The following is a 144,179-nucleotide window of genomic DNA, read 5'->3' as shown; positions in this document are numbered from 1 at the left end:
TTTCTTTATCACAGGTTCTCCTGGGACTTGGTCTCCGTAGCATTAGGAAAGTTCTTGCCCAAGCCAGTGATTCTTTAAAGAGTTAAACTATTGCACATTCTCTGAGGAATCAGTAAAGAGCAGTAACAACTTCTTTGAGGCACCATTCTGTGTAAGTCACTTGCCCATCGGAAACAGGGACTCCAAAAATCTTCTAGAAGACAAAGTTTGAAGAGCAATAAGATACAACGTGTCACCAAAAGTTTTGATTTCAACTTTAGGAACATTTCAAATATCATGCATCTGTTGGAGGATACAGAGGTGATGTGCTGAGAACCCAATGAGGCAAATATTGAGGTATAGTAGAGTGTAAGGCATTGATGATAAAAATGCGGAGAATTTAGAAATAACTTTTGGAAGGACAGCATGGTAGAATTCTTTAGATATGAAAGAAAAGGGCAAGAAATATCAATATTTAAGTTAATTGACTGAAATACTTCAGAAATAAGTCAGACAGAGAAAGGCAAATACTGTATGATATTACTGGTATGTGGATTCTAAAAATCACACCAAACTAGTGAATATTACAAAACAGAAATAGAATCACAGATACAGAGAACAAACTAGTGGTTACCAGTGGGGAGAGGGAAGGGGGTGGGGCAATGTAGAAGCAGGGGATTAAACAAAGCGGTTAGTATGGGATTATATGAAATCGTGTGTGTGAAACTCTGAAAATCGTAAAGCAATATAGAATTTAAATAATCTTTCATTCAATAAAAAGTAAAGTGAATATCAAGAATTAAAATTAAAAAATAAAAATAAAAAAGAGTGAGTTTTCCATTCTCTTCAGTTCTATAGTTTTCCTGGGCGTATTCCTCACTGGATTTCAAAGCCAGGTGTTTCAGGGGCTTTTCTCTCCAGGTCAGGATCTGATGTGGAGCTTGAGTCACTCACTCCACAGGGGAAAGACCCATACCTCTGTAATCCCCTCCAATTGTGGACTCCACAGCTGGGGTATGTTTTTCCCCTTGGTAAGGTTTGACTCGACTACCTGTCTCCATACTCTCCTTTTACCTTTTGTTGTGGAGGCTCTTCATCTAGTTTCCAGGTCCCTTTTTGAGGGAATTATTCCATTAAGTATTGTAGATTTATTGTGTTCATGTGATAAGGTGAGTTTAGGATCTTCGTAAGCCACCATCTTGAACCCTCCTCAGCAATAACTTTTGAAATACAACACCAAAGGCATATTCTATGAAAGAAATCATTGAAAAGTGGACTTTGTGAAAGCTAAAAGCTTCCGTTCTGTGAAAGACGCGAGAGAATGAGCATACAAGACACCCTAGGAGAAAATATTTTCAAAAGACATAGCTGATAAAGGATTGCTATCTAAAACACACAAGAAGCCCTTAAAACTCAACAGTAAGAAAGCGAGCAACCTAATTAAAAAATGGGCAAAAACCTGAAACAAAAATCTCACTAAAGAATATCTATAGACGGCAAAAAACATAGGAAAAGATGCTCAACATCATGTATCATTAGGAAATTACAATTAAAACAACCATCTATCACTTCACACCTATTACAGTAACTAAATGCAAAACACTGACAACATCAAATGCTGACAAGGACATAGAGCAATACGAACTCTCATTCACTGCTGATGGGAATGCACGGGCAGACAAAAACTCATCAGAGATGTAGAAGACCTGAAACACACTATGAACCAATCAGACATAATTCATCTTTATAGATCACTTCGTCCAAAAACATCAGAATACGCATTCTTTTGAAGTGCACACTGATCATTTACTAAGTAAGGCCATATTCTGGGCCACGATGTAAGTGTCAATAAAATTTAAAGGATTCAAGTCATACGTAGATATAAATACATAAATGTTCAAAGCAATTTTATTTATAAGAGCCAAAAACTGGAAACAACTGAAAAGTCCCTCAGCAGATGAATTGCTTAACAAATTGTGGCATATACATACAATGGAATACTACTCAGCAATAAGAAGGAATGCACTACTGGTACGTACAAAAACATGATAAATATCAAAATCAGTATGTTGAGTGAAAGAAGTCAGACAATGAAAAGTACACACTACATGACTCAACTTTTATAAAACTCTAGAAAATTCAAAGTAATGTAATAGAAAGCAGATTAGCAGTCATCTGGGCAGGGAGGCTGTAAGGAGGGATGGGAAAGGGGAATGATTATCAAGAAACATAAAACAGCTTTTAGAGGCTGATGGATGTGTTCACTGTCTTGACTGTGATGTTTTCATGGTCGAATACATATATGAAAATTCATCAAATTGTACACTTAAAATATATGCAGTTTGTCATATGTTAATCACACTACAATAAAGTTATTTAAAAAATCTAAAAGATCAAAATAAATGTATTTTACTCTATTATCAATGTTCTTTTTAAAAAATCTGGTATCTTAGTAAATTTGACAGCCAGTGCATAACTAGCAGGATCTTAAGTAATCATAGATAATACTGAAACAAATTAGCCAACTGACCAAGATCACCTGTCTATTTATAGAACATTAGGCGTGCAGTAGAGCATGCCATCCGTGGCAGGGTTTTCTATTGGTGGTCATACATCACATTGGTCAGAATATGATTTTTCTTGCAGTTGGAACTAAACGTTAACTGAATCTGATTATTTTGATCTAGTTGGAGATTAACTGCAGAAGACGTCTCCTTAGTACTTACAGGTTAAATGAAAAATAATTAAAAACTCCACTGATGTTTAATGCTTAGTTGCTTTACATGTGATTTTTCTTGTCTCCCTGTTCTGATTTCCAGAATATACAAAAGTTATCACTCTTAGTAAAGAAGTCCCCAAGAGATGTCCAATGTGAATTATTTTCATGATTCTTGTTCTGTCCAAAACAGAGAATAGGAAAATTTCACCCAAGGGATTCCTTCCGGTGGTGAATGTATGTCAGGCTGAGGGAGACTTCTTCCGTAGATACTGCCTCTGCTCAGCAGTGGGTGTTATCTCAAGCATCTATCAGAAGAGAAGAGTGAAAAGTAACCTGGTCCTAGAGAAAATTTGTGTCTAGTAAGTTAGTTCATATTCTTTGTGACTCTTTTTAAAAAACAATAATTTAAAAAATATTTGTATATCTGTTTCACGCATGGCCTCTATGCTTGGATTTATGTGTGGCTTGTTTAGCTTCTGACCTTTAAAGAGATAATTTATGGATTTTCTCCTCCCATTCTATTCCTATTAGAATTTCTATGGTCTCTTTAACAACCGTGTACACACCACCATGATGCTGTGCCTCAGAGATGCTCCCAGGTCTGCCTTGGGATGTCACAGCTCTGGTTATTAGCAACCTCCAGCTATCTTGGCTAAATGATCCTTGCCACTTAAGAAGATAAAGTATTTTATATCAGAGAGAGTACTGCATACTAAGATAACTTTTAGCATAGAGATAAAAGTTTAAAAAGTTACATATCCAATGAGAAGTGATATAAAACTCAGTTACTATCGGATTAATAGGATTTAATAGGATTAAAACTCATAACCTGAGAAAAAAGGAAGGCAGCTTTAGGTAGTGGAAGGAAGGTGAACTATCTCTCTGTGTACCTCACCCAGCGTGTATCTCAGGCCATCTATTACATTCTCCAAGTCCAAGTTTCTCTTTGTAAAATTATACATGTTGAGAATCTCACAGTTTTAGTACTATTCTTATCAAAAAAGTTAATGGAAGGACATCACATCTAGATAGGGATGAAATATATGTGGCTATATTTTAAATAGTTCAAAAAGAGTAACTCCTAATTTTTCAGTGTTACTAATCCTAAAGTTATCACTGATGTTTTTTGGGTGAAAATTCACCCTGAGTTACAGAATTTCAAAGGTGCTTTAAAAGAATGTGCTACTGCTCTTGTAGGTCTTCTTAAAATATTAAACCCCTCCTAGACAAAAGCAGACGTGAAAGGTGAAAAAGTTGTTAAGCTCATGGGAAGCAAGAAGCAAGTCTGCTATCGCCCTTGCACCTACATCCTACAGAGTTGCTAAGCATCTGCTTATCACTTTAGAGAAATATAAGCAGTCGGTGTTTTAAAGAAAGGGGCTGCATGTCTCTTGCTTACAGAAGGTGGCTGGCTGCTCACTGAGATTGTTGCCAGTAAGCTTCGGACTTTAAACTGCATTTTAATGAATTAAGAAGGGAAATAAATATATTTATTAAACAGGCACTGAGTACCAGAAAACTTTTGAATGCTTTCTGTGTATTTTCTGACTTAGCAAGTCTATTAGATTGAGTGTTCTCTTTCTACAGACGAGGAAATGGAAACAAATAAATTAAGCTCAAGGTCACAGGGTCAACAGTAATCCAGTTAGAGTTCAGACTAGATCTGACTAAGTCCATGGTTATTCTACTATTTATCCTAAATACTGGGTTAATATTAATAGAGTAATTAGTCTACCAGTATCATGAATATTAACAATTTCAAAACTGATGCAAAAATATGAGTTGCTATTATTGGTACACTGTTCTCCAGCAATGTACACATACATCTTTTAGCAAATTCTTGTCTCAAACACAGTTGAAATTCTGCTTTTATTAGCTGTCGTCTATGTTCCTTATTTCAGCAGGTGCAAAACTAATTACTAAAAACTAATCCTGGAAAGATTTATCTTGACAAAGTTAAGTTTCAAGATAAAGATCACACTATTCAAGTTTCTCAGGGGACATAAATCTATCGGGTGCAATATCAAAATATTTTCTTTAGAAATTAAACAAATTTCCATTATGGCAATATGTTTGTACGTTGTGAGAATATTACTAAATGTTCCCCTTTTTACCACAAATGAGTGATTTACCTAGTTTCTTTAAGAAATTCTTCTTTCTTTACATCCTTTCTCTATGATTCTGAGTTCTCAGTATAACGGGTGGGAAACTACTGAAGAGGCAACAGTTTTCCTTGTTCACCAGCTCTCCTTGGCACCATCCTTGACATTTCAAAGGATAAAAGAAGCTGCAACACCCCCAAAGTAAAACAAAACCAAGGGAAATAAATAAAGGGGGAAGAGAGAGATGCAATTATCTTTCTACCATCCAGCTTAAGAGGAATTCTCAATTTACTTAAGGATAAACATAGGCAATATGTTTTTATATTTAGACTTGAATAGCTGGTGATCTCTGAAGTTTTAACTTCATGTTCAGTCAGTACTAACAGTCAAAGACATACTTTGCTTACACATCTGTAGCTTATTCTCATTTTAGAAAAGATATATTTTAAATTTTTGGCAGTATTTCAAAACACCCATTGATATAATTGAAGGTAAATATTTTCTGTTGATAAGCTTGAGTTATAAGGAGCTTCCATTCGAGTTGATCAAGTCAGAACCTGAGTCTGAGTGACCTTCCCCTTTGGTTAGTCCCTCTTTCACATAATTCTCCACTGACTTTTTTTTGGGGTGGGTGGGTAATGGATTTAGTTTACTAAGTGAATTCCATTTAATTGTAATCCTAACCAATGATAAATTATGTGCCTGATACTGCATTTGAATTATCATGCCATGGTTTTTATCACATGACCTTCTTTTAAAATTTTTTTAAAAGATTTGTTTATTATTGTATTATTTAACTATTTTATTTTGGCTAGGGGGAGGTAATTAGATTTATTTATTTTCAAAGGAAGTACTGGAGACTGAATCCAGGGCCTCATGCATGCTAAGCATGCAATCTACAACTTGAGCTATATCCTCCCCCACCATATGACCTACTATATAGCTTCCTTCAGAAAGGTTGCTCCAACATATATTTTAGAGTAATAAAGTAAACATTTAATTTTATGATGTCTTATAGAAGAGGTTCACCTGAAGCTTGAAGGAATCATATGCTTAATAGAGAGAAAATGTAATTTTGTGCCATGTCCTTTGTTCTGGATTTCAGTATCTGTTTACCATCATTTTCCTAAGTAGATGACTTAAATTTTAGTTATTAAGTTATAACAGCAATTGCTGGTGCCCTACCCAGATTCTCTTCACTGGAGTAGTGGACTGAAGCTAATTTCTAGGTGACACCACAATCTTTTCTCAGCCTTGCATTTTGCTGTTCGCCTTTCTCACTTCCTCCTTGTGAGAGCACCCTCTCAATTAATCACGCATAAGAATCCTATCTTCGAAAGCCAGTTTTAGGCATTTTACTTCTCTTTTGGGCATAATGCCATGATTATTTTGCCAAGATTTGTCTTCCCAGTTATACTTTTCACTTACAGGTAAAGATGCTAACTTTAATGAAATTTAAATTTCAATTCGATAGAATTTCAACTGAATTCTAAAAACAAGGTACCCTTTCTCATCCCACTCACTGACAGTCTGTCCTTCTCTCTAGGTATTTTAGAGGACACGCTGAATAAAATGGTTGAAGGAAATCTGTCTGTAGTGTCAGAATTTGTGCTTCTGGGACTTTGCTGGTCATGGGATATGCAGGTGTTACTCTTATTGATATTTTTTACGCTTTACCTGCTCATTGTATGTGGAAATATTGCCATCATGGTCTTAATCATCATTGACACTCATCTGCATTCCCCCATGTACTTCTTGTTGGCTAATCTGTCCTTTGTTGACATGTGGCTTTCTTCAGTCACCACCCCTAAGATGATTACAGACTTTGTCACGGAGAACAAGATTATTTCCTTTGGAGGCTGCATGTGCCAGATCCTCTTTGTGCATTTATTTGGAGGAGGTGAGATGGTGCTATTGGTGGTAATGGCCTATGACCGCTACGTGGCCATCTGCAAGCCACTCCACTATTTGACCATCATGAATCTGCAAAAAAGCTTTGGGCTCGTGGCGACTTCCTGGACCATTGGCTTTGTGCATGCCATGAGTCAAATGGTTGTGATTATGCGACTGCCCTTCTGTGGCCCCAGGGAAATTGACAGCTTCTTCTGTGATATACCACTGGTAATCAAGCTTGCCTGCATAGATTCCTATAACTTGGGAATATTGATGAATGCTGACAGTGGGGTACTGGCCATGACCTGCTTTATAGTATTGCTGATATCCTACACATATATTCTTCTCGCTGTTCGCCAAAGCTCTAAAACTGGTGCTTCCAGGGCCCTCTCTACCTGCACTGCCCATATCACAGTGGTGGTGCTCTTCTTTGGGCCCTGCATCTTCATCTACGTGTGGCCACTCAGCATCACCTGGGTGGATAAATTTCTTGCTGTGTTTTACTCTGTTATTACACCTCTCCTGAATCCAGCCATTTATACCCTGAGAAATAAAGAGATTAAAAATGCTGTAAAGAGATTCAGAAACTACTACGTGCATTCCAAGGGAAATATTTAATGCCCAGAAACCTCACTGTAAGCACTTCAGTTGACAATATACTGACCTATAAAAGAGGTTGAGAATTCTAGGCACTCAGTTTATATCTACATGTTACGCCTGTCTCCAAGTACAGGAATAGAGTTAATAAAATTTAAGGAATTTCAACATTTATTAATCAACCAGTAGAGCACCATGAAATATTTCCATAAAATTCAAATACTTATAATCCTTCTTTGTGTGGGGATTATCTAATCAGTCTTCCTGTGCCTTTAACTATGTTAAATGAGAAGCTGAATTCATTCTACCAAGTCATACATCCATCCTGATGGGTAGCATCTTAATAAACTTCTCTTGAATTTTCTCCTAACTCCAATTTGAGAGCATTTCTGTGACACTGACTCCTTCTGTCAAATCTTTCACTTAACCTCTTTTCAAGAGAAAACCGAATTATTATTTAACTCTCTATCAAAATAATAATGAAAAGCTGTAGGGGAGAAATAAAGAGAGAATGAAATAACAGTGTACACTACATAGGAATAATAGTGGAGGTCAGAATAACATCAGAGGTTATTCTGTGTTTGGTTTCCATTAACTCTTAAATAAAAGTGTAAAAAAAAGTAAAACCTAATGATATTTCTTTTGTTTATCTCAATCTCAAGGAGTAATATTTATATTTTAAATGATTATTATTAATCATTTGTGTAAAAGTCTTGAAATACAAGCTCCTTAAGGGGCTATGCCTTACCTAGTTAATTACTGAAACTTAGTAGTGGTTAATATATAATCAACATTCAACAAATACATTTTAATGTATATATAGAGGCCAATCTTTCCATTCAAATACCCATAATATTTATCAGTCATGGTTTATCCAAGTATAACCTTTATCGTTAAAAACAAACTCCTGAAAATTCAAATTATAAATAAAATTTACTTTCTTTAATTTATAATTTAAAATTATAAATTAAGTGAATTAAAATTCACTTGTAAGAATCAACAATGAAATTCCTAAAATAAAAACATGGCACAGATGCAGTTTTTATTTCTCTTACTGTGGGAACAAAATACAAAAAAACAGCAGAAAAACAATAATGTATTTATCATCCTTGAATGGCTACTCTAAGCCATTATGTTATACATATTATTTTAAATGCACTTATTATTATTCTCAAATTATGAATAAGAAAATTAGGCCCAGAAATATGAATTAAAGTTCTCAAGATAACACAACCTCATTTTTTCCCTGCACTTAAGGATTCAAAGATAAACTTATTTTCAAGAGTATTCATTCATTAAATGACACTACACAACACAATAGAAAATTATTTTCTACAAAGAAAGTGAAAAAGTACAGTATGCAAAGAATAAAACACCAGGGTATCTTTATCAACCTAACAAAAAAACATATTGGAAATGGCATAATTTGCAAGCTAATTTGATTATGCAGTGTAAATTAGCTTTGTTTTACTTTTGGGGTGTTGCAGCTTTTTTATCCTTTGAAATGTCAAGGATGGTGCCAAGGAGAGCAGGTGAACAAGGAAAATCATTACCTCCTCCTGAGCAGTAGTTTCCCCTCCCCTTATACTGAGAACTCAGAAGCATAGAGAAAGAATGTAAAGAAAGAAGAATTTCTTAAAGAAATCAGGTAAATCACTTATATTGCCTTGTAATATAATTTGCCACAACAAAATCCAAGTATTCCATGCTCTCAACTCAAACATTTTAGTCACTTACACATTTATCAGCAAGGCAAATTCCCCTTAATTCTCACCAGTTTCTACCATCCTCACAGATACTAATCTAGAAGAGCTGTAGTTATACACATTCTCTAGCCAAGCTCACATAGCCAGTCATAATTCATAATTTCCAATTTAATGAAAATATTTTCTGCTCTGGTGGAAGCATCCCTTCTGACCCAGCAGAGCTCAAAATGGTAGGGGTGGGAAGCAAAACTTTGGTGAGTGGGTTATTAGGTATAATGGTGCGAGGATCTAGTGCCACTTCTGCATCTTGATTCCACAATCAGAGAATGAAGATCTCATCTCCCAAAAGACCCATGAAGGAGTCTTCAGTTTGCCATTCCACCATTCTATTAGACCAGCTGTTTATGGGTGATCAAGTATATGTTAAGATCAGTAAATTCCACGGTCATAAGCCCATTGCTACATTTGTTTTACTGTTAAATTTCTTGATCAAATGCAATGTTGTGCAGAATACATGATTGTGGTAAAGTGTTTCTTAACTATATGGATGGTAGTGCAAGCTGAAGTATTATAGTTAGGGAAAAAATGCATTCCAGAATACATGTTTATTCTAGTGAAGTCAAAATTCTACTTCCTCCATGATGGGGTGGTCTCAGTATAGTTGACCTGCCTCCAGGTGACTGGCTGATCCCCACAGTAAACTGTGCCATGTTAGTGGCTCAGCCTTAAAGGGGCTTGTGAATACTGATAAACAGAACTTTTGTGAGGAATTCCTTGTTATTTAAAAAAACATGATCTCTGACCTTGGTCATTTTGTACAGAAGCCCATTAAGCAAGCACTGAGGGTGGCTCAAAAAAAAAAAAAAAAAAAAAAGGTTAGCATGCGCAGAACTTGTCATTTGCCTACCTGATTTCTAAAGCTTCCTCTGTAGTGGATACCCTGTGGTGAGCATTCACATAGGTCACATATATTTTCATAATCTGTGCCCATTTTGAGAGATCTATTCCCAGAATTCTTCCCCAGGAATTCTTACCACCAGACTTCCATTCTATTTACTCTAAGCCCTGACTATCTAACCAAACCACTAGTAACTTTTCATGAATGAATATACATCGATGCTTCTAGCCAAACAAAGCGGACAACTGCATGCACTGCTTGCATTTCTTCCCAAAGGGAGAATTTCTCCTCATCACTGTTTTTCATGGCCATAATCATAGTACTAACCATAAGTAATATTTAACCATAATACTTCACTAAACTGGGGCTGTACAGCTGCAGACTTTCTCTTCTAGTTTTTACCAACATATCATACAAAACCAGCTGTAAAATCGGCCCAAACTGAAAAATTTTAATCCACTGGTTATACAGAATTCTCTATGTATGTACACTGAGGGATAGGAGGCAATTGGACAGTAGAAGCTGTTGAAGGAACTGAGTCATAAGCTAATTCAATGTTCTTAAGCTGCTGGACCTGCTAAGCCTGATCTTCTGTGTACCATTTCCCTTGATGATATAATGCAGTTTCTGCATCTCCATTTAATGGCTTGAAGAATGAGACAGCATCCACTTCATGATGGTGTTGAGGGAGGTCATTAGGAAGAAGTGAACACCAGTTTGACCCCCAAACTGGAACAAGGCAATCGGAGGCTATTTTTTCCCTCCCCTGTCCTTGGACTGCGTTCCACTTGCCTGCCCTGCGCTGTAAGCTGTCCCAAGGACACAGCCTTGCGTGTAGTAGTGTGGTCTTGAGATCACCTGGACTTAGTGCATGTCTGAGCCCCGCTAAGGTCCCTACGTAAACTTTTATGATTTGGTGGGGTGGGTGCAGAAATCTATTCTTCTTACAGCCACCCAAGACAAGCCCTGGGGAGTCAGATCCTTTGCTTATTAAACCTGCAGCTACTAACCAAGAGGGGTCTGCCTCTTTCTTCTCTCCCTTCCTCCATGAGTATAGGGGATAGTTTGGTTATGCTCGGAAAGCTCTGAGGAGGTTGTGACCCAGCAGATGGGTAGCTTAGATCACACAATCACTGAGGCCCAAGTTTTGGTATTTAATAACTACAAGAGCCCACTAGAACACTAACCATTGTACCCTTAGGGATATAATCACACCTTTGAACAAATACTGCCTGAAAAATAGGCTAATTTGATCCAAGGGCAACTCCTAGAAAACCAGCATTAAAAAAAAAAAAATGCACACGTCTCTGGAAGTTTGGAAGACTGTGTGCATATTTAATTCCCTGTAATTCCCATTCCTTACTAAGCAATAGCCTTAATTTCACAAACTTCACAAATTAAATTAAAATTCTGCAACCTACAAAATTAACTTTTGTGACTGATTTCAGCAAGATTATGTCTGTAACTACAATAAACAAGATATTATTTAAGAGCTGCCATAGAATTTTTCTGGTTCTCAGACTATAACTTGAAATGAACATTTAAAAATCTGAGCTTGTCCTTTCTTTCTGTAACCATTCAGAAGAATCTACCACATGCCACATTCCCTGTATTTATCATCAGTAACAAACTGGTCAGACGCAATAGTCCCTTGCTCCAGTTGGCACTTTAATATAATCAACATGACAGTCATGATGCCACTGCTTGCCTGCAGTGGGGTGACTAGCATCCTATTTCACATCGGCAGGGAGCTCAGCACTGAGGTCACTCCCAAAGACAAGACCGAGCTAATTTCAAAGCCATGTATTTGAGGGTCTGTTTCCTGGGACCAATTTCTTGTTATCAGTTTCTAAATTAGGAGACAAGAACTATACCAGTTCTTTTAATACAATAGTATCATTTAGAGATGGTTAACTAGGTATTGAAGAACTAAAAATAATGCTCATTCTAAAACACTGAGAGATTATTTAAAAAAAAATTCAACTGAAGAAAAAAGTACCAGCTCTGGGGCTGGAGAAATTAAGGAAAGAGTTTGTCATGATTAAAACTTAGAAGCTTAGAGAAGAACCCATGGACTTAAAACTCAGGCCCATGAAAAGAGGGCAGTGGATGGTGTTAGTATTTCTGAGAAGGAGCATAACTTCTCTCAGCCACTTTCTGTAAAATACCACCTCATTCTCATGATAAATTAAGGACAGAATTCATAATTTATGTAAAACACAGCATTTTACATATAACAAACAGACATACTATAAAAACTCCCAAAGGCTATCCATTATTGTTAGGATCTAATAAAAAATGTGAATGTTTTCCAAGACCTAAGGGCCCTGCATAATGTGATCTGTGTCTGCTAGTCACATCTCATACCACCCTCCTCCTCAGGACTTCAGTTTCCCCAGGCTATGAATGAAAAAAAAAAAAAAATTCAGATGATACAATCCTATAAATATATAGTACATTCCCAGAGCAAAGTTCTATTTATTATTTACTATTTAGTTATTTATTTATTGTAGGCAATAGTTTCTTTGAAATGACACAAAAGCACAGTTAACAAAAGAAAAAACAGATTAAATGGACTTTATGAAAACTAAAATCTCATGTGTGTCAAAGTATTCAATCAAGAAAGTAAATAAAATCTACAGAAGAGAGAAAGTATGTATAAATCATATATCCGCAAGGGGTCACACAAAAACTACTGGAGCTGATACAAGACTTCGGCAAGGTAGCAGGATACAAGAGTAACATACAGAAATCAGTTGCACTTGTTACACTAACATAGAATTAGCAGGAAAAGAAAGTAAAGAAACAATCCCTTTTAAAATCACATCCACCAATTCCTTGATGAGAAGGGGTCAGCACTTAACTCTAGAACTATACTTATAATTTTAAAATTTGCATTTATAATTCTACTTAAACTAACTGCTTGGTAAACAGTACGTAGTACATTTATGGTGGTGGTTTAGTAATTCCAAATTAGTCTTTTAATCAACACTGAATTTTCATGTTAAAAGAATTATTTCAGACAGAAATCTAATTTAGATGGACTCTGACAATGGCCTCCAAGATTTTGTTTCCTAGAGTAGACAGACTAGAAATTCCTCCAATAAAAGGGTGGCTTAGATAGACTTTTTCCTATTCTGACATGTTACATATTACACATACATTCTACCTTAGTCTCAGACTTACACACTTCTAGGCTTGGGGTGGGGTGTGCAACATTTTGTTATTCAATTTTCAGGTTTAAATATTATGTAAAAGAAGTGCAGACCTAGACTCAAATAAGCCTGGCTAGGCAGTGTTCTCTAAGGGAGGCTCCTTACCTGGTTTCGTTGTTCTGTGTATCAAGATCTTGATCACAAAAGTCATGTAAAGTACACTTGGCTATCTATCAAAAATTGCAGTTCTCAACTGGGGTGTGTGCACATAAGACCGTAAGATCTACAGAGATTTTCTTATAAAATCAGCATGCTCGAGACCCATCCTTCATCCTCTGCATTAAAATCTCCAGGGACAGGGTTCAGGCTTGTGTAAGTTGAAAAAAAAGGTCCCATTGATTTTGAGGTATACTCCTAGTTGAGAATCAATGATCTGTAGCAACAAGTGAGGTGGGGAGGTTAATCAGGAGTTTGAAAAAGAGACAGAAAACAGATTAGCTGTGAAAGACCAGCCTATACATCAAAATAAGAAATAGAAATACAATTTTAGATATATGTTCAATAAACTAAATGTATTATACAATACACTATTTAAAGTGGAAATCTGATATCCAATTCTAGTTCTTTCTCATGAAATAAGTGGCTATGATAATAACATATAGCAATATTCTTTTTTCTGTGCTGCATGTATTTTTTTATTTTACTATGTCTTGACTATACTAATGATTTTCTGCATATCCTATGTTCTTTACATAGGACATTGGTTTTTTTTTTTTAATAGGTAATTCAGTGTTTGCATGTGCATTCACTCATAACTCATGTTAAGATAGAGTTTGTCAGTCATGTTGCTGAAAAAGCCTGCTTTTCCTTCAACACACTGACATCTCTGCTTTGTGATTCAGTAATGTCTACATTATTGCTATACTCTATACTCTTTCTTTGTCTAATCTGATTGTAGAGTGTTTTGACTAGTTAACTCTTTATTCTACTGCCCATGTTTTCAGCTACAATCTAGTAGTTGGCAGTTTTCTTTTGGATGGAAAATTATCTTCCAAATTAAAACCTATACTCAGAATGAATTCCCTGTGAACAATGCATGAAATATTATAATGATGGAGGTATTTTGGTATTTACTTTTTGCTAGACTCTCTGATAAGCAGATTAATTCATTTTATCCCCTCAACAGCACTAGCACTATGAAGAAAGTTCTGTTAGTACTGCCACTTTAAATATGAGATAAGGGAGGCATATTTAAAGTCATGCAGTTGGTGGAGCCAGCATTTGAATTCAAGCAGTCTGATTCTTACCACCACCACATGCTGCCTTTTAACTACAAAATTATTTGTAATCTGCTAACAAGACAATTAAATAGACTCTGTAGTGAATGTTTTTGAGCCTTCTGCTGATCTTAGTTGCAGAGGTGGTGGGTAGTCCCTTGGGAGCTCAGAATCAGTTTGACAGCATCCTTCCTACCTCTTCCCCTGTCCATGTATCTTTCTGCTTTCTTCCCAAGGCCATTTTCTGAAGTTGCACTTACTGGTTTGGTGCACCAGCCAACATATTTTGGAAACGTGAGTAGTCAGTGTTTCCAAGTGCAACCACCGTTAGTTGATAAATGCCTTAGCTCCATGCCATTCCAATGGGCAATTCTCAGACGTTCCAGTGGAATCAAATTCTCATTGATTATAGTAGCTTCTTATTCCTCATTCCTGCTACCTGAAACCACTTTCCAATAAACTACCTGCACCCAAGTCTTTGTCTGTTTCTTCTTTGGGGACAACCCAAAACAAGACACCCTCTTTTAATTGTGTTTGAGAGAAATAATTGTAAACCACCGGTGACAAAAGGATTTATTACCTCACAGTTAAATTCACTCACTTTCACAATAGAGAGGTATCAGTATTTCAAATTATTCAATGTCCCAACTAGAAGTTGATCTATCCAAACAATATAAAATATTAAGGTCAGAATAGGCAGACTTTATACTTGCAGTGGGAGAAGACCAGTTGTGAGAGAGGATGTGTGAAATAAGGCCATTTGAGCTTTAATAACAGGTATGCCCTTAGGGACAGCATCTTTAGGAAAATGTATGTATGTAAGTCGAGGATCTGGAAATTGAACTATGCATGTTTGTGCACCTATTGGAAAGTCTTTGTGTATCCCCAGGGGTATGTAAGATCCCGTTTTGAAGACTAATTCTCTAGAATATTGTGCATGCATGCACACACACCCCCCCAAACCAAGACTAAACTTTATTTTGGATATAAATGGAGGAAACATAATGTATTCTGTCTCAAGAAAAGTTGAGTAGTAGATCTGTTGTAAAAGGGCTTTACCAAAATTTATAGGAGGTGACTTTCATGGGGGATCTGAGATTTTTTTTTTTGATTCTGATGAAGAACAAAAGAAGACAGAATTCACATCCATATTCATATTCAGGTAATATTTATTTCATGCTTTCCATGTAATAGAGGTGTTTTAGGAACTTTTATACCAATGATCTCAGTAAACCATCATACTAATTGTTCCCTGGGAGTGATAATTACCATTCCAATTTTAGTTGAAATAAAGTGACCTGCCAAATTCACATAGTTGATTAAAATGGAAGAATTGAGTTCCTATCCAGACCTTCTAATTTAAAGTTCCATATCCTTTCAAAGATATCACAGTAAGACTGAAAAAGAAATCTAGCTAGAAGTTAAACAGAAATAAAAGACACTCTCCCCTAACCCATCACAAAATACACAGGTCTAATATGATGCTGACTGACGTTGTCCCTAACACTAATTCCTACTGCCCACCACCCCAGGCAAAATTTGTTGTTTTTTTAGTTTGTGTTCCTGTGACAACTTGTACATATATTGATTAGAACACTTAGTTGTATTTTATGGTAATTATTTTCTTACCCATCTGTCTCCATGAGTAGAGTGTTATTTGAGGGAAGAGACTGCGTCTGATTTATTTTAATAATTATTTTCATAATCTGGTGCTAAGCACAGTATCTAGCACGCATTCAGTTATTATTTATTGAATGAATGACTATACAAATGAGCGAAAGTAAAAGGATGGTCATTTTACCCACATCACACTACACTAGATTATTCCATATTCCTCCTGGGCCTGCTGCCAAAGACTTTTAAAGAAATTTTAAACTTTTCCAGAACTTTCCAGAGAGCATTTTTCATATCCTTATTCCTGAGACAGTAAATCAAAGGGTTGAAGAGTGGAGTCACCATTGCATAGAACAAGGTCATCATCTTTGGCATCAGGGCAGAGTGGCTGGACCCAGGGCTCACGTGCATCACCATAATGGTCCCGTAGAACAGCAGCACTACAGCCAAATGGGACCCACAGGTTGAAAAGGCCTTATGTCGACTGGATGCCGAGGGCAACCGAAGCACAGCGAGTAGAACCAGAGCGTAGGAGATGAGGATGAAAAGGAAGCTAAGGAGGATGATGAGGGAGCTTAGTGTGTAGCTGGTGAGTTTGGGCATGGGGGCAGGAACACATGAAAGGGTCAGCAATGGGCCTGAGTCACATACAAAGTGGTCAATCACATTTGGGCCACAAAAAGGCAGTCGGGAGATGAGAATAACAGGCACCAGATACCAGAGAAAGCCGCACACCCAACAGGAAATCACTAGGTTGAAACAACGCTGTCCAGTCATAACTGTGGCATAATGCAGAGGATGACAGATGGCAAAGTATCGATCAAAGGACATTGCTGAGAGAAAGAAGCACTCAGTGGAGCCCATGGAAAAGAAAAAATATAATTGAAGGAAGCAACCAGTGAAAGAGATGGCCTTGGTCTCTGAGAGGAAGTTGACCAGTGTGTTTGGAACAGTGGAGTTGACATACCAGATCTCCAGGAAGGCAAAATTCCCCAGCAGGATGTACATGGGGGTGTGGAGATGCTGGTCCCAACACACAGCACAGATAATGGCTCCGTTTCCCACGAGTGTCAGAAGGTAGATGATGGAGAAGAACATACACAGGATGACCTGGATTTCCCTGCTGCAGGGAAAGCCCAGAAGGATGAATTCACTCACTGATTCAGAATGGGATCCTGATCCAGAGATGTTCATTTAGTCTGTAAGCTCTGCTGCAATGAAACATTATCATTATGCAGCTAAATCCAAACAACTGAGCATAACATACAAGGCCCTTCATAATCTGATCCTTAACTACTTATTTAATCTCATCTCTTTCCTTGTGTCCTCTTGAGTCCTATATCCCAGGAAGAAAAGAATTGTTGCATTTCTGCTGAATCACATGGTGTTCTCTCTTAGATTTCTGTTGCTCCTTCATTCCCTTCTTCCTTCCTTCTTTCCTTCTCTATTTGCCCATACCTTCTGGATCTCTTCCTTTCTCTTTATCCATCTTCTTACATATTTATTTACTTACTCTTTTTTTGGCCTGGATAATTTGTATTTGCAGTTTACACTGTTCCCTAATTACCTCTTTCATGAAGTATTGCTGGACTCCACCATCATATACTAATTCTTTGTTTTGCCATAACATCCAGTGTATATGTGTGTACACTTATAATATGCCCTATTGTAACTGGTCACTTTTCTATTTACCATTCTGAGCTTCATGAACTCAGAGGTAGTATTTTTCATTTCCATATTACAAATGCCTAGCACAGTGCAGTTCACTTCATCGGCATGCCAACATATTTTCTGGATCAACATTAAAGAAATGAATCATTATTTTTTAAGCTAAAAGGAATGAGAATTAACATTCTAAAAGCTACAGTGTATTTCTACACTAAAGAATTTACACTTGGGAGTTTGGGATTTGTGGATACCAACTACTATATATAAAATAGATAAACAGCAAGGTCCTCCTGTACAGCACTGTATTTAGTACCCTGTAATAGCCAATAATGAAAGAATATAAAATGGAATACATATGTATAACTGAATCATTATGTTGTACATCAGAAATTAATACATTGTAAACCGATTATACTTAAATAAAAAAAGAATTTATACTTTACACTTTGTATCACTTTTTTGGCATGTCTTAATATACTAAACTGTAACCTCTGAGAATAGAGGCCAAGTGTTAATTATCTTTGAATTTTTTTTTCAGTATCTAGTACATTATCTTTTAAGCAATATGTACATTGTAATTGCTTAATAAATGATTAAATCATTATTTCTGCCCCCATTTGAATTTTAAATTCAGTTAACCTTCTACCCGGAAGCCTTAATCATTTCATATATGCAAGAAAAGAACCATTTCATTGGACCTTGAAGCTGGGAGGGTGGTGGTGGGCACAGATGAGAGCAAGGGCATGGCAAAAAGGGGAGATGGTAGATGAATATGGTATAAGACTAGAGTAACCAAATATGCCTGTCTGCCTGGGACTGTCCCAGTCTTAGCACTGAAAGTCTTGTGATTTGGGAAACCCTCAGACTCCGGGAAACAGGGACAGTCGGTCACCCTATGTGAGATTCTGAAGTTGACCCAGGTACCTCAGAAATACACATGTGCTGGCCCCCTTTTGAAACCTTTTCATTTTTCTCAGTTGTCCACAAAGAAAAAGGAAATGTCCTCAAATGACCTATGTGAATATTTAGAGGACACATGAAAGTACTGAGAAGACACTCGGGAACAAAAGCAAGGGACCGCCCAATTTGCTTTCCAAGAACGACTTGATTTCCTGTGCCGCCAAGTGCTCTAATCATCAACTGAGGCCACACTCCAGATGCATAAGCTGTGCAGACACCCTTGGCCAAGGTCCCAGGGTGGGTAGATGTAGCCCCGATACTCTCCTTTGCACTCAAGACTAAACCACTCAGTAACACAGCATTTTTGGACCCACGTTTCCTTTGAGCAATTTTGCTTTTCTCTGTTCTTATGGTCCCCTTATGGCACTTGATTCTTTAATTCAAATTTCTCTAAAGGTATTACTGGAAGAAAAAGACTCCATGAAGTCCTTGGAAAAAGGGAAACATAATGGAAGGAAGCAGCCAGTGAGACTACTGACTTGGCATTTAAGAAGAAACAGGGGTTGGTATTCTGGTCTAGACTGAGTTGACGATCTTCCAAAACATTTAATGATCTGGTTTCCAACGAGATCAATATAATGAAGTAAACATATAGCAACCTTGGAAAAAGAAAGACCTACAGTAGTTTAATTTGATTTCCTTACTTAAGGTAAAGGAATACTTCACCTTTACTGGGGAGCATTCTGGTATTGGTATTGATCACATTTATGTCTGACACTTCCTTCAGAAGAACTCCAAATTTCTCCCTGCCAGTCATTACCCTGGCTTGGCCCAGTTTTCTTTCTGTGTCTGCTTCTTTCAGCTTGCAGTGATACCACAGAATCTAGTTTATCAGATAAAAGCGTTACTGTGTCTACTCCAGCTCTGGCTACTCACTAATTAGACAATTAAATAAACGTGCAAGCAAAAGTAGAACACAAAACAGCTAGTATTCTTTTAGTTTTAAAACAAATTTGTGAAACATCCCCAAATTAATCTGCTTTTCCATATTTCTTAACGTACCTGGACTTCCTAGTGGATGGTAACTGTTTCCTGTAGCTTTTGTCTTCAGTTCTGTGTCTCTCTGAAACCTGTGCAGATACAGCTCCTAAAATGGAACTGGAGAAACAGTGCTTTTACTTGTGTTTGACATCATCTTCTATGAATTACTAGTAATAATTCAACTTTTATTTTCAAAGTAGAGCATACTGCAACTTACTTGGAGTTGTGGAAAAGCTAGAAAAATTAAGGTTTTAGAAAACTGTTTCATCTATACTTACTTCAGTTAATGACAAACACCACAGCTTTGCCCAGGAACCGAAGCTATTTGGATTTTGTCCCTCAGGTCTTTTACCAGGAAAATCAAGAACAACAACAACAAAATGAGGGTTATTTCTTGAGGGAAAAAAAGGATAGGGACAAGATGTGATTTCTGCAGACCTGGGATCTATGCTCAGGAGGAACTGAGTCCTTTCTCTCAGCTTCAGTCTCAAAAGTGGATTCCCAGAACCTTCACTGAGAAACAAACCCCCTTTTGTACAATTAACTTTGCAGTGACTGCTAGCGTCTCGTCAGGGGAGATGTCTGGAGGGTGACGTAGATGAGACTTTGGGAGGAGTTACCAATTTTTAATTTGGAAGAAAGGATTCAAGTATCATCTACATAAAAAATTTTATCTAAAAATGGAGTTTGGGGGAGGACTCTATTCTCTATTTTTGGTCAGTAATTCCAAAGATTTGTTTCCTTGTGTATTTAAAAAGATGGCTTCTCAACTCAGTAGTCCTTTGGGCAGGCTAGTCCCTCAGGCCAGCATCTGCCTTTACCTTCTGTGATTAGATTAGATGCCTTTGGGAGAGGAACGAGGGAAAATAAGTAGTTGTGTGAAATGAGCATGTGGCTGTGTCTCCTGAACTCAAAGCTAATTATGAATTGTCCTTTATTCTGTAAAACTAAGCCATATAATCAATCACCAGAGAAATGTAGAACATTTACAAAATACGCTTCTTTCTTGTGAGGAAGAAAAAAGGGACAACTTAAAGAATGTGAGACCTTTGTTTCTAGTGCATAAGGTAAATCCATTATGATACTGTTTTTGGATTTCTTATGAGGGTCTCTCCATAGCCCCAGCTACTTAAGGACTTTTTTTTCCTTCCTCTCTACTTATTATCAAGGCACCCCTTCCCTACAGTTCCCTAAAACTGTAATGAGAAGCATGCTTAGTTCTGTTTTCCACTTATCCTGAAGCTATAGCTCTTTGTGTCCCAGCTTGAGATGAAGAGTATCTCCCTATAAGGACCCCACCTGGAGAAGACCCTAACTTCTGTCTTTGCAAAACTACTGAAACGAATCCCAAATTTGCCACAATTAGGAATGCTCTCAGGGAAAATAAAGGTTTGGTGCTCCAGTGTATTGCTTACCTCTCTTGGTTCTGAATTACCCAAAGAATCCAACAGTGTTGTTTACCTCTATCTTGTTAGCTTTTTGATGTTTTTTTATCAGTCTTTTTTTCTGATGATAGTCATTCTAAACAATTTAGTTTTCCACTCCTAGAATTAAGGCAATCCTTGTCACTTCTATTGCTTAAATTTTATTTTAGTCTGTCCATTACTCTTCATTTCTACTGCTTTCACATTAGCCCATGCTTAAAAATGACTAATCTTGTAAAAATATCTAATCTATCCGTTTATGCCTATTTCCTTTGACAACGCACTGGTGGAAGCTATTATCAGTCTTTTTTGCCCAAGAAAGGGGTCCTTATCAGTCTCCAAGTAGCAAACAGTCTTGCTGTTACCTGCTTTCCTTTTTCCCCTATTTGATCCTTCCAGAGTAATTGTATACGAATATTTAAAAAATAATTTCAGTAACTTAAAAAAATTCTTTCAAATTCTTTTCACTCTTCTTACAATAAAGTTAAAACTCCTCACCATGACCTATAAGACTCTGAAGGTTCTGAATTCTACCTATTCCAATTTATGCCATACTCCCCCTTGTCCATGGTATTTTTGTCACCACGACATCTAAAGTTGGCCCCTCTCACTTGCTCTCATGTTACCCTATTTTATTCATTCATAACAGTTATCAAAATCTGCAATTATTTTGTGCATTGTCTATCTTCTATATTAGAATATTTACTCCATGAAGGATGGCGCCTCTTCTACCCTGTTCAAAACCACAATTACTGTAACCATTAGCACAGGGCCTAGCATATATTTGCAGTTCAATAAATGTTTGTTGAATGAAAATACATATTCTTGTAAGTCCATTTCCATGAGATATTAACAGGCATTAGGGAAAGGAGGTTGGCGTTAAAATAAATATGACAAATGCTAGTTTAAATAAAGTTAAATAGGTCTGGTTTCCTCTAGGGTGTCTCAGAGCCTTTGCTATGTTAAGATGCATAATGACTCTCCTAAATGACATACTGTGGTGAAGTGATTTCCAAACTTATTTGAACCCAGAGGATTTGTTTTCATTTTCATTTTTTTTCTCAGAGCAACTCCAGGATTAATATTGTATAGAATATAGTTTGAGAAATGATGTTCAAGGCCTTCTTTTAGCATTTACAAAATTGCCTTCTATTGTTTTTTACAAAATTTTCATATGTGTATTCTGTTCTTTTAGGTGCAGTTGGAAAGTATGCACTGTAACATTTCACATTCCTTACAGAGATGTTGCTCAGAAACGTTTTCCTGCTGATGACAATAAATTTACAAACACCAATATAATTAGATATTGCTATACTAAGAAATTTTATAAGAAACTTGGAAATGAGACAAAGATGAGAATAAAAGAATAATATAACAAGCCCATCTCGTGAAACTGTCAAGATCTGCTTGTCTGAAAAAGTCGGCACTGGATCAAGAGGAGCCCTTGGATCAAGAAACATCACAAAAAGTTTGCCTTTGAGATCTTTTTTGTCTCCTTGACTTGTCTGATTCTAGAGGTTTTATAATTAATCAGAAGAACTAGATGAGTTTCATTTTCACAGTTATGTGTCAAAGATTGCTAGTCATTTATCTGTCTAAAATATATTTATTTTTCAAAAGTTAGAAAGATCTGTATCTATATGTCAAGACTGTTTGCTACTTGGAGACAGATAAGGGCCCCTTTCTTGGGCATTATATTTCAGACAAGAATCTGGAAGATGTGATCTATTTTGGTGAGAGGTCATGGAAGCAGTACTGTCGCCAGGGCAAACCTCTGGCTGTCATCTCTTTCTCCCATTAGAGACTGAGATCCTCTCTGTGTGTCCAGTATTTGCATCTGGAAGTCTGCGCAAGCTTCAAAAAGTGAAGTAGAGAAATAGACTTGCAGGCATCTCTCCATGATTCTTATGCTGGGGGCTCTGAATTTCAGAGTGAATGGGAAATAGTGGGGGCCAGAGCCGTCTGGTCTGTACATGTTTTACCTGAACAATGGGTAACATTTTTTTTTAAATTAAATAAATATGCATTTCCAAGAGAGTGCCTCCCTGCACTGTTCATTTTTTGTTTATTTTTTTCTGTAGGAGTGTTCACAGGTTATCTGTGTTCATAATTGTTTTAACCTTCAAATTTATAAACTGAAGGTGAACATTCTCTGTGTATCTAAAAATTATAAAATATTTTATCCTCCTTACATGAATGTCAACTATTTTCTTACTCCAAGAAGAAACTCATAAATCAGATAATAAAATGTCTTCAATTTAACAGAGATATAATTCCAATTAGTTATAGAGAATAATAAATGCTTCCATAAATTTAAAATAAGGGAACTTCCAGAGAAGAGAGGAATTGAATTTATAAACTAAATGTGTTAGCCTTTTAAGAAAAACAAACTTCTAAAGAAAACTTCTAGCTCAGAGCATTTCTATGTAAGAATCCAAGTTCAGGTATTCAGAATAAACTGCTGGACAAATCAGAGTGGTGTGGTCATTTTGGTTTAGAAAGAGTGGTTTGTTTTTCTTCCTCATTTTAGAAGTTCGGAATATAATGCAAGTGTGCTTTTGGGGGGGGGGTAAGACTTTGTTTTCACATAGAAGAACTAGTTAATCTGAACTTAATAAACTTGCTATACTGGTTTCACTGATCAGATGAGCTGACATTACTTCTAATGTTTAGCATTATTAAGAATGTAAAATTATGTGTTCAATTAAATTGAATTTTATTTCTGGAAGATGTTTTTGTTATCATCTGTCATTGTGTGGCTCTGTAATATGTCATCATATATGTAATTTCCAATATCTTTGTTAACTTTAAGACCATGGACTAATACTAAATTAATAATTAATGAAAAAATCTTTGGATACCTTAGATAATTTTTAATAAGATAGGATAAGAAAACATTGATTATCAGGCATAGTTTTAATTTGCCTCCTATTTTTATATTGTAGAATGACTATCAGATAACAGTTTGAGAGGGTGTTTGGCTACCTTTAGACCATGTTAAGGTATGTTTATTTTTACCTCTTTAAGAAACAAAAAGTGATGTCTGTGACTGTATGCATTCCTAAAATGTGTGCTCACTGCTCATCTGCTGAGATGCTTGTGTGTGACAGAAATTCTTGAGTATCAATCTCCTCTTTTTCTTTGGTTAACAGTTGTAATTAATATGGGTGGTTGAGACTCTACTCGCTGAGTGGCAAGGAAGTACAAATGTGTATGCAAGATAATGGATACGTTTTTATTTATTATGAGCAAAGAAGAGTAATTTATCTTAAAACATAAATGTCTGGTTGTGTCAGGATGTGAAATAAAATGATAAAAGACAAAACTTGAGATGGAACAGAAAGTTAAAGGCATCTGAGGGAAAGTAAACTTTATTTTCCTTAGTTTAAAGTAACTGCGATAGTTTTTTTCTAAATAAATTTTATTTGGGGTTAATTTCTTAGCTCTGTTCACTGAAAATCTAAAAATGGTGGAATGTCAACTATTTTACTAGGAAATATTTCTTAAGATAAAAATGATTGGATAAATTTTTATCTGGAGTAAGATGATTAATGATCAGTTAATCCTTAGTGAGAAGCCATGGGTCTGGGCACTCCTAGAGCCGTGACTCTGATGACTGGGCATGTCCCTTGTACGGACCCTGGAAGCTGTGCTGATGCAGTTGTGACGGGAGACACTGACCCTTATGGTGCCTGCATCTTCTAAGCCAAGGTGGATCCTATACCCACCAGTGTGCATCTCATCTTTCCCTTGAGCTGTCACTTTGCAGTAGAAGGGAAAACTCAAACAACTGGACTGTCACGAGAACTCCTTTTGCAAAACAGAACTGTCTAATATTATCCTGCTGGTAGGCTTTACTTCCCATCCTTATCCTAAAGTGAAATCCAAGTATAAATGTGACCTTTTCATATCATGTTAAAAATGTTGTGTAACAAGCCCATCTAAGGCTCATCTAACTCTAGAAGGGTGTAATTTTGTTTAACTTAGTATTTACTATTCATAGGATCTCAGAGATGTGGTAAGTATGATGCGTTGTGCAATATGGTCTGATTGTTTCAGAGTCTTGAAAGCCCCTGGTCAGTTTTCTAGCAGGGATGGAGATTCAGACAACTTAAACAGCAGCCTAGGGAATCCCAGGGCTCATTAGGCTGAGTGGTGGCATAAGGAGCGTAAAAGCCTTAGATAATAGCCAAGAGCCCTCGGGGCAGGAGATCTTTCCAACCTCACAGCCAGCCCTCAATTAGGGCTTGACTTATAAGGAAGCTGTTAGTGCACAGACTGGGCAACTTTGATGGTCATCTGAGAATTTCCCATTTTGCTGGCCTGAGACTATGAAGAAGTGGCTGGTGGGGTGAATAGCAGGGTAACATGTTCCTTCTTTGAATCCACATAGTTCCTGGTGTGCAAGGATGTAAGTTTCTCAGATGTTTATTCAAAGTTCTACTCCCCTTCCTTGCTTCTCTTTCTGGCTTTGAAACCATTTTTATACCTCCTGTTGTTCATACTCCTTTTTTCTATACACTGATATTTATCATTTTTAAATTCAAGGAATCATTTGAGTTTTGTTGTTCTAGGTTTATACACTTAGAATCATTCACAGAATAATGAAATTCCCCCAGTATCAGTGAATTCTAGGTTTGGTAGTATCTTGTAAGGTGATTACAAGGTTTGAATAAGGCAAGATCAGTTTTATGTAACAGAAGGCACTGGATTCATGGCAGTACTGTCTTAAGCCTACCTTATTCTACCATAGTCCCTCCTACAATCGATTTTCCAGTTCTTGAATTATTTCAGTTACTTTTTGCTAAATATTCACTTTCTCCCAATGCAATTTAAAATGCAGTATTTCAAACAAAGCCCAAATGTCTGGAGCAGAAAGATTTGCCCTTCTCAGTAGGGATACCATCATGGGTGCCATCTCCAATGAATGGAGTCCATTTCTTGGTGTTTCAGAAGAAATTAGAAAACATACCCGTTACCTCCAAAAGAAGTTCACATGGCATTTAAACTCCCGCTAGCAAGTCATTCTCCATCGTATGGTCAAGTTTCTTCCTCTGAGAATGCTTTTAGTTCAATACAAAGATAGACAAATGGCAAAGTATAATACACTACATTGTTTGGAAAAAACTCCACAATTCCCACAAGGAGAACTTTACTCCCTTTGGTGGTATTTTCCACGTAGACCTCCGTGGTTCCCTGCTTAGGAAATCTAGAGAATAGCTGCCCAGGTGTCCATAAATAGCCCTTGATTATTTAAGGAGCTTGATTTTGTCCTCTTCTCTCCTTACTGCATTGGGTCCTTCCATAAAGATTTTAATTTCTTTTTAAGCACTTTCAATTCTTTTGAATCATTTTGCCAAAATAATTAAAAATATTTAAAATGGACTTTTGCAGATTCTTCGGTTTTTCTTAGGATGTGAAACATGATATACTTCGTAGGGTCTGATTCTACAGCAAGGAATGTGCTAATGGAGCTGGCATGTTTGAATGTTGCTTCCCAGGCCCCAGCAGCGGTCTGGCTTGGGTAACTATGCTGTGGTAGAAGGTGGTTTTAAGAGATGTGCATCCCTTGTTCCTGGAGAATGTCATTCTAAGTGAAGTAAGCCAGGAAGAGAAAGAAAAATACCATATGAGATCGCTTATATGTGGAATCTAAAAAAAGGAACATAAATACAAAGCAGAAACAGACTCATAGACATAGAATACAAACTTGTGGTTGCCAAGGGGGCAGGGGGTGGGAAGGGACAGATTGGGATTTCAAAATTCATAGATACTGACAGGCATATGTAGAATAGATTAACAAGATTATACTGTATAGCACAGGGAAATATATACAAGATCTTGTGGTAGCTCACAGCAAAAAAAAAAAAGTGACACTGAATATTTGTATGTTCATATATAACTGAAAAATTGTGCTCTACACTGGAATTTGACACAACATTTTAAAATGACTGTAACTCAATAAAAAATGTTTTAAAAAATGATGAAAGAAGGATTTAATAACGCTAATCATAATAGTAAGTATAAATAAAAGCTTTAATATGAAAAAAAGAAAAAAATACATATAGCATTCAAGTTTATTTCTGACATTGAAGCTTTTATATATTTTGGTATTTAAAACCTAATAAAAATAATGCAATCAGTTCAGGGTGAACTATAAAATGTATATTGCATAATTATATGTAATATGAATAAAAATCCAATTTAAAAATAGAAAAAAAAAAAAAGAGATGGGCATCCCTTCATGCTGATGGGTACAATGCTCTTTTCATTTCTCACAGAATATTCAGAGGCTAAATTTCTTGTTGTGATCAGAGACTTCAGAAATGTAGAAGTCAGAAATATTTCTACTAAACACAGCAATTTTATTAACCCTGAAAGCGAACTTGCCATATTTGGTGACATTATGTTTTCCTATTATCTGAAGGCAGAAAATTTCTTGAGTCTGTAAGAAAATCCATGAATGACCAGAATTCAGTGTATACCTTAACTACAACTCAAATAACTAAGACACAGGATTGCCTGTTTTTGTCCTACGAAATTTAAAGGTGTTGATATTTGACAATTAGTCAAATCCTATTACACTAACCTCCTAGAAACTATACAAAAACACTTATTGTACTGAAGTCTCCCAATGTTAAATATTACTTTAAAGAGGTAGATCAAGATGGAAACTAAACGTTTGGAGATGAGTACACTGTAGTGTATACAGAATTTGAAATATAATGTTGTATACATAAAACTTATATAATGTTATAAACCAATACAAAATAAAATTAAAAAGAGGTAGATCATAGACTAGGGCTTAAAAATGTCTTGCAGTAATCTGGATTAATTTTATACATTCTTAATTAATCTACTTCACAGAACTTTCTTAAGTTTTTTCATCTTGAAAAATGACTCTATAACACCACACCCAGAATCTGATAACTCATATATTTTTGCCTTTTGTCTAACTTAAACCTCCCACATCCCAATTTTACTCTTCTTTCTCTAGGTCACTTGGTATTCTTGACTTGATGAAAAAAGAAAATGATTCTAAGGTGACAGAATTTGTTCTTCTGGGCCTGTCATCCTCCTGGGAGCTGCAGCTCTTTCTCTTCTTAATATTTTTGTTGTTTCATGTGGCTACTGTCCTGGGAAACCTCTTGATAATGGTAACAGTGCGAGCCGACACTCACCTGCTCCAGTCGCCTATGTACTATTTTTTGGGCCATCTGTCCTTCATTGACCTATGCCTGAGCTGTGTTACTGTGCCCAAGATGTTAGGAGATTTCCTACAGGAGGGCAAGATCATCTCTTTTTCCGGGTGCCTGGCCCAGATTTACTTCCTGCACTTTCTGGGAGCCAGTGAGATGTTTGTGCTGACCGTCATGGCCTACGATAGGTATGTTGCCATATGCAGTCCTTTGCACTACCTGGCAGTCATGAACCGCCAGCTCTGCTTTCAGTTGGTTTTTGCCTGCTGGTGTGGGGGCTTCGTCCACTCCATCACACAGGTCACACTGGTCATTCAGCTGCCCTTCTGTGGCCTCAATGAACTGGACAACTTCTACTGTGATGTCCCACAGGTCATCAAGCTGGCCTGCATGGACACGTATGTGGTGGAGGTGCTGATGGTCTCGAACAGCGGTCTGCTCTCCCTTGTCTGCTTCTTGGTCTTGCTGATCTCTTATGCGGTCATCCTGATTACCCTGAGAACTCGCCTCCGCCAGGGCCAGAGCAAGGCGCTCGCTACCTGTGCCTCCCACCTGACGGTGGTCAGCCTGATCTTTGTGCCGTGTGTGTTCATCTACCTGAGGCCTTTCTGCAGCTTCTCTGTGGATAAGGTTTTCTCTGTCTTCTACACAGTGATCACACCTATGTTGAACCCCTTCATCTACACCTTCAGAAATGCTGATATGAAGACAGCCATGAAGAAGCTGAGAAAAAAACATGTGACATCCTGCTGCCATGTCCAAGAATGAACAGGAAGAGGTGATTTAGAAAATCTTTTCTTAGGGTACTCTTAACTCCATCTGTAGCTGAGTACATGCATGAAAACCAAGTTGGTGACTTTGGTCTAAAAGAGAAGACAGCATCAGAATTACAATGCATTGCTCTTGACCATAGTTGGGAGGTACAGGCGGCTTTCTCAGGTGTTAAATATTAAGCAGGGAACTCAGGAGTGCTCACCGGTCCACAAATGATAACAGGAATTAATCGAGTCCTAGGGTCAGCAGGAGCCCTTGAAAGATCAACTCTTCTATCCTTTTGTCTATAAGTGGCCTTCTTTTATTCAGTTCATTTCTCTTTGAAACTCCATTCAAATGAAAGAAGATATTACACCCCTTTTTGTGTCCAACTCCTCCAGGGTTTAGTCCCCGGTGTCTGGAAGTTCCTTCTGATGTCTCATCCAAGTATCTTCTGAAACAGCGCAAGTCCCTCTTGCCGCCTCTCTAACAAAACCTCACTGATCACTCTGCGTATTAGTGTTCACCCAGGAACTGTGTTGTGTATTGTGCCAAATTTCAGAAATGAAGATCAGCAACTTACCTGAATGAACAGAGGCTCTTAACAAAGCTTATGTGTGAAGGAAAGGAAGTCTGGGGGTGCTCTTGGTGTTCTGCTGCAGAGGCTTCTCCAGAAGGGGCGTTCCATTTCACCCTGAGGTTTTCTTTGAGTTGAATTATAGTGGGGGTGATTGACAAGCTGTCTCTTCATGGAGCACAATGTGTAAGAGCTCTGAACTCTAAAGGAAAAGAGAAAGAAAGAAATGAGCTGTGGTTTAAAGCGCTCACCTACTTGGTTCCTGGCCTTGAGGTACTCGAGTTACTCATAGTTACTGTCTCTGGGTCTCAAAAGTGCTTTGAGCAATAGGTAATGTTATTCAACTTCATTTTTACAAATCAGCTCAGATTTGTAAAGTGATCTTGCCCAAGATCACTTAGAAAAAGTGTAATTAACCAAGAAAGCTGGAAACCTTAGATAATTTAGTCTAAGTTAATTTTTTTCTCCCCAGAAATAGTATTTATCCCAATTAGACAGACTACTTGCTTTATTTCAACTATACCTGTATAGGATCTCAAGACCTAGGAGATCCCTAAAAAGATTCACATAAAAGTTTATATTTAAGATTATCTATCTCTGACATGAGGCTCTTTGCAACATTTTATGCCCATAGAAAGGTGTTTATTCTATTTACTGAATAATAATATAATGATGGACTTTCAGGAATATTTTTATATTTGTTCACTTCATTTCCTAATCAAGCGCTGCGGGGAGGCTTTTCTGATTACTTAGCTGAAAAACAAACCTCAGGGGAAAAATGTCTGAAGTGCTACCTAATACTAGGATTTACTTGGTAACGTGCAATACCCCTCATCATGTAAGAGCTTTCTTCACATTGCAATAAAGAATGGATTTTCATTTTTGTGCTGGGAGTTAGTGACTTTATATTTAAGAAACTGTATGTATGTATATATGTTTGTATGTATGTGTGAATGCATGGCTATAGAAGAACTTCTCAAAGACCAAGAACAAAGCTACTACTTGGGTGATTTCTTTAGAGGATGACTGAGAGTGAGCAGCATTCCTAGTACAGATCACAGTCTCCTCTCTCCCTTTTACTCCATAACACTTCAACAGAGACCCGCTGCTTGCAATAAATATCCAGAAGGGCAGACAGGTAGAAACCACCAGTCAGAGCAGCGTGTTGGCTGACAGAAGGATTTAGTGGTGCTGTGAGTCAGCCAGGCACACTGCAGGGACATGAAGCTCCAGGCTTTCTTTTTGTATCAGCTGGTTGCAACACCCCCTTTTTCTAATGTCCCTCTTCCGTAGCAAAATTTAAGGGCTTGGGAAATCATTTTAAATGTCCTGTTGATATCTGAGATTGACAGCATTAATACTCAGAAAAGCAAGATATTCCCTTTTGCATTTTTAATTCTCTGATGCTTGCTTAATCAATTGTCTATAGTAAAATTTTTATTAATAAGCTGCTAACATCTCTGTTCTTCAGGGACTGTACGTGATTGATATTATCTACAGAGTTCAAGGTTCACATGCCCTGAGCTCACTTCCAAAGCCTGTCTGAGCTTCTTCTTTAAGTCTGTCCTCCTGAGGTTAGACCATATCACTGTATATACTCCTTTAGGCTGAGGGACACTGTATAAAGTGTGTGGCCAGAACTTGGACATTTGGGCTGCAGAATCCACATTCGCACCTGACAGACTTCTTGTGTTGGGATTTGGAACCAGAAAAGGTGGGCTAGGAGTGAGGGCCAAAGCTGGCTCTTTCTACAATGCCATGTCTGATGGACTTCAAATTTGATCTGAAATTTGAAACAGGCCTTCAAGTAATTACAAGAGTACAAGAACATTATTTTCTGAGTATGAGGAAATTTAAATTCATTTAAATTTTTTACTTGGATATACAACTTTTAGTCATATGGTACATGGGCTCTATTTTTTAAAAATTTCTATTTGGACTTTTGCTTTGGGTCCCTCAGATATTTGAGGTAGGTCTGCCCCTTCTTTCCAGCTCTTGGGGTCCTTTGGGGCACTGAAATAACTGAAAGGAGACAAAGACAAGTCTGATTCATGAAATCACAGGAGAATTATTGACTTCACATTTCCAGAGCACATGCTAAGAATGTACATTTATAGCCTAGCTGTAAACTACACATCGTGAATGAGCCAATATAGTAGGGGAAATAATAGTAATAACACAGCAAGGAAGACAGTAACAGTCAGGAAAAGCAGGGTTTTATTTGTTGTTGTAGGGTTAGTGGTCCAAAATTGTAATACTACCACCCTCCTCTTTCCCTTGTCCCAGCTTTGAGTAAATTGTGCAAAACTACATGGAAATGGCCTGAATATTTATTGACTAGTTACTTCCCAAGTAGCCTCCAATACAGTTTTACAAAGAGTCATTTAGTGGGAGTTTTGGGAAGTAGAAGGTTTTCCCGTTGCTCAATTACTCCCTCTAAGAGTCCTAGAAACTAGGAAGTGCTATTGGTGAGAAATCAGCATGCCATCCCAATATGTACTCCTCATCTGGAGAAAACATTTCCTGGCAGATGTTTCTCAATAAATAACTCTTAGTGATTTTTGGATCTTTAAATATTCATTCATTCATTACTCATTCATGAATTCATTGTTAACTTATTATCCATTCTTTAACAGCTATTTGCTGAGTGCCTAGCGTGCTTGACAGTGTTGTAGGTATCTTGCCAATTTGGGTATTGCCCCAGACATCAATAGATCACCCAAATGTCTAATTACAAAGTCTCTCAATATCCACCAGGGGAAGGTGAATAGCATTCTAAGACAATCTGTGAGCCCAGATGACTGGGGGGAGTAGAGGAGAGAGGTCAAAAGTGTGGACTCTGGAGTCACACATCCTCCTCATGATCCAGCTTCACTACTTACCAGAGGACAACTTAATTTCTCAGTATCTCTTTGGACAATGAGGACACTAAAATATCTGCCTCACAGGGTTGTCAGGAAAACTAAACAAAATAATACTTGTAAAGCTTAATTAAAGTGTGTCTACATATGGTCAGAACTCAATAAACACTGACTGGTTATGTTACCGTCATTGCTAATTGTTCTGTTAAATGGAAAATAAAAGCTGAAAGAAGATTGTACAATTGTTTTATCCTAGAGAATCAGACAGAAAGAGCTTCTGACCCCAGACCCCTGCTGTATGACAATTAAACCCTTAGTAACTACCCATTCACACCGAAACTAGCCTTGACATAAGAAATGTCATGTTTTGTGATATGTGTGTCCTCAAAATTATGTAAAAAAATCACATTTGAAGTTTTAAAAAAATGTTCTAGTTACCATCATACGTTTAAGGTTTTTATATCATTGTTTTTTAATTTAAATATTTTATTAAAATTTAGGATAGTTTTAAATTTACAGAATATTTGCAAAGACAGTACGGACAGTTTTTGTATACCTCACATCATTTCCCTTAGTGTTAACTGCTTACATTATGAGGTACATTTGTCACAACTAATGAGCCAATACTGGTACATTATTATTAACTAAACTCCACTTTATTTATATTTCAATAGTTCTTCCCTTAGCAAATAGGCTTGGCCAAGTTACCCATGTTTCATTATCATCTAGTTACTGATTGTCCTTATTGCTCTTCATGTTTCCGAGAAGCCGTTTGTAATTATTCCATAAACAAACACTACCAACACCCAGTGAGCTTCTGGTACTTAGAGGAAATGGTAAAATCTATAATGTAAATACAGTGCAGTCTGGTTTCTATCTCTTAAGTGAATAGCTCTTTAACTTTCTATCCCTCCCCACCTCTTCCACTTCTCTCTTCAAGTCTATAGTTTATCATCTGCAAGTTCTATCCAGCACCCGATTCTAGTACAAATATTCTCACGGGAATCTGTAGGAGTATGGGGTACGCACGGCAATAAGAAAATCAAGGAAAATACCTAGGAGCCCCCATATTACTGACTTTGCTACAGTACCACTCTAAACTTTGGGTCCAGTTCCAGTGTCTAAGCATGTTCCAAGACCAAGTCTTGGTCCTTGTCCTCACTTAACTGTCCCATTCCTGTCCCACTGTATACACCTCTGAACTACTTTCCTCTCTATGCCTCTGGACATGCTGTTTCCCCTGCTGGAATTACTGATCCATTTTTTGCCTTTAACACTCAGATTAAGAGTTTTATCTTCTTGGATTTCAAATCTGATCCTGTTCATGTGGAGTTCTATTAAATGATTCTTATATGAATTTTCATAGTATAATATACTAATACTTAGTCAGCATAGCACTCACTGTATTTATTGCAATTTTCTTCTCACTTGTGAGGCTGCCTCACTAGTCAGTGATCTCTTTATCTAGAGTATCCAGTACAGTGCCCAGCCAAGAATCAATGCTTTATAAATGTGTTTTTCTATTGACATATAATTTATATACAATATTGTGTAAGTTTAACACATACAACGTATAGATTTGATACATTTATATATTGCAGAGTGACTGCCACTATAGCTTTAGCTAACACCTCTATCACATCAGGTAATTATCATTTCTTTTTTTGTGGTAAGAACACTTAAGATCTAGTTTCTGAGCAATTTTAAAGTATACGATATAGCATTGTTGACTGTAATAACTATGCTATGCATTAGATCTCCAGGACTTACTCACTTCTGGTTGCACATTTGTACCCTTTAACATCTCCCAAGTTCCTCCTCTCCCCAGCCTCCCATTCTACTCTTTTTGTATATGAGTTCCATTTTTTTAGATTGCACACTTCAATGATATCGTATGGTATTTGTCTTGGTCTGGATAAATGCTTTGGAAGGAAGGAAGGAACAGAACAAGAAAGGAAGAAAAAGAAAGAAGCACGTGGCACAGTCCTTCATCTGAAAAGAACAGGACTGCCATGGTTAGCTATTCCCTTGTCTAAACAGCCCCTATACTTATACCCTAGGCAGTCACAGAACAATAAACTGTTGCCAACAACAACAAAAGACACTTTTATGCTGCGACATGAGAATCCTTTTTACCTCAGGAAATCATGAACGAAGGTGCATGTTATTTAGATTATAATATTCTTTCTGTTGTTATGGTTGTGCTATTCAAACACACAGAAGTTTAGGCTTGACCTGAACGTTCATGCTGTAATTCAGGGACTCAAGCTCCCCTGACCTAAATCGCTTAGAAACCCATTCATGTAATAACAGGACTGAGGCAGAGTCTTCATCGTGCCACTGAATCAAACATCTTCCTTGCCTACCTGAGCTTCAGCAAATTTTAAAAGGAAGTAAAATATTCTAATAGTTTTCCAAACAAATATTTGTTGTTGAGTTAGCAATCCAGTGTAGTGATACTGACCATCACCTTCTCCCTGCCCTTGTCCCAACTTTGAGTAGATTGTGCAAAACTGTGGAAATGGCCTGGATATTTATTAGTTTATTAATTACCAAGTAACCTTCAATATAGTTTTACAAAGAGTCATTTAGTGGTGATTACAGTTGCAACAGTACTCTCTGGCTGCTACCCAATCACTGGCCCAGAGATTCCCTCAGGGTTGTGATGAGGCATAAAGACTGCTGATGGTTTCTCTCTCTTGGCAGCTAGGAACGTAGCCGGAAGTTCTTGCAGATCAAGATCAGAAGCCATGGCATGGCTGTAAACTCATGAAATCCTATCTTTGAGAAAGATAGAGGGAGAAATAGAGAGAAAGAGAGAGAGAAAAGAGAGAGAAAGAGAGAGAGAGAGAGAGAACAATCAAACTCAGGACCTCTTCTTGGGCTGGAGGTGCAATCCTTTCTGTAAGAGAAGCATCACTCTACAGATCTCAACTATTTAGTGTGAATATCTGGTTATAGGTCACATTTCTAACTCAGAAAGGTTTATTGATCCAAGAAGATCTCAGGTTGTCCAGATCCATGGCGTGGGACCACACTCAAGAAGACAGCCAGAGTAAGTCTCCCACTTGGAATGACAGGTTAACAGCTGGTGAAAGACACAAGAATTTTATTGATGCTAATCACATTCAAGGATAAAGAGAGATCTTTAAATTCTTCACTTTTTTTTGGCAATATCTGCTCTAGTAATGCTATTAAGTGATTCAGGAAATAGTTCGTTACAGTTTAGAGTGGGTATCAATATTACTTCAGTTGGAATTTAGTCCTGGCTTTACCACTAACAGTGAAACCTAGATAATTCAGTTTCCTCTCTGCACTTGATTTGTTTCACCAATGGTTAAATAAGTGGAATAAAGTCAAGTGTTCTCTAAGATCCTTTTTACTCATATAAGATAGGACTTTACATAAATCTACGAGGTTTTGAGAAAGTCATTCAAAGGCATTACTCTAAAATGAATCTAAACTGACTGTATTTCAAAAAAAATAATAAAATAAAATGAATCTATGTCAGGAATAGGTTTATATTCATCTTTTTATATTCACAGCACAGTACACGACACAGAGGATGTGCTCAATAAATATTCATTAAGTGACAGAACAAATAAATACTGGTGCTGTATGAAATACAGAAATATATCTGTAGTCTATATTGTGTTCCACTAACTCAGTTGAAGATTTTGTCAAGACTTTACTTGCTCAGACACTATTGCACAGAGAGTTCACTGTGAGGTGGAGCTGGCTATTAGGAAAGAAATCCAGAATGTCTGATCTCTGCCCTTTGCAAATCACTCACAGGAGAAGCTGAGACTAAATCTTTTTCCCAGAAAATATCAGAGAGCTGCAGTCTTGCTATTTGTTCTATTTAAAATAATTTAGGTGGACTCATGGAGTTAAATATCGGAGCAACCTTGTTTCTTTAACACAATAGGTCCCATTATAACTAGTATATATTCTTTGGCATCATCACAGGGAGACCAAATTTGACCTAAGACCCTGGGAGGACCAGTGGAAATAATCAGTCCCATAGAGGTTCTTTTTCAGATGTCTGATACCGATGCTCCTGAAATTCCACCACTAAAACGATCTTGACTTAGATTTGCAGATCACTTTTTGCTTTTCCGTCCATTAATTAATTCAGTCCTCACCATGAGTGGCATTATTTTCTCATAGAGAAGGACTGAAGTTAATAGAAGTGAGGAAAATTGCGTTCAGATCTGTCTGTAACAAGCAAAGCTATGCGTCAAACCCAGTTGTTCTATCTTTAAATTCTGTGTTCTCTCTCCCAATCAAGAAAGTAGAAAAACCTCGGGTCTTAGACTTGGATTAATTTTATGGGCTACTGAGGCAGATTCAAGATAAAGTTTAAATAGTCACTATCCTAGGAGCACAGAGCAGCTGCACGAGCATTTTTGGGTATCCTTGTTTGAACTCTTAAAGAAAGTCATGCAAGGATATGGACTATATTCTGATACTACTCCAGTCAAAAATATGTATTTGAGAGGGTGGATGTGAGCAGAAGATGCACTTTCTAAGATTTTGATAAGCTTGGAATTTACGTAAATGGAATTAGGAGATGCACATGGTAAGGAGGTTAGTGTCCTAACATGACTCCTATCCAGGCTTCTCTCCCTCCAGCATGGTCTCCAGTCACTAAGGTGTGTGGTGATGATTAGATACTCACTTACAGTGTGCCGTGTACGTAAGTGCTTTATATGGAACACACATGTAATCTTTACAACACTTATGTGGTATGTGCTACTTTTTTCCACGTTTTGCACTTGAGAAAACAGGCAAAGGGAAGTTAAGTAAGTTTCCTAAAATTATAGTGTTAGCAAGCAGGAGAGTTAGAATTTGAACGTAGGAAAGCTGGGTTTCAGACTTTTTTTTTTTTTAAAGTGCTCTCACCACCTCCCGTTCCTGCTGCCCGCTTGCCCTACGAGTGATCTTTATTTATGATCCCCCAAGTCATCCAAGATAAATTCCAACTCCTCGGCTTAGCTCACAAGACTGTTTATGATATGAGAAACTTTTCCTTTTTAGCCTCACTTCCGGACTCTTCCCTTCATGGATTCTGTGCTGAATCATATCAAACCTGTTGACATTACCTATAGAGGAGTCTATGATGATTTACACCTTTTATCTTCATATATTCTATTCACTATTCACTTCCTGCCTTGTCCACTTCTCTGGCCCTAACCCTGCAAACTACTTCATCTTCAGGTTAACTCTAAGTCATCTTCCAAAATTCCACTCAATGATGACTTTCTCTGGAAAGGTGTCCCTGACTCTCCTGGACTTTCTTACCCTTATCTCATAAAACTGTGATTGAAAGTTTATGTGTAGACCTCCTCTATTTGATTGTCAATTCATGGCAAATAAAATAATGTCTAGATTAATGACCAATATCACATCACTTGCTACTGCATTCTCACTGTAAATTAAATTGAGCAAAATTGGGCACAAATTGTGTGTGTTGTGATGATCTTGCCAGTCACAACAGTAGTCTTCATCTCTAAATGCTAGGTATAATTTAAAAATATAAACCAAACTCTTTGTGATTAGCAGAAAAGGAATATTTTGACTTTGCAGAAGGTTTAAGACTTTCAAATGAGAAAGAAGATATGGTAATTTTGATGCCATCAGCCCCGCAGTATGCATATTGGTTAAGAAAATAAATTTTGAAGTCCCATTGCCTAGATTCAAATACCAATTCTGCCAGTCATGAGCTCTATGATCTTGGGCAAATTATTTCCTCTCTCTGTGCTTCAGTTGCCTCATCTCTGAAGTGGGGATAGCGATGATAGCTTACCTTATAAGATTTGTATGAGAATTAACTGAGAACAACACGTGGCATATAGTAGATACAAGTGCCTTCTCTTATCAAATATTTTTTCAACCTTTATGATTTTACCAATTGGTGATAATTGAGCACATCTGGTTTTACTGTTATAATGTCATAGAATATTCAAAGATTTAAGAACACAGAGCATATCCTCCTCTTAAAGGACTCTGTGCCATAAAGGAAAAATTGCTTTAAAAAATTGTTTTTAATTATTTTATTTTATTTTATTTCATTTTGGGGGGGGAGATAATTAGGATTTTTATTTATTTGTTTGTTTATTTATTTACATAGAGGTACTGGGGATTGAACCCAGGACCTCGTGCATGCTAAGCATCCGCTCTGCAACTGAGCTAACTCCTCCCTCTGAATGTGCTTCTTTAAATGCAACGCTTTTTCATGAGTTTATTTTTCTACGATCTATCTATCATTATCAATCATCTATCTATCAATCGTCTTTCTATTTCTCATTCCGTTTTTCTATCATTTATTTAAGGGTTTGTGTATTTTGTGGGTTCTAGATTCAGAATTCAACAACTCATACCAACCCCTTCACTGACTGTGTTATAGTGGATGATCTACCTGAAGTCTTCAAACTTTGGTGCTCTGTAAAATGGAGATAAAAATTATAATGTTCTTGTGAGGATAGAATGAGGTAACATATGATAATAGTTTAGCACACAATCCTGAACATAGGAAGGTGCTTAATAAATGTTAACAGTTATTAATAGTATCTCTACAATGAAAATGGGCAGACACTATAGTTTATCTCAGGAATAAAATTACGTAAGAATTTTGTTATTTTCTATTAGTTGTTTATGTACCTTTTATATAATAGCTGACTAGGTAAAATTATGAATTCTATCTACTAGAGGGGTCCCACTGCATAGACTCAAATTATAAAGTAAAACACTTCATAAATACCAACATGTTATACAGATGACCTCATTTCATTTCTATAACAGCTTTGTGAGATAGATAACTGTATCATCCATCTTTTATGGATGAGAAAACCAAGATTCAGAGAAGATAAGTAGATTTAGCCAAAGCTGCCAGTCGGTGAGGGGGCTCAAACCTGAATCACTCACCTCTGGGTAGTGCGCTTTCCATTGTCTGTGCAGAAAAGAGGTGTTCTTAGTATAAAGACGGAGAATAGCTAGCAATTTGCATAATTCAGAGAAGCCATTTTTATTCTGAGGATCTTTAGATCTTGTCTCTTGAGTCAGTCATCTCTTTCAAGAATTCTTCCCCGATTGTTTTTATCCAACATTTTTTCTGTATGCCTTAAGCACTTGTGTATATAATTTGTAAAACATATCAAACATTTACTTTTTAAATGCCATTAATAGCTTTATCTGTCTGGGAAATTTTATTCCTAATTCTTACATATAATTACAAGGACAGAGTGTTCTCTGGAGCGTTTTCAAGGCAAAAGGACAGAGGATGATAAAAACTTCAATAATTTTTAAACGTTTCAACTCTTCAGAGCAACACAGAACAAAGTATTTCTCTGTATAGTTTGACCACGTCTCATGGATTTGTTACTGGCAAGCAAAATTGAATTTTCACATGCAAGTCAGGGATTAGGATTCAAACACATCCAGCATTGATTTATAAGCATAAATTGTTGGTAAGCACTGTATATGTTGTTCTCAGTCACTTAAAAAAACTTAATTTTAAATTGTGTTGAAATTTCCAAACTAATTTAGAAACTAGAAACTGAGTCCTCCCTTAAGTAGAATGCTATCTTCTAAAGTTGATCTCTATATATTATATTAAAAAATTCATCTAGGAATTTTAGACATCAGATCTCAGATTCTAACTCCTTGCTTTTATCTCCAGTCTCAAAAATTAATTTATCTATTTAATAATTAAAGTGTTTTCATCCAAAGATAATTTCTGTTGAGGAGGGCAGAGGGAGAGAGGGAGGGAAGAGGTGATGAAGAAAAAACTTTTGGGAGAGAAGAACTCTAGGTCTAAGTGTAACAAAAATTACATGTGTGTCAATAATATGATAAGAAAATTAATAATGAGAAAAATATCCACTCACTATATACAAGAAATATAAATAATTTCCTCTGTTACATTTAGCATCACTTAAACGTTTTCTTGACTGTTACTGTTAGGCTTTACCCACTCACAATGGTTTATAACATTTATTTTGTCTGCAGAGAATCAGAGCCACTCAACCAGTTCTGCCTGGATCCCCATGCAAGTGGCCAACAATGTCACTGAGTTTATATTTCTAGGACTTTCTCAAGATCCTGGAATGCAACTGATGTTCTTTGCCCTATTCCTCCTCTTCTACATGGTGATCCTGATGGGAAATCTGCTCATTTTGCTTACTGTCTCTTCTGACCCCCGGCTTCATACACCCATGTATTTCTTCCTCAGTAACCTGTCCTTTGTAGACATTGCCTATTCCTCAGCCACGGCACCCAAGATGATTGCAGACTTTGTTTCAGAAAAAAAGGTTATTTCCTACTGGGGCTGTGTAAGTCAGATGTTTACCTTCCACTTTTTTGGTTGTGCTGAGATTTTTGTTTTGACTGTCATGGCTTTTGACCGTTACGCCGCCATCTGCCAACCTCTCCGTTATACTACCATCATGAGGGCCAATGCTTGTATTGTGCTGGCATCACTGTCCTGGTTGGGTGCCCTGGGTCACTCCTTTGTTCAGACCTTCCTGACCTTTCAGCTACCCTTCTGCAATGCTCGTGTCATTGACCACTACTTCTGTGACGTCCACCCAGTCCTGAAACTTGCCTCTGCTGATACAACTCTGGTGAACATGTTGGTGATTGCTAATAGTGGTCTCATTTCCCTAGGGTGTTTTCTCATCCTTCTGGCCTCCTACACATTCATTTTATTTAGTCTTCGGAAGCGGTCTGCAGAGAGCAGGCGCAAGGCTCTCTCTACCTGTGGGTCTCATTTCACTGTAGTAACTTTCTTCTTTGTTCCTTGTATCTTTATTTATCTCCGTCCTTCCACCACTTTCCCACTCGATAAGGCTGTGTCCGTGTTCTATACTACCATCACCCCAATGCTAAACCCACTCATCTATACTCTGAGGAATGAGGATGTAAAGAATGCCATGGAACGGCTATGGAGTCACAAGGTCTCTCTGAAGGAAAAGCAGAAGGGATAGTTTGTCAGAATTGCAAAATCAGAGAATTAGCTGATACCTTAAGTGGTCCCTAACTTATTAATGATTTTAAGGAATCATCTCTAAAATTCAACTATGTCATACTTTTCATTTAAAAGGGAATAATTTGAGGCTATCTCATTTTTCTGCCTTTAGGTGGGCTAAACTTAAACCTTTCTCTATGGGCAAAATTTATCCTCTCTTTCTTCTAGAATGGGAGAGTAAACCCTTCTAGTGAGTATCTCATTTAACTGCTGTAAATCCTTTCAATTCAAATCAATCTCTCTCAAGCTATAATTCAATGATTTAGAATGGAGTTACAAAAGATATCGCTGAGGAATCAGATAATTTTTCCTAAAAAAAAGAAGTCTGACTTCCCAGGAGCTGTCTTCTTGTCTCCCTCCCTTTCTCGCTCCCTTCCTTCCTCCTGTTTTCTTTCCCCTTTTCTTTCTTTCTTCCTTCCTTTCTCCGCTTCTTCCTCTCTCTCTCTCTTTCTTTCTTCCTCTCCCTCCTTTCTCTCTTTCCCTCTTTCTTTCTTTCCTAGTCTTTTCCCACAAATATCACATAATCTAGTAGGGGAAATCTATTTACAAAAAGAAAATTATAACACAATATTAAAAATGCAGGCCGACATAGAAATATGCACTGCATGCTATGAAGAGGTGAATATAAACTGAAAAAGTGCCCAAAGGATGGTTTCCAAATAGGAGGAAAAAAGAAACATTTTACATATTTTGGTGTGGAGCAATTTTTTAAGAGATGCTATTGGAGAATTTGAATATTCTCTATACTCCAGTATTATATTATTTTTACTGAAAGTAATCTAACTTTTTTTTTGCAATGCATAGAATAATTAAAGCAACTAAAATGAACTGACATTTGAACTACTGCAATGACCGAGTTAAGGAGATGTATTTCTATTATAAAATTTTAGTTAAAATTGTTTTCAATTTTTAAACAGGACAAAATTAATTAAGCACATTTCTTTTTTGTTATGTCCTTTGGAGAATATCTGGGTATTCTAAACACTTCAGAAAAGGCATTTTTATTTTGAGTAACTTTTTAGATTTTGTTTCATGGCTCAGATCTTTCAAGAAATTTGCTTTGATAATTTTCATCCAGCATTTTATTTTCTGTATGCTTTAAACACTCCTGTATATAGTTTATTAAATACTGTCAGACACATTTTTTTCCTGGTTTTTGTTTTTTATCAAAATGGATTTTTATCTCATTTCCATGATTTATTAAGAAAGTAAATCATGTATCTTACTTCTTTTCTACTCCTCATACATAGCACAGAGCTGGATTCACAATGCATTCTTGTGATAGAATAAGCTGATTGTCATCCCAATATCCATTGTTTCTTCTTTTCCTTAGTATGAGACTTGACATTACTTATGGTGACTCTGCTAAAATATTGCGTTTGCCAGTCTCTCCTTTGCAGCTGGCGTGGACAATATAATGTTAACGGTAGCTTAACTACTACTATTAACTACTACTACGACTAACTACCCTTTAAAATGGTTTCTCTGCACTTCAGTCCTTTTGTACACAATCACCATTAATATTTTGTTGCACTTCCCTTTAGTTATTTCTCTTAATACCTTTTCTCTGCAAAAAAGGATTATTCTATTCTATGTATAAATACCTAATTAAAAAATAATAAATACATTGAAATTATATTTAAAATGGCAGGCTACATTAGTTTTCCTTTTTCCTCCTAAGATCTAAGTAAAATAATAAAAATAATAGCAATAATAATAATAACAACAACAACAAAGGGGAAAAAGTTTAGACTCATAAGAAAAAAGATAGCAGGACAAAAGTTAGATGCAGACAAAAGATTCCAACAAATGTTTGGAAAAGAGAAAAACAAAGACTTCGTAACTGACAGTAGAGAAGGCAGAGTAGAGAAGGCTAACTCTAAAATATCATCTGAGAGGAAGACTGAGGAGAAATACAGATTTATCTACCAGAATCTCTGACGTGGATACCAGGACACCAGATAAGGGAGATGGTGGGATGCAAGGCTGGTAATAGGGAGAGTATGAGAAAGGAACAGTTCAATCTCCCATCCTCTCTTTCCACCCCCTCTCCCAGATGCTCACAGAGGCATAAGCTTTGCAGACAGAATATTGGATCTTTGCATCAAAAAATTGAATATTAAAGAAAAGTCTTTCACATTCTGCCTTTGAATATCACAAATGGAATGGCTGCCTCTCTACAGAAGCCTACCAATTAGTAAGCTCTGCTAGTAAGCTCTGCTCCACTGATCCAGAGCTTTCGGTCAAATTTTTGCTACCTAATTCTTTAATATACATAAGATATTTGAAGAAAAAAGTGAGCTTCAGGAAGGCCAAAAGGAATCTGGTGGAATCAAGATAACACAGGAAGAAATACACTTAATAAAAACCATTTGTATTTTCATATTGATGAGATAAAATATTTGTAATCCTGAAATGAGAATATGATGATTTAAATAAATGAACAGAATAAAAAATTACTTTTGGAAACTAAATAAAATTAAAAGAATAATAAAAATTAAATCAATAGAGGTTGAAAGATAGAATCAAAGATGTCTCCATGTAAGTAGAATGAAAAATTTCAAAGAAATGGAGAACAGAAAAAAATAAGAAATAGAAAGAATCAAGTCAAGAGGTGAAACATTCAACTCATATTTGTTCCAGGAGAATAGAGAAGACAGGGGTGAAGAATTTAAAAGAAATAGTGAAGAAAAAACTCAGAGCAGACAGGTTTAAATCTTCAGATACAAAATATTAACTGAGTGCCCACCATAACTATGAGAAAACAATACTATTATTATGAAATTTTATTACCCTAGAGGTTGAGAAGATTATAAAATTATTAAGAAAGAGAAAAAAAAGGCCATAAATAAGTGAGCAAAAAATCTGAAAGATATTAGAAATGAAGCTGGAGGAATAATCCTCCCAGACTTCAGACAGTACTGCAAAGCTACAGCAGTCAAAACAGCATGGTATTGGCACAGAAACAGACATATGGATCGATGAGACAGAATAGAGAGCCCAGAAATAAACCCACACACCTATAGTCAATTAATCTTGGACAAAGTAGGCAGGAATATACAATGGAAAAAAGACAGTCTCTTTGACAAGGGTTGCTGGGAAAGCTGTATAGCTGCATGTAAATCAGTGAAATTAGAACACTCACTCACATCATATACAAAAATAAACTCAAAATGGCTTAAAGACTTAAACATAAGACAAGACACCATAAACCTTCTAGAAGAGAACATACACAAAACATTCTCTGATATACATCATAGCGTTGTTCTCATAGGTCAGTCTCCCATGGCAATAAAAATAAAAGCAAAAATAAACAAATGGGACCTAATTAAACTTATAAGCTTTTGCACAGCAAAGAAAACCCTAAATAAAATGAAAAGACAACCAACAGAATGGGAGAAAATATTTGCAAATGATGTGATTGACAGGGGCTTAATTTGTAGAATATACAAACAGCTCATACAACTCAATAACAAAAAAACAAACAACCCAATCCAAAAATGTGCAGAAGTCCTAAACAAACATTTCTCCAATGAAGACATACAAATGGCCAATAGGCACATGAAAAAATGCTCAGTATTGCTAATTATCAGAGAAATGCAAATCAAAACTACAATGAGGTACCACCTAACACTAGTCAGAATGGCCATCATTAAAAAATCCACAAACAATAAACACTGGAGAAGGTGTGGAATAAAGGGAACCCTCTTAGACTGTTGGTGGGAATGTAGTTTGGTATAGCCATTATGGAGAACACAATGGAGATTCCTTAAAAAACTAAAAATAGACTTACATTATGATCCAGCAATCCCACTCCTGGGCATATATCTGGAGGACATTCTAATTTGAAAAGATACATGCACCCCAATGTTCATAGTAGCACTATATACAACAGTCAAAACATGGAAGCAACCTAAATGTCCATTGACAGGTGACTGAATAGGAAGTTGTAGCATATATAAACAATAGAATACTACTCGGCCATAAAAATTAATAAAATAATGCCATTTGCAGTTATGTGAATGGAACTAGAGATCATCACACTATGTGAAGAAAGCCAGAAGGTGAAAGAAAAATACCATGTGATATCACTTATATGTGGAATCACACACTCACAAAAAGACACAAATGAACTTATTTACAAAACAAAGACAGACTCACAGACATAGAAAACAAACTTGTGGTTACCAGCGGGGAAAGGGGGTGGGGAGGGATAAATTAGGAGTTAGGGATTTCCAGATATAACCTATTATATATAAAATAGATAAATAATAAGGTCTTAGTGTACAAACAAGGGACCATATTCAATATCTTGTAATGGCCTATATTGAAAAAGAATATAAAAAAGAAAAAAAATATATGTATAAATTAATCACTATTCTGTACACCAGAAATTAACACAGCATTGTAAATCAATTAAATTTCAATTAAAAAAATAAAGCAAAAGGTATTAGAGTGCTCAGTAGCAACACTGGACCCTACAATACAGTGGAAAAATGCCTGAAAGTGATTTTCAGCCTAGGATTCTATACAGAACAAAATTATCAGTCAGTTATGAAGGTAGCATAAATTATTTTCAGTCATGAAATGATTCATAAAATTTAATTTTTGTAAGTACCCTTTCTTTGAAGTATGAGAGGATATGTCCCAGCAAAAACAAAAACAAAAACAAAAAAAAGGGAAGAGATAGCATCAGGCAATCAGGGCAGTGGGAGACTCACAGTGCTTTTAAGATGAGAGCTGTGCAGCAGACACAGATGAAGCAGAAGGACAGAAACCTGGGAAAGGAAGCTTCAGAAAACAGAGAGAGGAGAGTGGGAATTTACATTATCTAAGATGTTGGAGCATCTTTGTTATAGAGGTATAGTCAAGAGGATGCAACAAGTTAATGTGTTTAAGGATACATTTATAGAAAATTATGTACGTCATTTAGGATCCTAACAGAAAATGAATGATATACTCAAAATATGATAATTCTGTAAGTGAATTACGTCGAATGGACCCTACTTGGGCCTCTAGCCCAGCCGAGACTCTCTGCCTTGGTGGGAGAGGGTTCTTCTATTTGGGTTCAAGCAGCTGAAACATGGAACCAAAGCTGAGATTGAGTAACACAACACAAGTTTATTCAATGGCCAAAGAATGGAGGAGCAGGAACTAAGTACATAGCTCAACTTCTCACCCACGTGGAGAGAGGGATTTAATTTTAAAGAGTAAAGACAAAGAGAGAAGTGAGGCTGATGATAGGGAGGTATTTGCATCAGCCTACCAGGGAACGGGCAGGGCTTCTTCTGAGGGGGTGGGATGCCACCTCCTTTTTATCCTTTCTAGGTTCTTAATGGCCACTGGTAGGTGTGTCATTTGCTATGCTACTGCAGTAAAATCCAAGTATAATGAGACTTGGGGTCTGCTGGAGGTCAGATTCATGACCATTTTGGTCCCAAGCTGGTTCCATCTGGTTTTTGTTTGTTTGTCTGTAGTTTCCTTTCTTATCTCTGGACCATTTAACTTAAAGATTTATGTTAACTCCTGCTAAAGATGAGGGTTGGCAGGTATTAAGCAAAGACCTGGAGCACCTCTGGCAACAATTTGAGGATGTTTTATTCACAAAGAGACATCTATAAAATTGTAGGTATGGTATATACTATCACGTTTGTCAACTCAACTTTGTGTGAATATGTAGCCAAAGCAATAAAATAAAATATAGCAACTTTTGTAAAAGTGGGAACTAAACAAACATTATTTGTACATAAAGTGAACCTAAAGCTCTCTTTAATTTTTAAAGTTTTTATTCAGAACATTTCTAAGTATATTGCCTTCTGCTGAATGTTTGCTTTTCTTTTCCACTGTTCCTAATTGCTTTTCTATTAACCTTATACTAATTACTTTATTGTAACTCAATCTTAAAACAAGGAAGTACTCAGACTCTATCTCTTGCATAAATTTTGTCTTTATAATCCTCTTCTCAAAAATATACCTGATGAACGAATTTTAGCAACTAGTCCAGTTTCCAGGAACAGACATGCTTTAACTTTGTGCAATTCTGCTCTGTTTCTGGTCTTTCTTCTATTTTAACTGCCAGATTCTATTACTAAGCAAATCGGACACAAGAAAAATGCATCTTCCAGCATGTCTTGCTATCACAATCCTTCCTCCCTTAACTTGCATCTTTAGCATCTTACCCGTAGGGACTAGGTATGGACTACTTCTAACCTTTCCCAGTTTGTCTTCTGGAATTTCAGTTGCTATGATTGTTTCTCTCTCAGAGAACATTTAGAAGGGAAAGAGGATAATTACTCAAGTTCTCTGATCCAGGACAATTGCCATGAATTCATCAGCTGGTCTTCATTTCATGAAGCCGTTCTAGGGCATGTCACGTGCTAACATCTAGGTCGATTTTTAAAACAATTAATTCAGTATTATTTTCTTGTTAATTAACATTTATTCTCACTAGAATTTGGAATATATTACCTATTCGTCTTATTGACACTTTCATTATTTCTTTATTTTCATTATCATGATTATAATTTATGCTTCTAATATGCACCAGACTCTGTGCTGGACATGTGACATTTGCTTTCTCAATTTTATTTCACAAAACTCTACATGTTCTTAGCATTTCTAGCTCAGATAAGAAAAATTAAGTTCCAAAAGGTAGTAACTCTGAAGAAATGGAGTTAGGAAGTCTTCAAAATAAAAAAGCAGCTGGAAAGAGGCATGGATTTTTCTATTTTTGTGATAATCTAGTGGATTTGTATATAACTTGACTTTTTATTATTTGTATATAACTTGATTTTTTATTATTTGTATATCTTCTGTGCATTTAATAAAAATTTGGAGGAAGGTGATTTGAAATTTTTCAACTATTTAAAGCAATATAAGCTAAACTTTCTGAAAATTTTTGAGTTTAACCAAAATCTCAAAATACACATTTGTTCTGATTTACCCTTTGAAGCCACTCAGAACAAATTACATTTTTAGCCCTGAGTCTTTTTATTTCCAACTTAAAATGAGTCTTCAACAGTCTGTGGAAGAATAACTGATAGATTTTCGTGGATCAGGGAGGATGCAGTTTTTAATTAAAAGGTAATTGTGTCATCCTCACTTCACAAATATCAAGTGTGGTTGTGGAGAGGATAATGTTCTGAAAGATATGAGATGGATATCAGGCTGACAGAAGAAAATTGAGATAGAATCTAATGTTATTTATCACAGAAGATTTCTAGGTAAGAGATACAGATAAGTATCTGTGAATTCGCAGACTCAATTTAGGGAAATAAGGACAGTTTTTCTCTTGTTTATCATTGTATACCTGGTGCCTAGCACAGTGTCTGACAAGTAGTAGATAAACATTAAACACATATAGAAGATATTGAATAAAAGTTAGAAATATTATGAAGTTATTACTTAAGGCCTTCATTGCAAATAAGGATAAACAGCTCAAGCAATTTATGTAGTTAATATTGCATTTGGACAGCTCTTCATTCTCCTAAGGATCCAGTATCTCTAAGTGACACAGTCCTATAGGACAGTAAAACTGGAAATAGACATCATAGTCTAGAAGGCATATTATGCATCATAACATTTCTCACCCCTAATCCTTGGAAATAAGCAGTTTTCCTTACTTGTTCTGGGTAATTCAGAAGTTGTGTTTCTATGCTCCTTGCATGAAGTACATATCAACTTTTAAATTATTCCCTCAGGGTTTTGATTCCTGGCTGGCTGGCCCTGGCCTCCAGAGAACTGATTTTCTTAGTCACAGCCTGAGGTACTAGTTAGCTCATTGTTACATCAGGGAAGGCACTTACATACACCAAAATATAGAAGACAAGGCTTTCTGTCGCAGATGGGGAAAGAGGCACCTCCTACCCCCTCTGTTGTTCCTGACTATGCCAAGACTGGAACCAGTAGTTGGTAGGTGGAAGAATGGTGTTATAATATTTACATAAACCACTCTATTTTTGAGACAATGGTTTGGGTACAGTGATGGGAGTAACTATGTGAAATACTAAGAGAATATTGGTAAGAAGCAGAAAGCCTCAAGAAAGGAAATGTCTTAGGGAAACACGGTGGTCACATAGACCAGATCGTAACCATGGTGTTGGACAAAGTATGTCTTTTGTTTGATCCCCATAACTAAAAGCTGAACAGAGCATTGAGAAGACACCTTGGTCATCTCATACTTAAAAGCAAAGAGAATTTTACTTGAAACTAATATGGGTAGAGTGGTATTTTTAAAAGAGGTTTCTAGGAAACAAAATCAGAAATCATGAAGCAGAGTCAGAAAACACCAAATGAATTAATAAAACAATTAGATTTGGAAATATTTGACAATTTTTCTTACTAAGTCATCAATTACTTTATTTATTCACTTAAAAGTCCATTTATTCATTCATTCAATAAACACATATTAAGGACCCTAGTGTGCCAGGAATTATCTGAGATAGATATATAAATAAGATATCCTTCATGATTTCAAGGGGCTCAGAGTTTCTGTTCTATTTTGGCCAAAATATAAACTTAAAAATTACAATGCAATCAGTAAAGTTTTCATTGGAAATTGAGCAGAGTACTACAATGGGCAAGATTTCTACGGTGCTTGTTAGAAATTATTTACACAAAATTTCAGGCATTTCATAAAGGAGGCCTTCTGAGACTAGCTGGAGGATTTCATAATAGTGATATATCAACAGTTACAAAGGACTGTAGTCTGGCGAAAACAGGAAGAGATAACAGTGTTTAGAAATTAGATGCTCTTGTCCTCCTCTCTAAGCCATTTCTTAGACTTGTTCTTAGTCTTTCAGTCCCAAGGATAGTGGTTGGGGATAGAGAGTAAAAACAGACATTAAAGGGTAATGTCTTAGGATGGTAGTGTCTCTACTGAACTTGCTGTTCTGCAAGGGGACCATGACAGTGACAACAACAGTAACAATAATAATTTAAGTAAGCGTGAGCTATTTGCCTGGTATTTCTCCGAGCTTTAGATGCACTAGCTCATTAATCCCTACAATAATGCCGATAACGTAGATTAGCTATTATTACCTCCACTGCACTGCGGGGCACAATAAGACAGAGTGATGTAAGTGAGTTGCTCAGGGTCACACAGCTAGAAAGTGCTCAGCTGTGGTGAAAACCAAGACACTGATGCTCCGTATCTAAGTCTATTACAGGAGAAAGGCTCAAGCAGCAAATGATCCCCAAAACACTCGTATATGGAGATCAGACCTTCTCTGATTCTAAGGCTTTCTTCTTGCCTAGTTGACTGTGGGCAACAAAGTATATAGGAAATCAAGATAATTACTACATCTTGGTATTTTCTGCTACTGGTTTAATTATGAGACTCGAGCCCCCCCCCCCCCCATCACATACCCATCTATATGGTACAGACTTTTTGTACACTACTTCCTCACTATCTTACAGAATAAGATAGATGAGTTTGATATCTTGAGAATAGGAAAGATCAACTGAAGCTTTTTTAAAAAATGTGTTGTATATATCCACAATGGAGATGATATCACTGCCCGCTGCCCCCCCACCCCAGTGTCACCCACATTGTTCTTAATTTACCTTTCTGGGCCCTTTACTCTCAATCCACTTTTATTTTCATAGACTCCTAGAATTATAGAGCTAGAATATATCTTAAAATTTGAGTTAAAGTCCCTTATGCTGCAGGAAGAACCTGCTGTACATGGAGGTCGAATGATCTTCCCAACATCACACAGATTTTGGTGGCTAAGCTACAAGGAGAATCCAAGTTTCTCAATTCTTGCTCATGCTTTTCACAGCTGCCTTTCTAAGTGGAATATATGTCAGATAAGACCTTACACTTTCCAAAATTCAATTATTTGTGAAGATGTTGTAGAAATTTTAAAAATATACTGTAAGTGGCTGTATGCACTTAAAAGAGTTGTAAAGATAAAAGCCTTTAAATAATGACTTTATGTGATTCCTTATCCCACTGATATAAATAAATAAATATAAATATAAATATAAATATAAATATTTGAATGATGTGTTCTAACAGATCTTACTGAGGTAGAATACTCTCTAAAAATAAACATGTATCTGTTTTCTAAGAATCTAATACCTTCCCGCTGTACTTACTTTCATGCTTCCTCCCCCACTTGACCTCAGTCCCCATTTTCAGTGTTTCCTTTGCTCCTCTTGCCCAGAGCTCAGTAAGGAGAAAGCTCTGCTCCACAGCCTTCACCATAGTCCCATAACCAGCAGGTTTGAGAGGCGAAAGTACCTTCCTTCTCTGGAGAAGGGTTTTCAACTAATCATCGCTTGAATTTTTTTAAATAAATATTTCCCTTTTTTATTTTATAAAAACTACTTTTTGTTTTTTCATTTAAATGAACACCCCACTGGTGGCAACGTAACCCATAAAGATGTTTTCATCCTCAGAAGAAATACAGGATAATGACTTCCTCTTTCTTTTATAGCTTCCCTCCCCCCTCATCAATATAATCTTTCCTCTTCTTCCATTTTCTCCATCTCAGTTTGAGCATAATCCTTCAATCTGATGTTACTGAAGTACAGTCTGAAAGGATTTCTTTCAGTTGTGAGTTATTTTGATTATCAAGAGAAGCTAAGGTGAGTGACTTACTCTGGGAGACAATGATTTCTTCATTCACATCTGCATCTAAGAAGAGAATGGATGATGGTTGTAGATAATAGCTAAGTTTTTTAAGCCTCAAGTATGCGTGTAACCCAGTATCCTTGAGTCATTTAATCCTTTTCTGTTTAAGAATCTATGTGAAAGCCTCCCTAAATTACTTAAATTGAGAAGACAGCTCTTCTCCCTGTGGTTACTGAGGGCTTGGCTAGATACATGGATGAACATTGCATTATTAGTAAGGAAGAACTTCTGCACAGATTCTTGTCTTTCCCCAAAGCATTTGTTCCCCTGAGGAGAGTTCACAGTTCACTCACTTATATGGAGGGCCTCTGTACTCCTAGGTATCTCCACAGTCATCCTCTAGATACTTCATCCCTGCAGATTAAACACAGAATGGGAATTCACTAGATGTTGTTAACAGAGGAGCAAGCTTTTTAAGATTCTACATATAAGACTATGCAATATTTTTCTTTCTTTGTTTGGCTTATTTTATTTAGCATAACATCCTTCAGTTTCACCCATTTTTTTGCAAATGGCAGGATCTCCCTCTTTTAAAGGCTGAATAATCTGTATGTGTGTATGTATGTATGTGCAGAGATGAATGTATACAATCATAATTTCTTTATCCACTTGAGAGTAGAATGGTGGTTACCAGGGGCAGGGAGGTGGGGGAAATAGGGAGATGTTGGTCAAAAGGTACATGGTTGCCAATGATGTTGGATGGATAAATAAATCGAGAGCATTAATGTACAGAATGATGACTATAGTTAATAATACTATATTGGATGTTGGAAATTTGCCAAGGGAGTAGATTTCAGGTGCTCTAATCATAGGAAAAATGCTATGTGGAAGATGATATGTTAATAAGCTTGACGGTAGTAATCATTTCACTATGTATATATATGTCAAATCATCATGTTGTACATCTTAATATATAGTTTCCAGTTTTAAAAAAAACTCAGCCCCCCTACTCCCAGAAAAAACCCAAGCAGGCTTGCATCCAGAAATTTGGAAGGTGCAGGTGGGTGATATAAAACCCTCCTGATCTACTGACAGAGCTGTTCTAAGAGTAGGCACTGGCTTGGAATAGCTGTCCCCTCTGACATGGCAGCCTTGGAAAGAAATGCCATAACTCAGGCTCCACGGATGGTTCAGCTCCCTCAAGAATTCCCCATAAACGTAATTTCTTGTTACGGATTTTATGGCATAATTCCAAGATTTTCTCAGAGTGTGACAGGGCATTTCTAAAGATTGTTGGTAGATTCAGTCAAATTTTATGAAGAACCTGGCATGTGCTAGATGAACCTCATTGTAAACACAGAAGAAATAAAGATACATTTCTTAAAAGTTTGTCATTATGGTGTTCAGATTCCAGCTGACTTTGGTAGTGTGACAATAACAACATACAATTCAACATTAAATCCTGCCGATTGCCCTTCCTAAATATTTTCTAAACAATTCATTTGTTTGAATAGCTGTTGACCTATCTTTAAGCCACGTCGTTTTTCCCCACTGTAATCCCACTTCAGTGTATTCACATAGTAACCCAAATGAAATTTCCAAACTGCAAATTTTAAGGTATTCTCTAGATTTTATTCTAAAATACATTGGAGACTGTTCAAATCCAACTTTCTTATTGTAGACTCTAATGCTCAGTCTTTGGCTGTCTCTTTATTCTGTGTTTGTGCTCAATCAGTCATAGGTCTTCTACAGTTCCTAGAAACTCTGCCCTGACACAAAGTCTTTATATGTCTTGTTCCCTATTCTTAAAATGCTTTTCTCCAGACTATGAAATTTAGTTGAAGTGTCACCAATTGAGAGAAGCTTTTCTAAATAAGCCATCACCACACATCACCACAGGCCACCATCATTTTTTAAATCATAATTCCCTTCTAATTTTCTTCTTTTATCAATAGTGGTATTTTATTTTACTTATTTATGTTTAATTAATTTACTTATTGCTTGTTTACTAACTTATTATCTGTCTATATTTCTAAATGGAAGTTCAGTGAGGCAGAAACTGTCTCCCTTGCTCACTGTTGTACTCTCATTAGTTAGCACATACATAGTGGATATTCCTTAAGTACTCGTTGAGTAAACAAATGAATAATTTTTTAAAATGACACTGAAGCTATACATTGTGGGATAGAGCTTTCAATGTGATGTCTGAGTTTTGTTTTGATATTCACTAAATCACAAATGCAGGCTAGGGTCAGAATTGTGGGTTTTATGATATTTGAGGCCACGATCATGTTCATGTACAGAATATATGTGTTATTTTGTCCTTCAGTGAGGAAGTGGCATGGTGGAGTGCCCTGGGTGTGTTATGAGTAGCGGTTGAGTGTTGCTGGCTACATCTTCCTACGTTCCTGAAACAGTAGGTCAAATGCATGATCAGAGAGGTAATGGAGTCAGGTCACAGTCAGAAGAATTTTCACACAGGGAGGGCCCTGTAATGTCGTGTTTTGTGCTTGCTTACCCATTATCTAGGATAAATCTGTGTAGGTTCCAGTTAAGGAAAAAATGTCCATTCACTACTCATACTGTCTTGGGATCTCTCTGATGGATTAAAATGAAAATACTGCCAGATCAGTATACCTGATCTTAGACTACAAGCCTAAGTTTCCAAGTTGGTTAGATTTCTCATCAACTACAGAAAATATATCAGAACAGGCTGCATCTCTTATTATCAGTCTAAAGTTTGGCTAAATTCAGAAGTAGCTGCAAATATTGCTTACTAAGGTAGATGTTTAGGGGAAGGATTAGTGCATTTTTGAGTTTCATAACACATAGAAATAACACTAACAAGTTGAGGTTTTGACTTTGGGTATGTGACACACTTCCCATGGTTCTGATGTTTCTAATTTTCAGGTCATCACTTACCCTTCCCCCACCTTGGTTTACGAAACATAAAATGGGGCAACCAAACATCTTAATGCAATTTCTTAGTAATAGAGAATATCTGATGATTTTTAAAGAAGGGCTATAACTCTGATTAAATGCTATTTGGAATAATTAAAATTTCTTTATTTTTCATAGCCATATTATGAAAGAAAGTGAAAAAATGGAACCTACAAATTACACCAGAGTGACAGAATTTGTTCTCACTGGCTTATCTCAGACTCGGGAAGTGCAACTCGTCCTATTTGTTATATTTCTATCTTTCTATTTGTTCATTCTTCCAGGAAATATTCTTATTATTTGCACCATCAGGCTTGACCCACATCTGACCTCGCCCATGTATTTCCTGTTGGCTAATCTAGCCTTCCTTGACATTTGGTACTCCTCCATCACAGCCCCTAAAATGCTCGTAGACTTCTTTGTGGAAAGGAAGATCATTTCCTTCGGTGGGTGCATTGCTCAGCTCTTCTTCTTGCATTTTGTTGGGGCCTCAGAGATGTTCCTGCTCACAGTGATGGCCTTTGACCGCTATGCTGCTATCTGCCGCCCCCTCCACTATGCTACTATCATGAATCGACGTCTCTGCTGTATTCTGGTGGCTCTCTCCTGGATAGGGGGCTTCATTCACTCTGTGATACAGGTGGCTCTCATTGTTCGACTTCCCTTCTGTGGGCCCAACGAGTTAGACAGTTACTTCTGTGACATCACGCAGGTTGTCCGGATTGCCTGTGCCAACACCTTCCCAGAGGAGTTAGTGATGATCTTTAGCAGTGGTCTGATCTCTGTGGTGTGTTTCATTGCTCTCCTGATGTCCTATGCCTTTCTCCTGGCCATGCTCAAGAAACACTCAGGCTCCGGTGAGAGTACCAGCCGGGCCATGTCCACCTGCTATTCCCACATCACCATTGTGGTGCTAATGTTTGGGCCATCCATCTACATTTATGCTCGCCCATTTGATGCTTTTTCCCTAGATAAAGTGGTGTCTGTGTTCCACACTGTGATATTCCCTTTACTTAACCCCATCATCTACACACTGCGAAACAAGGAAGTAAAGACAGCTGTGAGGAAGTTGGTCAACAGATACATTTTCTGTAAAGAGAAGTGAAAGATAAATGGCATATTTTATAGTCCTCCTGGACTATAAATGGTCCTAAAGTAGGAAGCATTTGCAGTAATACTGCTGCTTTCACTACCTCCTTTTGTATGAGCTCTTAAAATCCTACTAGATTTTCCCTCTGTTTGGTGAAAAACAAATAAATTAAAATGGAAGTAAATTTACCCACACCCTCTCTGAAATTTCTGGTAAATTACTGTTAAAATTCAAGGTAGAATAATGGTCTCCTAAAAAATACATTTTCACTAATTATTTACTGAGCGACCATTCTGGAGAGGCTTTGGCTGTGAGGAGAATGTGTGTTGAGAAATAATAAAATAAAGAAGACCTGGGAGACGTGTCTACTACGAACATATAGAAGTGGCTAGCATATGAATATGCGTAGTTTCAAGTGACCAAATTAAATATTGTCATGTTTCAATGTCAGCCCAGGGGGATGGTGTTTGGTAAACAATCTTCCTGGGACTGGAAAAATAGATTATTTTGTCCTTTATCCCTTCCTTTTTCCAGAGTTAATAATGGAAAGTGAGAATTCGTTTACATAAGTCATGTCAGCTCACTTCAGGTGGTAGCCACTCAACAGTATTGGTGACAGAACTCAAGATTTTGTCACATCTTGGAGTCAATGCTCATGAATTTATAGCCGAGTGTACTTTGGTTCATACATGAGACCCCTCTCTTTCAAAGGAAATCTCCTGTCATCTAGCAGTTTTTATAGCCAGTTTCTCCTTAGCACCCTCTAGCGTGAAAGCAGACTCGGAGGAAAGGGACTCTAGGTTGACTCGGACTGATAGACATCTAAGCTGTGTGATTTATTTTAAAAGATCACCTCTTTTGCCATTTTTGTGGGTTTTTTTGTATTTGCTAATTCTGCCTTTCATGTTAAAATTAAATTAATAGGGTGCTGCTTTTGTTAGTACTATAGTTAAGAGTTCTTTCCTATTAAACCATTTTGAGTACACATGGAAGAGATCTAATGTACTGGTTTCCATAATTCTCTAGTGGATTATTTATTAGTGATTACACTATTCCCTGATACTAAGAACCCATTTACTGACCATGCTTCAGAATGTAAAATGCATATTATAATATTTGAGTTTATACAATTTTTAAATTTAAATTAATTTTTCAATTTCAAAACTAGGGAGTCTGTCCATCCAAGGGCAAGAGCACTTTGTGAGCTTCAAGCTTTAGTCGTATATTTATTTGATATCATACAATGACTAGGCTTTATGGCAAATAGATTCCTGTCAGTATCCGGAATGAATATATGTGAATAGTTAATGAAAACAATCACAGGGTAATTCTTTATCTATACGCTATTTATTAATTGAGAAAGTAATCTGTCCCAGACCCAGTGCACCTCAGGCACATAGGATGGAATGACAATACATAAAATTTGTTCTTTGCTTTGGGAATATTTTCCTATGATGATTGAATGGGGTTCCCAGACCCCTGTGTGTTTGGAGGGGTCCCCACACCAATAAACAATTCTTGGATTCAAGCAGCGTATCTGAAAATTCAGCTCAATGCTGACACTGTCTACCTGGAGGCAGAATCAGATTCCACAGGTAAAGGGCTCAGTTCCACAAGACCAGCCTCCCCTTGAGATGCCAGCTGCAAGCCCAGGTGGCTACCTGTGCTTCTGACTAACTGGCTATAAATCAGAGATTCCCATGATCCTCTCCTTGGGTTTGATTAATTTGCTCGAACAGCTCACAGAACTCAGGAAAACCTGTTTACTCACTAGATTGCTGATTTACTACAAAGAATATCACAGGATCTGAATCAACAGCCAGATGAAGAGATGCATAGGCTGAAGTTCTGAAAAAGGCATTTCTGTTCTTGTGGAGCTTGGGGACTGGCATGTAGGATACAGAAGTACTCTGGTTCTGGGATATGGAAGCTATCCAGATAAACCAAAAAGCTGTCTTTTTGGGTTTTATGGAGGCTTCATCACATAATCATGACTGGCTAAATCATTGGCCAATGATGATTTATTCCAACTCAAACCCCTCTCTCCTCTCCAGCCTCTCCAGAAATGAAGGGGTTGGACTGAAAGTTCCAACCCTCTAATCACATGTTTGGTTCTTCTGGCAACCACCTGCAATTCTGGGGTAGGATTCAAAAGTCACCTTCATTGACATAAACCTAATTGTGATGGAAAGGGCTTGTTATGAATAACAAGGCACCATTTTCTCCTTTGTGGCTCTGAGGACAAGAGACCACACAGAAAATTTGATTCTTGAATTTTGAATTGACCTCTCATTGCCAGGAAATAAATAAAACAGCAGACTTCTCTAATATTTTACAACAGAGCATGAAAAAAAAGTTAACATACAAGAGAGATAAATGTACATAATAAAAATGATGAGTTATGTTCCTATATTTTATGTTATCCTATTGTTATATTCTGTATCTGAACCAGCCAGACTTCATTCAATTTGTCACTTATCCTTCATTTAGCTAAGATTAATGTTCTTGAGACAGGGACTACTGACTCAACATGCTCTCCAAGCACCTACTACAGAAGGATATTTGTTGAAAATACTGAAGCTATCAATAAGAAGGAAAAAACATCAAAATAGTATCACAATGAAGAATTGCTTAATTAGAAATATACCTGAAATTAATGTAAGCAGAGAAATGGGGAATTTTTGGCACACTGGTAAGCAGTGACCTAGCCTGATTCATGGAGGACATCATTGGTATAAAGACTTAGATCAGAAGTTCTCAACTGGGGCAATTTCAGCCTCCAAGGGACATTTGGAAGTGTCTCATGACATTTTTGGTGGTCACACTGGGGACTGTGATTGCCATCTGTATAGAAACCAGGGATGCTGCTAAACATGAACCAGCTACCCTCCTTAGATTATCTGGTCCCGGTATGTCCTTAGTGCCAAGACTGTGAAATCCTAAAGCAGGGCTAATAAGGCAGGCTAGTGTAGGATAAATGGGTGTTAATCTCACACATAATCTTTTCCTGTGCAGGGCTGCCTCTAACCCAGTACCCTCAGGAATGTGGGTAGACTCCTCCCCACTTAACTCTTCCCTATTTCTCTCCGTTACTTCTAAATATCTTTTAACCCTTGTCTTTCAGTTTCTTCTATTTCTCCTCCCTTCCAAAACTGCTGTTGCGTTTCTGTTTTTAATATCAGCAATATCTGAATTGAGTAAGTTAACATCTTTAGGTCTGGATAATGATTATACTTTCAATTACTCACTGACCAGCCTGAGATTTCAGAACCCAAGTACCATTCATCTCATAGCTTTTTGCAAATATTAATATTAATAAGATGGAATTTGTTATTACATCTGGTAAAAAAAATCCAAACAAAAATAAAATTCTCCTGTTTTTTAAATTAATAAATAATATATATTTTATTAAAAATTTAAAAATATATGAACATATAAGAAAAGGCCAAATATTACTGGCAATCTCTGTTTCCCCAGGGATTGAGGCTTTCCTCTGACAAAGTCTGAGAGATCTCCCCATCCAGCTTCATTGGCAGCAGGCCAGTTTGCCTTTCTTGCATCTATACAATATGATTAACCGTCATTAAGTGGAGGTGAGGTGGAGCAAAAGCTACAAAATGTTTCAGACAAGTGTAAACCTAGCAGAACTGGCATTTAAATGAAAAGGCTACAAGCAGTTTTAAACATCAAACAAAAATCTGGGAATGTTGTTTCAAAGGACCCTTTTGAAGAAACTCTTGGAACAAACTTCAGTCAATCATGTGAAGACCAAGAAATGAGGGGAAAGGATGAGTGCTCAATATTGAATATATTAAACTGTATCTAAGCCTGAAACTATTGTGGGATTGGAAGAGTATGACATCTACGTGCCTTGCCAGAAACGATACAGTTGCCTCCTTTCCATCTGGTGGTACATTAGATAACTTTACTGAATTGCCCACTAAAAACAAATACACGTGTCGAATAAACATCTTTTGAAATACTTTGATGAACTGGCCAAAAAAAAAAAAAAAAAAAAAAGATGGTGTAGAATATTTAGAATCTAAAAACCAGATGAAATTGGGAATGCAGAGAAATAAATGGTGAATCAGCTTTTACTGTGAAGACTTGTGTTCTGTTTTCAAGGCCACAAGTGTTGGTGGTAGGGACAGAGACGGATAGGATACAAAGCCCAGGGCTTACCCAAGGATCTACTCCACAGGCTGAGGTCTCAAACGATATGTTCTCAGGGTAGTGGTGAAATAGATTTTTAAAATCTCACCACCCAAAAGGCAAAAAAGGGGAAAAAAGGATGATGAACCATGAGTGGGCTCACACTTTTTTTTTTTTGAGTTTGAATCACTGCTAGCTGATAATTTTATTCAAAGTTTTTGGTTCCAGAGTTATCATGATTCCTGATAGAAAGAAACATAAAGATCCTTTGGAGGATCCTGTCTTTTTTCTAGGACTCAAAGTATTTTACTGATAAACTTGGAAGAAATAAGAGCTTATAGTCAAACATCAGGGAACACACAAGAAAGCAAAGCTTTGTGAGTGAAAGTCAGAAAAACAACAGACAGAAGAATCAAAACCACAAAAGACCATCCCCTTCCTGCTTCATGGCCTTTTATCAGCTCTTTCTTCAGATCTTCTCATAGTGGGCTTATTCTAGACATTTGAATCTCCGTCAAAATGCCATCCCCTCAGAAAGGCTCTCCATGGCCAGCTCACCAAGAGCAGCCATCTCCCACCATTTCTTCCCAGCACATCACTGTGTTGTAATTCTATGGTAGTACTTACCACTACCGGATATTTCCTCTCTGGTGTGTTTGTTTATTGTCTTCTCCGTGGAACAGAATGTAAAATCCCTAGGAACAGGAACCTTTTTTCTCTTGCTCAGTGATGTATTGCTAACACTAAAATACAGCCTCGTTCATGACTTTAGTTTCTAAGATTGTCTAAAATCATAAACTTTTCCCAACAGGTATAAGAAGTCTCTTATCTGAGGACTAGTTTAGGTCATCAGGTTAATTTTATTTTAAGTATTGTGACAAATGTTAAGAAGCAAGGTCCCTAATTATGTCTATAGTTATGAAAAAAAATCACATATTAAAAAGTCTTTGGTGACAATAAAGACTGCAATGTACTCCAAGATGGTGATTTTTCTCCACATATGTTTTCACACATTTTACTTTATTATTATTATTTTTAATAAATAACCTTCTTTTCTCTGTTGAGTCCATTTGTATATGTGGTTTTATAGAATATGCTTTTCTATGCCTTTATCCTTTCAAGTTCTTTTCTTATTTTTCTAATACAGTTTTCAAATTTGTTCTTGTAATTTACTTTCCCCTTCCTCTTTATCTATATTTTTATTTTCATAACTTTGTGCTTTTCTTTCTTCCTCTGTTTCCCATTTTTCGCTCCACCTGCTTCTCTTTCTCTGATTTGGACATATATGAGAATGAAATTTGTTTGATTATGCATTATTTTTATTTTTAAAATGTATGTTTAGCACTTTAATTTTTAAATAGAAAATCTCTTTAAGCAAAATTAAATCTACTAAAATTTAAATTATATTGCCTTTACTACATGATTTTTAATCTTTTTCTTCTGTACAATAATATTAAATGGAAAAAGAGATAGTTCCTCATCGTTGCTTTAGCACAGCATAGGAGACAATTATTCCTAAAACGAAAAACAACAAAATATCAAGACCATAAAAGGGTTTATTTAAGAGGACATCTCTTTAGGATTTCGTCAGCCCTGCAATATGCAGTTCTTTTTTCTAAGAAGGATTATTCAAAGGAATCTTTGTGAGCATCATTTATTTTCTCATTACCTATCTCTTTGTCACTAGAAATATGTGAATCTAAAATATTTACCATCTATTTGACCACATTATTTCCTTTCTGAATATATCAATGATTTCCTGTCAATTATGCTACTTTTCTTTTAGAATTGCAGTGTAAAATATAAACCTCCTTTGACTTTCTATTTACTCAGACCTAATAAACAAACTCGCCATTCCATACTTTTGTCACTGATGGAATGCTGATTTTACAACCCAGAAGTTACACAGTGTCTCTTTAGCTGATACATATTTGAGTATTTGTACTCAACATATTTCTAGTCTAATCCTTTGATTATATCTTCTTGGCATTCTAAAAATTCCCTTTGAAACTAGTCTACAGTTTTGTCAGCATTCAAATTCCCAAAGTTCATTCTCTGTTGCATCACAGATTGGTTGTTATTTCTAAATGTTAAGAGGCCCCTCCGTGAGAAGAGATATTTAAGAACAAAGGCAGGAATAATCAGTTATTGTCCTTTCCATCAGGAGGTGGTATTTGCTGTGTGAGTGCAAAGTTGGATTGCTAGAGAGGTAAACGTGTTTGTCATTCTTCATATTTATAAGGAACAGAAAGAAGGAATAAATGGAAACTTACTACAACTTTGCTGGTGGGACATCTGTTGTCTTGGAATGCAATGATCAGAATTAGAGTAGAAATAAACTAACATTAAAAGTCTGAATTAAGTATGACAGTAGCATATTTTATCTGTCCCTAATAAAATAGTTATAGTTCCTCCTGATATTTAGAATTACTTTATTGGGGATATAGAAAGCCTTCATTAAAATATCAGTTTTCTTGGGGATGCTAATACTTGGTCTTAAATTTATGTATCGTATATTAACTGACAGACTGAAGGGTTTTAGATGGTAATAAATTCCATTTGTTAAAAAGTCAATAGAAGAACTTAGGTGAATGATAGGAAATGAAACACAAGATACAGCAGAAAAGCCTTTAACCTTTAACCTTAGAGATACTTACAGGTTTCTTTCATGTCCTAAACACAGCCTCAATGCTTGAAAGAATGAAATAACCAACCGTATGATAGAGAGCAAGATGCACACAACTTGGGAATAAGTACAGAGGGATTCCTGACTTACTTTTCCAACAGTAGGTTTTATGCACAGAAGGAATGATAAATATTGAAGGCAATGAATGCTAACAAAACAAGGAAGGAAGGAAGGAAGGGAGGAAGGAACGAAGGAAGGAACAAAGGAAAGAAGGAAGGAAGAAAAAAGCAATTTGGATTGCACCATTTGTAAATGTTTGTGCTTCAGTTTTGCTTAGGAAACAATGTGTGCTTGTGCATGTGTGCGTGTGCATGTATGTGCACCCATGCATTTGTATGCACATGTATGTGCCTGTGTGATGTAAAGTACCACTTTAATAATCTGTATTAATTAATCTATTTAGGTTAGACATGCAAAATCAGGTACTTGGATGTTTTGAATAGACATGCCATTATAAATACTCTCTTTGGTTTCTTGATTTGGGACTTGACTGTTTTTCTCCTTTTTCTTTCTCTCTCTTCTCTTTCCTTCTGTCTCCCCTGATGGTTAAAATTAGTGGACGCTTCTTTCCCAGCTCTTGACACTCCAAGCTCCACAACACTATTTCAAAATAAGTGTATCATGTAACTAAAAGTGTGTGAGATATTTATTGTTCTATGTCACGCTGCAGTATTATCCTCTAGTTCAAAAGTCAAATCTTCAAGTTTTTAAACTTTTAAATCCTAACAATAAACAATTTTTGAGCATGCAGAGCAACATATGTATTTTATTTGTATATTTTTATATTCAATTGTACTGTGACACTTTCAAAAATAGAACTTCGAAGAATGAGATATAATCATATATATAGAAATTCTACTATTGTTCTTGTCAGGGAGGGGAAAATTCCCCTCTACCTATTTTGGGTTCTTGTGTCTGGATTAGTGATAAAATTGATACAAGACAGATTAACAGAGAAAAGAAACAAATTTTAATTGCAGTCATGGAAGTCTCATAGAAATGGGACCTAAACAAGTGGCCAAAGCAGGCGCTTTTGTATTTCTTAGACGAAAAAACAATAAATTTGCGAGGAATTGACAGGACAAAGAAACAGCTTTTGGGTGCTCAGTTAGTGAAGAGTTTAACTGGAATTTGGGCTTGGGGTAGAAAAATAAAGAAGTTTTGTTTACACAGGCTTCTCGGCCCGAATTCCCTATCTCTGGCCATAAAGGTGTCTTTCTACCTCCAGGTACAAGGAGTGCACCTTTCACATGAAAGATTTTTTCCTGCTTTCAGGGAGACAGAAAGGAGAGTCAGAGTGTTTCCCTTCTGTTGGCCATTTCTTAAGTAATTTTAATTCAAAATAATCAGTATGCCATAGGGGCACACTTTGGGGTGTCCTACCCCGGGGCCCCAAATTTTCATACCAATAAATAATCATGTACATTGCCTGAGCACATTGCCAGTTTGGTGACCATTATACAGATAAGCCTCAGACCTCAAATTCTCCAATGACCAGGATTCGTTTTATTTAGATCAAGATGATGGGTTAATATCCTATACAGAAAAAGGAAATATTTCAAGTAAAACATAGGTTTTTTTAAAAAAGCTTTCTAAGGAAACATTCTTAAGGTATAATTTACATCCAGTAGATGTGACAATTTCTCTATAGTTTACTACCTCAATAAATTTTGGAAAAAAAAAAGACTTGTAACCATTACAATCAAAATATGGAATGTTTCTGTTACTTTAAAAAGCTATCATTCCTTTTCACTGTCAATTCCCACTTCACCCCCTTATTCAAATAAACACTTGAAGAACTTGATAACTATGTTTGCTTTTTCTCAGTCAGAAAAAATTTCAAATTGCTCATGCAAATCATAAACAAACCCAGGGCAGGGCAGAGTCCTGTGCGAGAGAGCAGTTAAATAGGAGTACAAGTCAGAAGCAGAAGAAAGTGGCTTCAAGACCAGGGTGTTGGCACTTAGGACTTAGAGAAGAATAAATGCTAGAAGAGATTTCTTAGTCTGTGGGAGAGTGATGGTGTAACACAGATGTGGAATACACTGCTTTTAGTTTGAGAAAAACTATGATCTAGATAAAGACATGGAAGTAAGCTCTCTACTCCCTGATGTTCTGCAGGCAGAGGAGATGGAGACAGAAAATAGCACAGTCGTGACAGAATTCATCCTCCTTGGTCTGACCCAGTCTCAAAATATTCAGCTGCTGGTTTTTGTGCTGATCTTAATTTTCTACCTCATCATCCTCCCTGGAAATTTCCTCATCATCCTCACCATCAGGTCAGACCCTGGCCTCACGGCCCCTCTCTACTTCTTTCTGGGCAACTTGGCCTTCCTGGATGCATCCTACTCCTTCATTGTGGCTCCCAGGATGCTGGCGGATTTCTTCTCTGAGAAGAAGGTGATATCTTATAAAGGTTGCATCACTCAGCTCTTTTTCTTGCACTTCCTTGGAGCAGGCGAAGGGTTCCTCCTAGTTGTGATGGCCTTTGACCGCTACATTGCCATCTGTCGTCCTTTATACTACTCAACCGTCATGAACCCAAGAGCTTGCCATGTCTTGCTGTTGGCTCCTTGGATTGGGGGCTTTGTCCACTCCATTATCCAGGTGGCCCTCATCCTCCGCTTGCCCTTCTGTGGTCCAAACCTATTGGACAACTTCTTGTGTGATGTGCCGCAGGTCATCAAGCTGGCCTGCACTGACACCTTTGTGGTAGAGCTCCTGATAGTTTTCAACAGTGGCCTGCTCACCCTCTTGTGCTTTCTGGGGCTTTTGTCTTCCTATGCAGTCATCCTCTGCCATGTACATGGTTCCTCCTCTGAGGGGAAGAACAAAGCCATGTCCACATGCACCACCCATGTCATTATTATACTTCTCATGTTTGGGCCTGCCATCTTTATCTACACCCGCCCCTTCAGAGCCTTACCAGCGGACAAAGTGGTTTCCTTTTTCCACACTGTAATCTTTCCTTTGATGAACCCTGTGATTTATACCCTTCGCAACCAAGAAGTGAAAGCGTCCATGAGGAGACTATTGAGTCGGCATGTGATCTGCTGAATGGATCTTATGATAAGACAAGAAGTGGAAATCTGGCTCCAAATCATTCAATCATTTAACAAATACTGTTTTACATTGAGTCCTTCCCACTGTCAGGTACTACTGTAGCCAACAGGACAGTTACACATAACAAGAGAATTAGCATGCTATGTTTAAGGAACATAAAAGAAACACCAGAGCAGCTGGAGTACAATGAGTAAGTGTGAGAGATTTAAGAGTTAAGTTATACACAACTGAAGGGTCAAACTCCTAAAGTCTCTTAGGCTGAGATAAGAAGTTTTGCTTTATTTTAATTGCAGTAAGAATTCATCTTAATATTTTAAGCAAGAGAGTTGACTTATCCACAATTGTTTCTTCCTTGGTTTAGAAGAACATCAGGATTCTGGGCAGAGATTAGTAAGCAGCAAAACATCATTAAAAGGCAAATGTTATGCTGCAGACCTGTTTTCAACAATTTTAAAGTTTGAAAATTCTTGAAATATATGTATATATGTACTTTTATACATATGTATATATTTTTTCTTTTTCCTTCTCAAAGTTGTTATACTGATAAGAAAGAAAAAATAATTGGTTTTAGGGAAAAAAGGTCATGATATAATTTTACTGAATTGTTTTTCAGAGCTTCATGATATTTACTAGTGGGTTTTTACAAATCCTCCCTGGATGTTAAAACTTGCCCTCAATTGATTTCAGTCTGATTATAATAATGGTTATTTGGTACTATAGATTCTGTTGGAAATTACATAAATCACTGTAGTTAAGCATAATGGGGTTTAAAGTGGGAAATTAGGTACTTATACAATCGTTCATGTAGTAGGAGACCATTCTATATACTGAGATATAGAAATTTAGGCATATCTAAAAGGGAGAACCCAAAAGCATAAATTGAAGTTTAAATTTTTTTTGGTTGAGAATTAATAGTACATGTGAGCGCAGATTAAGTCACATGCTTCTAAACAACTTACTGTGTACAAGAGGAAATTACAGAGGGTTTTAGAGATATTTTTCCCTTTCATAATCTATTTTCTGAAAGAGTTTGTGTTGAATTAGATTATTTCTTGAATGTCTGCAGATTTCATCAGGGGAGCCATTTAGGTCACAAGATTTCTCTGTGGGACGATTTTAAAGTAGAAATTAAATTTCTTTACTATATATATACACCTATTCACGTTATCCATTTCTTCTTGAATTAGCTTTGGTAATTAATATCCTTAGAATCTTGTGCATTCAATCTAAGTTATCAAATTTATTGGAATGAAATTGCTCAGAATGTTTCCTTGACATTCTTTTAATTTCTGTAATGTCTATAATGATTACCCCTCTTTAATTCCTGATATTATTAATTTGTGTAATCTCTCTTTTTTTCCTGACCAGTCTGGCTAAAGTTTTATGAATTTTATTGTTCTTTACAAGGAATTAGCTTTTGGTTTCATTTATTTTTCTCTATTTAAAAAATTATATATTTCTTCCCTTATCTCTATTATTTAATTTCTTCTTTCTTTGGGTTTAATTTCATTTTTTTTTCTAAATTGGAAGATTAAATTATTAATTTAAACTCTTTCTTATGAACTCTTTAAAAAATCAGTTGATGCTACAAATTTCCCTTAAGCCCTGCTTTCTGTACATCTTGCATATTTTTATATGTTGTGTTCTCATCTTCATGCAGTTAAAAATATTTTCTGATCTCTACTTTGACTTTCTTACTCATGGGTTAGAGTTTTTTTTTTCCTGAATATTTACGTATTTGCTGATTCACTTCTAGTTTAATTCCATTGTGGTCCAAGAACATACTTGTTATGAAGTCAGTTTTAAAAATGTGTTGAAATTTGTCTTATATCCCAGAATAAAGTCTACCAGATTAACACTTGCTATGTTGAATGCCATAATAAGTTTTGAATTTTAAATGTAAGAGTAACAGTATACTTTTGAAAAGTGATGAAAAATTCTAGCGGTATATCTATAAGACAGAACAATATGCTGAGAAGTTGTAAATTTTATCAAGTCAGCTAGATCTGTCCTTTACATATGGTGTAAAACTGCAGTCTCATGGGTATCTCCTGAATTTCTTTTGATGAATTGTAAACTTAATCAAATATAATCTGTTAAAAATAACCCACATTCCAATCTTGCCTCTTACTGTTTCTGCTCAGGAATGGGGTTTGATTCTTCGATCCCTTTGCACATTCTCTTTACCACCTGCTGATGAACGTTTCAACCAAGACTCTGCCATAATGCTTCCTGCTTCTTAAACTATTTCTAATGCCCATATGGTGTTCACTCCTCTTTGCTCTATGAGCAAACTCTAAGCACAGGTCTTTTATAAACATCTCATTATTATTTTAATTAATTGTGCCTGTATTCACAATTTTCTGCCTTCCCTGTATTTTTAATTTTTGTATTTCATCTCTTAGCACAATGACTTGCTCTGGTAGATTTTCAATAATGGCTGGTATGAAGTAAATAAGTAAATGAATACAGTATTTTTTTTATTGTAGAAAGCAGAACTTGAAAATTTAAAATAGGAGCCAATATAAGGTTTTACCTAATGTGATTATGTCAGTAACAATAATTTTAACAATTGACTTTGTGGTAGAAAGGAATTGATTTTATATACATATATATATAAAATAGGAGAAAAGTTAGAGACTGTATATAACATTTAGAAATATATTTTTCCACATTTTTCTATGTGCACATTTTTGTTTAAATATAAGGACATATATATGCTGTTTTTTAACTTTCTTTTAAAACTTTTCTAGAACCTATATTACACATGAATATGTATGTTATACATACACACATATTTTATTTATCTATATGTGTATATGATGTTTTAAATGCCTGTGTAGTATTGAGTTATATGCTGCTATTAAAATTCATTTAAATAAACCCGACTTTTAGGTGTTTATCACATTTGTTTATTAACAAGGACAAAGGAATATATAATGACTTTTGTTATTACATGTATAACGCTTTCGGGAAGATACACAAAGAACAATAGCTATTTGCTATGGGGAAGTTTGTGGATGGGGAACACAGATGAGGGACAAGAGATGGGAAGGAATTTTCTTTCTGTATACATTTTTTCACTCTCTTGGCACCCTGGCCTCTTTTCTGTTCCTCAACATACCAGATCTTTCTTTTTGATGGCCTCTTTCTGGAATGGCTTCTTTTAGACACTCAGATCTCAGTGTAATGAAACCTCCTCAGAAAAGCCCTCCCTGACCTCACCTAGAACAGCCACCTCCTTCCCAGGCTCTCTCCAGCTCACACTCATACTTTCGTCCTAAGGCTCATTACTATCTGATGTTTTCTTTCCTGCTCATTTATTGTTGGTATTCCCACATTTTAATATAAAATTCTAAAGGAAAGGGATGTTTGTCTTGTCTGTACTGCCTTGCTGACACTTACAATACTGCCAGGCTCAGGGTAGACAATAAGTGTTTGTTGAATTGGATGCGGAATCTAAGGAAGTGTCAAAAAATTCAGTAACAGAGATAAATAGTACCTTAATTGGTATTTAAAAAAATAAAAAAATACCCATTTCTAGGCGGGAAACAGTCTTACAATGGCTCTGTTATTTTCCAAAGCCACATAACATTTATAGATTAGAGCCAGCATTATATTCTTAGCTTTTCACTATTTGCCTAATAATCTTTTCACTGTAATAATTATTTTTGTGTATATGCTTTTTTTGGTCAATAAATTAGCTATATATTGTCTCAGGTCAACCTGAGGAGAGCACTCTTGAAAATTTTTGTTCACTTGTTTTTAAATTCCAAATCTGTCTGAAATGATAAAGCTTTCCTAGCTGGGTTAAAAAGCCCTCAATTTTAACTACCAGCTTAGATTTTCAGATTAATTTTACTTCTGTATTGGAATGAATGTAAGGAAGGGAGGAAAGACATAGATTATGTTTATAATTATGGAAAAACATCACATTTTAAAAGTCCTTGGTGGCAGAATTCTAGCCTCCTCCAAGATGGGGCTGTTGCTCCATGTCAGTGCATAACTAACCTAGTGTATTTCCCCTTCCTTTCTCTCTTTCCTCTACATAGGTCACTTTAGCATTGGCTTCTTTTTGTGGCTTGTGGATTTGTGGAAAGTGTATTTCTGTGGATCAGTATATAACTGTCTTTCCATTTATCCATTTACGTCTCCATGAGTCTGTCCTTTCCCTGTTTTCTTGTTCCGTATTTTGGTAATTCTGACCTTCTCTATATCTTTTTTTTTTTCTCTTTTTTCTTCTCTTTTTCTACTTCTCACACTGTGTCTTTGAGATGAAAGTAGATTAGAACAAGTACATATTTGATTACAAATTGTATTTTGCTTACAAAAATGTGTGTTTAGTGTTTCAATTGTGACGTGACTCATAAACTCAGATTTCGCTTTAAAGCACAACAAAAAACCCCAGGAATCAGATATAAAAAACAAAATTAAGTTGCATTTAGCTGCTCTGGTCTTTAATTAATTTTTATTTTAATAATCTTCAATGAAAAACACCAAAATTTTTTCTCATCCTTGTTTTAGCTAAGTGAAGTAAAAGTAAATATACAACAAATACTGAGATCATGATACCTCTTTTCATATCCTGTTTAGGAGGTCACTCTCCCTTGAGGAAATGGCCTATTCTATACCAAACAGTTCCTATCTCTTAAAAGAATTATGCCTTGAAAGTCTTCGTTTGCATCAGTTATAGTTTTTCTACTGTGCCTTCATCACCAGCAATGTGCTGATTCTTATATACTCATTAATAACGTGGCATATTGCTTGATTTCAGGGTCAAAATGATGGTGAAGACAGAGGGATGAGTAAGGAACTTGTCTTGAGGGCAAGATTTAAGGGAGGAGCCAAAAAAACTTAGTGGTAAACAGTATTTTGATCAATTCTTTTGAAGTATAGTTCACTTACATTATTAGTTTCAGGTGTACAGCATAGTGATTCAGTATTTTTACAGATTATACAACATTAAAAGTTATTATAAGATAATAGCTATAATTCCCAGTGCTATACCCCATATACTTGTTGCTTATCTATTGTAAACACAGTAGTTTGTATCTCTTAACCCCCACCCCTAATCTGACCTTTCCCTCCTCCCTCCCTCACTACTTCATTCTGCATATCTGTGAGTCTCTTTCTGTTTTTCATACAGTGCTATTTGTATTATTTTTTAATGGTTCCACATAGAAGTGATATCATGCAGTATGTGTCTTTGTCTTATATCACTAAGCATAATATTCTCTAGGTCTAATAAATATATTATGAAATCAAATTTAATTTAAAATATGCATAATGAACAAAATAAATACTAAATTAAAAAAAGGCAAGATAAGTAAAAAAGTCAGGTGGAGCCATACTGGAAACTGAGGCAAAAGGAAAATCTGTAATGTTGATGCCTTTATTTTAAAAATTGATATTCTATTCATAATTGCTACGTTGATCTTCAAAATACTGCATTAAAATGTTATTTGCTAAGGTTTTGGTATCACAGTAAATTTTATGCCTGAGGCAATACCCTCACTTGTCTCATCCTCACCCTGACCCTGCTTGCTTCCCTGATATGTACACCAACAATCTCAGCATTTATTTACATATTTTTCGTTTTGAATTTTATCATAAGGTGTAAATGAACTTTTCCTAACCTTCTATTTACTTTTGACCTAAGAAACAGGACTCCAAATAGGGTTGGATTCTCTCACTCACTGATAGGATTTTGCTGTTAGAATTCAGGATTAACGCAGTGTGGCATTACCTGACACATTCTAAAGTATCTGTCCTTTACGAAGCTCTGGTATGTCTCTTTGCCTAATCTAGCTGAGAGTCTAATAACTCCCTTTGGAACTATTCAGTGAGGTCCTGGTAGTCTCAAATCTCCAAAGCATTTCACCATTGCATCATAAAGAGTTGGAGGAGATTTCAAAGTCTCAGCTTCCCTATGTGAGAACAAATATTTTATGTACAATGACAGAAAAGGTCAGTTTTTGTGTTTCCAGGGTCAGGGGGATGGCTACACTGTAAGAGTTACATAAATCCTGCAGACTTGCATTTCTTGGGGTGGGGCTATTCAATTTACAAAAAACAAGAAAACAATAGAAACCATGTTGCAACTATTCTGCTGGTTCATCTGCTGCCTTGGAATGCAATGGAATAGAGGTCAGAGCTTCAGCAGGAATAGCCAGAGGTTTAAGTCTAAATTCAGTAGTGTGGCATTTTCTACCCTGTATCCAATAGATTACTGTCTTCTCCTGATGTTTAGAATGAGTGTAATGGTGGACAAAAACTTTCATTCTATCACCATTATTAAGTGAAAATAGCAATAGCTTCCATAGAGTTGACATTTGGTTGAAAACCAAGGGGCATGCAATGAATGATTTATTTTCCTTATAAAGGACAGGTGAAAGGGAGGAAGATGCAAAAAGAGAAGGCTAAAGGTTCCAGAGGAAAACTTCACCGATTTTACGATTTTTCAGAGCATTCCCCGGATGTCTTAATTTCCATACTCAACATATTTGAGTTTCTTCTGTTACCAATGGTTCCATTATTCATCAATACAGGGCTTTGATGGAGAGAGAGAGTTGTGAAACTGAGAAAAACTTGGTATACAAACAGCTGACTGCATTCGGAATTTTGCAAGAAGGGTTTTTTCACCTGTACAATTTCTTCTCTCTGCTAGTCACTCAGATTTATGCAGCTACCATCAGCCAGGGTTCACTCAAAGACACTGACAAAGGCACTAGTGATGATGTGTCTGATCATCAGCACTGTCTTTTCCATCTAAATATTTTCAGGATTAGCTTTGGTTTGAACTTATTTGATGAGTTAGTGTTACTGTCATCACCACAATTTGATCCGCAGATCATTCCTGTCAGTTAGGAAGAGTCAATACTTTATTCTATTTCTTGAATGAAAACTCAGACTTCTGAAAGCTAAGTGATTTGCCCAGGCCATGTAGTTAGTGCATTGCTCAGCCAAAGTATTCAAATCAGATACAATGATTCCAAACCAGGCAGAATTCTAATACTGAGTAAAAAATACAACATTTGCAGGAAATCTAGAGGTAATTTAATTTAACCATTCCACTTTATTGATGAGGGAGTTTCCGTGCTGAAGATCTAGACATTTGTTCAGTGTATTTATACATCAGTCACTTTATATATGCAGTGACTTTATAAATCAGTCATCTGCATCAGTACCAATTAAATATTTGATCATGTTTCAGTCTGAGCTACATTTTTCAGAATATGTAAACATGTTAATTTACCCTTAAAGAATTTTCAAGCTTCAGTCAATACGCTGACAGACATTGCACTCAAACTGTTGGAAACCTTGTTAGCTATAGTCATTTTATTAGAATTATGCTAATTAGATTTACTTTTCTTAAAATGTAACTTGTTTTATCAGGTTCACTTACATGCAAAAGAAATATGAGGAAATGAGAAGCAATTGAGTGGTTCAGATTTGGTAAATTGAAAAAATTTTCTCTATTCGAGAGAGAATATTTAGTACTGCAGTGAAATATACAATTTTATTTTGTGGATGTAATGTTTAGAATGGGAGATGGTGGGAAGCTACACAGTGCTCATTCTTGCTTGAAAGGAAACAACAATGAGGTGTGCTTTTTTAAATATAATTCTAAGAGAAGCATGAGATATAATGGAGTAGCAATGAATCTCAGGACAAGTGGAGAGAGGGAACACATCTCAGAGTGAAGGAACCTGAATAAATGAGAGGGAGAAAGAAGAGAAAATGATAAAGAAGAGTGCGATTCAAAGACAGCAAAATTAAAAGAGAAAGAAGATTAGGGGAAAATGAGAGGCCGTAAATTAACAGGAGAAAGAAACTGCAATCAAACTTACAAAAGTAAATTGGGAAATCAAAGGCTTGTTGATGCATGAAAGGGGAGAGAAGAGAAAAGAGGGAAAATGAGGGAGGAAGCATGAGGAAATGTTTCAAAGAGCTGGGGAAGGGAGCTCCTTGGGTCTCTAAACGCGGGAATCCAGGAGCTGGTCTGAGCACAGTTTGCAGTCCTTGTAGGCACAGTGTTGTCTGAGGATGTGTGTGTCTCCACCCGACGTTGAGAGAGCCTGTCTCCCTGGCCTTCCCCAGCCTCTACTGTGCCATCACTGCTGGAGTCAGAGGTGCCTCTTAATTAGCAGCAGTGGCAAGGAAGATGAGAGATGTAGTGGTGAGAATTTAGATTTCTGCTTCAGCCTCTTCTGATAATGCTTTTCCTATAAATTTTGCTAAAAGAGTATATTTTATGCAGAAGAGGGCCATAATTGGTAGGTTTTTCCCCAGAGTTGTAATTTGTTTTTCTGAGAAATGCTTATCTGATACACAGTCTCTGGATCTATGCCCACCAGCATTTCAGAATCAAAGGTAAGGAAAGTACATAGACCAGAACAGGTCATGGGAAGTAAATGGACCACCTATGTCAGGGAGTGTGGACTCCAGTCTGTTGGGTAATAGTGAAAAGCAGAGATGGAAGATAGGAAAGTGGGCAGAGTAGAAAAACCTATAACCTTCAATCACGAAAACCTTCAGAAATCCTCTGCTGTCAGAGATACCATCAAACACTGGCACATCGTGCAATAACCAACTCTGAGTGAGCTTGGGGGATGCACAAAAGCTAAGAGTAAGTAGAAGGGGCTTTTCACTTACACCCCTAGGTTTCCTGGTGTATTTTTATAGGCAGATGATGGAATGAATGCTGAGACAAATGTCTCCTCAGTGGAGAAAAGTTAAGAAGTGAGCTGAGAAGCTAATGGAAGAGCCTACAGAATATTTTTCTATTACAGTTTTGGGTAGGCCCCACTTTCCTGTGTGTGTGTGTCTGGTCTTTGTGTGCGTGTACATGCTGGTATGTTAAAATATGACTTGGTAAAGTGCGTCTGGGGCTGGCAGTAGTCACACACGGAGACCTGTGTATTAGCCATTCCCCTCAGCTCTAGAGATGCTTAAAGCAGATATGTTTACTGCTTCCTATAATATGTACCATAGCAATGTACTATATGCACTTAATTGTTTTGGGTTTTTCTTTTGCTTCTCTATTTCTTTCCTCTTCTATTTTCATTCAGACTTCTCCCTTTCTAGCTTTCGTTCCTGAGTAGTGAGTCACGAGCTTTTTCTGTCAAAGGTTTTCACTCTGCTTTGTATCCAATGTTCCACAGAACTTACTTAACACAATTGTGCTATTAAGTTAAACGTTATACGTAATATACACTGTGTTACAGGTAATATACACTGTTGTATTTTTCTGTAGATTGACAATTTTCAAACTGTTCATACCCATAACAAAATATTTTTTGACCTTCTGCCTTAATTTTGTGCTCATTTATTCATAAAGTGTGTATACCATCATGTTAATATATTATACATATTAAAGCTAGCATTTAAAAAAATAAAAGGCAGTGACAACTACATATACATGGGCAATTATACCCATGTAAAAATATTTAATACTGTCGTCTTTTCACTCTTCAGGGGATCATCACATGTCCTTTCTGGAATGAGCCTACAGCGCTAAACAGACTGAGCGTTACATACAGATTTTCCTTCAAATAAGTAATGTTCTTTTAGTTGCACAGGGTTAAAATTCTAATTCTAAGCTCTGTAAAGGGGTGATTTTAGACAAGCAATATTATATTTAGTTATTCCAGTACACAAAAGAGAGCGCTCATTGTTGAAAACTGTGTTGCTTCTTTATGTGTTTAAACTGAGTGGTACAACCTGCGTTCCTCTATGACTTGTCAATCAGAACAATAATAAAAATTCATTCCAAACTTAAATGTTGTAACCACAGTAGCTTTAGCTTCTTCTCTTAAAAGGAATGGCTTAGACTATAGGAGCTTTACTGTTGCTTCCCCCTCTTCTATGCTAAGAATGTTAATGTGTCAAGATAATTAATTAAAAAATTTATACTGGCAAATTTTGTATTGTAACGTATTGTTTGTTGAAAGGCTCTCCCTTGGGCATCATACTGGGATGAGGGAAAGAAGGAGTTCGGGAGTATATAATCAGTACTTGAGATTCACATAGTGTTAGTTAAGCTGCATGAACAAGCCGTGGGGTGGCAGTGGAGTGGTGCTTACCCAGGGATGCAGCTAGGAGACTACCTCTAAGTTAGGTGACAAGTGGACCTATTGTTGGGAAACTGGGGCACAGCTTGGGTCAGGGCATTACAAGGACACCAGGTCTGAGGAGGGTGATAGAAGGAAACAGAGAGCAAGGCAGAGAGTTAGTAGGCAGGAACTGGAAATTCTACAGAAACAGAAGCAAGTAAATACTCAGTGAACCATTTGGGTTGGTGGATGAGGAGAAAAGGCGTGTAATCCCAAGACAGCTGTTCAGCCTCAAGCATAGTACAGCCACCAAAATGCAAAGCTCCTGATAATTGGAGTTACACTGTATCTCAATTGAGAAACTTTTCCTATGATTCAAGAAGGTAGGAATTCCAAGAAAGGGCAGGATGCTGCCTCCCAAGTTGGATATCAGCGCTGTAGAAGCACAGGGCTGAATGGGAGTAAGAGTGCAGCTCTGAGCGCAGTGTTTTTTTGTTTGTTTGTTTGTTTGCTTTAAATCTGGATGAAGGAAATGTTCAGAATTTACCCAGGACATCGGTGAGGATGGAAACCTGTTGTTTTTGGCTGAAGTGATCAGTGTGTCAAACACTTAGCTAGAGGACATCCAGGGTCTAGGTGGAAGAAATAGTAACAGCAATGAACTCTGTTTCTTTATGATCTGCAGGCAGAGGAGATGGAGACTGAGAACAATACAGTGGTGACCGAATTTATCCTTGTTGGTTTGACCCAGTCTCAAAGTATTCAGCTCCTGGTCTTTGTGCTAGTTCTAATTTTCTACCTCATCATCCTCCCTGGAAATTTCCTCATCATCCTCACCATCAGGTCAGACCCTGGCCTCACGGCCCCTCTCTACTTCTTTCTGGGCAACTTGGCCTTCCTGGATGCATCCTACTCCTTCATTGTGGCTCCCAGGATGCTGGCGGACTTCTTCTCTGAGAAGAAGGTGATATCTTATAACGGTTGCATCACTCAGCTCTTTTTCTTGCACTTCCTTGGAGGAGGGGAGGGGTTGCTCCTAGTTGTGATGGCCTTTGACCGCTACATTGCCATCTGTCGTCCTTTATACTACTCTACCGTCATGAACCCAAGAGCTTGCCATGTCTTGCTGTTGGCTCTGTGGTTTGGGGGCTTTGTCCACTCCATTATCCAGGTGGCCCTCATCCTCCGCTTGCCCTTCTGTGGTCCAAACCGACTAGACAACTTCTTTTGTGACGTACCGCAGGTCATCAAGCTGGCCTGCACTGACACCTTTGTGGTGGAGCTCCTGATGGTTTTTAATAGTGGTCTGATGACCCTCCTGTGTTTCGTGGGCCTTCTGGCCTCCTATGCAGTCATCCTCTGCCGTGTACGTGGTTCCTCCTCTGAGGGGAAGAGCAAGGCCATGTCCACATGCACCACCCATATCATCGTTATATTTCTCATGTTTGGGCCTGGCATCTTCATTTACACCCGCCCCTTCAGAGCCTTACCAGCAGACAAGGTGGTTTCCTTTTTCCATACAGTGATCTTTCCTTTGATGAACCCTGTGATTTACACCCTTCGCAACCAGGAAGTGAAAGCGTCCATGAGGAGACTATTGAGTCGGCATGTGATCTGCTGAATGGATCGTATAGTAAGAAGACAAGAACTGACAATTCTGCTGCAACTTTTTCATTCATTTAACAAATACTGTTTTTCACTGAGTCCTTCTCATTGTCAGTTACTATCATAGCCTCTAGGGGAGAGATATACATATGAAGTGAGTAAATGTGCTATGTTTAAGGAACATAAAAGAAAACACAAGAGTAATTGGGTTACAATGAAAAAGTGTGACAGATTTAGGGTGTAAAATATATGTGGCTGTAAAGGTCAAAAAATAAAAGCGTTTTAAGCTGTGATAAGAAGTTCTGTTTTTTCTAATTGCAGAAAGAATTCATCTTAGTATTTGAAGCCAAAACTGACTCATCCACAATTGTTTCTTGTATGATTTAGAACAACATTATCAAGATTCTGGGCAAGGATCAATAAGGGCAAGACATCATCTAAATCCAAATGATATGTTTGAACAATTTAAAAAGCTTGAAAACTCCTGAAACATATATATTTTCTTCCCCTCACCCCAAGTTTAGTAGTGGATAAGAAAGGAAACTAATTGGTTTTATGAAAAAAAGTAATGAAGTTATTTCCCTTGATTTTTTCAGAGCTTCATGATTATCACTAATGGTTTTTACAAATCCTCCCTGGATGTTAAATCTTGCCCTCAATTGTTTGCAATCTGATTATGGTAATGATAGATATTTGGTATTACAGATTCTGTTGGAGATCACATAAATCACTGTTAAGTACAGTGAGGTTTAATGTGAGAAATTCGGTACTTATAAAATGTTTTCAGTAGTCAACCATTCTTTATGCTCGGCATTCAGAAATGATTGCCAGAAAAACACTGTAAAACTAATCTACCAAGTGATCTATCCCTGAATAATGAGGAAACTGGGATAACAGGAAGCCACTTGGCAGCTCCTCACTGAAGGAGCACAGTAATTAAGCACAGTATGGAGTCAGGAGAATGATACAGACCACCTTTCATGTTATTGCCTCTCTCGCCAATTAATTTTTTTCTAAATTCAAGTGATTCATGAGTACATTTGACAGTCAGAATTTGGAAATTTAAATGCCAAGATCCTAGAAGAACCTGTTTATATGTTCACAGCTTCTTTGGAAAATAAAGCAAAGCAATGCAAAAACCCGTGGTAAAATACAGAATCATAGTTTTAGGACCTTGAAGGTGAGAAGGCGAATAAGTACGACATTAAATTGAAAATGAAAAGAAAGATAGTTATATTTGACATCGTAAAAAAAATGTGTGGCTTAAAAGGAGAAGAGTGATGAAAATCTACCCACCACATGTGGATGTGCAGGTTAGTTTCTGCATAATTATAGAGGTTTGCATGGAAATTGAATTGAGAGCTTTCTCCCTATCCCAGGATGGTACAGAGGAGCATTCATGCATAAAGATTAGAATAAAAAAAATCTATTAACTAAGGAAATTGATATAAACAATGAAGTTAATTCACTTAATACATAAAAAATTAATAAATGACTATGAAATAGATACATACCCTGAAGGAAACATGGGCAATTGAAACCAACAGTCAATTAACAAAGGGAAAAATGGAAAGATTTAAAAACACAAAAATAATTTTATTCTCAAAAGCGAACCATCAGAATATAGACCACTGATTCTGGTTAGCTTGCAGAAGGACGTTGCTCTTGTATTATCGACAATATGAAAAGTACAAAATTCAAATTTTACTTTTCTGAGGCTATCAAAGAGTGGATGAAGCAAAGAAGGTTTTTTGGTTGAGCTCCAGAGAAGGGAAAGGCCTGTAGACAGGAGCGGAGAGCTATGGCAGCGCCGTACCTGAGGGCAGGTATCTCGTCTGGATACTTGTAGATGAATGAGTGACTCTGCCATAAAATGGGATCTTTTGTAGGTGTGAGAAAATATGAGGTGATCTAATGACCCATGGGATGTGGACAGATGAGAATGCTCGAAACACAAAAATAAACAGCTTGGCTTTATAAATTTCTCTCCCTTTTCCCACTGACACCTATAATTTGCTCAGGAAAAGGGAAATGAAGGAAGAAAAAAAAATCAGAGGGAATCCCCACATTTTCAGTGTTATGAGGTACTTGGATGTTGAGTGTCTACATAGCCGAATCCTAAGGGAAACAAAACTATCAGAGTTGTGGCTGAAACTCTTCCTGGCTCTGATGAGATCAAAGACACAAGTTCCTTGGTGGCAGCTGGAGATAAAATCAATCTGAGTTAAACAGAAGTGATCAATAGGCACATGAAAAAATGCCCAATATGACTAATTATCAGAGAAATGCAAATCAAAACTACAATGAGGTATCACCTCACACCAGTCAGAATGGCTATCATTCAAATGTCCACAAATGACCAATGCTGGAGAGGCTGTGGAGAAAAGGGAACCCTCCTACACTGCTGGTGGGAATGCAGTTTCGTGCAGCCACTGTGGAAAACAGCATGGAGATTCCTCAAAAGACTAGGAATAGACTTACTATATGACCTAGTAATCCTATTCCTGGGCATATATCCAGAAGGAACCCTACTTCAGAAAGACACCTACACCCCAATGTTCATAGCAGCACTATTTACAATAGCCAAGACATGGAAACAGCTTAAATGTCCATCGACAAATGACTGGATAAAGAAGATGTGGTATATTTCTACAATGGAATAATTCAGCCATAAAAACCGACAACATAACACCATTTGCAGCAACATGCATGTCCCTGGAGAATATCATTCTAAGTGAAGTAAGCCAGAAGGAGAAAGAAAAATACCATATGAGATCACTCATATGTGGAATGTAAAAAAAAAAAAAAGCATAAATACAACACAGAAACAGACTCATAGACATAGAATACAAACTTGCGGTTGCCAAGGGGGATTTGGGTGGGAAGAGATACTGGGAGATCAAAATTTGTAGATACTGACAGGCATATGTAGAATACATAAAAAAGATTATACTGTATAGCACAGGGAAATATATACAAGATCTTGTCGTAGCTCACAGCAAAAAAAAAATGTGACAATGAATATATGTATCTTCATGTATAACTGAAAAATTGTGCTCTACACTGGAATTTGACACAATATGAGTATAACTCAATAAAGAAATGTTTAAATAAAAAAAGAGTGTTCAATAAAGACCACAGTTAAAAATTTCAAAAAAAACACAATCTGAGCTAAATTCAATATAATTAAAGATGACTCCAAGACCCAACTTAACCTTTGAAAGAATCTGAATAACTAGCTCCTCATTCTATCTCTTAGATAGCAGAAAAGGATTTAACTCACTGAAGCGCTAAGCAAAATAGAATTAAATATTATGCTTTATATTACACTTTTTTAATGAGTAGAGTTGATTTATAGTATTGTATCAGTTCAGGTGTACAACATAGTGATTCAGTATTTTTATAGTTACACTCTATTAAAAATTATCCAGGAAAATGGCTATAATTTCCTGTGCTATATCATATATCCTTGCTGCTTATGTATTTTATACATGGTAGTTTGTATCTCTTAACCTCATACTGCTAATTTGCTCTTTTCCTCTTCTCTCTCCTCTTTGGTAACCACTGGTTTGTTCTGTGTATCTATGAGTCTGTTTCTGTTTTGCATCAGTATACTTTGTATTACATTTTTAAGATTCCACATAGAAGTGATATCATACAGTATTTGTATTTCTCTGTCTTATTTCACAAAGCATAATATTCAGTAGACTTAATTAGTATTTTTAAAAATCAAAATTAATTTTAAAAATTCATGATGAACAAATAAATACTAAATTTTAAATATAAGCAGGATTAGTAAAAATGCCAGGTTGAGCCATAGTGAAAACTGAGGCAAAAGGAAAATCTGTAATGTTGATGCCTTTGCTTTAAATATTGATATTCTGTTCATAGTTGTTACGTTAACTTTGCTCTTTAAAGAATTGCATTAAAAATCTTATTTATTTCACTTTATTTTTTAAAATTTTAATTGCTAAGGTTTTGGTATCATGATAAATTTGATGCCTGAGGCAATACCCTCACTTGTCTCATATTCACCCTGACCCTGCTTCCTTCCCAACAATCTCAGCATTTATTTACATTTTTTCTCATTTTCAATTTTATTGTAAGATGTAAATGAACTTTTCCTAACCTTCTATTTACTTTTGACCTAAGAAACAGAACTCCAAATAGGGTTGGATTCTCTCACTCACTGATAGGATTTTGGTGTTAGAATACAGGATTAACACAGTGTGACACTACCTGACACATTCTAAAATATCTGTCCTTTACGAAGCTCTGGTATGTTTCCTTGCCTAATTTAGTTTACAGTCTAATAACTCCCTTTGGAAATATTCAGTGGGGCGGGTAGTCTCAGATCTCCAAAGCACTTTCTCCATTGCATCATAAAGAGTTGGAGGAGATTTCAAAGTCTCAGCTTCCCTATGTGAGAATAAATATTAATGAACAATGACATAAACGGTCAGTTAATGTGTTTCCAGGGTGGGGAGGAGAGTTACATAAAACCTGCAGACTGGCATTTCTCGGGCTGGGGGCTATTCATACTCACAAGAAACAAGAAGACAATAGAAACCCTGTTGCAACTATTCTGCTGGTTCATCTGCTGCCTTGGAATGCAATGGAATAGAGGTCAGAGATTCAACAGGAATAGCCAGAGGCTTAAGTCTAAATTTAGCAGTGTGGCATTTTCTACCCTCTCTCCAATAGATTTCCATCTGCTCTTGATGCTTAGAATGAGTGTAATGGTGGACAGAAACTTTCATTCTACACCATTATTAAGTGAAAATAGCAATAGCTTCCATAGAGTTGACATTTGGTTGAAAACCAAGGGGCAAGCAATGAATGATTTATTTTCCTTATAAAGGACAGATGAAAGGGAGGAAGATGCAAAAAGAGAAGGCTAAAGGTTCCAGAGGAAAACTTCACCGATTTTATGATTTTTCAGAGCATTCCCCGGATGTCTTAATTTCCATACTCAACATATTTGAGTTTCTTCTGTTACCAATGGTTCCATTATTCATCAATACAGGGCTTTGATGGAGAGAGAGAGTTGTGAAACTGAGAAAAACTTGGTATACAAACAGCTGACTGCATTCGGAATTTTGCAAGAAGGGTTTTTTCACCTGTACAATTTCTTCTCTCTGCTAGTCACTCAGATTTATGCAGCTACCATCAGCCAGGGTTCACTCAAAGACACTGACAAAGGCACTAGTGATGATGTGTCTGATCATCAGCACTGTCTTTTCCATCTAAATATTTTCAGGATTAGCTTTGGTTTGAACTTATTTGATGAGTTAGTGTTACTGTCATCACCACAATTTGATCCGCAGATCATTCCTGTCAGTTAGGAAGAGTCAATACTTTATTCTATTTCTTGAATGAAAACTCAGACTTCTGAAAGCTAAGTGATTTGCCCAGGCCATGTAGTTAGTGCATTGCTCAGCCAAAGTATTCAAATCAGATACAATGATTCCAAACCAGGCAGAATTCTAATACTGAGTAAAAAATACAACATTTGCAGGAAATCTAGAGGTAATTTAATTTAACCATTCCACTTTATTGATGAGGGAGTTTCCGTGCTGAAGATCTAGACATTTGTTCAGTGTATTTATACATCAGTCACTTTATATATGCAGTGACTTTATAAATCAGTCATCTGCATCAGTACCAATTAAATATTTGATCATGTTTCAGTCTGAGCTACATTTTTCAGAATATGTAAACATGTTAATTTACCCTTAAAGAATTTTCAAGCTTCAGTCAATACGCTGACAGACATTGCACTCAAACTGTTGGAAACCTTGTTAGCTATAGTCATTTTATTAGAATTATGCTAATTAGATTTACTTTTCTTAAAATGTAACTTGTTTTATCAGGTTCACTTACATGCAAAAGAAATATGAGGAAATGAGAAGCAATTGAGTGGTTCAGATTTGGTAAATTGAAAAAATTTTCTCTATTCGAGAGAGAATATTTAGTACTGCAGTGAAATATACAATTTTATTTTGTGGATGTAATGTTTAGAATGGGAGATGGTGGGAAGCTACACAGTGCTCATTCTTGCTTGAAAGGAAACAACAATGAGGTGTGCTTTTTTAAATATAATTCTAAGAGAAGCATGAGATATAATGGAGTAGCAATGAATCTCAGGACAAGTGGAGAGAGGGAACACATCTCAGAGTGAAGGAACCTGAATAAATGAGAGGGAGAAAGAAGAGAAAATGATAAAGAAGAGTGCGATTCAAAGACAGCAAAATTAAAAGAGAAAGAAGATTAGGGGAAAATGAGAGGCCGTAAATTAACAGGAGAAAGAAACTGCAATCAAACTTACAAAAGTAAATTGGGAAATCAAAGGCTTGTTGATGCATGAAAGGGGAGAGAAGAGAAAAGAGGGAAAATGAGGGAGGAAGCATGAGGAAATGTTTCAAAGAGCTGGGGAAGGGAGCTCCTTGGGTCTCTAAACGCGGGAATCCAGGAGCTGGTCTGAGCACAGTTTGCAGTCCTTGTAGGCACAGTGTTGTCTGAGGATGTGTGTGTCTCCACCCGACGTTGAGAGAGCCTGTCTCCCTGGCCTTCCCCAGCCTCTACTGTGCCATCACTGCTGGAGTCAGAGGTGCCTCTTAATTAGCAGCAGTGGCAAGGAAGATGAGAGATGTAGTGGTGAGAATTTAGATTTCTGCTTCAGCCTCTTCTGATAATGCTTTTCCTATAAATTTTGCTAAAAGAGTATATTTTATGCAGAAGAGGGCCATAATTGGTAGGTTTTTCCCCAGAGTTGTAATTTGTTTTTCTGAGAAATGCTTATCTGATACACAGTCTCTGGATCTATGCCCACCAGCATTTCAGAATCAAAGGTAAGGAAAGTACATAGACCAGAACAGGTCATGGGAAGTAAATGGACCACCTATGTCAGGGAGTGTGGACTCCAGTCTGTTGGGTAATAGTGAAAAGCAGAGATGGAAGATAGGAAAGTGGGCAGAGTAGAAAAACCTATAACCTTCAATCACGAAAACCTTCAGAAATCCTCTGCTGTCAGAGATACCATCAAACACTGGCACATCGTGCAATAACCAACTCTGAGTGAGCTTGGGGGATGCACAAAAGCTAAGAGTAAGTAGAAGGGGCTTTTCACTTACACCCCTAGGTTTCCTGGTGTATTTTTATAGGCAGATGATGGAATGAATGCTGAGACAAATGTCTCCTCAGTGGAGAAAAGTTAAGAAGTGAGCTGAGAAGCTAATGGAAGAGCCTACAGAATATTTTTCTATTACAGTTTTGGGTAGGCCCCACTTTCCTGTGTGTGTGTGTCTGGTCTTTGTGTGCGTGTACATGCTGGTATGTTAAAATATGACTTGGTAAAGTGCGTCTGGGGCTGGCAGTAGTCACACACGGAGACCTGTGTATTAGCCATTCCCCTCAGCTCTAGAGATGCTTAAAGCAGATATGTTTACTGCTTCCTATAATATGTACCATAGCAATGTACTATATGCACTTAATTGTTTTGGGTTTTTCTTTTGCTTCTCTATTTCTTTCCTCTTCTATTTTCATTCAGACTTCTCCCTTTCTAGCTTTCGTTCCTGAGTAGTGAGTCACGAGCTTTTTCTGTCAAAGGTTTTCACTCTGCTTTGTATCCAATGTTCCACAGAACTTACTTAACACAATTGTGCTATTAAGTTAAACGTTATACGTAATATACACTGTGTTACAGGTAATATACACTGTTGTATTTTTCTGTAGATTGACAATTTTCAAACTGTTCATACCCATAACAAAATATTTTTTGACCTTCTGCCTTAATTTTGTGCTCATTTATTCATAAAGTGTGTATACCATCATGTTAATATATTATACATATTAAAGCTAGCATTTAAAAAAATAAAAGGCAGTGACAACTACATATACATGGGCAATTATACCCATGTAAAAATATTTAATACTGTCGTCTTTTCACTCTTCAGGGGATCATCACATGTCCTTTCTGGAATGAGCCTACAGCGCTAAACAGACTGAGCGTTACATACAGATTTTCCTTCAAATAAGTAATGTTCTTTTAGTTGCACAGGGTTAAAATTCTAATTCTAAGCTCTGTAAAGGGGTGATTTTAGACAAGCAATATTATATTTAGTTATTCCAGTACACAAAAGAGAGCGCTCATTGTTGAAAACTGTGTTGCTTCTTTATGTGTTTAAACTGAGTGGTACAACCTGCGTTCCTCTATGACTTGTCAATCAGAACAATAATAAAAATTCATTCCAAACTTAAATGTTGTAACCACAGTAGCTTTAGCTTCTTCTCTTAAAAGGAATGGCTTAGACTATAGGAGCTTTACTGTTGCTTCCCCCTCTTCTATGCTAAGAATGTTAATGTGTCAAGATAATTAATTAAAAAATTTATACTGGCAAATTTTGTATTGTAACGTATTGTTTGTTGAAAGGCTCTCCCTTGGGCATCATACTGGGATGAGGGAAAGAAGGAGTTCGGGAGTATATAATCAGTACTTGAGATTCACATAGTGTTAGTTAAGCTGCATGAACAAGCCGTGGGGTGGCAGTGGAGTGGTGCTTACCCAGGGATGCAGCTAGGAGACTACCTCTAAGTTAGGTGACAAGTGGACCTATTGTTGGGAAACTGGGGCACAGCTTGGGTCAGGGCATTACAAGGACACCAGGTCTGAGGAGGGTGATAGAAGGAAACAGAGAGCAAGGCAGAGAGTTAGTAGGCAGGAACTGGAAATTCTACAGAAACAGAAGCAAGTAAATACTCAGTAAACCATTTGGGTTGGTGGATGAGGAGAAAAGGCGTGTAATCCCAAGACAGCTGTTCAGCCTCAAGCATAGTACAGCCACCAAAATGCAAAGCTCTTCATAACTGAAGTTACATTGTATTTCAATTCGGAAATTTCTCCTATGATTCAAGAAGGTAGGAATTCCAAGAAAGGGCAGGATGCTGCCTCCCAAGTTGGATATCAGCGCTGTAGAAGCACAGGGCTGAATGGGAGTAAGAGTGCAGCTCTGAGCGCAGTGTTTTTTTGTTTGTTTGTTTGTTTGCTTTAAATCTGGATGAAGGAAATGTTCAGAATTTACCCAGGACATTGGTGAGGATGGAAACCTGTTGTTTTTGGCTGAAGTGATCAGTGTGTCAAACACTTAGCTAGAGGACATCCAGGGTCTAGGTGGAAGAAATAGTAACAGCAATGAACTCTGTTTCTTTATGATCTGCAGGCAGAGGAGATGGAGACTGAGAACAATACAGTGGTGACCGAATTTATCCTTGTTGGTTTGACCCAGTCTCAAAGTATTCAGCTCCTGGTCTTTGTGCTAGTTCTAATTTTCTACCTCATCATCCTCCCTGGAAATTTCCTCATCATCCTCACCATCAGGTCAGACCCTGGCCTCACGGCCCCTCTCTACTTCTTTCTGGGCAACTTGGCCTTCCTGGATGCATCCTACTCCTTCATTGTGGCTCCCAGGATGCTGGCGGACTTCTTCTCTGAGAAGAAGGTGATATCTTATAACGGTTGCATCACTCAGCTCTTTTTCTTGCACTTCCTTGGAGCAGGCGAAGGGTTTCTCCTAGTTGTGATGGCCTTTGACCGCTACATTGCCATCTGTCGTCCTTTATACTACTCTACCGTCATGAACCCAAGAGCTTGCCATGTCTTGCTGTTGGCTCCTTGGATTGGGGGCTTTGTCCACTCCATTATCCAGGTGGCCCTCATCCTCCGCTTGCCCTTCTGTGGTCCAAACCTATTGGACAACTTCTTGTGTGATGTGCCGCAGGTCATCAAGCTGGCCTGCACTGACACCTTTGTGGTGGAGCTCCTGATGGTCTTCAACAGTGGCCTGCTCACCCTCCTGTGTTTATTGGGGCTTCTGGTCTCATATGCAGTCATTCTCTGCCGTGTACGTGGTTCCTCCTCTGAGGGGAAGAGCAAGGCCATGTCCACATGCACCACCCATATCATCGTTATATTTCTCATGTTTGGGCCTGGCATCTTTATCTATAGCCGCCCCTTCAGAGCCTTACCAGCAGACAAGGTGGTTTCTTTTTGCCATACAGTGATCTTTCCTTTATTGAACCCTGTGATTTATACCCTACGCAACCAAGAAATAAAAGCTTCAGTGAGAAAGTTATTTTATCAGCACTTAGCCTGATAAAACGTGGGAAAAATGAATAAGAAAATTGAAACTGGAGAATTTCATGTGACATTAATGTATTCATTTTCCCAACACTACATTTATTGATCATCCGCTGTCTGTCAGGACTGTTCTAGGCACCAGGAGAAATAGCTATCAAGGAGACAGGTAATGTCACTGCCCTCCTGAAGTTACAATTTAGTAGGAATAAACAGCCAATAACATAGAAAATAAACAGGAGGGTTTCAAGAACTAAAACGAAAAGCAAAATATTAGATTGTAACTGTGAGACCGGGGTAATGACCTTACTTTTAGTCGTCGCAGGGAGACGACTATGAGCAGATGTCATTTTGGCTGATATTTAGATAAACCGAATATGCCACTGTGCAGACAGCAGCAGGCAGAGCACTCCAGGCAGAGGGAATATACAGTGCAAAAATTCTGAGGATGGTAATGAATTTGGTATATTTGACAAACACAGCAAAGTCAGATTGACCAGGATATAACAGATGAATGTAAAAATGATTAGAACTCATTGGAGATACCAATAGTGTCCAACACATGTATAGGTCTATAAAGTGGATATTAAAAGTTTATTTTTAAAATAATTACTTTAAGAAATCATTGTAAGATTTTAAGCAACAGAGTAATTACTCTACTATGGTTTCATAAATGACTTAGGGCTGTGAACATAAGATTTTGTGAAGATATCAGAGTTGAAAAATATAACTAAAAGGGAAATACCATGCCTATATTTTGAAAGAAATTAAGCTGTAAATTTTTCTCCCATAATTACATAAAGGAAAGCAAAAGAAAGTTGGTAGTTTTCAGGGGGAAAGGATGTGTTTCATGTTTCATGGGTACGTTTCACTTTCTTTTCTCCAAAACTTCATGAGCAGCCCTAGCAGATTTTTATGACTCCTAGCTGTCTGTTGATCTCATCACTGACTGATTTCACACTGAGTGTAGTGATCATGGTTCTTTGGAGGACCAGTCAGGAATGTGTTGCATTCTAGCTATTTAAAGGATGATTTAATATAGAGAATTATGTGCTTATGAAAATTTGCAAAGTCTGGAAGAACAGACTATAGGCTGGGTATGCAGATATGACACCTAAAACAACACAGACTGTCAAAAGAGAGCTGTTTTTGCTACAACCTTTGCCATCTGTTGTGTGAAAACCACCACCCTGTTAGGATCAAGATGATGATCTGCCACTCTGCACCAATTAGATCTCCCCGAGAAAAACAGAAGCCTCTCCTGTTACTGCCTCTTTGCCTAATTGACTTAACAAAATTCAAGTGTCTTCTGAATACACTGAATGAATGGGAAGCATCTAAAACAACAGTGTAACCAAAAATACAAGGGATTAATTTTTATATTTTATTTGAAAAATAATCAGAATTAAAATGTTTATGAATATAAACCATGTATAATATAAAATATTCAAATTATGAAAAAATATTCAGGTATTCTCAAATATCTCCCTCATGAGTATTTTCTCAAAAAGCTCCCTCCCCATCCTCATTCTCAGCTTATCATGGAGCTTCCTATTTCACTGAGAGAAGGAGCAGAAGAGAATTCCTCAAGCTTCTACTCCTACATCTGCCCGTGTGCCTGCATCCCTCCTGTGACTGGGTGACCTGATGGTGCTCCCTCAAAAACTGACTCCCCCATCTGTGCCGCAGAGTCCATCCCTTCTTTCCCACTAAAGGCCATCATTCTGGTAATTCTCCTTTCTGTCTTCTGCACCATTAACTTTCCCCTCCCTACTGGATTTTCCCCTTAGCATATAACCACATTTCTTTCATCTTAAATAAAACCTTTTTGTCAACTTTCTCCTTCCATATCTTACCTCAGTTCTCTCCTTCCCTTTACAGCAAAGCTCCAAGGTAACTTATACTTTAACAATACTAATAGACTTTTTAAGAGCAGTTTTAGGTTCATAGAAAAGTTGAGCAGAAAATACAGAGTTCCTATACCCCTCCCCACCTCACTACACACACATACTTTCCTCCATTAATATCCTGCATTAGTGTGGTGTGTTTGTTATAACTGACGAATCAATATTAATACATTATTTAAAAATGAAGTCCATAGTTCACACTAGGGTTCACCTTTTGTGTACAGTTTCATGGATTTTGACAAATGCGTGTCATATATCCACCATTACAGTATCACGCAGAATAGTTTCGCTGCTCTAAAAATCCCCTATGATCCACCCAGTCATCCCTCCCACCCTCTCCTCTCCCCTCAAGCCCCTGACAACCACTGACCTTTTTACTATTGCTATGATTTTACCTTTTACAGAATGTTACAGAGTGGGAATCCGATAGTCTGTAGTCTTAATCTTTTCAGGCTGGCATGTTTTTACTCTCTGCTTCCAATGTCTTTCCTTTTCACCTCACCCAATCATGCTGATAAAACAGCTCCTGTTGTGCTCACCAATGATATCAAAGATCCTTGTTCAGGTCTCTTGGTATTTCACCTCTGAATAGCACTTGACGCAGTGGATCACTGCCTTCCAGGAGTCTCCACTTGCACGGTCTCCCCTCCACCTAAGCAGCTGTGCCCTCATTCTTCTTGAGAGTTTGTCGTTAGCTACCCAGCTTTCTTGGCTTTAATCCCATCTATATATTGCTTGCTTCTATACACATCTTCCTCATGGACCCTAGGCTCCCCTACCCAGCGTCCGGTGCCACTGTCACAGCTCTACCTTCGGTGTCCTAACCTTGCCTCACGCATCACATCCCAGACTGACTCCTGATCGTCACCACACCCCTCTCCCCACCCTACGATTCAATTCTTACTTAGTTGTAACTTCATTTTTCCAGTCTCTGGTCTAAAATCTTGGATTTATTATATTTTAGAAATATCTTCTTTCATATTCCACATGCAATCTGTTAACAAGTCCGGGTTAGTTCTGCCATCATAAAATTGCCAGCTTAGGTCATCCATCCCTGAAATTCTACCACCGAGGCCCAAACCACCAACATCTCTTGCCTCTTTTATGGCTGTAGCCTCTTTACTGGTCTTACTTCTGTTCTTGTCTCATTTTAGTTTTTTCTCAGCTGAGCATCCAGAATGATCTGGTTAAAATAGTCATACCATCTGTCTTCTCAAAACCCTCAATGACTCCCAACCATAAAGAGCTAAAGTTTTCTCTTGTTATCTCTAAAGTCCATACGACCCCTTCTATCTGTTCCAACTCCTAACCCTTCTGCTCTCTGACCTCTTATCCTACTACGTCTTATCCTGATCATTCTGTTCAGACCTGTTGGCTTCCTGATCCCCTCACTCCCTAACCCAGGTCCTTTGACTTGCTGTCTGAAATGTGCTTTTCCAAGATATTGGCAACTTTATAATTTCCTCAAATTTGACCCATCCTCAAGTGTCACCTTTCATGTGAGATCTCCCCTGACTACCCTACAGAAAACTGCAACCCACTCCCCCAGCACTGCCTACTGCACTTCCCTGCATCACTTCATTACTTTTCCCCATAGCACTCATCAACTTTGAACAGGGCACATGTTGCACATGCTTATTTTTTGGCTGTCTTTTTCTCCTGTGGTATATAACATCCATGAAAGCAGAAATTCATTTGCTTTGAATACTCCTGGCACAAAAAAGGTGCTTGTAAATATTAAATAAATAAAGAACAATATGAAAATTACATCCAATGCTATCATTTAGAAATATTTAATATTAAAATTTTGTCAGTTTTACTTCTATAAACACATAATTATTTTTATAAAAATTGGATCGTATCATACATGTAGTTTATAATTTTAATACTATAGGCATGTTTTAAATAAATATAGATCATAATACTCAAATGACTATGAATTATTCAATTACCATTTATTATTATTTATTAAATAATCCCCTGCTTTTGTATATTTAGAATTTTGCTGTTATAAGCTAAGTTTATATAAAAATGTTTTAAATACAACTTTTTACTCTTATTTGAGTATTTTCTGGGAATAAATTTTTAGAAGAACAATTACTAGGTCACAAGGAATAAACTTTGATATATAGTGAAATTCTGTCAATTTAATCTTCCACCAACAATATATGGAATTATCGGTCCTTGCTATTTCTAAGAGTAGTATTTGCTTTGTTTTAAAGATTTATGATTTGGAAAAGACAGGAGTATTATATTTATTATAGCTTTCAGTTTTGACTATTGCAAACAATGTCTATTGATTAAGTGCATTTTTTCCTAACTTTTTTTAATTGTGATAAAATTGGTAGATGAGACTTTATTAGTTGCAGATGTACAACATAGTGATTCAATATTGGTACAGATAAATTACGTGTATTTTTTCATGTGTTCAATTTTCATTTTAATTTCTTTAAAAAATAAGCATGTTCATTTTATCCATTTGATTTGTATCACCTATTGATAAATACTGACACAAACTCTAGAATAGTTTGTTGGTATCTGCAAAATCCCTCTATCACTTGTGATTACACTGAGCTGGTCTTATTCTAAAGTTGATTAGCAAACTTAACTCCATCTGAAAAGTCCCGTTTGCCAATTGTTATAATCCTGTAAACATTATAATATTGTAAATTCTAATATATTCTTTGGTCTATCTCTACTTGGTGTCCTCCCAGTTCCATTACATTAATTTTTAGTCACACACATCCCATGTTTTTTGTATATTATTTTACTATTTCATTTTATAATAATTTTGCATATAATAAATGTTATTTCTAATTCCTAACCACTTTCCTGATTTACCTCTAGAAAAATTCTGAAAATTATTTTAAGTCTTTAGTGGAATTTATATATTGAACAACTGAATTTCTCCTTCCAGTAATACAGTATGAACTTCAATTTATTCAACTTTTTTCCCTTCTGTAGAGTAGTACAGCTTTTGTCCCCAAGATACATTTCTGATTAATATTATTCCTATTTACTTTATATATTCTATTGCTCATCCATGTACTTTAACAAGTAATTGTTCATTCATCAGAAAGATACTGGTTTCGTTTGCTTATTTTGTAACTTGCCACTGTACTGAATTACTTGGTTTTGCTTTTTAAAATTCTACTTTATAAATTATTTTAAAGTAAAATCAGTTTTGGTTTCTTTTGGTGTACAGTTCTATGAATTTTAACACATGTACAGATTCATGTAACCATGATCACCACAGAGATAAAGAACAGTTTTGTTATGCCCTCAAACTCCTTCATGCTCTTCTGAATTATCTTTTACTTCTATTATTTTTCTGTTACTCTTTTTGCCTTTTTCAGGATAACTATGGTAATAATTAATTGCATACACTTATCTTTCATTTTAAGCCAGTACAAATATTTTAGATGTACCAAATCTTTGCAACTGTTTTTGTGTTGGTGGGCTTTTTAAAAAAGTCATTTCCTTTTTTTCTCTTTCCAGAAGAGAAATAAAACAAAAACATCTTTTAAACAAAGTCACTTTTTTTTTTTTTTTTTTAATTTCAAAGCCTGCACGGAATATGGTCAGCTAGGAAAGATTTTCTTGGTCTGCATTGCTAGTCTCGTGAGGAATATAGCATGGGTACAGAAGTTGTGGAGTTCAAATCACTGAGGTGTTTGGGAATAAAGTTGTGTTTGGAGAACACGCCATGAATGAATGATCGACCTTGACCTTCAAGTAAATATGGCAAGACCCTCAGTTACAGTTTCAGGTTGAGATTCCACATCTAGTATCCTCCTGAATTATGTGTCATGGATATTTTAAAAATAATGTTAGTAACTATAATCACCTCTGTTGTTCCTTCTATTATATTTTATTCAGCAATTTCTCTGTGCCAGGCATTATGCTAAATGCTTTGCATTTATTTGTGGGATTTAATTCTTATACCATTCCTCTAGGCTACTTGTATGGTACCCATCTTCACTTTTCTCAGCTACTCTGAGCTTTCCAACTTCTCTTTCCCCAGATTTCGTCTACCTGTGGCAGTAGCTGTCATTATACCTATTCACCTATACTAATTTTTGGTATCCTCTCAAAAACGTTAACGCAGGATTCCTTCTTTACATGATTCTTTGAATAAAGCAAGAGTTTGCAGGTGATGAAATGCCTTAGCCTAAAAGAGTAATTTTCCAACTTTGGGACATGGAACCTGGGGCATAAATGTGGGAATATTTCCATAGTCAAAGGAGCAACATTTCGCTCCGTAAATGTTCCTTAAACAACTGCTCCAAGGTCTTCTCAAGGCCAGTCCCAGGTGTGCTTTTTCTCTCATGAATACTACTTCATCATGAATGTGCATCCTCACTTTAAATAGCAAAGACGCACTCCACAGCTCTTGTTGCAACTTAGGGAAAAGTCAGCTCAACATTTTAATAACTCCCACTGCAAACAGATCGTAGTACCTAATCCCTGATCTCCTAAATGTCCCTGCTTCCTAGTGGCTTTTATACCAAGATCAGAGAAATATACATCCATACTCCAGGCTTCTGATGTATATAGTAAGGACTATGGTAATGCTGTTTTCAGGAGGTGTGAATCTTGAAGGATATGGTGTTTTTGATTCCTGATGCGTAGCCGGTAGGTGAAAAGCTAGAAATAATATTAAGGATCTTGAGAAGCAATTATAGTTCATGTTCTTCAGGTAGAAAAAGATTTTCATTTAATTTGTATAAATCAAAAATAATAGAGGACTGGGGGGAGGGAATAGTTCAATGGTAGAGTGCATGCCTAGCATGCACGAGGTTCTGGGTTCAATCCCCAGTACCTCCACTAAAATAAATAAACAAATAAGCCTAATTACCTCCCTCCCAAAAATATAAATTAAAAAAAAAATAGAGGATCAGCAAAGAAAAAATGTATATAATTTGAATTATATATATATAATTTGAAGACATAGATGATTCGATTAAATAGGTAACAGAGATGCTTTGCTGAAGATGAAAGAAGAAAAAACCTGGTAACTGTTCATTCATTTATAATGAATACATAATACATTCATTATATATTTATATAATGTAAATTAGGTATAATTATAGTTTTTGTGTCCTCATAAATTAATTCAGGAAAATAGAAGAGATATGGAAAGATCTGAGGATGAGAATTTTTAATGCCCTTAATATATCAAGATAGTCATATCATTTTTATAAGAAAAGAAGTAATTTAACTTTAAGAAGATGAAATGATTTTGGAAGTCCACATCTTTTTCTAAATCACTAAATTGAAACTAGGTTAGAATATTTTTACTGAAATTATTGTTACTATTAATGAAATAAGCTGATTATTTCTGAACAGTATTCTTAAATTTGAATTTCAAAACCTAGAGAATTCTTGAATGTTGCCCAGGAAATATGCTTAGTGCTTTAGACAGACCATCTAGTTTAATTCTCATGGTGAAGAGGCCATATCTTAGAGAGGCTACTAAGGTAACATCAAGGTCACACAGCAGGTCAAGGATACCTTAACTTTCATAACTACTTTGCCACAGTTCAGTTTTAGAATCTCAGGAATATTGTTCTCTGACAATCTTAAAAATATTTATCAATATTGACAGAACAATTTGAATATTTGCAAGTAAGTAAGGATAAAGCCAGATTTTTCTCCACATGGGAAAACAGGAGGTCACTTAAATGAAAAATGTCACAGGAGATATTTGCAGAATTTACAATTCACTGTAAATCAAAAACTCAATTTTGAAAAATGAGGCTGAGTCCTTAATGTATCTTTCTTTATTTTCTTTCAGTTGCCTCTGGTACTACTTTGACTTACCATAATTAATGTGGGTTCTTTTTTGTTTGCTTTGTTTTGCTTTGAGCATCATATATGCTGGTACTACAAGAGGCCCAACTTTCATCTTGTATATTTCCTGGCCTTGTCCTAGACTCTTTTTCTCTTTTTTCTAGTCTAAAAAAATAGCCTTCTTTTAGTAACATGAGGAGAAACAAAGGAGGGATATTTCTCCCTCTTTTTAAAAAATGTTTCTATGAGATCATAAAATAACAAAGTTGAGAATAACTAATCTGTTACAGGTAAACCTTTTGGTCATCAGTAATTTTATGGAATTAAGAAATTAATTTATCATTTACATATTCATAGTTATAATAGTACATATCAATATTGACAAAACAATTTGAAAAGGTGCAAATGAAATGACAGTGGAATGGATTTTTCTGTAGTTAAGAAAACAGGAGGTTATTTAAAGAAGAAATCATTTATCACCCTCAAAGGATACTAAATGGGTCTTCTGAAATCATTATGTTAAACTGTTATTTAAATCCAGCATTCAACAATAGTAGACTCAATATAATTGCTTTTTTTGGAGGGGTTTAATAGAAAATTCTGAGAGTTTAACCCCCATTCAAATTTTTAAGTATCTGACTTGTTAAGTAGAGCACGTTCACTCAGTGTAATCTTCCTCTGTAACTGTGGATTATGTAACTCCTAAGTCAGCATGCAGAAAGGAATGTGCAGAGTATAACCCAGCATGTACTTCATGCTGATCAAAATCAAGTTGTCCATTTGTGGTGATACCTGATAGCAACTGTTAAGTGGTTCCAAAAATAAAAACCTTTACTGAGATAGTTATTAGATGGATTTTAGGTAATCAACATTCTAGTGAATTATTAACTGATACCATAACTCCTCCATACGTAATTGTAGAAGTATCGTACTTTCCAGCTCTGTCATTTGGTTTGATTTTGTCATTATACAGCAGAGCCTGCAGATCAATGGAGACGTTCAACCATTCCAGGGTGTCTGAATTTGTGTTACTCGGACTTACTGATTCTCCTGAGCTCCAGATTTTCTTTTTTGTGATGTTCTCCATTTTTTATTTAATGACCATGTTGGGCAACTGCTTGATTTTGCTCACAGTCCTGTCCACCTCACACCTTCACTCCCCCATGTACTTCCTGCTCAGCAACCTGTCTCTCATTGACATGTGCCTGTCCTCCTTTGCCACTCCAAAGATGATCATGGACTTCTTTGTTCAGCACAAGACCATCTCCTTTGAGGGCTGCATTTCTCAGATCTTCTTTTTGCACCTCTTCACTGGGACTGAGATTGTGCTGCTCATCTCCATGTCTTTTGACAGGTACATTGCCATATGTAAACCTCTCCATTATTCATCAATTATGAGCCACAGAGTGTGTGTCGGGCTTGTGGTAACTTCTTGGACAGTGGGCTTCTTGCATACCATGAGCCAGTTAGCTTTTACTCTTTATTTACCCTTCTGTGGTCCCAATGTTGTAGACAGTTTCTTCTGTGACCTTCCTTTGGTCATCCAGCTAGCGTGCATAGATATATATTTTCTTGGTATCTTCATGATTTCAACCAGTGGTGTGATTGCTCTTGTAAGCTTTCTGCTTTTGCTCACCTCCTACATCATTGTTCTCATCACTATCAAGGACCACTCCTCCACAGGATCATCTAAGGCTTTTTCTACCTGCACTGCACATTTCATAGTTGTGTTAATGTTCTTTTGGCCCTGCATCTTTATCTATGTGTGGCCTTGCACAAACTTCCTGGTGGACAAAGTTCTCTCTGTTTTCTATACCATCTTCACCCCCTTTCTGAATCCACTTATCTATACGCTGAGAAACCAGGAAGTGAAGACAGCAGTGAAGAAGAAACTAAGTAACCTATATTTAAATCTTGGGAAAACTATTCCAATATATCCAATGCAATGAGCAGAGATATCCTGTCTGAGATTAATATCATCAGTTTTATTCTTAGAACCATAGAAAATTAAAGTTAGAATCTGTCTTTCAAGTCATTTAGTCTAAATTCATGAAAATAAGAAGCTGAGGTTGAGAGATATGAAGTATCTAGTCTAAAAGCACAGGGTTTGCAAGCCTTTTGCAATTACAGATCCATTTGAAAATCTGTTGAAATTTATAGGTTATTTTTATGGAAAGTTCACATATCATCAAAATTGGGAACATAAATTCAGGGCTTCATAGACTCTTGAATTCTATAAACATACATCTGATTAAAACTACTCAGAGAAGCCTGAAATAAAACATTGTTCTTTCATCTTCTAACCCAGAACATTCTAGCTCAGCTGCACAGCCTTGTGGTACTCTGATAGTACTTTTTTTTAGTAAATCAATATCTCTTATTGTTATCTTTTAAAGAAAACTAGTGAAGGAAAGGACAAAAAAACTTTTGGTTCCCTTTTTATGTATTTATAAATGGAAAAAAATTTTAGTACAAATTCACTCATTAAAAAACAGGTACAAATTACATTACAGATAACCCTTTGTTTATTTGTTTCACATGGAGATCTTAGAGACTCAATTCATTTCAAGGACATTTTGTGTCCACTTCGTGTCCACTTGTAGAACTCAAATTAAGAGCATTGGGCATAACAGGTGTTTTCATAGCACTGGAATATCTTCATGGAAAATTGAGATTGTGAAGAGATTCTTTTGAATGTTGTTGAACAATATTGGTTCAGTGGGTCCAGTTGTTGAAGTTCTGAGTCAACTTTGAACAAAAGAGAACTGTTCAGGGGATGGGAGATTTAATAAAACCCTGTTCTTAATAAGTGTGTTAATCACTATCACACTTGATAATTGATATAGCAAATAATTAATCAAATGGTAATTTGTAAACTTTAAAACATAGAAATTAAACTACTCAAATCTGATTAGCTTTCAAAACCTGGCTGAATATCATAGATTTGCTGACTTCATTAATTATACCAAGACTAAATATTTGGAAAGTTATTAACTATTAAATTCATGATAAATTTTTTATTTCCAAATAAATTATCCCAAAATATTATTAGTCTTAGTGTGAGTATATGAATATACACTATAATGTAGCCTGTGTGAAGAAAAGATGATGATAATTTAAGAAATATATTACATAATTCTCCCTAATTTGGTTTTTACTGATTATGTTAAGTATATTTTTTATTACAAGAAAGTCTTTGAAAATCAGCTGGTTGATTTCCCTGACAGCTGAAGAACCAAAAGAATTCATTAACCTAGTTCAAGGCTGAATCACTGTAAGGGGCAAAGATCATTGCTCTAAACATATGTAGAACATTGGAATCCTGGATCTGTCATTGTCTAGTTGTGCTCTCCTGGGAGATTCACTTTACCCTCTCTATCCCTTTTTAATCAATAATATGAAGATAATGAAAGTAAACTGATTGTTTGTTGTGGCTATTTTATGGAAAGTAGACAGAATGGATTCTAAAAATGTCATTTCCTTTTCCTTTCCCACCCATGTAGACGTCTGCCTAAAATGCATCTTCTTTTTAAGTAGTTTGTATTTGAAGGATACAAATTTTCATTGCTAAAAAGAAGGGGCAAATTTGGGAAATCTCAGTTAGATTACCTAATACTTTAAGATTTCTATGAATAACAATATGCTGATAGGCTGTATCTCCTTGAATTGACTGAAGTATATGAAAAAGGTTCAGGAAACTGTCATCATGGATTATGACAGTTTGTGAGTACTATGAGAAAAACACAAGCCCCCACCTTGCAAAGAAAGCAATGACATTAATAGTTTCTTACATTTATCTTGGACTTTTATGGTCTCAGCATGCTTTAACACAAATGATCTCCAAGCCAAATACTTAATATCTGAAGTTAAGTAATGTGCAGAAGTTTATGAAGAAATGTAGTGTTGGGGCTAGGTATAAAACTACATTTTTAATTTGGAATTCTGTTAATTTTCAACCAAATCATAAACTCTTCCTTTTTGCTTTGAAGTCAGACAAATGAAAAAAAGTTAAGGTTGAATTGGATTTTTGCCTCATATCCATTTTTTAGCAAAAATTATCACCTTTATTTTTAAATCTAAACCTCACATCTAAAATTTTAATCTTTAATTCAGTAATTATTCATTGAGCACCTACTCTGTTTAAGGCCCTTGCTGGGTGCTGGAGATCCATTAAAGTACAAGGTCTGTTTCTCTGTCTTTGAGGGATGTTTATCTAGCAATGAGATAGGCTCTGTCTGCTGTAGGTTGAATTCCTGTCCCGCCACTTTCTCACTGTGCAACCTTGAGCAAGTATTTTTGATGTTTCTAAGACCCAGTTTCTTCACCATAAAATGTGGATATAGTATTTAACCACTAGGGATGTTGTGAAAATTACACCAAAACACAAATAACATTACTAGCAGTGGTTGGCATTTATACAGGGTGTAATGAATACTAATAATATTGTTATTGTTGCCATTATGTTAAACATGTATAAAATTTCAGAGTTACTGGAATGGAAATAGATGTGCTTACTGGAACTTAGGGGCATGGTTTAAATACTCTAATAAGATGTGTCCATTTACCTAATATTAACTTAATAGTAAAATATTGGATATGTGCCAATAATTAATCTTTGGTGCAGTTTTGTAGATAAAGTTGTCCATTTATACCGGTGTTTTTCAAAAGAAGTATTATATTTTGGGGGTTTCTTAATCATTTTCAGTTGAAATATATTCCAAGATTTCATGAAAGGGGGAAAACAATATGTGTACAATGTTCAATAGGTCAGTATCCTGTTGTATTACTATTTTTAAATAAAATGTGCATGATTAAACAGTGATAAAATATTATTCACATGTTTATCTCTTTTGAACTCTTACCCATTCAAAATTAGTAGTGAAATGCTTTATATTCTTATATACCTGAACTTATTAAAAATATTAACTGGGAAATGAATGGTGATAATTATGTAGTCACTTTACATATAACACATAATTACATGTATCAACTATAGGAAAAAAGTTTCCTATTTTTAATGAAATACATTTCATAAAATTTATGAAAATATAGGAGAATTGTTTATGTAGCAACATGGTACTGTTCAGGAAATTGTTAACATTGGAACCATAAAATTATAGCATCAAGTCAGACACTTCATCGGGCTAAGATGTCCCTGAAGCTGTAGGATAAATGTGCCCAGCTCTACTTGGGCAATTTTGGTGGTGGAGCTCATTCCTGCGGAATCAGTTAAACCCCAAACTGTGTCCTCATAGCACATCTTGATGACTACATTTCAATATAACTGCACACACCGCACACTCCACACACATGCACACACAACTAGAAACTCCTGGAGTGGGAATTGTGAGTACCATCACTGAAGCCAGATTGCCTGACCCAAATTCAGCTCTATACCACTTAACTAGGCTTACAGTTTGGGGCAAGTGGATTAACCTCTTAACCTAGTTTTCTCATGATTCTTTAAGCAGTTTGCAAGCCAACAGGCTGCAAGCTGCAACTGCTGGCATGCCCAGCATGTCTTGTCTTCTCTTAAAGGTTTATAAATCAAAATAAATAATAAAGTTAGATAGTGGGACATTTCACAAGAAAACAGCTTAATGGATTTTCTTGAAAACAAAACAAAAGAAAAAAACAAAAACGTAAACCATCTACCACTGGGCCAGAATTCTAAGCTGTAGCTGAGTTTTCAGATCAGGCTAGTACTAGAGAGCTCTTCTCTCTGTCTTGTCTTTCACCAGCCCACTCCATTCATGTGTATTACTCCAGCAGTTAGGGATGCTTAATAAAGATCTTAAAATGTATAATACGGCTTCTTCATCACCATGCCTATAACTTTTGTTCCTGTTCTAACTCCTACTTTGACGTAATCGACTTTGCCACCAAATTTGATGGCTCACTCTCAACAAACATAGCATTTATTAAATCACCAGGAACACTGATATTCCAGCAGACTATTCCTATATGAGAATTTAAGCCAAATAGGAGTATTAAAAAAAATCCGTTATATTTCTACTTCTTTTTTAATGTCTCTCTTCTTCTGTGTCCTGATTCTCATTCTTTTGACTGCCTTCCAGGAGAAGCCTGCTCGTAGTCATTTGCATTTCACTGTACATTGAGAGCTCTGTTAATTTTTCCAAATGTACCTTTAATTGTAGAAAGATAGGATTGTCTTTTTGAGGAAGTGGTTCAGCATCAGTCTTTGGAGAAGAGATGACATTATCATATTGTCAAAAAGGTAACACCTTAATATCTCTCAGTAAAGAAAATTTTAAAAATGTTTTCCAGCCCTTTCGATGTATCAAGGACTGTGCTCTGTCCTTTGGAAACAGAAATAAGACATAATCCCTGTCCCTGAAGAGATTGTATCTATAAAAAGACAGGTGATTGAGATGCAGTGTTTTAACTGCCATGATGCAAGTTTGTACATGGTACTACAGGGACTAGGAAAAGGCATGTCCAAATGTGCCTGCAGAGTCAGAGAAAAGTTCTGAGGTAGTGCTGAATCTGAGATTTGAGATCAGGAAACCAGTTTGGTGCTGAAGGCTCACTGCTTGAAGTTCATCCAATCTGAGACAAATCTCCATTTTATTTTCTGTGTATGTTAATTTTTTGAACAATATTAAGTATTTTTACATCTTTAAATACATTTACTCTTGGTTTTATTTATTAGACTATAATTAGAGACCAACTTGTGAAACAGTTTAAGCTGGATGGAGGTACATAGCGAACAGAAATCTAATTCATTAAATAAGAAAAAAATTAAATGACTTTATAGAACCACATTCCAGACAGTTTTAATTATGCTAACAACTCTTGGAGGTGAAGACATAGGTTTATGAAATTAGGTTCAGTATTCTCTGAAATTGTTTGCTAGGTTTATCTTTTACAATGAACTGTTGGGACTCAGTGTTAGGCTTCTTCCCTATGAGAGGCAATGGGAATGAAACACTAAGGATCATGCTCCAATAACTGTCAGTAGAGAATATGAGGCAGGGAGAGAGAAGACCACATCACTGAAGGGCTTAAAGTGGAGATTGGCATAGTCCTTTATTCAAAATTTCTTTGGTTGGTGCTTATTCCAACTATATCAATTTTGACTTTGAGATTAACTTTCCATGTTGCATTTCTGATGCTTGGAGCCTTTTACAGCACATGTGAATTTTCATGTAATGAAACCTATGACGTTTATTTGGCTATCATTCTAGCAGTGTGTATGTTAGGATGCTAAACTGGAGAACAAAATTCATAGCCTGACATAGAAAAAAATAATGCAGCATTCCATACTCTGATCAGCCAACCATATGCTAATGAGCAGAATGAAATATGAATATCCAATTTGCAGACTTGGTCTCACTAACAGGGTTGAGAAGATGAAAGGGCAGATTTATAATATTCATAGAGTCATTTATAAATGCTTTTTAAAATTATATTTTCACCAACCTAATTCATTAGTAGATCTCCCCAGTGACATTAAACATATTCATAAATTGAATTGGCTATACTTCATCACAAGAAGCATATTTAAGAGTATATCTTTTCAACTCTACCAAATTCAATAACTTAACTTGTACAGATTCAATATACAGACACAGAGACCTGAGTCAATATATTAAACTGTATATTCATTTCTTCCTGATTATATCTATCTACCTGTCTCCATCTTGCTAAACATCCACCCACCCACCATTCATATCCATCTGTTTGCCCATCCATTCACCTAATAATTGATTTATCTTTATATTCAACTCTTTACAATCTATTTATCCATCAATCATTGATATATACATCTGTCTTTAAACCCAAACTATACAATATTATATATTGTATTATGCAAACTTGGACAATGTCAGGCAACTGGGTAATTGAATAATTCAATAATTAATAATGGTTATAAGAGTTCACTTTAATGCATTAAATATTTCTCTTATGTATAGCTCTCAGAATGACAATGACCAAAATGCTCCTGAAGATAGTTTAGCCATTGTCCAACTGAGAGAGAGAGAGAGAGAGAGAGAGAGGGAGAGGCAGGCTCCTTCTTGGCTAGACTCTTTCACGGGTATATAAAATTTGGAAAGTCAATTCAATTTCATCATCAGTAAAATGAATAGATACTACTGGATGATTTCTATGTCTGAAAAACTCTGGTTATTAGCTATAGAAACTATGTCAAAAGGCCACTGTTTCATGGATTCCTTAAGTCAGATGCTGTGTTTAACCAAGGGGAAAATGGTTCAGCTCTCTTAGAACCGTAGTATTTACAATACAGCTTTTGATTACAAAAATGATGCAGTAAACGTCACGGCACCAAAATAACTTGTTACTGTTTAGAAAATAAACAAATATCCATGTTTGTAGGTGAATGATCTAGATTCTGCCTCGAAAAAGCATGACCTTGAAAAAACTACTGTGTCCTTGGATCACAGTTTCATCTTCTGCAGAATGGGAATGTGGATGGGATTTGTTGTATATGACTCTAGAATCTAGACTATTTCTATATGGATCAGACTTTAGGAATTTTCCTGGAATTTACTATACTGTTTTAAACTTGTGAAACCCACTCTAAGAAACTTAGGGACTGAAATAAATAATTAATTTATTCTTATTCTTACTAAAGACAGGTCACAAAAATATTAAATAGGAAATATTTTCACTTATGAGGAACCCTCCATTTTTTTGACTTTTGAACTAAAATAATGGATTCATCAGCACCTTTGTCAGCAATAAAAAATTCCATTGTTACTTCAGTGAACTGGTATTGGTACTTTCACACTTGCCCTTTACTTAGAGACGATCATAAGAGACTGACGGGAAATCTCCTCTTAAAGCATATGAATACTCAATACTAAAATAAATGCTTACATCTGACAAGAACTGAACATTCTAAAAAGCGAGTCCTTGTGAGGTAAAATTTTGAGTATAGGTTTGATAATGCTCCATAATAAATATTATATTGTGTGAGGAACTCTTATTATAACTGAAACTCAGTGACTGCTGAGCCTGATTACAGAAATAGTTCTGCCATGAACTAGTGATTTCTTGCAGAAGAATCACTTTATCGACCCCCTGAGTGAGGGGGATAAATGCTCATTTTTGTACGAGGAAATCAAGGGGTATGAGCAGTCTTCCTAGACTTAAAGACATGGCTGCTAAGTTTTCTCATGGAATCCTTGACGTCTTTATTTCTGAGAGTATAGATTACTGGATTCAAGAGGGGAGTGAAAATGGTATAAAATACCAAGAGCACTCTGTCTATTGGAAAATTTGTGAAAGGCCACACACAGATGAAAATGCATGGGCCAAAGAAAAGAGTCACAGCAGTGAAGTGGGCACTGCATGTGGAGAGGGCTTTGGAGGACCCACCAGAGGAACGCTGCCTCACGGTAACCAGGATGAATATGTAGGAGATCACCAAGAGGAGGAAGCACACCAGGGCAATCATGCCACTGGTTGGGATCATGAACACTCCCAGAATGTATGTGTCTATGCAGGCGAGTTTAATCACCAAGGGGAGATCATAAAAGAAACTGTCCACTTCGTTGGGTCCACAGAAGGGCAGATTCACAGTGAATGCTAACTGACTCATAGTGTGGAAGATGCCGACCATCCAGGAAAGAGTCACAAGCCCCACACACGTTCTCCGGCTCATGATGGTTAAATAACGTAGAGGCTTACATATAGCCACGTACCTATCAAAAGACATGGATATCAGCAGCACAATCTCAGCAACCCCTAAGAGATGTAGGAAGAATATTTGGGTGATGCAGCCTTCAAATGAGATGGCTTTGTGCTCACTGAAGAAATCTGCAATCATTTTGGGGGTGGCAAAGGAGGCCAGAGACATGTCAATGCAGGAGAGATTGCCCAGCAGGAAGTACATGGGGGAGTGAAGGTGTGGCTCTGACACGATGGTGAGAACAATGAAGAGGTTCCCCAGTACAGTGGCTGCATGGACTCCAGAGAAAAACAGGAAATTGAAGACCTGGAGTTTCCAAGAACTGGAGAGACCCCGTAGGATGAATTCAGTTATGACTGACTGATTATTCCAGGCCATTCACTCTGATTTTGAGAAGGACTCTGACATTTCCAAATGGAGGAGAAATAGGAAAAATACAGTGATCAACACAAAGTGAGGTTTTTTTTTTTGCATAAAACAATGTAGTGGTTGCCCACCACTAGATAGTTCCCTGCTGTGTCACTCTCCTGCTCATGGTTATCAAGTATTTCCCCCACGGCCTTTCCAGATGTCTTAACTGATTCAACTCAAGATTAATTCATATAACCTAGCAATCTGCTTACAAGAAAGGTGCAAATCTTCACAAAATAAATAAAAAATTCAGCTCTTTGAATATTTACTCCTCAGTTTGTAAAAAAAACCTAAAAATTTTCATAACCAGCTGCTAACAAGTTTTGAAGGTGGAGGGAATGGGAACCTTTGTCAAAACATCATGATGACAGGGAAAGACTGGATGAACAATGTTTGAGAATCACGATTGATTATTAGTGGGAACACAATGGTGCAAAGGATTGTGGGCAATGGTTTCTCGTAGTGGGAAGGATAAAGGAACACAACATGAGGGAAACAGGAATAGAGAAACATAATCTGTCTCAGTTTTCTAATGGAGATTGTTCAGAGTAAAAATGAAGTAGCCTCTTATTCTTAGTTCTTCATTTCAGTCACACAGACATGAATGACCCTGTCTATGCCACCAAGGCCATACATTTTCAAAGGCTAGTGAAAATGATGCAGTTAAAGCCTGACGGTTTCACACATTTCCATGTATTTTAAATAGACTTTGTTAAATACCATGCTGCCTAAAGTCAGACATTTTTTAACTGCTGTGTTTTATAGACTTTCACCAAAACAGTCTGAAAGAGAAAACTCTTCCTGCTTCCAGAGTTCACTTTAAACAGGTAGGAGATGGGTTTATGTAGAGACAGAGGATAGTAATGGAGAACCTAGGAGAAGTTATGTAATATAACATGTCAACATTAAAACTAGACTGTTGAGGGAAACTCTTATTGAGATCTGAGCAGACTTTACAAAGTGCACTGAAAGCCAGTTGAAAAGATGTGCCCTTAAAATGCATGATGAACCCCTTTCATCTTGCCACTAAACCAAGCTTTTCTTTTTTCCTTCCTTTCCCTTTCTTATCACAGTAAATATACATTCTAAATGAATTGTTCCTAGACTAAACCAATTTATACATGCAATTACCCACACTCTGACTTTTTGTTCCCATGTTTTTTGCCCTTTAACTCCACACTATTCTTATGATTTTCCCATGGCAGAAACTTTTAAATTTGTTTCTGTACCCACATACCTAAAATTAAATGGGTATCAGCCCAGCTCTCCCTTAAACTGGTGTAGCAGAAATAGCGGTGACCTGGGATTCAGAAAATGTGGATTCAAATCTTGTCTTAGATGTATGAGATTGGATAATTTGCTGCATCAACTGGTACCTTTGATTCCTCACATGTAACACGAATGGGTTGATCTAGGCAACTTTAGGATCCTTTCCACTCACATATTGATATTCTAATACTCAACTAGTACCTGAAGGCAGTGACAATTGCTCCAGAGTGACGTCAGATCAACCCTCTGTCTAATTTATAGGTAAAGAAGGCTCAAAATCTCTGAGACCTTTGTATTAATAACATCTGTATTGATATGAATTGACTCAATAAATTACATGGCATGAAAAAGACCAGCTGCTGTTTGGGGAATAAACAAATGTTCAAGTTCCAGTGGGAGCTATTAAAACATCCAAGTTGGTTTGGCCAGAGTTAAAGATGGATCACAAAATGGTATGATTATTCTTAAGTGCTTTATGTACATGGCATGCATATGATGGGATGAGAGAGATGTAAGAAATCACCTTTATCTTGGATCACAGCAAAGATAAGACAAATGGGATCTGTTATTTGACTTGGGGGCTGCAAATGTTATCTCAGTTCCTCCAATAATATATGAGAATGAGCCTGTGCTTCCGTTTGGAGAAAAATTTATTCAGTAAGTAATAGTATTAACGAAAATATCTGTACATCTTACAGTTGTTTTAAGATTATAATGTTCACCAAAAAGAGTTCTCTGTGATATTGGGATATGATATTATTAAGATTTTTTGCAGGTGTGTTTCTCAGAATGAACTTCAAAACATTTTAGGAAAGTACTTTCTCATTATCTTACATTATGTGGGAGGTATTAACCAATGCAATTACCTGAAAGAATGGTATATTAGACACTTAAAAATTGGGAAGAAAAAAGTAAAACTGTTGGGGGAGGATATAGGTCAAGTTGTACAGTATGTGCTTGGAGTGCATGGGGTCCTGGGTTCAATTCCCAGCACCTCCTCTAAAAAATAAATAAATCTAATTAACACCCCCACAAAAAGTTAAAATAAAGACAAAAACAAAAAAAGTAAGACTGTATATTTTTACAGATGATTTTACTGTATATTAGAACCCAAAAGATTTAATGGAAAAGACACCACAAAAAAAAAAATAGTAAAATAGCCATTTATAAAATTAACATGAAAAAGTCAATAGTATTTTTATATATAAATGAAAGGCAAGTGAAAAGGACCAACAAAAAGAATCCACACATTTAAAGGAGATGTCCAAAGCCTATGTGAAGAAAAGCATAAAGCTCTCCTATAAGACACAAATACAGACTTGAACAAATGGAAAAACTTGAACCATGTTCTTGAATTAGAAATCACAACATCATAAAGATGTCAGTTCTCCTTAAGTTAATTTGTAAATTCAATGCAATCTAGATACAAATAATACCAGTCCTCTTTGATCTAGATAAACTGATGACAAAATTCTTCTGGAAAAAGGATATGCAAAAATGCAGGAAGAGTCAGGGAAACATTTTAAAAAGTAGAGCAATGGAAGAGGATTACAGAAGATTATTGAGAGTTACAAAAGGCATGAAAACATACTATAAAGAGGACATAAGTAAAACTAGGTGACATTGATGAATTAATATACAAAGAATTGAAAGAAACAAAACGGAAAACCTAAAAATAGACTAAATTGCATATGGAAGTGAAGTGTATCATAAATGAAGTTCCTAAAATGAGTGGGAGAATAGGCACTTTTCAACAAGTGGTTTTGAGATAACAGGATAGCCACCTGGAAACAGGTAGACCTGTATTCATTCTTCATACCTTACCTGTAACTGTTCAAAATGGGATGGATATTTAGATGTAAAAATTGAATTTCTTTATGATCTGGGAGAGGAAATCATTCCTAACTATACCTTAAAATCCAGAATTAATAAGGGAACATTACAAATTTTGATTACATAAGTAAGTGCTCATGGCAGAGACACAAAAGCATAGCTGACACACAAATGAATACCTAGAAACAATATCTGCAACCTTTTAAGACAAAGCAATGATATGTTAATACATAAAAAGCTACTAAAATAGAGAATAAAAAGATCAGCAATCCTACAGAGCAACGGGAAAAGCTGTGCAAATGGCTAACTACATAAAAGATGCTCAAACTCTAATAAGAAAAATTAAATTGAGAAATTGTTTATCAATTAGCATAGGGTAAAATCATTTCTATCAGACAGCAAAATCTAACAGCTTGAAAACCTACCATAAGCCGATACTGTGGTGAGGTTATGCCAGTAGGGGAGTGAAATGATACAACCCTAAGGAGGGGCATCTTTATGTACTTAGAGATATCTCCAGGTGGAGGGATATAATAGGGTTGAGATATCAAGAATAAAATTAAAACTTTTTTGTCTTTAAAAAATTAGTTTTATTGAGGTATAACATGTATACAATAAAATTTGCCTATTTTAAATTAATGAGTTCATTGAGTTTTGAAAAATGTATAGTCTTGTAAACACTACCATAATCAAGAAATAGAGTATCTTCATCCTCCACCCTAAAAAACTCCCTTATGCTCTTTTGCAACCAACACCCTCCTTCCACCTCTAGTCCCAAGAAATAAATGGTCTGCTTGCTCGCTCTCTCTCGTTTTACCTCTTTTAGAATTTCATATAAGTTTAATCCTATAGTATGTTGTCTTTTGATCTGTCTTCATTCCGCATATTGCTTTTGAAATTCATCCAATTTGTTGTGTGCAGTGGTAGTTCATTCCATTTTATTGCTGAGTAGTGTTCAATGGTAGAATATTTCACAATTTGTTTACCAATGCATCATTTGATGGGCATTTGAGCTGTTTACAAATTTTTACTATTATGAATAAAGCTGCTATGAAAAATTATGTACACACCTTTGAGTGGACTTAGGCAAATATTTTTCCTCTTGGTAAATAGACTTGCTGGGGATTACGGTGTTATTTTTAACTTTAAAAGAATCTGATAAATCGTTTTCCAAAGTAGTTATACCATTTTTGCCTTCCCACCAACAATGTGTGAGAATTTCAAGTAATCTCCACATTCAGTTTTAAATTTTAAATTTTAGCCCTGCTAGCATGTGTAACATGGTATTGCGTTTTCATTTAAACTTACATTTCCCTAATAACTAATGACACTGAGTCTTTTTTTCAAGGCATGACCTTTTTCATACGTCTTCTCTGGTAAAGATTGTGTCCAAATCTTTTACACAGTTTTATTCAGGTGCTTTGTCCTCTTAATATTGAGTTGTAAGAATTCTTCATATATTGTGCATACAAGTCCTTTATCAGATGTATGTTGTACATTATTATTTTGTAATAACTTTTAATGGAGTAAGTTCTATAAAAATACTGAATCACTATACTGTACACTTGAAGCTAATAAAATATTGTAAATCAACTATACTTTAAAAAAAATGACCTTCTTTGAATATATCTGGCTTAGTTTTTACTTAGGTTAGGAATTATATCAGTCAGAATTCAACCTTGGAAGCAGAGGCACTATGTATTATGGGATAAGGGATTTACCATAGAAATTAGACTTTGAACAACTGTGGAATGACCTGGGGAAGTGCAGATATAAAATGGGGAGTTACAGAACCAGAGGCAGCAGCACTAACCTGTTAGTCTCAGAAACCAAGCCCACATAGGCAATGAAGGAGGAGTCATTAAGGGAGAGCTGGTAGAAAAACTATGTGAAGCTGTTCTGTGGGTCTAAGCAAAGCACGTGGTCAACGTCAGCAGCTACCGCTAATTCTTGAATCCAGAAATTGTTTTCCTCCAGGCAGTGGTACAGCTCTCATTTACTTAGCATTATCTTTTCAAAGAGCAGAAGTTTAAATACTGATTTAGCCCCAGTTATCAATTTTTTATGGTTTTTTTCTTTTTGTCTTTCCTGACATTTTTGCCTAACTCTAGGCCACAAGTCTTTGTTTTATTCTAAGACTTTTATAGTTTTAGTTTTTACATCTATATTCATTTCCAGATGATTTTTGTGTAAGGTATAGACAAGGATTGAGGCAATTTATTTACTTTTGCATATGGTTATCCAATTGTGTTAACAAAGAACTATTAACATAGGCTATTCTTTCTTGTTGAATTACTCTGGCAGCTTTGTTGAAAATCAGTTACCATAATTGTGAATTTCTTTTGGACCCTCCATTCTGTTGCATTCATCTACTTATCTACTCTTAGGCAAACACCACACTGTATTGATTACTATAGCTTTACATTACATGCTGAAGACAGATTGTGTAAACCTAAAAAATTTGTTCTTCTAACAAACTATTTTGGCAATTTTAAGTCTTTTGCAATTTCACAGAAATTTTATAATGAATTTGTTTATTCTACAAAAGCTTGCTGGGCTATTGATTAATATGGTGTTAAATGTATGCAACAATTAGGAGATAACTGACATCTTCATATGATTGTATCTACATCCATGAGCACGGCCTGCCCATCCAGCCTCCCTCTCTTATCTCTTTATCCTGGGACCCAGGCAGATGGAATAAGAGCAATAGTGCAATCATTCATTGAATCATAAGACTTCTGCTCATATGTAGCACATGAAACTTCTACTCATATTACATTGAATAAAGCAAGTCATATTTCCAAAGCTTTGGTAAATAAAGTGGGAATTATACTCCTCCCACAGCAATGAAGGGTTCCTGAAGAGATGGACTAGGTAAAATAAGATAGCCAATTGTTCAATAAATAAATAACTCAAAATGACAGTTATATGGAATTCTGATTTTACTAATCTCAATAACATTTACATTACTGATACCTTAGTCAAAGTGATCTTCTTATACCTATTTCATTTAATAATCCCCTGCCTCTCTTCTTGAAACCATCCATGTAAATCCTTACAAAACATTGACTTCAAATCATCATAATCTGCCTAGAGTCTTACAGTGTATCTTTGTCATCCTTTACATCAAGTTCTATTTTATAGTGGCATTCTTGTTCTTCCAACCTGTTGACTGAATATCTTGTTCCTGTAAATAAGTTCCACTATTCTATTCCCTACATGTTTTTTTTCCCTTGCCAAACAAAATTTTAGTTTTCATTATAGGTCAAGTTCATGACATTTCTTCTGCAAGAACACTTTCTTTATTTACTATGCACATTGTAAATTTTCCTTTATCGAAAATCTAGTTCACTATCTTTAAGAACTGGTTGAACAATTGATTTTTTGGGCTGTATTTTTTTCACCAATTTTTTTATTTATAGGTATTCAATATCTGCCAAGGAACTATAAATTACCTGAAGCAGAAGGGAATGTTTCTGGATTTTATTCTTTACTGCCTTTAGAGCAGGGTTAGATAATCAAGTGCTTATTAAAATTCATTGACTTGCTATCTCCTGCTACCTCAAATGATGGCTTTCCCAACTTCCATTTCCTGAATCTCTCAGGTCCAGGTAAAAACAATCATTGTAAATTCCCATAAGACTCTGGATATATCTTACTGTTGTGAAGCAAATAATACCATTTTTGTTGTTTAATAGATCCCATTGCAAGATGACTTCTTGGTCAATTCCCAAATCCCTACAACACCCATTTTACCTACAACTGCTAAACAACTAATGATTCAACTAGGTCATTTACTTATATTTAAAATTGCCTCCTATATGCTCTCTGTTAGAGCCTACTCAACACTGAATAATCTAAAGCCTGGATTCTGTTATAGATCTGGTAAGTTAAAGACAGCTCTGCTGTCTGCCTTCCATACATCCATCTCCTAACCCCTATTCCGCGGGGCTGAGATCAATAAAATAGTTTGCATATGTTGGCATATATGAAGGGAGAAGTCAAACAGGAGTAGGACTAATGAGATTGATCTTTGAGTTCTTTCCCATAGAAATAATGTGATATCCTTTAGGAGACAAAACAAAATTTCAAGTCATAAAATTATAAGTATTTGTACATGGAACAGACTGCTGTTTAAAAAAAAAAAGAAATCAAGAAAAAAGAAGTAAAATGTCTTTTCTTGGGCTGTATGACTACTGTGGTAATACTATATACTGTGTATATATACTGTGTATACTGTGTGATAATCAGTCTTCTGCCACTGGATAAATACCAGCAAAACTAATTTTCTCTGTGTTTCTGATGCGTTTCAATCAGACAACTTTTATTTGTGCATATGTTAAAAATTCTTTGGAAATTTACAAGAGTTCTGCAACTGTTCATTAAAAACCCTCTATAATGTTACCTAAAAGCCCATGTCACTTATATGTTACATATTTTTTATATGTTCTTTCAGTAAGGATATCCTTATGGATAAACTCTAAATGACTAACCGTGTGTGTGTGTGTTTAACACATTGTGAGTCCAAAGTAAGTGCTTACTAAATGTGAGCTATTATCTTTAGGATTGCACAGATTAATGGACAAATATGTGGATAAGTAAATATTTAAGATGATATAATCTCATTTGGATTGCCCATTAGCACCAGAAGGGAAAGTGTTATTTTCACCATCTATGACTTAAGTCGTATTTCACTATGATCTCTAATATCCTATAATTATCTTTCAAAACAATACACCAAAAATGAGGATGGAAAGAATAGTAAAGATAGGTTTTCATAGAGGAAACAAAGTCTATGGAAGTGGATTCTTGGACATGGAGCTTTTGCTTCACTTGACTCATAGTTTCTCTTGATGTTTTTCTTTAATACAGACTTCCGCCTATCAATCAGGACAATGGACGTGGCCAACAAGTCTGCTGTTTCTGAATTTGCCTTGCTGGGACTCTCTAACTCCTGGAAACTACAGATGTTTTTCTTCATGGTGTTTTCACTGTTTTATGTGGCAACAGTGGTGGGTAACAGCCTCATAGTCATCACAGTTATAGCTGACTCTCACCTGCACTCTCCTATGTATTTCCTGCTTACCAATCTCTCCATCATTGATATGTCTCTTGCTTCCTTTGCCACCCCTAAGATGATTACAGACTACCTCACTGGACACAAAACCATCTCCTTTGATGGCTGCATCACCCAGATATTTTTTCTACACCTTTTCACTGGTACTGAGATTATTTTACTTATGGCTATGTCTTTTGATCGGTATACTGCAATTTGCAAGCCTCTCCACTATGCTTCAATCGTAAGTCCCCAGGTATGTGTTGCTCTTGTGGTGGCTTCCTGGGTTGTGGGGGTCATGCACTCAATGAGCCAGGTCATATTTGCTCTCACATTACCATTCTGTGGTCCCAATGAGGTAGACAGCTTTTTCTGTGACCTTCCTGTGGTGTTCCAGCTGGCATGTGTGGATACTTACGTCCTGGGCCTCTTTATGATTTCAACAAGTGGCGTAATTGCCTTGTCCTGCTTTATTCTTTTGTTCAATTCTTATGTTATTGTCCTAGTTACTATCAAGAATCATTCTTCAAAAGGATCATCTAAGGTTCTTTCTACCTGCACAGCTCATTTCATTGTGGTCTTCATGTTCTTTGGGCCCTGCATCTTCATCTATATGTGGCCACTAAGCAGTTTTCTGGTAGACAAGATCCTGTCTGTGTTTTATACCATCTTTACTCCCATTCTGAACCCAGTAATCTATACTTTGAGGAATCAGGAAGTGAAGACAGCTATGAGGAAACTGAAGAATAAGCTTTTAAATTCCAACAAGACAACTTCTTCATATTATTTTTAGTTTTAACTTCTAGTTTTAGTTAACTTCTAGTTTTATTCCTAGTCATTAAGTGCCACAATTTTTGTGTACGTGGCATATGTTAGGTTCTTATTTCTATAGTCCTCACCAAATTGCAACTGCCAAAACTTGTGACAGCACAAGTTAAGTTCATGTTAAAACTATTCTCATACAAATATTTTAAATATACTTTCAATGTTAGAAAAGCAAGCTGACAGAAGCAATTTCTTGCAGAAGCAAAGAATATCCATAAAAATGCCAAAACTGATTGTTTCAGTTAGGAAATTCAATATTAATACTTTATTCATTGGAAAAGAGGAACAAAAAATGAGAAGAGAAAGTGTAGATTAAAGGAGAACTAGGAGATAATGACATTTACAGACAACTAACAACTGAATTACTCAATGAATTGTCCCTAAACTACAACAAATTGTCCCTAAAGTAAGATTTCTATAAGCCTTAGAAATTCTATACTGCTATAGGAGGAGCCCCTCATAGATAGGTGATGATTTTCTATGCGCATCCCTGAGTCATTACTACTTAACATTTAAACAAACTTGTGAGTTCTTCTATTAAAGAAACTCTGGATATATTTCATTACAAATATTGATGAGGTCCAAAGAAAAATGCTGTAAGTAGAGAAGTCACCACCATTGACATTTAGCTAATAAGCAAAGAAATGTAGTCATGATAACTCCTCATAATGCCAACTGAATAAAGAGGCTACAGAATTCTGCAAATAGAAAATAGTATGAAATGAATTTCAAAGCAGTACACTTGCTTCATACAGACACTAATGTCAGTTTAATGCTTGGAAAGTTAAAATCAGAATTAAATTAAGAGGGAGAGTTTATGACAATAATGAATTAATGGAGAGTTTATGCCTTCCTTTTAAAGTATTACATTGCTTTAAATGGTCATTAAATTACTTTTTCCTTTTAATATTTGGAAGCAAAAATAAGAAATCTGTGCTTAGTAATACACTATCAAAGTAATAGTTCTGTATATGAAGGATTTTTGTTTCTGGTTTTTTTTTTTTTTTGGTTTTTTTTACTGTTTTGGATGAGAATGCTAGGTTCAAAGTTAGCTTCAAGGGTCAGAAGGTATCATTACCACCTGCTGGAAGGTACTGGAATTGCAAGCATTGAAGGTCAAGAAATCTCTTGGATGCCTTGCTTTGCAAATCATCTACTTTAATTGATGGCAAACGTGAAAGAATTAACCATTTTTTCATTCACTAAATGATATCTATGAAATATGGTGTCCAATATATTTTCCAGCTTGCATCCACAAGAGGAAAGATCTGTTGCAACCATAGTGTTTGATAGATATCAAGTTGTTATTCTTTTCTGGCATTATTGAGTAAACAGAGAAAACCAAGAATTCTATATGCACTAATTACATTGATTGATAAGAGAGAAGTCAAGAAAGTAAAATTCCTAACTTTTCATTTTAAGCCAAATGATATGAGGAATTTTTTTTCCTCATCAGTGTGTATTTTTTATTTTCTTCATTAATGTATTAAACAAACAAGGGAACAACTTTGCAGTTTAAAAGTTGTACATTGTGTTTAAAGTCTAGGCATTTTTGAACTTGTTGAATAAAATGTCTGCAGTATTAACACAGGAAAAAAGTGTTTATATCTGCAAAATAATAGCATAATCCTATTTGAAATAGGGATACAAATGGAAGAATTTTGGTTGTATGTGTGAACTTTCAGTTTCAGTTACATCTGCCAATATGTTCAGGATGAAGGAACACACAGAGAAATTTTCTAGTTGTTGTTTTAGAAATGCTCCAAATAATTCTTTCAAATAATAGGAAATATGTTTTTAAATGAATTGCTTTTTGCGAGATAAAACTGTAGAGTCTTTTTAAAGGGATATCATCAATCTTTAGTGCTTATGTGGAGAATTCTAAAACTTAAAGACATTTGCCAAAAACCTCAACAGTATAACTGATCAGCAGACAATTCTGGAAGGCAAGTCAGCAATGAAACTGAGAAGTTGAATCGAGAGTAAGGCCATGTAGCTGAGAATGAAAAGGACCATAGATAGCTTCTGGAGAATTTCCATATATAAAGGGAACTAAACACTTTCTCTGGTGCTCGGAATGAGCAGTCAACATACAAGATACCTCTTCATATTACATAAGCACTTAAATCTTTTGTTTTGCTTTTAGCGGGGAAGTAATTAGGTTTGTTTGTTTGTTTGTTTAATGGAGGTGCTGGGGATTGAACCCAGGCCCTCGTGCATGCTGTGCATTCACTCTACCACTGACCTATATCCTCCCCCCTAAATCTTAATCAGGAGTTACAGGTGGATTATTTTCTCACCATGTCTCCTCAACACGATGCTGATACTTTTACCAAGTCTAAGTACAGTGACATGGCCACAGGCTCCTTAAGCAGTTACTAAAGATGGTGCCATTTGCCACTAGGGCATCTAAAGGCAGAAATAATGTTTTGCAAAGCATGCTAGATGAAAAGAAATCAGCTAGTAAAAACATACCAAGTTGAGGATAGCTTTAAATGGTCTGAATTTCCAATAACACAATTGAAGGAGCAATAAGATATGGAGAATTTATAAGAAGACTATGTTGACAAGCAACCTCATATTCCTTTAGGTGCTTGGGAAATTTGGCAATGCCAAACCTCTGAGCTTTTAAAAATTGTAAAAAGCTGCTTTGTAAAATTGAGCAGTATAATTGAATGCAGGTGAAAAAACTATAAAAATCAGGTCTAGCTGAAATGATAAAATGTAAATTGTAATACATGAAGGAATTGTCATGTGTAATGACAATAAAAACTGTAAATGATGTATACATCTAAAATCATTTGAGGAAAATTTCAGAATACTATATAGTGCAGTGATGATGGATTTACATTGAAGGTGAAGTTTTAGACCCCCTCCTTTGCATGGTTTTTTCCCAACGCCCTGGAATGGATCCCAGCAACCATTTATCCTTAATTTTGGCTCTTTTTTTTCCTTAAATAAGTCCCTTTAGATTTGCATAAACTTTAGGCTCTGCAGACCCTGGATCCCCCCTGAATGTAGAGATAAAAGACTTAGACTCATGCATCTTTTTATCCATGTTAAATGCCTATTCTACTGTTCGTTGTTGGTGTAAACTTGGGCAAGATACCTAATGTCACTTAGCCTCAGTTTCTACATCTGTAAAAGGACATAATAATGGTATCTGCACCACAGAGTTGTTTGAGGAATTAAGTCATTCATATAAAGCATGTGTCCAATAAATGTTATTATAATATCATTCTGAACAACTCTGGATATTTTTAAGGAACCTGGTACTCCTAAGCTAAAAACTGACATGTTTAATTTGAAAGGTAAATTTTTATTTTATGAATTTTAAATATTTGTGTCTACATATGTGTGCATAAAATTAATGTGTATCAGGATTAACTTGGAAAATTGAAAGTAACTTCCACTAGAAAACTACATTGGTTCTTATATTAATTCACGCTTCTAGAAGCTTGTTTTTCTCACTGCTCATAATTTTTATGAATCAAGAGAAATTCCAAATTTTTGTTTAATTATTATTTAATTGCTTCTTTATAATGAGTAATTATTAAATTATTGATTTTAGATTGGATTTTCACCACGATTTTGGACAGAATAAGAATGATGATTTTTGATCCTCTATATTATTAAAGTGAAGACATAGATAAATAAATAGATTAGTGAATAGTAGGTTAGATAGATAAGTAAAATTTTGTGTATGAACCGTTTTATGTGAATAATTTTTCTACATTGACAAGAGCCTGAGATAATGTGATCACTGGACTCTGCTGCCAAATGGAAGAAGTTCTTGGAAGATGCCAGCATTTGAATATATTCAGACTCTTTATACACATGCTTTCATACTTAAACAATGATCAATGAAACCTTGCTTCTCAAATGAACTTTTAGACAAAACAGTTAAAGCAAAATTGATGAGAAAGCTGAAATAACCATCTTCTCTCCCTGCGTCTTCACTATTATTATTTTGCATGGTGACCTCTGGATGCATGTATCCAGATTGAAAGCCAGGAGAAAAAAAAACAGCCATGGAAACCTAATTCATATAAACTTCTTGCATGCACTCTCAGTCCAATAAAATCCACTGAGCAATTTGACAGTCTTTCAATTTATATGCTTCTGTTACAATGGTTAATTTTATAAAGATTAGGCTATATTTTGTTGTTGTGAATTATTTTTAATGCTATTAGTTATACCATGAGGTAAATACACGCAACATATGCAGTAGTTAGAAGGACCAACATCCCAATAAGATTGGAACTGTGACGTGGATCATGGGTTGATATACTCTGTCTGTATGGTTGGTGGTATATTTCAATTGACATTTTATCTTTTTCTTTCTGATTTTTTCATTAAATACATATAGATATTTTTTTCATTAAATACATATATATATATACACACACACACACACATACATACATACATTGATGCATCCCAACATCTAGCATGTACTAAAATATTGTGTTTGTATTTTTATATTTTAGTCCCATAATTTACACTGCCAAGATAGGGAGAAGGTGTATACCAATTTATATTTAACTATCTCTTTACAATTTACTGTTATTAAAGAAATGTTTAGCCCTAGAGGTTCCAGGTTTTTTTCCCTTCCTTAGTAGCCTTTTTATGACTACTAATTGCCAGCCTACTATTAATTTGCCTACCTTTGTTTTTTGCCTTGTAATTCTGCTAATTCTCTGAAGCCATCAATAAAAGCTTAATTTTCCGCTTTTCCACTCACCAAAGCAAATTTAAAGGAGAAAGTGTATCTTAGACTGAAAATACTAGTGCTAGAAAGTGCACTTAAACTAGGAATTTGTTTCTACATAATTCTGCATCTATTGCTACTTTTTCATCTTGTCAGCATAATTATATCAGATGGCCTTCAGTGAAGAAAAGAGAAAACACTGAAGATATTAGGCAGATTTAACACAGTGTGTTTGATGCTTATGAAATCATTGGAAGAGCTAGAGAAGTAAGACTTGGGGGCCACTACTGGAGTTGCTGGGTTCCAGAAGAGACCCCAGTAGTGAGATTTTAAGGTCAAAAAGCCTCGATGCTACTGCCATTGCCTCACTCTCTTCAACACCCGTGCAGCTAGTGCAGAGTCACTAGGATGCAGGTCCGGCTGCCGCAGTCACTTCTCCCTGCATCTCATCACCTTGCTCACCAGGAGCGATTACACCCGTACTGCCCTCTGCCTCACCTCTGCCTTCTAAAGCTCCTGTTGGTGCACCTAATTGGTGGAAACTAATTTGCATAGAAAACTTTGGCTATAAAAAGCAGTTTACAGATTTCAAGTTTTTTATGCAACAGAAACATCCTAGAGGAGGGTGGATTGGAGGCTGAGTCAATCAGTAATATCTACTATAATGATATTCTTTTTTTTTGTATCACTGTAGCCTTGTATTATAGAGTAAAACCAAGTAAAGAAAAATACACAAAATGTATAGCTTAATGAAATAGAAGGCAAACACTATTATAAACAACCACATCTCAGGTCACAAAATAGAACCTTGCCAGACACCGCTGAAGCTCTCACATTTGTCCATTTCAAACACAACTCTCTCTCCTCCCCAAATTAACCACTACCCCAACTTTTCCAGTAATACATTTTCTGCATTTCTTTACATTTATATGCATACATGTATACCCAAGTATACATCCTAAGACATTCAAATTTCATCTGGTCCACTGTGTTTCCTTTTCTGTTAACCTACAAGTCTCCTTCCTACTATCCCTTCCATTTCTGAACAATTTATCCTTTGAAGAACTATTTACCCTGCAGCATCTCCCTCAGTCTGGAATGTGCAGGTTGCATGCATACAGTACAGTTCAACATGTACCTCTGTCCTCTACATTTTCTGCAAATCACAAATAAAGAGACTGACTGGATCATATGCGGTTGGATACCATCTGCAAGACAAGTATAGATGGGGTTGTGCTCTTTTATTCGGAGAACCCTGAAATATTGCTGTCTGTTTTTGGAATGACAGCAGCTAGTGTTCAGTGCCACAGCCTGTAGTCAATGTCTTTAGTCATTTTTGTTGTCTGAGGCTTCCTCTCTACTCTAGTCCTCAGGAAGGCCTCTTGAGGATGCTATTCTCTGAATTCTTGCATGTTGACAACAATTTTTCTGGTTCCTTAAACTTGGAAATCAGTTTTGCTGTAGATTCCTTGGCTATCTCTTTATTTCCTCCAGTATCTTAAATTTAAATATAACTCTTTTTGTAAGCAGTCTAGAGCTTGCAAAACCTGAACTTTTCTTTATTCAATCTAGAACATTATAAATTAGAAGTTTGGGACTGATCTTTTGAATTTTTGAAGGGAGGCATTAAGACCCCATCCTGGTGTTTATCTCAGTGGTCTGTCTAAGCCAATTAGATAGGATTCCATTGCATCTGAGAGATGTTTAAGACATTTAAATTTCTCAATTTTCTTTAAGAATCTTAAATCTACCTATATAGGAAGGTTCTTCAAGAATAACATATAATTGGGTTATCATCAATATACCTATTTAAGTTATCCAAGTTTTAAAAGGGAGGCCATACAACTTTTACAGCTGTACTGCTTCCTTGTCAAATAGAGTTTCTACCTGGATCCCAGAGTCCTTTTGGATCTGCTGTCCCCATCTCTCATTTCTCACTGGCTTTCACACATGGAGAAAAAGAAGTCTGAACTGAAGCAACTAAAATAATCATGGCGCAAAGAGATTACATGGCTTTTCCTTACTGTACAGTAAAAGAAAGAAAATATGTGATTATACTGTAAACTATAAGGCAGGTAGAGGCTAGCCTTTCTACCTAAATCTCATTAGTAAAGCACACACCCCCAAAAAGAAAGGGGGTGAAAACCCATTTACACAGACTCAGGGCTCTCCCTGAACCAGATCACTGCTCCTTTATCTGTGGACGAGGGGATGGTGATTTCTCACCAGTGAGGTAAGGCATTCTGCTCACATTACAAGTTTTGATTCTTGAACTGACAGCTCATTTCCTAGTTTATTTGGAATAAAACTGTTTCACAATGAAATAAACTTTCATTGATTCAGATTAATGCTCTAACTCGATCGCATTCTCAGTCCTAAAAAGTGCCTGCTTTAATAGGAAAACGTTACCTTCTTCCTTTGAATATGAGCACTCGTCAACACCTCCGATTCATACAGCAATGCCTCCATCTTTTCTGTAAATCACCTGCCAGTAAGAACAAAACAGTGGTAACATAAACATTAATAAAAATGTCTACTTTTTGTATTTTTTGAAGCTTCCCCCCACCGCCTTTTTTTCTTTTCCCTTACCAAACCCCCTCTCCCCCCTCAAAAACAGAATCCTGAACCTTTGGAAATAAGAAAAATAAAAGCTTTATAAGTAAGTCATAAGTTAAAAAAAATCATAATGGCAAGGATAAAAACATTTAGAACTGAAGAATTAAAATAGACTACATATCAAAACTTCTGAATAACATTTTTAGTCCCAAATACCAAGTTAAAATATAGAAAAATTAGTAAGCTTGGGGTCCAATATGAGAAATCGGGGGAAAAATATCTAAAGAAGAGTAAAAGAGTAAAAGAATGAAAAATTATAAAGATAAGAGCAGAAAATAATGAAATTTTCTCTGACTTTCTCAATGAATCAGCTTAAGCTCAATACTAAAACCAGTGAGGATACTAGAAGAAGGGGAGTTTTCAGACAATTTTGCTTTTGAATATAGCACATGTATCAGTCAGCATATGATGAGCGTAGATGAACCACAAAGAGTGACACGGATTAAGGGATTAACTGCAAAGATTAGACTTCACACAATAATGAGAATTAGTGGAGAGAACCATGGAAGGTAGGTTGTTGCTTCCCAAGCTGGTGTGAATCTGAGGTTGCTGAGCAAGACTGATGGCTGAGAAGAAAAGCTGAATGTGGAATCTAAAGTGTGTCTCCTGTTGACAGCATAAAAGCGGGTCTTCTGTTCATCTACTCTGATAATCACTTTGTTTGGAGTATTCAGTTAATTTGAACTTAGTGTAAACAATTTATGTGGTAGAATTCACATTTATAAGTTTGTGATTTGATTTCTGTCTGTTCCGGGTGGGTCTTATCATGTCACTCCCTTTAATACACACAATGCTTTTCCTCCAATGGCTTTTTACCATTTTTAGGAGAAATTCAGAAATTACATAATATTTCTTATCTAGATAAATCCCATATACTCTAGATTTAAGCCACATTACATTTCTTATAGTTCTTCAATTTTATACCGTCACTAAATGTTAACCTCTTTACATATAGTATTTTTTTTTCCTCCCGATTTAAAAATGTCTCCATCTAGAAACATAAATAAACATCCACTAACCTGGCTAACTCTGATTCATCTTTTAAGTATCAGCTGAAACCCTTCATAATTTTTTAATGTAAGATTAAAACCTTCCACAATGTACTCATACCACTTCCAATTCTTCTATGGTAAAACAAGTACAGTTTTACTTTAATTACTCAAGGTATCAGCTTTTTGCCTTAGAATATATAATCTGTGAAGTCAGGAACTATATTATCATGTATCCATTGTATTACTAACTTCTAGTTTAATAACTGGAAAATAATTCGCATTCACTGATCATATGATGAAGGACTCTAGTAATATATTGTTATAAAATGATTTCAACTTAACCGGGAATTTGACTCGAGAAACTTGTGATATGACAACAAAATAAGCTATACAATATAAAGAAAGTATACATACAGTTAAAAGCAGAAGAAATATTCAAAAGATGAGAAAATGCCCACATGCCCCGCTCCATGCGTTTATTACCCAGCTTCAACACTTATCAGCATCTGTCTGTTGTTTTTTTTTCCTATTCTTCAAGTAAAATTGCTAAGTGCAAGAGTATATTTAATATTCTATATACTGCTAACTGCACTTCTATAATAATGGTTGCATTCTGCATTCCCATTTGTAGTATATGAGAGTGCCTCCTAGCTTGTCAAGAGTGTGTTGTGGAATTTTGAATTTTTACCATTATATTATATGAGAGATGATGTTTCAGTGTAGTTCTACTTTTAAAACAGAAGTTTTTGAAATAAAAACAAATTAACTAGTGCAGGTATCAGTAAAACCAAAATATAATACTTAGACAAAGAAAGAACCAGTACTGAACACAATAAAAGAGGAACTATACAAGTAATCACTGGAGATCAGAAAAATGGACATAAATTTGCAAGTGAAGAGATTAAACAATTAAAGAATGTGATGAAAAAGCACAAGACTTGACAGATTCAACCAGATGAATTGTTAATTTCCTGAGAAAGCATAAATTACCAAGTTTGCTTAAGTACAGGAAGAAAAATGAAGTCACCAATAACAATAAAATACATTGAAAAAGAGGTTAAAGATATTAACCTATAAAAGTCACAGGACACATTCAAGTTTATGCACAAAGTCATCCAAACCTTTAAAGAATAAAGAAATTAAAAGAACTTTTCTGAATACTCCAGCTCATTTTATGAGTTTATTATTGTCTCAATACCAAAATTGGATGTGGATAATACAACTTCAAAGTACTACAGGCCAGTTTCACTTATAAATCTATGCGCAAAAATCCTACATAAAAAAAAATGAGTACATCAAACCCAGGTAATGATATTCTCAAATAACACATCATAATTAAGTAGGATTTACACTAAGTATATAAATATATTACATTGGCTACTCTATTAGTGATATTTAACAGTTAAGATTAAAAGAGAAATTCATTATACATTCTTACAGTGTGGGATCAGATGTTCTCTGCCAAGTTTTTCCATTTTCCTACTAAGGTGGGAATATCATTAAAGATTCAATTCAATTCTTCCTAAAATATTTCAGAAATTCTCACATGTCGAAATTTCCCTAAATCTATTAGAAACACAGTGCCTGTAATCAGTACAGGTAAGACACAAGGGAGGAGCTCAGGGGAATGGGGGAAGGTGAAAGGGATTTGGCTCTCTGGACTTAAGCCATTTTCCCTATTCAGCGAACCAGCAAACTTCTAATGACAAAGAATCACCATGGGACATCTGTCCCATAGTCCCAGCTCATTCCCTAGTCCTGAACAAAATGGAGAGATAATAAAGTGGGGAAAAGGTGAAACAGAGTGCTGAGAAGAAGAGGTGGTTTGCCTAAGTCAGTATTTATTATAGTTACACATCTGATGCAGCGCTTTTGTAGGAGCATTTAATTTGAAAGAAGCCAAAACTTGCTTCAACTTTCTTGAAATCTGTATTTAATTAAATCAGGTACTTTTCTTTTTCGTTTTGTGTCAATCACTTGCTTGATCTACTTGCCCTGGACTTTGTCTTTGACAAATGTTAATGAGACCTTTAACTAGAGAAAGAAACTTGGAGCAATGGCTTGTGATACTTGGACTTACAATTTTGTTCAAATTCCTTTTCTTCAACTACAAATTATTTACATCCATGTTAGTCTGATGCATAAAATTTTACTTTGTGTGTGACAGAAAATGGTTTAGGGATCAGTTTCTATTATATCTGAGCTGATTTTAAATTTCACTTTGAGGTTTTTCTTCTGAAAAACTGAGCAGAGGAGGTCTCATAGCTATGCTTCATTAGTAAGGATGACTGACAGAAAAATCTATCTGTCAAAATTATAGACAAAACATTTCCTAATAAGAGTAATTCTAGAGCATTTTCAATTAATGTTGAGAAGAACCCTTCAGGATTGGGGTCTACTTTTCTTGCTCTTGATAGTAATTGATTTAAGTTTCTCTTTGCAGGTACTTAATGGACCAAGGAAATAATTCTAGAGTGGCTGAGTTTGTGCTGCTGGGACTCTCCAGTTCCTGGGAGCTCCAGTATTTCTTCTTCGTGTTGTTTAATTTCCTGTACATCACCATTGTGCTGGGCAACCTCCTTATTGTCCTCACAGTGATCTCGGAACCTGCCCTGCACACACCCATGTACATCATGCTCAGTAATCTTTCTGTTCTGGATGTGTTTCTGGCCACTTATGCAACCCCCAAGATGATCCATGATTTCCTTCATGAACCCAAGACCATCTCCTTTGCGGGCTGCATGGCACAGATATTTTTGCTCCATGTCTTTGCTGGTGGTGAGATGTTGCTCCTTGTAGCCATGGCATATGACAGGTATGTAGCTATATGCAAACCTCTCCATTATGCAACCATCATGAACTTGTGCAAATGTACATGTCTAGTGGTAGGCTCTTGGGTGACTGGGGTCATGCACTCGCTAAGCCAGTTAGCTTTCACTGTAAATCTGCCCTTCTGTGGTCCAAACATAGTGGACAGTTATTACTGTGACCTTACTTTGGTCATCAAACTTGCCTGTACAGATACTTATACCCCTGAAGTGTTGATGCTTTTGGACAGTGGCCTCATGGGGGTGACTTCATTCTTGCTCTTGCTGATCTCCTACACAGTCATCCTGGTCACTGTGCGAAGTCACTCCTCTGTGGGCATGGCCAAGGCCCGCAGCACTCTGACTGCCCACATCATTGTTGTGATCCTCTTTTTTGGGCCCTGTATCTTCATCTATGCCTGGCCTTTCAGCAATTTCCCAGTGGATAAAGTCCTTTCTGTGTTCTCTACGGTTTTCACGCCCATACTGAACCCCATTATCTACACTTTGAGAAACAAAGAGGTGAAATCAGCAATGCATAAACTGAAGACCCGGTATGTAAGTTCTAGGCTGCTTTCTCGCTGTCTCTCTCAAGACCACAATTGTTGAATTGAGTAGGCAGAAACTTGAGGAAACATGGACTTTACCTTTTTGTTGTGAATATCTTTGTTTTAAAAAATTACTTTATTTGTTTAAAGTGATAAATATAATGCATGATCTTTGTTAAACATTTGTAGTAAAGAAACTTACATACAATTATGTATTCTCTAACCATATTTATCTTTGCTATAGTTTTAGCTTTATAATTACTTTGTTTATATTTGCTACTGAATATCAGTGACAAAAGTTTTGGAAACTGTTGTACAAACTGTATGAGTATGATACTGGCACAAAAACAGACTGGAACAGGATACGGAGCCCAGAAATAAACCCATGCATGTACGGCCAACCAATTTAGGACAAAGTAGGCTAGAATATACACTGGTGGAAGGACAGTTTCTTCAATAAATGGTGTTGGTAAAACTGGACAGCCATGTGAAAAAACTAAACTACACCATTCTTACACCATACACAAAAACTAACTCAAAATGTACTAAAGACTTGAATATAAGACATGAAACCATAAAACTTCTAGAAAAAAATCACAGCTGATAATCAATTTGACATTGGTCTTGGCAATGATTTTTTGTATCTGACTCCAAAAGCAAAAATAAACAAGTGGAACTACATCAAATGAAAGAGCTTCTGTACAATCAAAGGAAACAATTAACAAAATAAAAAAACAAACTACTGACTGGGAAAAAAATAATTCCAAGTCTTATATCTGACAAGGGGTTAATATCTAAAATACATTTTTTAAAACTCATACAATTCAATAGCAAAAAATCAATTAATTTAAGAAAAAAACTTTAAAAATTAACTTGAAAAATTTTAAAAAAGGACGGAGGATCTAAAGACTTCTTCCAAAGAAGACAGACAGGTGGCCAACAGACACATGAAAAGATGCTCAATATCCCTAATCATCACAGAAATGCAAATCAAAACCACAATGAGATATCACCTTACACCCATCAGAATGGCTTAATTTAACAGTTAATATTTACTCTCTCAGCAAATTTCAAGTATAAAATACTTAAAAGTCAATTTGCTCGTATATTAGACTTCCAGAATTTATTTACCTTGGTAAGTAAAACTTTGTCCCTTTTGACCAATATCTCCCCATTTCACCCTCCCTCCAGCCCCTGGGAACTGTAATTCTACTCTTTGCATCCATTAATTTGACTGTTTCAGATTTCTCATGTATAATACCATATGGTATTTTTATGGTATTTTTCTTTCTATGACTGGTTTATTTCACTTATCTATAGGTTTATTCCTAGAGATACGGCTTTTTTTTTTTTTTTTTTTTTTCAAATGGCTGGATTTCTTTCCTTTTTTTTTTCAGGCTGAATAGTGTGTGTGTGTGTGTGTGACATTTTCTTCATCTATTCATCCATGAGACATTTAGATTGTTTCCATATTTTGGTTAATGTGAATAATGCTCCAATGAACATGAAAAAGCAGGTATTTTTTCAAGATACTGATTTCATTTCCTTTGTATATATAACAAGAAGTGGGATTGCTACATTATAATATAGTTATATTTTTAATTTTTTGTGAACCTCAATACTGTTTTTCCGTAATGGCAGGTGTATTATTTTCATGCACTTTCTTGTTTTCACTTAAATTGAAAATCTTTCCAGATCTGTATATGTAAAACTATTTACTTAATTACAGCTTCACTGTATTCCACTGTATATATGTACTATAATGTGACTAATACCTTCTCTATTGATTGACATCTGTCAATCATATTCTACTATATGCATATATGTGTATATGTATGTGTAAATATATATGTGTTATATAAATATAGACGTGCATATACCTCAAATTTGCTCTTGTGTAAGCATATTTATAAATAGATTTGTACATTTTTTAATTGATGTATAGTTGATTTACAATGTAGTCTTGGTTTCCGGTGTACAAGCATAATGATTCAGTTATGCATACATATTCTTTTCCATTATAGGTTATTATAAGATATTAAATATAGTTCCCTGTGCTATACAGTAGAACCTTTTTTTTTTATCTATTTCATATATAATAATTTGTATCTGCTAATTCCAAACTCTTAATTTATTCTTCCTTCCCTCTTTCCCCTTTGGTAACCATAAGTTTGTTTTCTATGTCTGTGAGTCTATTTCTGTTTTATAAATAAGTTTATTTGTATCATATTTTTAGATTCCACATATAAGTGATGTCATATGATATTTGTCTTTCTCTGTCCGACTTACTTCACTTAGTATGATGATCTCTAGGTCCATCCATGTTGCTGCAAATGGAATTATTTCATTCTTTCTTATGGTTGAGTAGTATTCCATTATGTACACACACCACAACTTCTTTATTCAATCACCCATCGATGGACATTTAGGTTGTTTTCATGTCTTGGCTATTGTAAATAGTACTGCTATGAACAATGGAGTGCATGTATCTTTTCAAATTAGAATTTTCTCCAGATATGTGCCCAGGAGTGGGGTTGCTGGATCATATTGTAAGTCTATTTTTAGTTTTTTAAAGGAATCTCCATACTGTTCTCCACAGTGGTTGCACCAAATTACATTCCCATCACAGTGTAGGAGGGTTCCCTTTCCTCCACACCCTCTCCAGCATTTAATGTTTGTGGACTTTTTAAGGATGGAAATTCTGACTGATGTGAAGTGATACCTCATTGTAGTTTTGATTTGCATTTTTCTGATAATTAGTGATACTGAACATCCTTTCATGTTCCTGTTGACCATCCATATGATCTGTACATTTTAAATTCTAATAAATATTGTCAATTGGTAATTATTTCAACAATGTATAACTATAGCTTTTATACTGAAATCTTGACATACTGGGAATTCTTTTTCATTCTCATCTGTCTCTTCTCTTTCTTTCTTTTACCCTGTCAATTGGTAAAACAGAAAACTATAAATCTCCTAATCTCTGCTAATGATGAGGCTCTGCATCAATAAATATGTTAATTGTACAATCAACTTGTACATGTTGTTGCTATTGTTAGTCTTGCCAGTTACCTGTGCATGTTTCCCCACTTTTTCGAGACCTCCTCCTTGTGAAGTTAATATATTGACCTTTCTATCAAATATAATCCTTTGACTGATGCCTATATTTTCCCTTTCTATTAAACTGTATCAAATGAAGAGAGTTGGTATAAATGAGTGAATTTTTAACAATTAGAAAATACAAAAGAGAAAAACAGAAAAAAAATCACCCAATTTTCCTACTACTAAGAAAAATAAATCTAACAGTGCTGTTTTAAGCTGACATTTCTTTTGGTCTTTGAAATATATTTATTTATTTTGCACAATTGGGAACATACTGAATATACTTTTTGTGTATTAGAGTATGTATATTTTTAAATCTACATATTGCATGGTCAAAGGTTTCTGATAGAGTCGACTATTGCTCCTTTGAAATGTCATCATCCAAAAGAAACTTTGTACCTGTTAGTAGTCAATCTTAAATCCCTTCTTCCATCTCCGGGCAAACACTAATCCATTTTCTATCTCTATGAATCTGATTATTTTGGACATTTCATATAAATGGAATCTTATATTATGTGGCCTTTTGTGTGTATGGCTTCTTTCACTCAGCATAATGTTTTCAAGGTACATCCATATTGTTGTTTGCATCAGAATTTCATCCATTTTAATGGTGGAATAGTATTCCATTGTAGCAAATACCATATTTGTTGATCCATTCATCAGTTGATTTATTCTCTCGCAGTTTTGGAGGCTAGAAATCTGAAATCAATGTGCTGGCAGGACTAAGCTCCCTCCTAAGGTTCTACGGGAGAATCCTTCTTTGTCACTTACAGGTTCTGGTGGCTCCAGGTGTTTCCTGGTTTGTGTCTACATAACTCCAACCTCTACCTTCACCTCCACGTGGCCTCTCCTCTGTATTCTCATCTTCTCCCATCTCTTTTTAGGACACTTGTTATTATCCAAGTTCTCCAGGAGGATCTTATCTCAAGATTCTTATTACATTTGCAAAGACCCTTTTTTCCAAATAAAATTTCATTAACAGTTTCAGGAGTTAGGATATAGAACTATCTTTTTGAGGGCCATCATTCAACCCACTATAAGACCCTTATCAGATACATGATTTACAAATATTTTCTCTCATCTGTAAGTTTCATCTTTACTCTCTTAATTGTATCTTTTGACATACATAAGATCTTAGTATTGATGAAGTACAATTTACCTATTTTTTTCTTTTGATAATAGTGTTTTGGTGTCATTTTAAGGAAACCATTCCCCCCATAAATAAATAAATAAATAAATAAATAAATAAATAAATAAATAAATAAATAAATAAATATTCTCTGCGAATGTGCTATATAGGATTATGTATCAGAATTTTTTTTTTCATTCATAGCCTGGGGAAACTGAAATGATGAGGAGGAGGGTGGTAAGAGATATGGCTAGCAGACAGAAATCACATTATACAGGGCCCTTAGGTATACACCTTAAGTGAAAGGTTTGAGGGAAGGCATCAGTGTTACAGAAACACGTTCCAAATGGAGTTAGGAGAAAATTCAAGAGAAGTTTATTAAGATGCTACCCATCAGGATGGATGTATGACTTCGTTGAATGAATTTCAGCTTCTCATTTAACATGGTTAAAAGCATAGGAAGACTGATTAGATAATCCCCTCACAAAGAAGGATTATTAGTGTTTGAATTTTAGGGAACTATTTCATGGTACTCTACTGGTTGAGCACTAAATGTTCAAATTCCTTGAATTTTATTAACCCTATTCCTGCACTTGGAGACACGCATAACATGTAGATATAAACTGAGTGCCTAGAATTCTCAACCTCTTTTATAAGGTCAAAATATTGTCAATCTGAAGTGCTTACAGTGAGGTTTTTGGGCATTACATATCTCCCTTGGAATGCACGTAGTAGCTTCTGAATCTCCTTATAGCATTTTTAATCTCTTTATTTCTCAGGGTATAAATGGCTGGATTTAAAAGAGGTGTAAAGACAGAGTAAAACACAGCAAGAAATTTATCCACCCAGGTGATGCTGAGTGGCCACACGTAGATGAAGACGCAGGGCCCAAAGAAGAGCACCACCACTGTGATGTGGGCAGTGCAGGTAGAGAGGGCCCTGGACGCACCAGTTTTAGAGCTTTAGTGAACAGTGAGAAGAATATATGTGTAGGATATCAGCAATACTATAAAGCAGGTCATGGCCAGAAACCCAATGTCAGCATTCATCAATACTCCCAAGTTATAGGAATCTATGCAGGCAAGCTTGATTATCAGTGGTATATCACAGAAGAAGCTGTCAATTTCCCTGGGGCCACAGAAGGGCAGTCGCATAATCACAACCATTTGACTCATGGCATGCACAAAGCCAATGGTCCAGGAAGTTGCCACGAGCCCAATGCACTTTTGCAGATTCATGATGGTTGAATAGTGGAGTGGCTTGCAGATGGCCACGTAGCGGTCATAGGCCATTACCACCAATAGCACCATCTCACCTCCTCCAAATAAATGCACAAAGAGGACCTGGCACATGCAGCCTCCAAAGGAAATAGTCTTATTCTCCCTGACAAAGTCTGTAATCATCTTAGGGGTGGTGACTGAACAAAGCCATATATCAACAAAGGACAAGTTGGCTAACAAGAAGTACATGGGGGAATGCAGATGGGTGTCAATGATGATTAAGACCATGATGGCAATATTTCCAGATACAATGAGCAGGTAAAGCATAAAAAATATCAATAGGAGTAAGACCTGCATATCCCATGACCAGCAAAGTCCCAGAAGCACAAATTCTGACACTACAGACAGATTTCCTTCAACCATTTTATTCAGCGTGTCCTCTAAAATAACCTAGAGAGAAGGACAGACTGCCAGTTAGTGGGATGGGAAAGGGTACTTAACTTTTTAAAATTCAGTTGAAATTCTATCTCAACGAAGTATAAATTTCACTGAAACTTAGCATCTATATCTGAAAGTGATAAGTTAATTGGGAAGAGAGATATTGGCATAATAATTACATCATTATGCCCCAAAGAGAAGTAAAATGCCTAAAACTGGCTTTCCAGAATAGAATTCTTATAAATGATTAATTGAGAGGGTACTCTCACAAGGAGGAAGGACAACAGCAAAAAGAAAAAGCTAAGAATAGATTGTGGTGTCATCTAGAAACTAGCTTCAGCTTACTACGCTAGCGAAAAGTATGTGGGTGGGTACCAACAACAACTATTATAAGTTAATAACTAAAATTTAAGTCATCTACTTAGGAAAATGATGGTAAACATACTGAAATCCAGAACAAAGGACGTGGCACAAAATTACAGTTTCTCTCTATTAAGCATAATGATTCCTTGAAGCCTCAGTTGAATCTCTTCTATAAAACATCATAGAATTAAATGTTTAGCTTATTACTCTAAAATACATATTGGAATACACACACACACACACACACACACACACACACACACACACATATTGGAACATTCTTTGGGAGAGAAGCTATATAGAGCAAAAACATAATTTATCATTGGTTACAATCACCAGTAAATGGAATTCACTTAGTAAACTAAAACTATTTAAATAAACAAACAAGCATCAGTGGAGAGTTATTTGAGAAAAAGACTAACCAAAGGCGAAGGTCACTCATACTCATTCTGACTTGATGAACTCCGAATGGAAGCTCCTTATAACTCAAGCTTATTGATTGAAAATATTAACCTTCAGTTATACCTGTAGATGCTAGGAAATTCCTAGGTTTTGAAATATTACCATAAAAGTTTAAAAATACATCTTTTCATAGATGAGAATAAGCTACAAATACATATAAGCAAAGTATGTCTCTGACTGTTAGTATTAACTGAACTTGAAGTTAAAACTTCAGAGATCACCAGTTAGTCACATCTAAATATAATAACCATATTGCCTGTATTTATCCTTAGGTAAATGGAGAATTCCTCTCAAGCTGAATTGGGGAACGATAATTCCATCTCTCTCTTTCCCCTTTACTTATTTCCATTAGCTTTAAAAAAATAATACTTATTGGGTGTTGCAGCTTCTTTTGTCCTTTGAAATCTCAAGAGTGGTGCCAAGGACAGCAGGTAAACAAGGAAAACCACTACCTCCTCATGAGCAGTAGTTTCCCCTCCCCTTATACTGAGAACTCAGAAGCATAAAGGATGGAAAGAAAGAAGAATTTCTCAAAGAAATTAGGAAAGTCACTCATATGCTGTGAAAACAGGAACATGTGATAATAGTCTCACAAGTTACAAATAAATATATGCTCCATAATAGAGATTTTTTAACTTCTAAAGAAAATATCCTGATATTACACCAAATAGACTTATGTCCCCTAAGGAATTCAAACAATTTGACCTTTACCCTGAAATTTAATTTTTGTCAAGATATACCTTCCAGTATTAGTTTTCTATAATTAGTTTGGTGCCTATTGAAATAAAAGACCTAGAAGATAGGTAATAGCAAAAGCAGAATTTCAACTATGTTTGAGAGAATTTACTAAAAGATGAAAATGCACATTGCTGGGGAACAATTTCTAGTAAGAAATCACAGTGCTTTTAAAATCAGTTTTGAAGGTGTTAATGTTTCACAATATTGGTAGACAACATTACTTGATTAATATTAATCAAATATTTGGGATAATTAGTAGAATAACTGTGGGCTTTTAAATTAGTCAAATCTGGTCTGAACTCTAACACTATTACTTGTGAGCTTGAGTTAAATTAATTTCTGTTTCCATTTCCTCATCTGTATAAAGAGAGCACTCAATCTAATAGACTTGTCTTCAAGCCAGAAAATATACAGACAGCACTGAAATTTTTCTGGTACTCAGTGCATGTTTAATAAATATTAGTTATTTCTTTATTAATTAAAATGCAACTTCAAGCTCTACAGTTTCTAAATCTTACTGGCAACAATCTTAGTTAACGGCCACATTTTTTTAAAGCACCTGTGGAATCCTGTAACTCAGGGTGAATCTTCACAAAATGAGGTACTGCTAACTTTGGGATTAGTGACATTGAAAAATTAGAGAAAGGGGACAAATTGAGTTAGTCTTTTTGGAGTATTAAAATATAGCTACACATTTTTCATTCTGGTCTGGATGTAATGTCTTATTAATTTTTTAATAAGAGTAATCTAAAACCGTGAGATTATCAACATTTATAATTTTACAAAGAGAAACTTGGACTCAGATAATTTAATAGACTGCCTGAGATACACACTGGGTGAGGTATACAGAGAGATAGCCTACCTCCCTTTCTCTACATAAAGCTGTCTTTTTCCTCAGGTTATGAGTTTTAATCCTATTAAGCCCTACGAATCCTATAGTAACTGAGTTTTATATCACTTCTCAGTGGATATGTAACTAGTTTTTTTACTTCTGTCTCTATGCTAAATGTTACCTTAGTATGCAGTACTCTCTCTGATATACAATACTTTATCTTCTTAAATGGAAAGAATCATTTAGCAGGATAGGTGGGAGATGCTAATGATAAAGTAGCTGTGATAATGGTTAAAGACCTGTGATCTCCCAAAGCAGACCTGGGAGCATCTCTGAGGCACAGCATCATAGTGGTGTGTACACTGTTGTTAAAGGAGACCACAGAAGTTCCAGTACAAATAGAATAGGAGGAGAAAAGCCATGAATTATCTCTTTAAAGGTTAGAAGCTAAATAAGTCATACTCAACTCCAAGCATTAGTGGGCATGCATGAAACAGAAACATATAAATATTTTAAAAATTATTTCAAAGAAGAGAGTCATAGAGAATATGAGATAACTTACTATACACAAGTTTTTCTCTAGGACCAAATTAATTTTACTCTCTCTTCTGATAGATGCTTGAGATAACACCCACTGCTGAGCAGAGACAGTATCTATGGAAGAAGTTTCCCTCAGCCTGACATATATTCACCACCGGAAGGAATCCCTTGGGTGAAATTTTCCTATTCTCTGTTTTGGACAGAACAAGAATCATGAAAATAATCTACACTGGCCACCCCTTGGGGACTTCTTTGTTAAGAGTGATACCTTTTGCACATTCTGGGAATCAGAACAAGGAGGCAAGCAAAATTATATATAAAGCAGCTAAGCATTAAATATTGGTGAAGTTTTAAATCATTTTTCATTTAACCTGTAAGTACTAAAAAGATGTCTTCTGCAGTTAATCTCCAACTAGACCTAAATAATCAGATTCAATTAAGGTTCAGTTCCAGTTTCAAGAGAAATCATATCCTGACCAGTGTGATATATGACCACCAAAAGAAAGCATCATGGATGGCATGTTCTAATGCACACCTAATGTTTTATAAATAGACAGATAATCTTGGTCAGCAGATTTGTTTCAACATTATCTATGATTACTTGAGGTCCTGATAGTTATGCACTGTGTGTCAAATCATTAAGATATCTTTAGATTCTTTTTTAAAAAAAAGAACATTGATGTTAGAGTAAAATACATTTATTTTGAACTTTTAGATTTTTAAAATAACTTTATTGTTGTGTAATTAACATATAACAAAATACATGTATTTAAAGTGGTTAATATTCAAAATAAATTAACAGCTCATACTACTCAACATCAAAAAAACAAAGAACCCAATTTAAAAATTTTGCAGAAGACCTGAATAGACAGTTCTCCATGCAGATGGCCAAAAGGCACATGAAAAGATGCTCAACATTGCTAATCATCAGGGAAATGCAAATCAAAAGCACAATGAGATATCTTCTCAGACCTGTCAGCATGGCTATTATAAAAGAGTACACAAATAACAAATATTGGCAAATATTGGAGAAAAGGGAACTCTCATACTCTGCTGGTGGGAATGTAAACTGGTGTAGCCACTGTGGAAAACAGTAAGGAGGTTTCTCAAAAAACCACAAATAGAACTACCATATGACCAAGCAATTAAACTCCTGGGTATATACCCAAAAAACCCAAAACACTAATTTGAAAAGATACATGCACTCCAATGTTCATAGCAGCATTATTTACAATTGCCAAGATATAGAAGCAATCTAAATGTCCATCAACAGATGAATGGATAGAGAAGATACGCATGTATCTACAATGGAATACTACTCAGCCACAGAAAACAATAAAATTTTGCCATTTGCAACATGGATGGACTTTGAGGGTATTATGCTAAATGAAATAAGTCAGACAGAGAAAGACAAATGCTATATGATATCACTTATATGTGGAATCTATGCAAACTAGTGAATATAACAAAAAAGAAGCAGACTCACAGACACAGAGAACAAACTAGTGGTCATCAGAGTGGAAAGGGGAGGGAAAGGGGAAATATAAGGGTAGGAGATTAATAGGTACAAACTATTATGTATGAAATAAGATATAAGGATATATTGTACAATACAGGGAACGTAGTCAATATTTTATAATAACTATAAATGGAGTATAACCTTTAAACATTATGAATCACTGTATTGTACACCTGTAACATATAATATTGTACATCAACAATACTTCAATAAAAATAAATTGTATGAAATTAATTTTATAAAATTTAGGTGTATATTAGTACTGGCTAAACTAAAACTTCTGTTTCCTTTATGATCTAAAATACTGCAAGTAATTTATAAGATTTAGTTCTAGGACTTAAAAAAATCCCGTTAGTATTCTTTTTTCCCCACACATTTTGCATCAAAGAGATCCAAAAACTAATTTAGCATGTAAAAATAATTTTATAAAAATTCAAGGGAATAGTTTTCAAATTCACCTTTCTTTTCTTTTTTCCTCCTTACATACACAACTTAAAGGACTTTACACACCACATTTCCTGCGGCTTTATAAAGTCACTGGATGTTGGTCAGGTACCATTTTGTCATTTTATCTCTAAAACTGTGTTGATATCAAAATATGACAGTTAACCACTTTTAAATCCATAAAATATTTATATAATACAGATGAAGCTTTATAGACACTTGGCAGTAAGACCATATAAAAATAAAACAAGACCCCCATCATACATGATCTGAATCAGGTATTTACTGGGCCCTCATATGGTATCTGAACACTGGTTTAAAGGGCAGCAAACTCAAAGGCAGTTACTTTGGAGATCATTGAAAATGCTGATCCAGAAGCACATTACAATGTCACTGCAGTATTATATACTAGCCCAACTTCCTCCAAGGTGGCTTCACTCTAGAGGGTCAGGTCCAGCTGATGCAAGGACAGATGGACCACACACATCTGCTCTGTGGAGGTATCATACTCATGCTATGCATTCAGTGATTTTTAACTTAATAGGTCCCTGTACTATACTTTCACTTCCTTCTTGGTGTTAGTAGTATGATCAAAGATTTCTTGGACAGCAATGACTGCTAGAGATACCTCATATACAGTTTTTGCCCATAATGTGGAAACTGCTTTAAGTCTATAACTCCTTGGTAAATAAAATTGATTAGAGTTGTCTTGTGCTCTTCTTTTAAAACACACATTATCCTTGGTTCTTCTTAGGTTTTAACCCAATTATTCTGTTTATTTTCATAAGAATATAAGGGTTTCCTTTGGAAACACCCAAATCAGGGTCATCCACACTCATGCATGCTTCAAGTAAAGTAGAAGGAAGCTGACAAGCATTTATAAACTGGGCCTTTCTGTTCAAAAAGGACTCCATCAGGACAGATTATGAAATCATTCTGTTCATCTAACACAGTTTTAGAAAATTATTAAGGTCTGCAATGAATCCTTTATAGGAACTTGAATCAGACATAGTGAATGTGTGTTCAATGCAGTCACTGGTTTGGGAAAAACCCTATATCCTGGACTAGGAAGCTGGTCATGATGTTTTGGAACCTCATCTTTCAGAGTCTGAAGCATAGCTCACATTGTGAATAAGAAGACTAAATAGAAGACCCACAGAAAGCTAAACAGAAGAGCAAGACAAAAAAACTGTTTCTTCCCTCTTGCTACCAGTCCAGGAAGTACTGTTTCCTGTTGGGCTGGGTGATGGCTCAGAATGTGCTCTTTTGTTGCCACTGATACACACATCACTAACGTTCTTTTATTGCTTTCTTCTTTGTGGACAATAGAGGTGAAAGCGGAGAGTCTCATCTCCCAAGGAGAACATTTACTGAGGCATCACCCGGATGGAAGCAGATAATTTTGAGAAAGCAGCATCTCAGAGACTCCTACCCCCCAGCTCTTGGCAGTACATCCCAAGTGCTCACTGCTTGTCATGTTGTAGATAAAGAGCTTCTGCTTATCCAGGTTCTGGTTGAAGCTTTTCTCCTTCATCATACTGGTATGTGTGTAGACAATGAGAGGCTACTTACAGATAAGTACTTTGTCTTACACATTTTTAAAGTTCTTATTCTGTGGTTTTGCATGTAGTAGATACTCTATTTTCACACATTTCTGAATTATGTTTAAATGGGAAGTGAAGAAAAATTAAGAGCTATTTTGTCTTGCCTAAATGGTTTATCATTTTGCAATACTGTAATTTTGCTACACTTTTCATTACAGTAAGTAGAATATGTCTTGAAATAATATATATTTCTCAGAAGACGTTAATGGAACTGAATTGGACCTGCAGAGAGTAAAAGTTGCTTTATGAGAGTCCAATTACAACTCTAGGAAACACTCAGATATTTTGTTTGTGGATACATTTTCATAGGAAGTGAATTATATACCAGTTATAACAGACCATTAAAACAACTAATCTATAGATAGGGTGGAAACATGATTTTAAGAAGTGTGAATCCCTAGATAAAAATGATATTTGTTAGTCTATAGTATGAAAGGGCTTGTTAGCAATGGCCCCACTGGGACAAAATTACTCATCAATACAAAATTTTCACCTCTACCTCCTTTTAAATAGTATATAAAGTACAAGGAGTACCACAAGTTGTCTAAGAAGAACCTATTTCTCATATCATCATGATACCTCAGGGTATGCATGTGGAACTTATGAAATAAAAAGACTGGACAAATTCCAATTCTCCTAGTGAATCTTATACAACAGCTGAGTAATGACTCATGTAAGTTTTAATACTTCTGCCACTTCATATAGCTCTCTGTAGACAAACTATTTTAATATAATTTTCTATTGCTTTTAATTCTGGGAGTGAGATTGAATTTGTTTCTTCTTGTTTGAACTGTTAAATTCTGAGATAAGTCCATTTTTCTATATGCACTAAACTTTAGGCTCTCTTCTGCTGACTCAGCCACTGTTATTTCTAAGTTTATTCCTACAGTCATGGCGTGTGATGTGGTGTCACATGAATGGTCAAATGTTCACTTAAATTCAATTGCTTCATTATACACATAAGCACATATTTTTTTGTTTAAATTGTTGCATTGATGTTCACGGAAATAACTATGACAACATACCATTTTAGAACACTTAGCATACAGGTTCTACAATGAAAAATTCTAGCTCTGTCACTTGCTTGCCATATGGCCAATCCAACTATTCAATTATTTAACTTGAGATTTAGTAACATAAGGATGGAACCATACTTGAAGGGCTATTATGAGCATTCTAGATTATACTATTTTATATGCATAGAGTTATTCAAGATTGTGTGTGTATATAGTCTAGTGTCATATAGATACTTTATACTTCTGTTTATATCCATATGTCTACATTTCTATGTATAGTCTTGTAGAATTCTTAGCACATAATGAGAAATGGAGGCTCATTATCTCATCTAAATATTATAACATATATATAAAAATTTGATTATATCCTGTATATAATTCAATTATATCCTGTATTTAATAGCTTCCAGATTTTCACAAACATTGTGTTCTGGATGTGACTGAATCAAGTACTATACACACATACACACATATATATGTGTATCTCCATACATATACACATACACGCACTTAACATCATTTCTAAGGAACTGAATGAAAATAAAAAAAATTTTCCAAGTGGACAAATTAGAGAAATAAAAAGTTACTATATTCAGTTATTTCAATGGCATTTGGTTATTCTAATTAAAATCACTGATGGATAATTTATGAGCACTTACTGTGCACAGTTCTGCTCTCAGTTTAGAGTGACCTACTGAGATTATTTCAGGCTCTGTACTTTCCGAGATCCTGTATTTGTGTGTGTACAGGCTTCAGGAATCCAGATGATGAGTAACGTATCCACAATTTAGTGTTCGGAAAGAGCCACACACTCAAAAATCTCAATCTAACACGTTTTTATCAGGAAAAGTTGAAAGTCCACCTTCTCTTTTGCACATGACTTTCAGCTTGCCTCTTATGAAGTTTTTTTTTTCATTTTAAGAATTTTTATTTGTTTCTTTATCTTTAATTTACCTTATAATAACTTTGGTACAGAAGGGCACATCCATATGTTTTTCTATAAGATTCCTATTAAGTTTACAGGGTGCAGAGTTTATGAAACTATTCAAAATTAAATAACGAAAGGCAGAGATGTGGAGTAAGATTTGGTCTTGTTCCTAGTTCTATACACAAAGCACTGGGTGTCTTTCTTAGGAATTATAGGACTGAGTAATTCAAGAAATCTGTCTATCTTAAAGTATTCTCTTGTTCTTTTAAATTTATGAAATTTTACCCAAATTAATAGCATGCAATTTTTTGTGTGATATTCAAAGCAGTCCAATTAAATTGGATTCTTAAGTACACATCTCTAGGTCTAGCTCTAGAGAGTTTCAATATATCTATTTTTGCGTCACTTCTACACTATTTCTCATAGAAAAATATGTAAAAGCAATTGTACAGTAAAAAAAATACAAATGATCAATTTGTGGATTAGTGGTCAACTCCACTGATAATCATTAAATGCATTGATATATCAATAAGATGCATTTTTATATAGGAAATTAGTAAAAAAACAAAAACAAAAACTGTAATACACCATCTTGTCAAAAAAGTGGGGAGGTGAAGAATGGGCATTCTCAAAAATCATTTTAGTGAGATACGTTTTGGTACAATTAACTTAAAAATTCTTAAGTGCATAATTATAATAATGTATCCTAAATAAATGTATATAACCATAAAGTTTTAGCTAAATAAAAGCAAAGTTATTATATGTTAATGATTCAGAAAGTTAGAAACATCCTTACAATAAATAAACACATAAAAAAGCTGGTATAAAATTACTGTATTGACGCAGGAAATATTTATTATATATTGTTGAATGGTAGGTTATGTAATAATGTGTAATGTGTATACAATGATATATGTTTTATATATACAGTTATTATCTCTATTTTCTCATTAGATAATTTTTTATCATAATATTTGATTTTTCTAAATTAAAAAATAGAAATGTATTTTTTTTAAAAGTGCTTTACTGTTTTTTTTTTCCAATTGAAAAGGTAATATATACACATTGCACAACAGAAAAATTCAGCAAGCACAGAAATGTATAAGGAATAAATTTGTTGCATTTTTTTGCCCAGAGATAACCACTGTTAACACTTTGGGGTAGGTCTTTATAAGCTTTTCTTTGTATGTAACAGTAGCAAGAGATTCTCATACAGATGATTTAGTAAATAGGTTTCGCACCCCTCTAGGAATTTTACTTAATTCCAGATAAAGAAACAGAGGTTTGGACAGTTATTATTTTATTTGACTGCAGATTTCACTAGGTATCTGCAGAAAGGAGCATGATGACCTTGAATTCTTAAGGGGAGAGATCCACTGAATGGGTGGATTGCCTCTCAAGAAGCAGTTTTTTTTAGAGTTTTCTCCAAAATACACAGATAATTAGCCAATGAAATAAAACCAGTTCTCTTTAGCTGATTTGAAACAGAAAACTTCATTTAATTTATTTGGATCAACAAATATTATTGAACATCATCCATGAACAATTTACTGTAAAAAAATTAAAGAATAAAATAAGACTTCTTCAGAATCATAAAATCTGTTTGCGTAAATAGACAGGGAAAACAGATCGACAATATCAGCACTATATCCTTTTTTGTACTTGCTATTGACTGAAGATTAAATATTAAACTTACATAAATTCAGAGTCACTGGTGAGAAAGAGCCATTATATATTTACGGTGAGTCTAAATTAGGAGTTATTTAACAAAAAAAAGATAAAAACGTGGAATTAACACAGTTCAAAGCTATGGTGACCTGATGCTGAGACGCTATGGGTAGTTCTGGGAGAGGAGCCTGGTGATACCACCCTCACTGCTCAGGAAGTCTGATGCCTCTGTAACACTCACTGAAAAACAAATGTTGCCACTATTTTTGCTTTTCTCTTTTCCTTCGTAAAAGCAAAAATCCTCTTCAGATTTCTTTAAGTTAGTGAAAACAAGTACTAATGTAAGTCTTTTGAAAAAGTGGTATAAAGCCAACTTTCAATAAACAGGGGATACCTGTAACTCTCTGAATCCTAACAATCCTGTGAGCTATATACTATTAACTTCTCCAATTTACAGTTGCAAAAACTGAAGCATAGAGTGTTTAATTAAACTGCCCAAGGTCGCATTGCTTGGAATTACAAGAGATAGCATTTAAAACCCGTCAGTATGACTCTGGAGTTTCTTTCCAACTTATCAGCCATTTAAAAATTGTGGAGATGAAGGTTAAGTGTTTATTTTTAGAAGAAAGCTATCATGCTGGGATGCAGAGATGAAAGCCAAGATTATACAGTCATTACGAAATAAATGATTGTATGCAATGTGTACTTTGTGTGCTAATAAGGATCTAAAGTACATAAGTATGTTGAGTGGAATTTGATATCACACTTGGCTTTGTTCGTTACTCTCCCAATCTTAGGATGCTTTTCCATTTCACTTTACAGGAACATTTCTGATCCAATTTCAGAAATTTGAAATCATGGACCAAGAGTGACTGAATTTGAATTACACAGTCTTTCAGGTTCTCGAGAGCTACAGCTTTTCTATTTTGCATTTTTCACACTTTTCTATTTATCCACTGTGCTGGGGAACCTCCTCATTGTGCTCACAGTCATCTTTGAACCTGCCCTGTATACACCCATGTACTTTCTACTTGGTAACCTCTCCTTCATTGATGTGTGTCTGTCCAGCTTTGCCACCCCCAAAATGATTGCTGATTTCCTTGTGGAGTGTAAGACCATCTCTTTTGAGGGCTGCATGGCCCAGATATTCTTCCTGAACGTCTTTGGTGGTGCTGAGATGAAGGTCCTTGTGGCCATGGCGTACGATAGATACGTAGCCATCTGTCGCCCCCTGCATTATGTGACCATCATGAGTGTGCGCAAGTGCACAAGCCTCATGGCGGGCTCCTGGCTCCTTGGGTTTCTGCACTCAGTAAGTCAGTTGGTCTTCACAGTAAACCTTCCATTCTGTGGACCCAACAAAGTGGACAGTTTTTTCTGCAACCTTCCCCTGGTTATCAAACTTGCCTGCACAGACACCTTTACTGTTGAGGTCTTGATGCTTTCAGACAGTGGGCTAATGGCCATGAGCTCCTTTGTGCTCTTGCTGGTCTCCTACACGGTCATCCTGGTCACCATGCGACGGCATTCCTTGGCAGGCATGGCCAAGGCCAGGGCCACCCTGACTGCCCACATCACTGTGGTGACCCTCTTCTTCGGGCCCTGCATCTTCATTTATGCCTGGCCTTTTAGCAACCTCCCAGTGGATAATGTTCTGTCAATATTTTATACTGTTTTTACCCCTCTTTTAAATCCCTTGATCTACACCTTAAGAAATAAGGAGGTAATATCAGCAATGTGAAAACTAAGGCACCGAGAGTGAGTTTCTAATGGTCTCCAGCTCTCCCTTGTGATAAATAGAAGCTCATAATACAAGACAGGCTGGGGTCCCCTCCTCTGTGAATCATTGCTACATCTCAAATACCAAAGGACGCACTTTCTTCCTTTTCATAGCATTTGCTTTCATAACAGTAAACAAACCATCTTAGGTAACAGGAGGATGGGACATCCTGTATTTTGCTTATGAAATAATACTTATTTGATTCAGACTGAAAGTCTTTATAACGTTGGGAAGGGGGATGCTTTCCCCGTTA

At 36.1% G+C, this 144,179-nt stretch overlaps 14 protein-coding genes and 1 pseudogene across 15 annotated transcripts; 11 read left to right on the top strand and 4 right to left on the bottom strand.

The window, feature by feature from the left end:
- The first annotated feature begins 6,324 nt into the window (after positions 1-6,324).
- LOC105103693 (olfactory receptor 4K14) lies at positions 6,325-7,311 on the top strand. Its single transcript, XM_010997302.3, has one exon. It carries the CDS (start codon positions 6,373-6,375, stop codon positions 7,309-7,311), a length of 939 nt encoding a protein of 312 aa, XP_010995604.3. The 5' UTR covers positions 6,325-6,372.
- An 8,789-nt stretch (positions 7,312-16,100) lies between these two features.
- Positions 16,101-23,031, bottom strand: LOC105103701 (olfactory receptor 11G2). 2 transcript variants are annotated; one of them, XM_064486398.1, is made up of 2 exons: positions 23,025-23,031; positions 16,101-17,115 (listed from the first exon to the last, which is right to left on the bottom strand). In XM_064486398.1, the coding sequence occupies exons 1-2, from the start codon at positions 23,029-23,031 to the stop codon at positions 16,148-16,150; spliced, it is 975 nt and encodes a 324-aa protein (XP_064342468.1). In that variant the 3' UTR covers positions 16,101-16,147. The 2 variants fall into 2 exon arrangements, with proteins under 2 accessions (XP_064342468.1, XP_064342467.1); XM_064486397.1 differs by lacking the exon at positions 23,025-23,031 and adding an exon at positions 18,972-18,990.
- A 4,961-nt stretch (positions 23,032-27,992) lies between these two features.
- LOC105103702 (olfactory receptor 4Q3) lies at positions 27,993-28,954 on the top strand. The gene is given in 2 exon segments (XM_010997313.3): positions 27,993-28,899; positions 28,902-28,954. Coding segments are annotated over 2 exon segments (960 nt in total).
- An 11,457-nt stretch (positions 28,955-40,411) lies between these two features.
- LOC105103703 (olfactory receptor 4S2-like) lies at positions 40,412-41,350 on the top strand. Its single transcript, XM_031452775.2, has one exon. The coding sequence runs from the start codon at positions 40,412-40,414 to the stop codon at positions 41,348-41,350; it is 939 nt and encodes a 312-aa protein (XP_031308635.2).
- A 13,705-nt stretch (positions 41,351-55,055) lies between these two features.
- On the top strand, positions 55,056-56,015 carry LOC105103694 (olfactory receptor 4M1). The gene has a single exon (XM_010997303.2). It carries the CDS (start codon positions 55,056-55,058, stop codon positions 56,013-56,015), a length of 960 nt encoding a protein of 319 aa, XP_010995605.2.
- An 8,941-nt stretch (positions 56,016-64,956) lies between these two features.
- LOC105103695 (olfactory receptor 4N4C) lies at positions 64,957-65,895 on the top strand. Its single transcript, XM_010997305.3, has one exon. It carries the CDS (start codon positions 64,969-64,971, stop codon positions 65,893-65,895), a length of 927 nt encoding a protein of 308 aa, XP_010995607.3. The 5' UTR covers positions 64,957-64,968.
- A 10,714-nt stretch (positions 65,896-76,609) lies between these two features.
- LOC105103696 (olfactory receptor 4N2) lies at positions 76,610-77,577 on the top strand. Its single transcript, XM_010997306.3, has one exon. It carries the CDS (start codon positions 76,651-76,653, stop codon positions 77,575-77,577), a length of 927 nt encoding a protein of 308 aa, XP_010995608.2. The 5' UTR covers positions 76,610-76,650.
- Positions 77,578-86,782: 9,205 nt separating this feature from the next.
- On the top strand, positions 86,783-87,712 carry LOC116153480 (olfactory receptor 4N2-like). The gene has a single exon (XM_064486396.1). It carries the CDS (start codon positions 86,789-86,791, stop codon positions 87,710-87,712), a length of 924 nt encoding a protein of 307 aa, XP_064342466.1. The 5' UTR covers positions 86,783-86,788.
- An 8,607-nt stretch (positions 87,713-96,319) lies between these two features.
- On the top strand, positions 96,320-97,342 carry LOC105089995 (olfactory receptor 4K2). The gene has a single exon (XM_010981189.2). It carries the CDS (start codon positions 96,383-96,385, stop codon positions 97,340-97,342), a length of 960 nt encoding a protein of 319 aa, XP_010979491.1. The 5' UTR covers positions 96,320-96,382.
- A 7,157-nt stretch (positions 97,343-104,499) lies between these two features.
- On the bottom strand, positions 104,500-105,447 carry LOC105089953 (olfactory receptor 4K3). The gene has a single exon (XM_010981136.3). It carries the CDS (start codon positions 105,445-105,447, stop codon positions 104,500-104,502), a length of 948 nt encoding a protein of 315 aa, XP_010979438.1.
- Positions 105,448-113,465: 8,018 nt separating this feature from the next.
- LOC105089996 (olfactory receptor 4K2) lies at positions 113,466-114,434 on the top strand. The gene has a single exon (XM_010981190.2). The coding sequence runs from the start codon at positions 113,481-113,483 to the stop codon at positions 114,432-114,434; it is 954 nt and encodes a 317-aa protein (XP_010979492.1). The 5' UTR covers positions 113,466-113,480.
- Positions 114,435-125,220: 10,786 nt separating this feature from the next.
- Positions 125,221-129,351, top strand: LOC105089997 (olfactory receptor 4K15). Its single transcript, XM_010981191.3, has 2 exons — positions 125,221-126,150; positions 129,212-129,351. The coding sequence occupies exons 1-2, from the start codon at positions 125,236-125,238 to the stop codon at positions 129,269-129,271; spliced, it is 975 nt and encodes a 324-aa protein (XP_010979493.3). The 5' UTR covers positions 125,221-125,235; the 3' UTR covers positions 129,272-129,351.
- A 1,727-nt stretch (positions 129,352-131,078) lies between these two features.
- On the bottom strand, positions 131,079-132,020 carry LOC105089954 (olfactory receptor 4F4-like). The gene is given in 1 exon segment (XM_010981137.2): positions 131,079-132,020. A coding segment is annotated over 1 exon segment (939 nt). The 5' UTR covers positions 132,018-132,020.
- Positions 132,021-137,548: 5,528 nt separating this feature from the next.
- On the bottom strand, positions 137,549-138,465 carry LOC105089998 (sodium/potassium-transporting ATPase subunit beta-3-like; annotated as a pseudogene).
- Positions 138,466-139,425: 960 nt separating this feature from the next.
- LOC105089999 (olfactory receptor 4K15-like) lies at positions 139,426-143,887 on the top strand. Its single transcript, XM_031452774.2, has 2 exons — positions 139,426-139,430; positions 143,014-143,887. The coding sequence occupies exons 1-2, from the start codon at positions 139,426-139,428 to the stop codon at positions 143,885-143,887; spliced, it is 879 nt and encodes a 292-aa protein (XP_031308634.2).
- Positions 143,888-144,179: the final 292 nt, after the last annotated feature.

This window comes from Camelus dromedarius, chromosome 5 (genome assembly GCF_036321535.1).
Source record: "Camelus dromedarius isolate mCamDro1 chromosome 5, mCamDro1.pat, whole genome shotgun sequence".
Lineage (NCBI taxonomy): Eukaryota > Metazoa > Chordata > Mammalia > Artiodactyla > Camelidae > Camelus > Camelus dromedarius.
Note: the sequence above shows the minus strand (reverse complement) of the source record. Positions and strands in the feature narration are given on the sequence as shown.

What these genes read in the sequence shown, in the direction of transcription:
- LOC105103693 (XM_010997302.3), top strand. Translation starts at nt 6,373, where the DNA reads ATGGTTGAAGGAAATCTGTCTGTAGTGTCAGAATTTGTGCTTCTGGGA.
- LOC105103703 (XM_031452775.2), top strand. Translation starts at nt 40,412, where the DNA reads ATGCAAGTGGCCAACAATGTCACTGAGTTTATATTTCTAGGACTTTCT.
- LOC105103694 (XM_010997303.2), top strand. Translation starts at nt 55,056, where the DNA reads ATGAAAGAAAGTGAAAAAATGGAACCTACAAATTACACCAGAGTGACA.
- LOC105103695 (XM_010997305.3), top strand. Translation starts at nt 64,969, where the DNA reads ATGGAGACAGAAAATAGCACAGTCGTGACAGAATTCATCCTCCTTGGT.
- LOC105103696 (XM_010997306.3), top strand. Translation starts at nt 76,651, where the DNA reads ATGGAGACTGAGAACAATACAGTGGTGACCGAATTTATCCTTGTTGGT.
- LOC116153480 (XM_064486396.1), top strand. Translation starts at nt 86,789, where the DNA reads ATGGAGACTGAGAACAATACAGTGGTGACCGAATTTATCCTTGTTGGT.
- LOC105089995 (XM_010981189.2), top strand. Translation starts at nt 96,383, where the DNA reads ATGGAGACGTTCAACCATTCCAGGGTGTCTGAATTTGTGTTACTCGGA.
- LOC105089953 (XM_010981136.3), bottom strand. Translation starts at nt 105,447, where the DNA reads ATGGCCTGGAATAATCAGTCAGTCATAACTGAATTCATCCTACGGGGT.
- LOC105089996 (XM_010981190.2), top strand. Translation starts at nt 113,481, where the DNA reads ATGGACGTGGCCAACAAGTCTGCTGTTTCTGAATTTGCCTTGCTGGGA.
- LOC105089997 (XM_010981191.3), top strand. Translation starts at nt 125,236, where the DNA reads ATGGACCAAGGAAATAATTCTAGAGTGGCTGAGTTTGTGCTGCTGGGA. An exon ending in ATAAACTGAAGACCCGGTAT is followed by an intron (nt 126,151 to 129,211) that starts GTAAGTTCTAGG and finishes TAGTCTTGCCAG; the next exon opens with TTACCTGTGCATGTTTCCCC.